General features: G+C 42.0%; 2 protein-coding genes and 2 long non-coding RNA genes across 6 annotated transcripts; 1 reads left to right on the top strand and 3 right to left on the bottom strand.

Annotated features, from left to right (window-relative positions):
- Nucleotides 1–31,973: 31,973 nt before the first annotated feature.
- Nucleotides 31,974–45,424, bottom strand: LOC138977909 (uncharacterized). The gene is made up of 7 exons (XM_070350516.1): nt 45,292–45,424; nt 42,954–42,985; nt 38,836–39,034; nt 36,897–37,438; nt 35,345–35,516; nt 34,563–34,731; nt 31,974–34,035 (listed from the first exon to the last, which is right to left on the bottom strand). The coding sequence occupies exons 3-7, from the start codon at nt 38,963–38,965 to the stop codon at nt 33,702–33,704; spliced, it is 1,347 nt and encodes a 448-aa protein (XP_070206617.1). The 5' UTR covers nt 38,966–39,034; nt 42,954–42,985; nt 45,292–45,424; the 3' UTR covers nt 31,974–33,701.
- Nucleotides 45,425–57,695: 12,271 nt separating this feature from the next.
- On the bottom strand, nt 57,696–91,155 carry LOC138977919 (uncharacterized). 3 transcript variants are annotated; one of them, XM_070350529.1, is made up of 6 exons: nt 90,803–91,155; nt 82,907–83,271; nt 81,633–82,384; nt 80,950–81,063; nt 61,112–61,197; nt 57,696–60,300 (listed from the first exon to the last, which is right to left on the bottom strand). In XM_070350529.1, exons 2-6 carry the CDS (start codon nt 83,135–83,137, stop codon nt 59,972–59,974), a joined length of 1,512 nt encoding a protein of 503 aa, XP_070206630.1. In that variant the 5' UTR covers nt 83,138–83,271; nt 90,803–91,155; the 3' UTR covers nt 57,696–59,971. The 3 variants fall into 3 exon arrangements, with proteins under 3 accessions (XP_070206630.1, XP_070206625.1, XP_070206639.1); XM_070350524.1 differs by lacking the exon at nt 90,803–91,155 and adding an exon at nt 83,586–83,811; XM_070350538.1 differs by lacking the exons at nt 80,950–81,063; nt 90,803–91,155 and adding an exon at nt 83,586–83,808.
- A 14,464-nt stretch (nt 91,156–105,619) lies between these two features.
- On the bottom strand, nt 105,620–110,872 carry LOC138977938 (uncharacterized). Its single transcript, XR_011459524.1, has 3 exons — nt 110,714–110,872; nt 107,896–108,064; nt 105,620–105,984 (listed from the first exon to the last, which is right to left on the bottom strand). It is a non-coding gene; the product is annotated as an uncharacterized lncRNA (long non-coding RNA).
- Nucleotides 110,873–118,562: 7,690 nt separating this feature from the next.
- Nucleotides 118,563–120,789, top strand: LOC138977943 (uncharacterized). Its single transcript, XR_011459529.1, has 2 exons — nt 118,563–119,448; nt 119,713–120,789. It is a non-coding gene; the product is annotated as an uncharacterized lncRNA (long non-coding RNA).
- The last annotated feature ends 10,959 nt before the right edge of the window (nt 120,790–131,748 follow it).

A 131,748-nucleotide genomic window follows, 5' to 3' on the forward strand; every position in this document is an offset into this window, starting at 1 on the left:
AACACCACACTGGAAAGGTTTGGTGCCTGCATGCTTGTTCATATGAGACTGGTAATCTACCTGTCGACCAAACCTCTTGTCACAAACTATGCATACAAAACAAGATTCGTTGCCATGTTTCTCACGTTTGTGATTGTCCAATGTTCGCTTGTGTTTGTATGCTGATCCGCATTCGTCACACAAATGGAGGAGACCAACCTTCTTCGGTGTAGAAGTCTGTAAAGGGACTGTCTCACCTATAGTCACCTCACTACTGATGTCTAGGTAGCTGTCGATTACTTCCCCAGACACCTCCCCGGCAGATAGCGTGTGGTCGCTGGTCTCCATCTGTCAAATAAAAACGCTTCAAACGGGTCAGTTTTGCTGTGCATGATGTGCTTTTTCAGCGCGCATGTGCGGGGGGGCGTAGTAGGCACTCCGGCAAAAATGCGGGGGACCTTATCTGGTGTCTGCGGGGGACCTTACCCACTGAGAATCGAGTACCACAAAATAACGCTAGATTAGAGCAGCTTATCCACGATGCTGGTGCCCAAAAACGCGCATACAAGGCTACAAGGTATCGAAGATTAAACTGTGAGTGTTAAAATAGTGCTTTAAATGGTAGTTCTAGGTTAATTTGTACGAAATTGAGACCTCTCTGTATAATTTTCACGGACTTCGGCAGAAAATCGAACGCCACTGTTCACGAGTACACAACAAGACATAAGTTACATATTATACATATAGCCTAGGCAATTCTGCTTCAGAATATCTATACTTGATAATGTGATTTGCCACAACGTACCTTCACAGGGCAATTCCTTTGCGAGATAACAATTTTGCTTCCGCGTGCGGGGGAACGAATTGGGTGTTGTTCCTGCGGTGGAAAAAACTAGGCGTGCCACCGTCTACGGCGTGAGATAAGGGCGTTGTGGAAGCTCCGAAATCAGATCTTTGACCACCGTTCCCCCGAGACCAAGACGACCGTATGGTTGACCACCGCCAGCCCTAGTGTACGGTTCGAATTGAACAACGTACCCAAGCGGGTCAGCGAGGGTCCACAGTTTGAAACCAAATCTAATTGGCTTCCCTCGGATGAATTGTTTTGTCGAGTGGTGTCCGAAATAGGGGACCATGCTCTCATCGATTGAGAGATGTTGCTGCTCAGGGAAATACAACAGACACCTCTCGTTGATCATCGAGAGGAATGCCCTGACTTTGCTGACCTTGTCGTTTGGGTCCAGTGTGTTGTTGTCTGCAAGGGGAGAGCAGAGACACGAACATAGCGTCAAAAGAACACAATACGAACATAGCATCAAAAGAACACAATATTATCATCAAAAGAACAAGAAATAGTGCCCCCTACGCCGCACCACTAGAGCCGCCACTGCATGTTTATTTGAAAGTCAAAAGCATTTTACTATGTGCATGTTTATAGAGTATGTAAGTACACAACATCCAGGGGTCTCTCGCTACCATGCACGCGTGAAGCGTACGTGGCCCAGCACTAAATATAGGGGCCTTTCACTACCATGCACGCTTGAAGCGTGCAGAGACGTTACCTTTTACTTCGATCAAAAGTTCCATGGAACTTTCATCCTACACACAAATCGAATCTAACATGTTTTTCCATAGATGTCCATGCAAATAAAAGTGCAAGCATTAGCAAAATAACTGCTTTTGTAAATAAATGGCACTTACTGAGATTGACGTGAAGATTTCGAAGTCATTTTTTCGAGTCTGCTGCAGAAAAGATGTTTCCACGTGTGAGTTTTGCAAGCAGGAAGCGGGAAGGGGTGTTGAAAAGGTAGACAACTCTATCAGCAATCGCGGCACATCAAAATCAAAAGTAATCTCGCTTTCATTGCCACTAAATTCTTCAACTTTTTTAATGCACGTGTGAAGCGTGCATGGTAGGATATGGGTTAAGCTAAAAATCAAATATTCAGAAAAAATCTCCTCGGAATATAATCGACATAAAACAAGCATTTGTGGAGGGGGGAAGTTAGAAATAAGATTAGACAAATGCAGAAGTTATGAGATTGCTTCTTATCTGGGTCACGCTTTGTTCAGAAAAACAACACTGACACAAACACAAACAGACAGACGCACGCACGCATACTCGCGCACACGCACATCGGTATGTACACTCACACGCACACCATATCACACGCATACCACCTCACCACACACACACACACATACACACACACACACACACACACACACACACACACATGAAAACAGCAGCAAGAACAAGAACAAGAACAACAAGAACAACAAGAACAACAAGAACAACAAGAACAACAACAACAACAACAACAACAACAACAACAACAACAACAGCGAGGAGACACCACATCGCACAATTTCAACAGTATCTCACTTTATGGGAAGTTTCATAGGTGGTCTGACCAGCGTACCTGGAATGGACACAGCCCAATTGTTAATTTGAAGTTTGAAAATCTCGTGTTTCATGTGTATGTTGCACACAAACGCTTGTGGCAAACATTATTCAACGCTTATTTTTTAATATTTCAGAACGAAAAACAACCAATACCCACTTCAACAAACAAACAAACAAACAAATGAAAAAAACACAGTGAAACAAAATAATATGAATAAAACAAAGAGCATTGTTAATTGCCAGGTGTAAGTCAAAGGATTATACCTGCTTTATGTGGCGTGTCAGCCTTCTCTAAAGTCTGATCATCAATTTCGTCATACGTGCAATCATCTTTAATTTCACCAGGAAAAGACAGGTTGTCAATCCCGTATGTGGCAACGTTTGGAAGTTTTGGACCTGTCAAGAGACAAAATGTTGTCTTCAGGTGGTTTTGATGAACAACAGGTAAGGCCAAAAAAAAATAGGTCTGTTTACGGTAACATAGGCCAAAAAAATAGGGTCGGTAGGTCGGGATTTATTTTTTTTTCTCCAAAAAAACATATTTTTACGTTATTTTGCCAAAAAAACAAGATTTTTTTTTTCTTTTTTTTTCCCCCAAATGCCAAAAAAAAGTCTAGGGTCGCGCGAAAAAAATAGGGTCGGTCGGGTTACCGTAAACAGACCTATTTTTTTTTTGGCCCAACACTTGTACAAAAGTGACACCACAGTTTTAAAAGGGAGACATTTTTGTTAAGTAGTTAAACGTATCAAAATCGAAAGTATAAAGTATTAAAAGGGATAGACCGGCAAAATGTATCAACGATACAAAGACTACAAGCGAAAAAGCAGACCACACCTGAGACCAAAGATGAGCGAGAGAAAAAAACATACAAGGGAAATAATAAATGGGTATGCGTGGTCGTAGTCAAATAGGAGTTGCTACCCTTCCTTCGGTAATTGCGGTTGAAGTAAAGTTTCATAATGAAAACAACAAAGAAAACGGTGATCCAGCGTAACGAAAAAGGTTGACGTGGTTGGAAAGTTTCTTTCTTTATAGCCCCCCCACCCCCCCTCAGCCATACAGAGACACCGACACCGGCACACAGACACAAGTACACACACACACACAAAAGCAAACACACAAGCACACCCATACTCAAGCACACACACACACACACACACACACACACCAGGCAAACGTACGTACACAGGCCGATAGACATAAGACCAATTATACACAAATTGGTAATGTTGAACTTTAGCGTTGTAAAATCTTAGCTCACAATCCAGTAGCATTATTAATCTATTTTGCATACAAATCCTTTTAATGAAACCAAAGATTGAACACGAATACGTAATACCAACAGTTGTTTCCCATCCTTGGAAAAATAATGCTGTGCCGATGTTTTCTTTTGATAGCAATGTAAATCAAGGCATCTGTACGGTTCAGTCCGTAACTTTAACGGTATCTAAAATACAAGAGCAGGTTCTGAAAAATCGGAGGCTTAAATTGCAGTGGATTGTAAGCTATGAAATTACAACGCTAAAGTTCAACATTACCCACAGTTGTACACACATACCAGAGTATTTGAGACACACCACACTCAAGTATAGTCTCAGCCTTCTCCACAGGTGGGTTCGTCTGAAGACAACGACGACGACAACAACGACGACGAACATCACAACTACCACTATGCAAGCAACGATGACTGCAACATTCTCATCAGAATCCGTAACAGACGAGTCGTCCGTGAACAAATCGTGTGTTGTTGATGTTGTTCCAAGCCCCTGTGTTATCATTTTTTGAATATAGCGGTGTACTTATTGTTTTGATTATGGGCGAGGCAGATGTTGATACCCAGTTGTACTTGGCAGTGTTGTCTGGGGGGTCTGATGAGTATTAGAGAGAAAAAAGCAACAATGGAAAAAAATATATGAAATAAAAATAACAAAATGTATCACACAAAAATATACTATGATAACAACCGACCAAAAAGCAAGCAACTGGGCAGCACCCTTCCAAAACTATAAGAGAGAGAGAGAGAGAGAGAGAGAGAGAGAGAGAGAGAGAGAGAGAGAGAGAGAGAGAGAGAGAGAGAGAGGGAGAGAGAGAGAGAGAGGGAGGGAGAGAGGGAGAGAGAGAGAGAGAGAGATAGAGAGAGAGAGAGAGAGAGACAGAGAGACAGAGAGAGAGAGAGAGAGAGAGAGAGACAGAGACAGACACACAGACAGACAGACAGACAGACAGACAGACAGACAGACGGACAGACAGACAGACAAAGATAAAAGAAGAGCTACAAAGTAACTTTTTACTTACGGGTATTGAACTAGGAAAAGTCTCAAGCCAAGTCCAATCGTCGAATGACAGCCGAGTGTTTCCTATCCGTTGAACTTCAACAATGTTTGAGCACAGCTCCAAATTTGCTGGTTTGTTTTCTGCACGGCCATGAATGTGAGAGACAAAGACCCTAATCTCAGGGAATATGCACGTGCTGCACGCACGTAAGCCAAACCGCAGGAGCGTGTCGGGAATAGTCAATGAAAGTATTGTGTACAATGTGTCGTCATTCGCAGACAGAAAGACGGACAGGACCAAAACAAACACAAAAAACAAACAAATATCAACAACAATCGAGGCTTGTGCGCTTTTAAAAAAAGCACGCCCTCAGACAGACAGGCAGGCAAACAGATACACACAAACACATACACACACACGCACACACACACACACACACATACACACACACACACACACACACACACACACACACACACACACACACACACACACACACACACACATATATATATATAGGAGACCGGGGCTAGTCCGCCTACTTTTATGCTTTTGGTAGCATAACTGGCGAGTTTGATGAACTAGAAGACTGATTTTTTTTTTATATTACATCAAGACAAATGTGTAGCTGATATCAATGTGCAGACAGTTGTTATGTGCGCATGAACATTTGTTGTACATACTGCTTTAAGTAGACCTACCCTAACGTAGGCGAACTTGCCCCAAGTCGGGGTAAGTCCACCTACAGGGTGGGGCAAGTCCGCCGCTCTCATCCCATAGTAGGTACAAGACTAGTAGTGGGCAAGCTTTAGTGGGAAAGCTTTTTTAATTCCCTTCAATATTTAGGTTCAAAAATGCCAATGACAAAATACGAAAGAATGTAACACAAAATTACGTTAGGGGAGACCGGGGCTAGTCCGCCTACTTTTATGCTACTTTTATGCTTTTGGTAGCATAACTGGCGAGTTTGATGAACTAGAAGACTGATTTTTTTTATTTTACATCAAGACAAATGTGTAGCTGATATCAATGTGCAGACAGTTTTTATGTGCGCATGAACATTTGTTGTACATACTGCTTACGGCGAACATGCCCCATGACAAATAGGCGGACTTGCCCCTGCACGGGCAGGCAACTCTAGTGCCAGATAACGAGCACAACATGGGAAGGAAGAAGCAAAACTTTCGTCAGAACTCGACCTTAATTAACGCACTTTCACTCGACACCAAGACTTAGTATTTGTTCTCAGAGGTAATGCATCAAAACCTAAGTCAAGTTCTATGCATTCATGTTACAAAAATGAAGAAAAACACTTTTTGTGATCTGTACTCACGATATATGGGCGCGCAACCTCTGAAATTCTGCAGGATATGGCGGGAAGAAGGGACACCACTCCCACATGGTGTGAATGACTAAAAGGTGGCAAACGTAAGAATAAACAGACAAAGACGGATGTGCCCCGGGGGCGGACTAGCCCCGGTCTCCCCTACACACCCACCCACACACAAACACACACACACACATACTCGCACGCACGCAAACAGACACGACTCAGTCAGTCACGCGCACCACACATCTACACAGACACAGACACAGACACAAAGACACACAGACACACAGACACAGACACAGACACAGACACAGACACACACACACACACACACACACACACACACACACACACACAAACACCAAACGCACAAGGAGTGTTCATTGAAAACCTCTAATCTGAAGAAGATAACAAGTTTAAAGCCCCAGTCTGCCTCAAATGTTAAATGCAAAACGATTTAAATCTTCTCGCGAAAAAAGCAGTTCTAACCTTATGGAACACACTTGCAATAGCATTTAATAGCATTACATTTGAATGGCTATTTAGCTTGCGTAAACCACACACCAGATTTCGTGGTTTATTTTACGCCTGAGCCATCGTGAACCCGTGTGATCCACTTTCCTTTTTTTTCTCACAATTTAGTCGTCAGTTTGTGATTTCAATGCGACTCGCTGTATCTGCAATAGCACGTTATTGAGTACCTCTGAAACTAAAATGCAACAAACGACTTCGAGTCACGCGAACTTATCGGCGGCGAAAGAAGCAAGCGCTATGCAGAAAATTCGTCTGCTTGAGAAACACGACCTTGCGTGACCTGCTTCCAGGCTCCCTTTTTTCAAACTTTCAAAACTTCGAGTTGTACTGATCTTGTCTTGATGAAAAAAGAATTCTTTTATGATTTAAGAATGTTTGTGTAACAAGCTGTCAATTTATTATTTAGATTTAAAAAAATTGTACTAGCGCCAAAACGAGGTGTCCGATTTGTCTCATTGTAAATCCGTTCTGACTGCATAAAATAAATTCTTTGAAAAATGCTCGCTCTTTACGGAGTGCACATAGCATGTTCTCAAGCGGTGAGTGTTTAAACAAAAGGGTGTTTGTACTGTTTGTAAAAGCCTGACAGTGTCTGTGACCAGAAACTGATGGTTTACGTGAAGCTGAGTGTGCCTTTAACAGCTATTGCGTTTTCAGCGCAGCAATAGGGTTTGATTTTTTTACGAGAAAAACGTATCTATTTACATATATAAAAATGAATAGGGTTTACATGTATACAAATGGATGTTAGTGTGTCTGTCTGTCTGTGGTCGCCATACCTCAGAGATGGCAAAAGGTAAGGACAAGATAGTGTGCATGCACACTGCCCAGAAGCCACAGATGTGCACCTGGGTTTTAGTTTCTTAACTCATTTTTTCCTTTCTCAGATTATGGACCTCCCCTTTATTTACCGTTCACCTGTAGCAAGCACAAAGTGCCAGTAAAGAAATGACGAAAGTAAAAATAATTGGACAGTTGCGGACATTTCTAGAAGCTAAGGGAGGTAAGTTTTACTTTTTTTATGCATTGAAAGGATGTAACTCTTATCATGCAGGCATGCCTGATCATTCTACTAAAATATATATAGAGTCGAAGTGTGTTAGGAAACGCTACCGTTGCTGAGCTTTGGTTCAGTTTTGTGTGTTGCATGTAGTTGACTTATTTGTACTTTGTGGGAAAGTACCGATATTATATTTTGTAAACACAATATTTATGCTTGGACGAGAATGCAGGTGAACTTTCTAGTCCTGTCAAAACAAGTTGTTTACCATGCTGTTTTAGTCGTGAGTTCGTGGCGTTCGTTCGGATTAAGTGTGTCGGCGCTTTTGATGTACGTCAGAGAGAATGTCGCTAGTTTAGTCCATGCACGGCTCGTATAATGTAGTTGTATCGTGTTCGGTCTGGAATATTCTCGAGATTGAGTATTTACTATATATGCCAGCGCGATTTGAATGTTAAAAAAGCTTCTATTTGAGTTCTGCTACGTTGTGCAGTTGTATGTATTGAATGCTGAATAAATCCTCGAACTCAATTTGACGAGTTGTTTTCTGTTGCTGCGAAGACGGGCGACGTAGAATAAAAGAACACAACTATACGACATTTGAGAACTTGTGGCAATCTCAAGTGTCGTGTAACAATTGGGGGCCAAGCCAAGGATCTACGTTTAACGCCAAGGGTTTTCCAGCAACAAGGACCAGTGTCAAGACAGTCACAGGAGGTAGCCATCAATCGGGTGTATCCTGAGGGATCAGTATTGAGACTACAGAACCGTGGATTCGGTGTGACTGGTGAAGAGTTTGGTAATCGCCGCAGCTCGGTACGGTGAGCGACGCCGGAGTGTATCGGGATTACAGAGGTTAGCTGCCGTTTGGACGAGACGGACTTCGTCGCGGAGCTAGTGCATTAATACTACGAAATACGACTGGGGTACGTCGTGTACGTATCGTGAGCAGAGTGCGCCGTCACGTTAGACGAGGAGGGTGGCAGCCTGCGTCTACGAAGGTGAACAGCGACGAAAGAAGCATCGGAGGTGCAGTAGAGACTGTGTTCTTTTAGAAGACTACATTCGTCTACGTTCGGGGCTGTGAAAGAATACAGACGAACGCACCGGAAAAGACCAGAATGGCTGAGTTCTGGGGAAAAGGAATTGAACTGGGACTAAAAGGCAAGCAGTTGACGGAGTTCGTCGAGTCCCAGACACGACTGCTGGCGCAGCGTGAAGAAAGACAAGCGCAGCGTGAGCGAGAAGAAAAAGAAAGACAAGCGCAGCGTGAGCGAGAAGAAAAAGAAAGACAAGCGCAGCGTGAAGAAAGACAAGCGCAGCGTGAAGATAAAGAAAGACAAGCGCAGCGTGAAGAAAAAGAAAGACAGGCGCAGCGTGAAGAAAGAGAAAGAGAAGCACAGCGTGAAGAAAGGCAAATTGAGCTGAAACGCTTGGAGCTCCAGATAGAAATTGAGACGAAGCGCTTAGAGCTTCAGACAGAAATGGTGCGTGTTCAAAATGAGCACGAGGCACCACGCCAAAGAGATAACCAGCAGCAAATGTTACACAGGGCACCGAAACTTCCAGCATTCGCTGACGGGAAGGACCAGATCGACTGCTACCTTGCAAGATTCGAGAGGTTCGCTGAGAGTGCTAGATGGCAGCGCGACGACTGGGCGATTCTACTCAGCGCACATTTGACTGGGGCAGCACTTGAGGTCTACACTAGACTCTCAAACGATGACGCCAGAGACTATGATGTACTGAAGGAAGCTCTGTTGCGTTGCTACAACTTCACTGAAAGGGGCTACCGTCAACGCTTCCGCGAATGCCAGCCATTGTCTGGAGAGACACCGAGCCAGTTTGTGGAGCGCCTGTCGTCATACCTGCAGAAGTGGGTGGAGTTATCAGGTGAAGAGCAGTCATACGAGAGTCTGCGGGACTTGATCGTGAAGGAGCAGTTCCTTAATGCCTGCCCGAAGGACCTGGCGACCCGCTTGGAAGAGCAAAAACTGCGGGGTTTGAAGGACATTACTGATGCTGCTGAGCGTTATCTCATTGCTCATGGAAGGACCCTGGGGACGTCAAAGTCATCAAAACCTTTCCAGAAGAGCGGGAACCAGGGAAACCAACCTGCCAAGGGACAAACTGAGTCCGCACCATCATCCAATGAAGGGCAGAACATAACGTGTTTCCATTGCAATGCCAAGGGCCACCGAGTCGCCAACTGTCCCCAAAAGAAAAATAACGGACATGTCAATGACAAAGCGCAAGAACATCGACGGAGATATTACGACAACAAGAGGCAAACGAGTGGCTCGAACCAACAAGTATGTGCGAGCAGCGTCATACTTCCAAGGGCTGCCGAGCAAGTGGCTACACCATCGGACGTGGAAGAATGTATTTCTGATGGCCAGCTTCTACTCGCCAATGGCAAGTCAATCTCTGTCGTCGCCAGCACAGCTGTGTCAGTGTCGAACATGCCCGTGTCGAAGGGATTTGTTGAGAAGCAGGAAGTGACTGTTCTCAGAGATTCGGGCTGCAATGGGGTCATCGTCAAAGAGGATCTGGTGCCAACAGAGAAGTTCACTGGTGACTTCAAGTGGACGCTCATGGCTGACAGCAAATGCGTGAAGGCACCAGTGGTAAAAATCCAGATCGATACTCCATACTTCACCGGAGAAGTTGAGGCCGTCTGCCTGAAGAAGCCCTTGTACGATCTATTAATTGGGAACATTGGGGGTGCGAGACGTCCTGATGACCCTGATTTCGAATGGAGAATGGGCTCAGCTCAGCCTGCTGTTGAGGAGGAAGACCCACTGCCATTCGCGAATGAAGATATCAGCGAACTGTTACGAGATGACAGAGCAACTGTGCATCGCCGCGATCAGCCGCAGGTTGTAAGCGCTGTGACGACCAGAGCCCGGGCGAAGAAGGACAAAACAACTACGCCACTCAGGGTCACCAACAGTTCTGCAACTGCTGTCGTGGACAGGGATCGGCTGATTCAGCTACAGGAAGCTGATTTGACCTTGACAAAGTACAGGAGTCGTCCTGTCAAGGAGATGACTAAGGGCGAAGGCACTGTGCAATTTGAAGTGAAGGCCAAGATTCTGTACAGAGTGTTCCAGCACGCGAGAGTCAACGGTGGGAAGCCATTACGTCAAGTTCTGGTGCCTCAACCACTTAGGCGCCAGGTGATGGAGGTGGCCCACGACTCTATTATGGGAGGTCACCTGGGTGTCAAGAAGACATCGGACAGAATCCAGGCTGCGTTTTACTGGCCAGGACTGCATGCAGATGTGACTCGATTCTGCCGATCGTGCGATATTTGCCAGAAAACCATACCTCGAGGAAGGGTCCCGAAAGTGCCGTTGCAGAAGATGCCTTTGATCGACCGACCTTTCAAGAGGGTGGCCATTGACCTCATCGGCGAGATCAAACCGCCAAGTGAAGCGGGTCATCGTTGGGTACTGACCCTGGTAGACTATGCAACCAGGTACCAAGAAGCCGTGCCTCTGAAGAAAATTGACACCGAGACTGTTGCCGAGGCACTTGTGGACATTTTCAGCAGAATTGGGGTTCCTGAAGAGATCCTCACAGACCTGGGGACACAGTTTGTCTCTGAATGCATGGAAGAGGTCAACAGGCTGCTGAGCATTCGTCACTTGACTACGACACCCTATCACCCGATGTGCAATGGGCTGGTCGAAAAATTCAATGCGACGCTGAAGTCCACGCTGAAGAAACTATGCAGTGAGCAGCCAAGGCAGTGGCATCGCTACATCAATGCCTTGCTGTTTGCATACAGGGAGGTGCCACAAGAGTCCACTGGATTCTCCCCGTTCGAGCTGATGTACGGGCGGACCGTGAGAGGCCCGATGCAGATACTAAAGGAATTGTGGACGAAAGATGTGGACACACCTGAAGTGAAGAACAGTTGCCAGTACGTGTTCGAGTTGCGAGAGAAACTGGAGGAGACTCTCGAGATTGCGAGAGAAAACTTGAGAAAGTCTCAGGATAGTGGAAAGCACTACTACGACCGCAAAGCCGTAAACAGGAAGTTTACACCAGGTAACAAAGTGCTGATACTGCTTCCCACTGATCACAACAAACTACTGATGCAGTGGAAAGGCCCATACGAGGTTGAGGCCGTGGTAGGGATCAACGACTACAAGGTGAATGTCGGCAAGAAGTCCAAGATCTACCACGCTAACCTCCTGAAACTGTATGTGGAGAGACCTCCGGAAGCAGTACAGGTCGCAGCAAGTGTGGAAGAACCAGCCGAACTAGACGAGTTCGACGGTGAGGAACTACTGGAGTTGGGAGACCTCCACAAGAAAGAGGGAGTGGATGACGTCAAGTTAGGACCTGACCTGACAGAAGACCAGCAGAAGGAGCTGCATGATTTTATGGGCGACTTCACCCATAGGTTCTCTGATGTTCCAGGCTCTACGTCCTTGGTCGAACATGAAGTCCACCTCACATCTGACGTTCCTGTTCGCTCAAAACCATACCCTATCCCGTTTCAGGCTCGGGAATCCTTGAAGAAGGACATCGACAGTATGTTGAAGATGGGGGTCATCCGTGAGTCATCATCCCCTTACTCATCTCCCGTTGTTGTGGTCAAGAAGAAAGACGGTACAAGCAGGGTATGCATTGACTTCAGGAAAGTGAATAAGATCACCGTGTTTGACCCTGAACCAATGCCGACGGCGGCTGATCTGTTCCGGCGACGGTTGACTGGCAGTAAGATCTTCTCAAAGATCGATCTCAGCAAGGGATATTGGCAGATTCCTGTGCGCGAAGAGGACATACCAAAGACCGCCTTTGCAACTCCAGACGGAACGTATGAGTGCCTGCGGATGCCTTTTGGCATGGTGAACAGTGGTGCTACCCTGAAGAGGGGAATGCGAAAAATGCTCAAAGGAATGAAGAATGTTGTGTACTACTGGGATGATCTGCTAGTCCACACGGAGACCTTTGCAGAGCATCTGGAGACTTTGAGGGAACTGTTTTCCCGCCTGACAAAAGCTAATCTGACTGTGAGACCCAGCAAGTGCATTTTGGGGACCGACAACGTTGACTTCATAGGTTGACTTCAACGATGCACTGAAGGAAGGTCAAAAGGGGCTTTTGTTGGAAAACGTCACCAAGATCCTCAATGCGCCACGTCCTGAAACCAAGAAGCAGGTGCGATCCTTCCTTGGATTGGCTGGGTACTACAGAGAGTTCATTCCAAACTTCGCCGCCATAACGGCGCCTTTGTCGGACATGACCCGAAAAGGATGCCCCAACCGAATACTCTGGGGACCAGCTCAGGAGAAGGCATACCAGACCGTGCGCGACCTGATGTCACGAGACCCGGTGCTACGCCTTCCTGATACTGCCAAAGAGTTCATCTTGCGTACAGACGCATCGGACGAAGGGATCGGCGCCATGCTGATGCAAGAGCATGGAGGTAAACCGTTTCCGGTCAGCTATGCCAGCAAGAAGCTGTCAGGAGCCGAGAAGAACTACTCGACCATGGAGAAAGAGTGTTTAGCCATCGTGTGGGGAATCAAGAAATTTGAACTCTACCTCCAAGGGGTGAAATTCGTGCTTCAGACTGATCACAAACCCCTCACCTACCTGAACTCTGCGAAGTTTGTGAATAATCGTATCATGAGGTGGGTGATGTACTTGCAGAACTTTGATATGCGAGTGGAATCGATTAAGGGTTCAGACAATGTTGGAGCAGATTTTCTCAGCCGAGTATGTGAGTAAAACTGTGTTCATTCTCCAACAGACTAATGTACATACCTGGATTTCAATCTGTTATGTATACATAGTATGTGTACAGGTAGCGTTTCAATGATTGAAAGAAATTAGGTAAATTTCTTCTTGTGTTGGGGGTAATGTTAGGAAACGCTACCGTTGCTGAGCTTTGGTTCAGTTTTGTGTGTTGCATGTAGTTGACTTATTTGTACTTTGTGGGAAAGTACCGATATTATATTTTGTAAACACAATATTTATGCTTGGACGAGAATGCAGGTGAACTTTCTAGTCCTGTCAAAACAAGTTGTTTACCATGCTGTTTTAGTCGTGAGTTCGTGGCGTTCGTTCGGATTAAGTGTGTCGGCGCTTTTGATGTACGTCAGAGAGAATGTCGCTAGTTTAGTCCATGCACGGCTCGTATAATGTAGTTGTATCGTGTTCGGTCTGGAATATTCTCGAGATTGAGTATTTACTATATATGCCAGCGCGATTTGAATGTTAAAAAAAGCTTCTATTTGAGTTCTGCTACGTTGTGCAGTTGTATGTATTGAATGCTGAATAAATCCTCGAACTCAATTTGACGAGTTGTTTTCTGTTGCTGCGAAGACGGGCGACGTAGAATAAAAGAACACAACTATACGACATTTGAGAACTTGTGGCAATCTCAAGTGTCGTGTAACAAAGTGAGAAAAACCAGGGCGAAACCGGGCCATAAATGCTAGTATGTATATATATATATGTATTCCGTTAATTTAAAGTATAGAAGAAATACTTGCCATAAGCAGATTAAGAAACACTAGCATGAAAGTGTCAATAGGCTCATTACTGTAGCTGTGTGTCGGAGTGTGTTATAGTCAAAATGTTAAAGGCCGCCAAAACGTGCACTCCCTCCGCGTCAGCTGACAAAACAAGAAATTCCTTCGAGGTAGGAAAAACACCCCCGTTGGTCAAAGGGAAATAACCATTCTCACTGCACCCATTCTCACTGCCACCAACTGAGAAGGTTATTTCCCTTTGACCATGAATATATTTCTCTATAAGTCCTTGTGGAATCTTTATCCACCAATAACTCCCTAACCGTGTGTTTGACTGGTCCCAATTTTTGTAAGGACCGTCTCAGGAATGTATAGAACCTGTTCACCAAGTTTGGTGACGATCGGTCCGTTCATTCTTGAGATCTATATGCGAACACAAACACACAAACACACAAACACACAAACAAACAAACAAACACATCGACCGAAACCTATACACACCCCTATACCGGGGGTGTAAAAAGCCACAGAAAACACGGAAGTGTGGCATACTCACCACTTTGTTACATCCAACAAGTCCACCTGGTTTTGCACGTTTACTTTAGGGTAAACTTATTGAAGTTTGTGTTTGTGTCCGAAACTTTGATATTCAGAAACGGGATGCAGAAGACGATTAAGACAGCTTGAAACGGAGCGACCTTCCACTGGTTAGAATTCTGCACTGCAACTACTGCTACGCACAGTAAGGCTAAAAGAGTAGAATACTGCGATCGACCGGCACTTTGGTATAGGCATATGAACGGGAATATTTAAATAAAAGAATCTGTGAACCGAAAGTGACCATTTGAAAAAGAGATCGCTTGAATGTATTTTGTTTGAATTTGTAGTTTTTAAAACTTTTACAATATAACATTGCAGGTACAATACAATATGATAACATTACAAACATAATAACATAACGACAAGGGAGAGAAAAAAAAGAGAGAGGAAGAGGGAATACATAACACAACACTATATCCCAATATATAGCTATTCTGATGAACACGTGGGGGAATTCGGGGGCTGTGATTGGATGGTCTCTTCCGATCATCAAAGCATAATGCTACGGAAGTCGGCCATTTTACTCAATATCCAAAAGCATATTGTCAATAACAAAGACGCATGGTTCCGGTTTACCCATCTGTACCACGCGGCGATGTTTCTATCGACAACAGCATACACTGACAACTTGAAATTCTTCTCGGGAATGTTTTTCAGCTTTACAAATGTCGATAGCATACCCTTTTCTGCTAACTTCCCGATGAAACAGGACTAAACCAATTATTTTCTGTCCCTGAAACCACAAAATGCTCGAAGTCGAAAGATGTAGTACAAACAGGGGAGTAAAACGGAACAGCCGTTTTTGTGTGCCTGTGTGAGCTCAGTTGCCGACTAACACAAACTCAGTTTCGCATTCGGCTTTTCTTATCTCGTAACTCCACACTAAATACCCCACTTCCCCCCTGAAGTATTGATGTACAACCCATGGCACTAACATTCATGTAGTCGTTTATAACTTAGGTTGAAAAGTTCGCTTCATGACGAGACAAGTATAAATGCCATTCACCCAAACTGAAAACTTCTTGCCGTCTGCTCGCGTTGTACGGATTAGCTGTTCTCTTCTCCTCCCCTTGTTGCATCCTAGTTCTTCAGTCAGTTGTTTCTAGTTTTCCGTTGATGTTGTGTTTTGGTCTTCTTCATAAGTAGTCTTGTTCAAAATGAAAAAAACCCTCAAACTTCTTTTTGTTGTATACGAATGAACTAATAAAAAGCTGTTTAACAGCTGTGTTGTCAAATCGAGTTTTTTTCCAAAGTCAGTGTGGCGCCTGCGCAAAACTAATGCGCATAAGAAACGGCGTCTGCTATCAAAACCTGAGATCAACGCATCGACTCAAAAACTGTCATTTTGTAAGTTTGGAACAACTATTCAAGGTCAGAACAGCTATATAATCGCTATTGTGTTTTCACCGTAGCAATAGGGTCCGATATTTAGACTCGAACAAGTATAATGCGACTCGTCTTCGACTCGTCGCATTATACTTGTCTCGTCTAAATATCGGACCCTATTAAAAAAATAAATAGCATCACTTCATGTACAGAGAGAGGGGGTGAGGCAATAGGAACAAATTGGGGGAGGGAGAGGTGGGAAACGGTGGTCATATAACTTTTCTATGCTTCAATACAATCTTACATGATCGCTTGAATGATTATTACAAGAAACTCTAATAGGTGTCAATTGATAGACTGACAGTAATGTACAAGTAGTCCTTGAACAAAGCAGCATGACGTTATTTGTGTCCTACAATGACGTTTTGGGTGCTCGTTTTAAATCCCACTTCCCCTTCGTCACAATCAACAAACGACTTCTCAAGCATGACGTCAGAAGCGGCCTTGTTGAACTCGTCATCCAGTCGACGAACGACGTCACAGAAGCAGTGGAGCTGGACTCGGAAGACTCCGTAAAACGGCGAGTCGAGGTCGGCCACGACGTAGCAGAGAAGCGAGATGGAGATGACGGTGATGAAGCACATGGCGAGGTCCGCACGGTAAGACGAACACTGCACCAGAAGCATACCAAGGAATGTCATGTAGCCAAGGGTCTCCAGGAAAGCCCATCTGAAATCAAATCAAACATGTTGTCTCCATCATATCTTCATGTTTAAATACGGTGGCTCTCTCTCTCTCTCTCTCTCTCTCTCTCTATTTCACACACTCTCTCTCTCTCGCTATTTCACACACTCTCTCTCTCTCTCTATTTCACACACTCTCTCTCTCTCTCTATTTTCACACACACACTCTCTCTCTCTCTCTCTTTCTCTCTCTTTCTCTCTCTCTTTCTCTTTCTCCCCTCTCTCTCTTTTTCACACACTCTCTTTCTCTCTCTATTTCACACACACTCTCTCTCTCTCTCTATTTCACACACACTCTCTCTCTCTCTATTTCACACACTCTCTCTCTCTCTCTCTCTCTCTCTCTCTTTCTCTCTCTCCTCTCTCTTTCTCTCTATTTCACACACAAGCTTTCTCTCTCTCTCTCTCTATTTCACACACACACTCTCTCTCTCTCTCTCTCTCTCTCTCTCTCTCTCTCTCTCTCTCTCTCTCTCTCCATTACTCCCCTTTGTCTCTTCCTAAAACCTTCATCCATAGAGATGTGCGTTGAATGTATGTACATTTGTATGGGTGTGTTCATGTATATCCATAAACATGTGTTTGTGAAAAGAATACGGTGGTTCCTTCGACAAGAAGCTTGCCTCGGTCTCGAATAGCAATATCAGCTGAAGAGACGATACACAATGATAACCAACCATCCTTCGACGAGAGGATACCTTTTGATAAACGACACTGTCTGTTGTCCCTTTCTTTATTGTCTAGACCAAGTCATCTGTCATGAAAGGTATACAAAGTGTGGAATGAGTTAAAGAATGTTAGAGTGAAAATTCAATCAATATGATTAAAACTACGGTCGCGACAATGCCGCCGCAATATTAAAGTTATTTTTTTTTGAGAAAAAAAGAGAGAAAAACGCATCTTGGGATACTATCTGGAAGTATTCACATACACACACACACACACACAAACCATCACCCTTGTCTCGATTCCCATGGCCCAGTCTACTTGAAACTATTCAGTCAAACATCGACTAAACTTAAAAATCAGTTTTGTTTATTAAGATGCGTTTAGTACGCTACTTAGACGCTGTTTAACGAACGAGGGTGCTCCGTTTACATACGCGAACAGAAACTGAAAATAATGTGCCAGTATGGTGAATGTATTCAAGCCTCAAATAATTCAAATGCTTGCGTGGTGTAAAGCTTAATGAAGGTACAGAATGGACTATTGCGAGTTTCGTTTATTTAGATACGTTGTTTGCCATCCAATACTTACTCCAGAGCATGGATGCTGGTCTTAAAGATGCTTGTGGTTAAAACCTCGTCCCTTGCGAGCAGCTTCTCGAGTCTGTCAAACAGAGACTTTTGCCAAAGGTCTGTGTCATTGACATTGTTGGCGTCCTTGACCTTACTGCTGTAAAGCAGGCGCAACAACTCTGCAAGGTCTGATAGGAAAATGACAAAAAATAATTCAACAGATGCTTTCCTTTTTCATTAAGATTAATATCCTGAAGAGGCATCGATCAAAACATTGTTATCATCTGTATGGTGTCTTGAGAAAAAGCTTGGACGTAAAAACAAATTGAGGTTACACTTAGAATACTGTAAACAATATTTGAATGTGGTCTGATGACAAAAAATGCCGTTACAAAATGTACTTTAACCTCCCTTGGTGGCACCAGACCAAAACTACATAAGCGTTCATTGTAATCATAACAATCTTCAGGGCTGCTGCCACAAAAGCATCGTTAGAACGAACACCATTATCTAGCAAAGCATTAATGTGTTCATAAAACGGATCTGACGTGTAAAGGAGGATCCTACCATTGCCGTTGTCCTTGTGCCTGTTGTTGAGGTCCTCCTGACCTAGCATCTTTGAGACAGAGGTCAAGGTCACGTCCTTAACAATCCTCAACATTGCAACGCGCGTCGTCGTAGTAATGCAGGTCAGCAGACCGATTAGTGTCAGTAGTTTGCTCAACTGCTCTGACTGTCTGTGGACACCGATCTGAAACATGAAGTAAATAAGTTCAAAAACACAAATTAGGCAGTGGATTGAAATTAAAGATTGTCTTGTAAATGCTAAGCTACCCCCTCCCCCTCTCCTTCGATCCCCCCTCCCCACCTCCGCTCTTATTATCATGAGGACGCGAACATTCGTTATAGCTTGTTAGGAAACTAGCCGAACGGGCAAAGCAGCGTTCAGAGTTTAAGTGGCACGTATATTTCTCACATACCTTGAGTACTAGTATCCAAATGAAACAGAAGAAAGACAGGGGCAGAGTAAGTACATGCGAGAAGAAACATGTATAAAACCCAATGAAACCCAGGCTCCTAATATGGACCAGGCTCCTAATATGGACCAGTTGTACATTTTTCTGTATTTATTGTTTTGCTGAACGCCTATCAAAGCTTATTTGCTTTAATTAGGCCTGACAATTTACTAAAGAGTCGAGCAACTACAGGGTCGTTAATGGATTCGACTTTCTTCTCGTGTGTAAAAGTTGCAAAGTTTTGCCTATTGTTTTGTATTTTTGATTTTGCATTGGTCCCTTCCGTTTTTTTGTCCGGTCGATTTTGAGGGTACCCATATTTGAGCGGAGGTCACCTGATCTCTGCAAAAAGAAATCTTGAATCCGAAAGCTGATCCAAAAAGTCAAGTGAACGGCCTTAACGGGCATATTAAGTGAATGAAATGACACGGAAATTAATGCTTTAATTTGGGTGCGAAATGTTTCGCAAGAAATTTATATTCAAGAGTAGTTATCAGCATGAAACAAAGAGTGGTCCATATTAGGCACCCTTTTTGTACTGGAACACCAAACGGCTTGTCAAACAATACAGTAATTAATCATACAGCCAAGGACACACAGAGGCAACCCGATCACCACCCACCACCACCACTACCACCAGCACCTACCACCCACACCCACTTCCTCCACCAGTTTACTGCAAGTCGTCACCTCTGTTACGTGAAATCCGCTGATGACTTGTTGGAAAGCAAACCCAAAGGAAATGGCGTACACCATTCCGGCAGGAACCAGGAAACAGGAAATCGCGTCATTGATGTTGGGAGGTGTGGGGTACAAAGACGGTGGCCACAGAAACTCAACCATTGATTCCCTCAAAAGAACAATCAGGGGACAAAACCCTAGAGATAAAGTCACTGGCATCAAGATGTTCATCAGTTCTTTCCCATTAATCGCACTTTGACCTTGAATGCGTTGGATGACCTCATGGTCGTTCTTTTGAAACAGATGAATCGGAGACGCGGTCACTTGTTGAACAGATGGGTCGTCGTTTTGCAGATTAACTTTGCCACAGTCGTTTGATCTTCGACAAACCGGAGAAACTTTGTTTTGTTTGTCATGGCAACCGTTGTCAAGGAGAGTCCAAGCTGGAGCGCGTTGGTCGATTGCGTAGGTTATGGGGAGACGGTTCTTCTTCGACTTGTAGCTGACAATTAGAACCCAGATTACAAGACCTGCAGAAAACGTATCAAAATGAGTAAGTCTAATTTCGAGCAAATAAACTATTCAGAAAAAAATATTATCGAGAGTTAGATTTGAGCTTACACAATTTACAGAACTTTTATTTTATTTTATTGAGATTTACCAAGAAATACAAAAGCTTGCTTCGGAGATTCCCTTGTGTGATTTTTATTTTGTTCTACAAAATTGCATCAAACAAAAATAATTATTAGGACTATGGTATGATTGGAAAAAAACCACCAAGAACAACAAACAAACATTCCAGCCAAACACTAAATTAGCCATCTAGACACAAGATCTTGTGACATGAACCCATTTCTCATATATTAATGTTACAGTTTTTGTGGTATCACTATTCAATCAATAATGTGTCGAGCGGTGTTTGCTTTCTATGCAGCTTTCTTTTCTTAGATTGAAAGAAAATCTATGAAACTCTCCTTGCGAAATGTATACTTGGTACGCACACATTGTTTGCTATGGGGTAACAGAAGGTCGAACGTGTCTGTTCTGAGCACCAGTCCTGGGCTGTTCCCACATACATCGTAATTGATGAAGTGAGTTATGCAAATCTTATGTGAACGTTTCAGGGTCGAGCAAGGTCTTGGGTTACGGAACCGGGACCGAAGAAGTAGAAGGAGAAGAAGAATCGCGCAGAAAACCCCGACCCATGTAAATTTGATTCCCAAACAGACAGACTGACAAAACTTCAGGCAGGCGACACAAACAGACAGTCAAGAAGACAAAAGCTGGGCAGACAGACAAAACCACATGCATATACCCACAGCCGAATTCTTTTTGACGAAAAATAAATAAATAAATATACAGAAGATTTATACACAAACAAAGGACTCTCGTGTCCGCAGAAGGGAATGATTAACCTCATGTTAATGATTTTATATTTTGAGGCCTCCTTGTAAATATAGACCTATCCTCTTGCCCAGAATACAATGATTAGTCTATCCGTTCGCACACCCGTTCATGCCTTCATACCAGTCCACTAAATAGAAAGAAAATGCTGATCGCAATTCTCCCATACTAACCCACACACACGCCGACAAGACAGATCAATGGTGGAAGAAGCATCTCGGATTTTGTTGGAGAAAATCCTTCCACTTCTGCGCTGGGCATGCTGGAACTTGTCTCCTCCGCCATTATTGACTCACGTGGCCAAAAGATGTACGATTCACTTTGTAAAGGGAGGTTTGGGTATACTTGATCAATGTCGATGACTAGTTATCTGCAATGAGAATGCAGACAGTGGCATATTAGTAGAATACTATCTAATTTGAGTTTTATATGCGCGCACAATTCAGGCTCGAAGTGCATGCATATAGGCTCGCGCACTATCGGCATGCCATGCATCTTATCTTTCCTTGTCATACACTGCCACGCATCTAGGTATAAACATAATTATGTGACTAAACTTGCTTTTCAATGCACAGATCACATACAACTCTAGCAAAGTACAAACAAACAAACAAACAAGCAAACAAACAAACAAACAAACAAACAAACAAACAAACAAACAAACAAACAAACAAACAAACAAACAACAAACGAACTAACACACAAACAAAAACCACACAAAAAACCCAAACAAACAAAACAACAAACAAACAAGTCGCGTAAGGCGAAATTACTACATTTACTCAAGCTGTCGAACTCACATAATGAATCTGAACGCACTGCATTCATTAAGGCAAAACAGCTTCGTCAATCCCCACGAGAAGGAAATCGCCCACTTTTCACGTGCAAAACGAACTGAAATTGACAAGCCAGAATGGCGCGGTAGCGTATTGCGCTTAGTAGGAAAGCGCTTTTTTTAATTCTTTAAACAAAAGTGTAGCTTGTTTTGAATACAACATATCATATCTATATGATTTGGAATCAGAAAATGATAAAGAATAACATGAAATCATTGTTGGATCGATGTCTTAAATTTTAATCATAGTACTAATTAACCTATTTTCGTTAATTGTGATCACATGTTAAGAGTAAACATGACATATGTATATATTTTCTGATTCAGAATTTGATGAAAAATACGATGAAAATAATTTTAACTCGGTTTTAATGACAACTTTAATGAGCAAACTCATTAATTAATTGTTAAGCTTCCGAGCTGCCTTGCAATCCCATAGTCCGGACTTTGTCAAAGATTGCTTGACCAAAATTCCAACCAAATCGGTTGAAAAATGAGAGCGTGACAGTGCGGCCTCAACAATCACAAAAAGCCGGATATGACGTCATCACAGACATTTATCTAAAATATCTGGGGATATTATACTTTTTAACTCTCATGTGAAGTTTCATGAGGATCGGTCTAGTAGTTTTCTCGGAATCACTTTATACACGTGTACACGCACACATACACACATACACCCCCTCATCTCGATTCCCAGTCAATGTTAAAACATTTAGTCACAACTTGACTAAATGTAAAAAGGAAAAATAGAAAGAAAGAAAACCCCCACCCCACCTCAAAAGACACGCAGAGAAATAACGACGGTCACGTATTTGCCAGTACAAAACTGATAGCAATGTTGGAATAGCAACACACAGACCTACGTTGCCACAGATAGACACATGCATACATACATACATACATACATACATACATACATACATACATACATACATACATACATACATACATACATACATACATACATACATACATACATACATCCATACATACATACATACATACATACATACATCCATACATCCATACATACATACAAACATACATACATGCATACATAGATAGCGACGGACAGACAGACAGACAGACAGACAAACAGACTGACAGACAGACAGACAGACAGACAGACAGACAGACAGACAGACAGACAGACAGACAGACAGACACCCATACGCATGAATGTACATAACATAACACACACACACACACACACACACACACACACACACACACACACACACACACACACACACACACACACACACACACAAAGACACATACACTGATTCCTCACCTTCAGAAGTTATTATCATCCTTCATCAGCCCACTCAGCCTCACAGTGGCTCTCCTCGGAACCCGTTCGATCTCTCCTGCCACTGAACTGACGTCGGTACTCAATTTATAATCATTCCCACAGAAGTGCATTAGTTAGAAGTAGCAATAACCACCATTACATGCAGTCAACGCACGGTGATACAATCGGCCATTTGACCTTTCCCAAAAGCCGATGTAACTTTAAAATGGCATGAGTTATTTTGGAATTATTTTCACTTTAAGTACTCAATAATTATGCAACCCTTTGATAAATTCAATCTTCAATACATCACTCAAAACCTTTGGAATGGTTTAAAATCAATAAAATACAAGAATTACGATTTGTAAAAATAAAGAAAAAGTTGAAACATAAAAAAAAGTGGCCATTGACTGATAAGAGAATAGAACCCGTGACCGCTCAATCGACTTCGCTTTCAGGCGTTCTAACGATTGAATTATCCGGGTACACTGTGCCCCAGGGTAAACAAATTAATTGTGACTTCGAACATATTACACATGCGTTCCGGCTCGAGCATTTGTCGTATCGATTCGTCGGTTTTCTTTTTTCTTCGTTCGTATTTGTGTACTGTACGTTCTGTTGATCTCACTGTTAGAGGTAAGTTAAGTGGATAACTGGCCCTATTCTCCCATTCACTTCGTATCAGCTTGGAAAGCAAACTCAAGTACAGTAGCTTTAATTTGAAGTGTGACCGACATTATGTTGGCAGTCCAGCTCCGAAATGCATTGATCAATCGCCGCAAGGCGTTGACGTCATTTCATCAAAAGATTTCCCTACCCAGAATTCCGAACGGTTTTGGAGATTTTGAAGATGTTGTTCGAGACGACGACGCCCTATGGTCGGGTTATATAAAGGGAAGCAAGCTGTTAAAAACGGGTGTCGAATGAGCCAGTGAAGGGGGATACGAACTTGTAGATGATCATAGACCTGTGATTGCGCCAATCATTTCTCTTATTGATTCACAGTTCCACGACAAACCACAGGCGACGGAATCACACATATACTCTTCAAGTGTAGGACCAGTATCAGTTTCAGTCTTGGAGACATGTTGAGCACTACAGCGCATTAACTCGTCAGCGTTTCAGTTTTAAAACACAAGTGGTTTGCACCGTTTATGACAAGGACCCTGTTGCAGCACATGCATCACAACTAAGATGCGTTAGAGGAATAAGCTTGTGCCTTTAGATGGACAAAGCGTAATCAAATCTCTGTCCGTTCATTCGCTCTCTCTCTATAAATCCCCCACAGTCGACCTCTTGAACCTCTTATTAGTCTCCCAAATCTTCCCCTTTTAGGATGGCTATTCAGATACTCCAGTGGTGAAATCATGAGCCCATCGGCATCTTGTCATTATTCACTCGGATAAAATGTCTGTACCGAGTGCAGAAGGTAGGATGTGGGCGTTTTCTGGGTATTGTTCTACCCTATGCTTCTTTTCATCTGTACAGGGGGTGTTTATTCGCGATATTCACCCAGCAAATTCAGGTTATTCACATAGCAACCAACCAGCATCCTCGATAGCTCATGGATTGATAAGCAATAGTTTCTGAGGACTACGTTTCAGCGACAGAGAAGTTCCGAACGCTAAAAATGTTCATAATATCTACTACTGGAGCATTTGAACAAACAACTTCACGTTACAACACTTGTAAATCGATATAAGTTCGGTCGTTTTCTGTATCAAAGTCTACCTTCTCAGGCTGAGGAACTACTGTCTTAAAAAAGCTCTGAAATAGGCCGTGGCCCTAATATGCTGCAGGGTCATCGCCCCGCTGGGGGCCCAGGGGGGTGAAGCACCCCGGATGAAAATGATATGTGGTATTTCTGGAGGCCTGTCTTGGCAGGACATTTCTTTATTTCTGGACAGAATACCATAGTAAATTGATGATGCTTTGTGTACTAAGTCTACACAATTTTCATCCTGGGCTTCATTTTTTTGTGTGGATACGATTCCCCCCCACCCCCCCCCCCCCCCCCCTCTGAGATTATTTTTCTTCGTCAGAAAACCACTCAGGTTTCCTCTGAAATTCGCGGATCCGAGGAGAATAGACGATGTTCGGAAATAACTCTGTCGTGTTTGTGTGGGTTGTGACAGAGTGAATACAGGCTTACCATTGCTTTTTCAAGAAAAAATAAATCCACACGTGCTTGTGTTCACGTGTTTCAGACAGACCCTTCGCTAGTGATTGGCCCCTTTATTGTTTGTCGAAGTTAAAGCAAGGGTATACACTCTTTCACAGTTATTTTCGGAATTCGTCCATTTCCCAGCCTGCTTCTACAAAACCACCGGTGTAACACGAGAAAATTACTCTCACGAGATTTTTACTCCGGAGTAAACATTTCGTACGAAAAACTTACTCCCTTTACGAAAAAAGCACTCCCCCATTGCACGAGAAAATTACTCCCCAAGACACAGGTGAGTTCCGAGTAAACATTTCGTACAAAAATGTTACTCCCCTGGCGAATAAATAACGAATAAATTACTTCACCCCAACACGAGCAATTTAACTTCCCATGCCAGGTGTGCGAAATTTTTACTCCCTTGTCCCCTGTTAGTCTTGGTGGTGGAAGGCATGGAAGGAGGGTAGCGAGATCACTTATTGGCATTATCCCTTCGCCCGCATCCCATTTTTGCGTACGAAATTTTTACTGGAAGTAAAAACAAATGGGGAGTAAAAATTTCGTGGAGGGAGTAATTTTTTCGTGCCTTGGGGAGTTCTTTTCTCGTACGAAAAGAGTACTCGGAGTAAGAATTTCGTACGAAATATTTACTCCGTTGTAAATTTTTCGTGGAGTAAAAATGTCGTGTTACACCGGCACGACTGACTGCGGAAACAGGGTTTCAAGACCAGTAACTATCATGCTTTGTTCACAGTTGTTCCTCTTTTGGATTTCTCACCTCAGCGGCGATTTCAACAAGAAGACCGCAATCCGTCGGTAAATTATTAAAAAACAAATCACCGCAAACTTCAACCAATATTTATATTACTCACTTTGACTCGCTGAGTAACCTTTACGTATAGCTTTTGCAGCGTGTATGGGGTGGTGTTAACCCGTGATTTGTAAAAATGTAAAAAGATTTTACAAATTACGTCGAAGCTAAAACCGCATTCTACAAAGTAATACTTGCCTTTTATTATTATTATTATTATTAATATTATTATTATTATTATTATTATTATTTAAGTTATTGAGACATCCCCGTGCACTAAGGGATTTATAGAGCAAATCGAGAAAATTCATTATTGAACGAAGCGCATAGCGCTGAGTTCAATAATTATTTTCGAGATTTGCTCTATAAATCCCTTAGTGCACTGGGATTGTTTCAATAACGATATTGTCAGTACCGCCATAGAAAAAAGAAGATTCCAAACGCACATTTTGCAATGCGCATTTGAATAGGCATAACTGTGTGGTCAGGTCGTGTACAGTAAAGATCTACTTTTGTGTGGGGTGTCTCAAGTGTGTCGTGCTTTCGTCACACGCATTTTAATTTCTGTTGGTAAATTCCAGTGTAGCGTTAATCTGAACAGTGATGATCTTTCAGAGAGACCTCATTTGAACTCAAAGAAAGGGCTGTGCTGTTCATTATTTGGGATTCGAAACCTCCAGTCGAGCTTCGACGGATTGACTGTGCGGAGTGACTCCCCTTGAACTGATTGACTCGAAGCCGCGGGACTCGACGGTTCGCACATTTTCAAAACAAATGTGGCATATTTCTCGTGTTCTATCGTCACTCATCGGGGAGTCTGATACTAAATATGAACGGTAAGAATGCTCTGAACCCTACACGTATTATATCCCCATCGTTTTTTCGTTCACATTTGCCCAACATGTTAATTTGCTGAGCGGGGTTTATGTCGTCTGCTAGGGCATCAAACCACTGCATGCAGTCTGCACTGACTGAGTCTGCACGCACGAGGCACGCTGGTAATAAGTCTTATAATGGTAAGAACGTTCTGAACCCTACACGTTTTCGATTACGATTGTTCTTGCCTTGAAATAATAATTCGGAAACCATTCATTTACTGAACTGATGCAGTCGTATTTCAGTGTAGTCAGTGCGGCTACGTATGACAGACTCACAGAGTCGATCGAGTCAGTCTTCCAAACTGGTCTAGCTGGTACGTTATCGGAATAACACTTGTGTTTTCTGCTAGCGGGTGGGAATTTTATATTAACTCATCATTTGGTAATGTGGATGATAAGCTACATGCCACTAACACGATGAGAAGAATCTATGCAAGTCGGCGAGAATTAGATTAAACACAGCGGCTTCTATTTTAGATCAGTGGCAGCCGCACTGTGGCACAGGCACATGCAATCTGTCAGAAAAAAACCCACTTCTGCTTTAATTGAGAAGCAGGGAATTTATGGTCATTTGGTATTGTGGAGAATATAAGCTACATGTCAGTAATTAATTCTGAGGATGAGAGCACAGTCTTGCTTAGGTAAAGCGGGGCGTAAGAATACGCTCTGTGGAAAAGTTAGCGCACTCCAAGAGTGCGCTAACAGTTTTAGCGCATCGCCATTAGCCAATCAACTGGTTCACATCAGTCATGTGACACCAGTACTTACTGACAATTATTATTATTATTAATATTTGTTGTTTAGAGCCTCTATGCCGCTAGGTGGTGGGGGGTGGTTTGGGCCGGATAGATAAACTATTACGATATTTAGCATAACAAAGAAAACAAATCCAGCCTTCCCTTTGGAGGGGGGGGGGGGGGGGGGGGGGGGGGGTGCGGTGCGGGGATCGAGCTTACGCCAAATGTATACCCGGGGGCCCGGTAGCTCAGTTGGTAGAGCACTGGACTTGTGATCGTAAGGTCGCTGGTTCGAATCCATGTTCCACCCCCGTGTTACCACCGTGGTACGTAAAAGACGTCGGTCATTCTACCATAAGTGCAGATGGCTGATTACACCTGACCAAGCATATACCTGGGAAGCGCGACTCTGTTGCTGCTAGCTTTCCACTTGGAGGAAGCGACCCGAATTTTCCAGCGATGGGACAATAAAGTAATAGAGAAAAAAAATTTCTAATTGATCCCTTGACTTTGGGGTAGTGCGACTCTGTTGCTGCTAGATTTCCACTTGGAGGAAGCGACCCGAATTTCCCAGCGATATCACGATTATACTTTTATTTTTATTTTTATAAAGTAATGAGAAAAAAAAGCGATATCACGATTAACAAGTCGCGTAAGGCGAAAATACAATATTTAGTCAAGTAGCTGTCGAACTCACAGAATGAAACTGAACGCAACGCAACGCAGCAAGCCCGTATACTCGTTGCATCGTCACTCCACCGCCCGTGGCAAAGGCAGTGCCCGTGGAATTGACAAGAAGAGCGGGGTATTCGTTGCGCTGAGAAGGACAGCACGCTTTTCTGTACCTCTCTTCGTTTTAACTTTTTGAGCGTGTTTTTAATCCAAACATATCATATCTATATATTTTTGGAATCAGGAACCGACAAGGAATAAGATGAAAGTGTTTTTAAATTGATTTCGAAAAAAAAATTTTGATAATAATTTGTATATATTTAATTTTCAGAGCTTGTTTTTAATCCGAATATAACATATTTATATGTTTTGGGAATCAGCAAATGATGGAGAATAAGATAAACGTAAATTTGGATCGTTTTATAAATTTTTATTTTTTTTTTACAATTTTCCGATTTTTAATGACCAAAGTCATTAATTAATTTTTAAGCCACCAAGCTGAAATGCAATACCGAACCCCGGGCTTCGTCGAAGATTACTTGACCAAAATTTGAACCAATTTGGTTGAAAAATGAGGGCGTGACAGTGCCGCCTCAACTTTCACGAAAAGCCGGATATGACGTCATCAAAGACATTTATCAAAAAAATGAAAAAAACGTTCGGGGATTTCATACCCAGGAACTCTCATGTCAAATTTCATAAAGATCGGTCCAGTAGTTTAGTCTGAATCGCTCTACACACACACACACACACACACACACACATGCACAGACAGACAGACAGACAGACACACATACACCACGACCCTCGTCTCGATTCCCCCTCGATGTTAAAATATTTAGTCAAAACTTGACTAAATATAAAAATGTTCATAAAGTAATGCAAAACAAGTCGCGTAAGGCGAAAATACAATATTTAGTCAAGTAGCTGTCGAACTCACAGAATGAAACTGAACGCAACGCAACGCAGCAAGACCGTATACTCGTAGCATCGTCACTCCACCGCCCGTGGCAAAGGCAGTGCACGTGGAATTGACAAGAAGAGCGGGGTATTCGTTGCGCTGAGAAGGATAGCACGCTTTTCTGTACCTCTCTTCGTTTTAACTTTCTGAGCGTGTTTTTAATCCAAACATATCATATCTATATATTTTTGGAAGCAGGAACCGACAAGGAATAAGATGAAAGTGTTTTTAAATTGATTTCGAAAAAAAAAATTTGATAATAATTTTTATATATTTAATTTTCAGAGCTTGTTTTTAATCCAAATATAACATATTTATATGTTTTTGGAATCAGCAAATGATGGAGAATAAGATAAACGTAAATTTGGATCGTTTTATAAATTTTTATTTTTTTTTTACAATTTTCAGATTTTTAATGACCAAAGTCATTAATTAATTTTTAAGCCACCAAGCTGAAATGCAATACCGAACCCCGGGCTTCGTCGAAGAGTACTTGACCAAAATTTCAACCAATTTGGTTGAAAAATGAGGGCGTGACAGTGCCGCCTCAACTTTCACGAAAAGCCGGATATGACGTCATCAAAGACATTTATCAGAAAAATGAAAAAAACGTTCGGGGATTTCATACCCAGGAACTCTCATGTCAAATTTCATAAAGATCGGTCCAGTAGTTTAGTCTGAATCGCTCTACACACACACACACACACACGCACGCACGCACACACACACGCACATACACCACGACCCTCGTTTCGATTCCCCCTCGATGTTAAAATATTTAGTCAAAACTTGACTAAATATAAAAAATAGAATAAAATATAATAGATCATTTGATTTTGGGGTAGCGCGACTCTGTTGCTGCTAGTTTTCCACTGGGAGGAAGCGACCCGAATTTCCCAGCGATGGGACAATAAAGAAATGACTCGAAAAAAGATTTTTTTTTTAATAGATCCCTTGACTTTGGGGAAGCGCGACTCTGTTGCTGCTAGTTTTCCACTGGGAGGAAGCGACCCGAATTTCCCAGCGATGGGACAATCTAGTAATGATTTGTGATTTGTAAACTTTTACATTTTTACAAATCACGGGTTAACAGGTGGGCGTTTGCTCGATACTTGGGCCTACCATGTACTTTATATTTTAAGGTAAAAACTTGGACAGATCTGTCATGGTGGACATATTTGTTGACGCGAGAAGTTGACTTTAAAAATGTATCCCTGGTAAAGAGAGAGAGAGAGATGTAATTATGGATTGGAACTAAAACTGACAAATACAATATAACAGAAGATACTTAAAAACAATAAGTAATAAAACTATCCCCCCGAAAAATGAAATAAAACAAAATACAATAACATTGAAAAACACATACAAAAAAACCAATCAATCATAACAAATCATTTCTCCCAAAAAGAACAAACCCAGAAAAAACTAAATGATACCCCCACAATCCTCAAAACATCAACAATAAACAAACACACACACACACACACACACACGCACCCACGTACGCACGCACGCACGCACGCACGCACGCACGCACGCACGCACGCACACACACACACACACACACACACACACACACACACACACACACACACACACACACACACACACACTCACACTCACACACACACACACGAAACAAAACATAATAACCGGATTAAACATGCTTCTCTTGCGAGCAATATATAAGCGCAAACTCAGGATTTTGATGTGTGTGGACTGTCGCCAGTCAATACAGCACGATTGTTGTGACGGCGTGTTCTCTGCTTCAGGGCGATGATCTATCAAAGATGACATAATTATTGCGATTGTTGCTGGTGTGTGTATGTGTGTGTGTGTGTGTGTGTGTGTGTGTGTGTGTGTGTGTGTGTGTGCTTGTGTGTGTTTGTTTTGCGTGCGTGCCTGCGTGCGTGCGTGTGTAAATACTTGCAGGTGTCTGTTGAGATGACGATGATGCGTGTGTGTGTGTGTGTGTGTGTGTGTGTGTGTGTGTGTGTGTGTGCGTGTGTGTGTGTGTGTGAATACGTGCGTGTGTGTGTGTCCGTACGTACGTGTGTGTGTGTGCATGAGTGCGAAAGCGAGTGAGAGAGAGAGAGAGAGAGAGAGAGAGAGAGAGAGAGAGAGAGAGAGATAGAGAGAGAGAGCGAGAGAGAGAGAGAGTGTGAGTGTGTGTGTGTGAGTGTGTGTGTGTGTGTGTGTGTGTGTGAGTGTGTGTGTGTGTGTGTGTGTGTCAGTGTGTATGTGTGTGTGTGTGTGTGTGTGTGTGTGTGTTGTGTGTGTGTGCACGTATGCGCATATGTGTGCGTGAGTTTTCATGGGAATGCGTGTTCTCTCTCTCTCTCTCCCTCTCTTTTTAACACACACACACACACACACACATACACACACACACACACACACACACACACACACACACTCACACACATACGCGCGCGCGCACGCACGCACGCATGCACGCACGCACGCACGCACGCACACACACACACACACACACACACACACACACACACACACACATTCACCGATCATACAATTGGTAGCACACACACACACGCGCACACAGATCCATCAAAAAGAGAGAAGAAAAATATGAATGAAGGTAAAAATCACGTCAAGCAGTGTTGATCTCTATTTCACAGGAAGTAAATAATCCTGAAAATAAAGCTTACATCTCAGGGGTAAAACCAGGTAACAGATGATTGACTCAGTTCAATCCAATTCAATTCAATTCGATTCGATTCAATTCGATTCGATTCGATTTGATTCGATTCGAATAAACTTAATTCTATCTAATTTAATTCAATCAAGTTTTAACTCAATTCAAATCAATTCAATTCAATTCAACTCTTTTCAATCCAATTCTATTCAATTCATTTCGATTCTGTTCAATTCAATCGAATTCAATTCAACACAATGTTACTGTCAGAATATGGTACATACACAAACATAGTCTTGTGTGATGTATAATCTCTATTTCTTATGGGTGAAAGACACTTCAAACAGATCCAAATTGTGGTTAAAGTTATAAATTGTTCCAGATCATGTGATACACTGTTAGTGTTATACGAATCCTGCTCGAAACTACTTTAAGTATTGGTTCTGTGTGTTCTAAAGCTATAACTCTGCTTGATGTAAGTTTTAAGTTTGATTACGTTCTCTTCTAAAGCTCTATTTTCTATAACTATAACTACAGTCTAACACTGTAAATGCAAAATCTACGAGAACAAATTCATCTTAGCAATTTGCTCTACTGGGAACTATATCTTCACAAAGAAAGAAAACAAGTCGCGAGATGCGATATTACTATATTTAGTCAATGTGTCGAACTCACAGAATGACACTAAACGCACTGCATATTTTCACCAAGACAAAATACAGCTTCGTCAATACCCCGAAGCAAGGAATCGCTGACATTTTTCACGTGATAACGTACTGACACTGACAAGCCAGTATAGCGCAGGAGCGCTTGCGCTTAACAGGAAAGCGCTATTTTGTGTATTCTCTTACACCTTCCTAGCTTGTTTTTTATGCAAACATAACACAATTTCAATTAATTCGATCGAAAAATGAGGGTGTAACAGTGCTGCCTCAACAATCACAAAAAGCCGGATATGACGTCATCAAAGACATGTATCGACAAAATGAGAATCAAAAACGTCTGGGGATACCATGCTCAGGAACTCTCATGTACAGTTTCATGAAGATTGGTCCAGTAGTTTTGTCGGAATCAATCTATACACACACATAAACACACACATACATACACCACACCCTCGTCTCGATTCCCAGTCTACGTCAAAACATCTGGTCAAAACTAAATCTAACAAGAAATATATGGGAATGATCATGCATGTTTTATCTTATACACATTTTATTTTTCATGATTGTTATGCATATGATGTTAACATATGGTATTGTGACTGGCATTATTAATGAAATACGACCAAGTGTAAACAAAGCAAGACTTCTGGACCCTCGTATTCCAACTGAAATAATTAACACCTGAAACGAAACAAAGTTTAACAAAATGTCATAGTTGTTGGCTTCACATGGCGTCACGTATAACCTTTTGTCCCTTCTTATCCGTGTTATCCGCAGAAAATTACACAGCATTTCTTGAATGAAGTTAGTCTCAGTGACTTGATAATATATAGCAATGGAACGTTTATTCGTTAGGGTCACAACAAAAGGATGCGTCTGTGTCAATATCGTAATACAATTAAAGTCACAACTGAGGTCTAACTATTTGAAAAGTTCCTCCAAGGATTTCAGAATGACTATGCAAAGGTTACTTGAACACAAAAGAACTCAACCCTCATTTATTAGATCTTCAGGAATCTTTTAGCACGTTCGTGTGTGTCCTTTTTGTGTGTCTCACGCCCTTCTTCGAAATCAGAAATAGACATCTCCAGCATTACCGCAGCCGCGGTCTCGTTGAACGCGTCATCCAGCCGCCGAATGACGTCACAGATGCAGTCGAGATGGACTCGGAAGACTCCGTAAAACGGCGAGTCGAGATCGGCCACGATGTAGCAGAGGAGAGAGATGGAAATGACGGTGACGAGACACACGGCTAGCTCAGCTCGGTAAGAAGAACACTGAACCAGTAGCATTCCCAGGAAGGTGAGATACCCCAGTGTTTCCAGGAAAGCCCATCTGTTGCGACAATCAAACCAGATCTAGTTTTATGCTATTTTTTTCTTTGCTATTTTACAAATAAAATGTAACGTGACCTGCTAAACTAATTTAAACAAAAAATATTGTTTGTCATGAGAATTGTGTTGTTTTTGTGTATGTATAGAAAGCTCGTATTCTTGGCGTGCTAAATGCTAAATATGTGTTCTTTTTCTATTTATTCTACCAAAAAAAAGTAACTTGACCTGCTAGACTAATCTAAACAAAAGATCTTGTTTGTCATCAGAATTGTGTTGTTTATGTGTGTGTAAGGAAAGCTCGTATTCTTTGCATGTTTAATGCTTAATGTTTGTAAGAAGTTCTTATTTCAAAGATATGTAAAGAGTCGAATTGGTGTCAAAACTCATTTAGGCCCTGCTAGTTTTAATTTTGTTCAGTGTCTATGATTTGGAATTGCACACTAGTCTAAAGAGAAAACGAGCATCAAATTGATTACTGACTTTTCTTAAAGGTCCTAATACAAAACCGTCAGGTTGTTGTGTACTTACTGGAGACCGTGAATACGTGTCGTAACAATTCGTGAGGACAGGAGGTCGTCTTCGAGGAGTACCTTCTCCAGTCTGTCAAACACTGACCTTTGCCAAAGGTCTCTGTCCTTGGCCTCTGGAGTGTCCTTGACCTTCGTGATGTAAAGCAGGCGTAGCAAATCTTCCAAGTCTGCAAGATAAACAGTTGGAATGAAAGCCCCTTGTCCTCTAGTTTTGTCGAAAGTTTTCGTTTCATTTAATCAGAGATTTACAACACTTTATTCTTAAATAATGATTTCAGTTGTTTGTGCAGGTTCTTGTCTCAAGCAATCCATAGATACTGGAACAATCATTGCTATTTTTTATATTTTTATTATTGATTTATTTATATCATCTATATCTTCATTATGAAAATTAAAGAGATAATTCAGCATCTGCTGACGACCTTCATATCAAACATGCCATTGCTACATCCATCATCTCCACTGTCACCATCGGCCTAATAATGTGTTCATCTTTATTCCCACTAATCTCCATTCTGAATGCAATCCATTCTTCTACAGAAACACCGTAAAATTTGGAAGCCCACAGACTGTCGAACAGATAGAAAGACAGGCAGATGGATTAAAGGCCTACAGACTGGCAGGCAGGTGAACAGACAATCACAGAGACAGTCATCTCCCTGCCCACCTGACCACTCCTCCCAACACCAACCTAGCCATTCAAACACAAAAAAGACTGACGAACACACACAGACACACACAGGTAACACCATCCCTCCTTTTGCAGCCACATCAAAATACCTTTTGAATTGCTTCTGTGATCCGTGCAACCGATCATTTTTGATGCCGAGGTCAAGGTCACGTCCTTGACAATCCTCAACATGGCAAGGCGCGACGCCATGGTAACGCTGGTCAGATGACTGATCAGTGTCAGCAACTTTTGTAACTGCTCTGCTCGTCTTTGAACGCCAATCTAAAACAAATACGTATGAGAATAATACAACTTAAATTATCACGGCAGGTCCATTTAAACTAACCATATTTGCAAAACAGACCTAACAATACGATGAGTAGAGGATACCCCCCCCCCTCACACAAACACACACACTGAGCTTCAGAATACTTAAATAGCTACAACTGTGGGAATTTCAATCTAAAAACACTGCATACTAACGAAACTAACGACATTTGTAACTGACTGCAAACATCAACAACAACAACAACAACAACAACAACAACAACAACAACAACAACAACAACAACAACATCAACAGCTACACCAACAGGATCACTACCAATACCAACAAGCAAAACAAACAACATCAGATTGGCCAGCGCTTAAAATGGACCTTATTCTGTTGGGACAACAAGTAGGTAAGGGTAAAAGTAATAACAACTACCACACCACCACTCTAACCAGTTTGCGAACAAATAAAAGAAGTAACTAACTAAATCATTTGACAGTGTAGGTCAAAACTCCATAGAACGCAATTAAAAGCATCAGCAGATAAAACTGTACTAATTCGTTTTGGACATTATGAGCAATTGTGACCCTCCACCACGAAATGAGTCGCATGTCACCTCGCGCGGTTCTGCGCTAGGCTTAATAAATTATAAGTCCGGGGGGACTGTGGTAAAAGTGTGAGGGTCACCTTAGTCACAGGCTTATAACTCGAACAGTTTTCGCTCTTTTCTAAAACGGTTTTTACCACTGGATAGAGCATAAAACACTCTTTAGGAAAATTTAAAAAAATATGAAAATCATGCAAAGATGACATGCGACTCATTCCGTGGTGGAGGGTCACAATTTGTCGTATATATATGTTTATTATTTTCATTACTTTATTATCCCATTGCTTGGAAATTCGGATCGCTTCCTCCCAGCGGAAAACTGGCAGCAACAAGAGTCGCGCTGCCCAGTTGTGTACGTGTTTAGGTCTAATCGGCCACCTCCACTTCTGGCAGATTAACCTGTGGCCTTGTACGTGTTTAGGTCTAATCGGCCACCTCCACTTCTGGCAGATTAACCTGTGGCCTTGTACGTGTGCCACAGTGGTGACACAGGAGTGGGTAAAAGGATACACAATCTACCCGTGTTCAACGCGGCCTGGATTCGAACCCCCGGATCACAAGTACAGTACAGTGCTCTACCAGCTAAGCTACCGGCTCCGCCCCCTCCACCCAACCCGCAATCAATCAATCAACATGAAGCTTATATAGCGCGTATACCGTGGGTGCAGTTCTAAGCGCTTGTCGAAGAGTTGTTAACACAGGACTAACAAAGAAACTAACATCGCAATACAACAGACAAGGTGAAGGAGGTACTTTCATAGGATTTCATAGGAGCACATACCTGAATTTCGCCAAACGCACCAATGACTTGCTGGAAAGCAAAACCAAAGGAAATGGCGTACACCATGCCTGCAGGGACCAGGAAACATGCAATGGCGTCATTGATGTTTGGAGCAATAGTGTACACAGAAGGCGGCCACAGACAATGAATGATTGGACGGTGCAGCAAGAGTGTCAAGGGACAGAACCCAAGCGAGAAGATCACTGGCATCAAAATGTTCAGCAGTTCTCGTCCGTTGATCGGACCTTGACCTTGAATGTGTTGGATGATCTCAAGATCGTTGCTTTCAAACAGAGGTTTGAGGTTGGTAGACTCAGTGGAGCTTTCTTCAGTCGAAAATGTATTGCTTTGGAGTTTGTTTGCTTTCAGTTCAAACAATCTGTTATCTGTTTTTTCGAAGGTGTGTGAGATTCTGATGTGATTATCACGGCAACCGTTGCCATGGAGACTTCCACACGAATCACGGTGGTTGACCTTAGAGTTGATGTGAATCGTCTTTTTTTTCGACTTGCAACGCACAACGAGAACCCAGATCAGCAGTCCTGGAAGATAAGAATCAAACGAATGAAACCGTATTATTTCGACATAATAGTACACAACTCAAAAATAGTTTCACAAATATCAACCAAACACAAACTGTTCCCTCTCTAACAGCCGCATGAGAAATATGCTCTGTCTGTCTGTCTGTTTGTCTGTTTGCCTGTCTCTGTTCGTATGCATTGTGTGTGTGTGTGTGTGTGTGTGTGTGTGTGTGTGTGTGTGTGTGTGTGTGTGTGTGCGCGCGCGTGCGTGCGTGCGTGTGCGTACATGCGTATGCGCGGGTTTGTGTGTGTGCGTATGTAGGTGAGCTCACACTTGCACTGTGATTTCTTTCTCTGTTTTTTCTTTCTTTCTTTCTTTCTTTCTTTCTTTCTTTCTTTCTTTCTTTCTTTCTTTCTTACTTTCTTTCTTTCTTTCTTTCTTTCTTTCTTTCTTTCTTTCTTTCTTTCTTTCTTTCTTTCTTTCTTTCTTACTTTCTTTTTTACTTTCTTTCCTTTTCTTTCTTTCTTACTTTCTTTCTTTCTTACTTTCTTTCTTTCTTACTTACTTTCTTTCTTTCTTTCTTTCTTTCTTTCTTTTTCTTACTTTCTTTCTTTCTGTCTTTCTTTCTGTCTTTCTTTTTATCTTTCGCTTATTGGACTGATTTCTCATCTTAGCTAATTTATTTATAACTTTTCTGGAAAAAACAAACCGAACACACACATGGTATTCATAGTCTATCACAAACTCATTAAGTTATTTTCCTTCTCTCGAAGTTCGACAGTCTTGACACTTTACAAATTAATGTTCCGCGACCAGTAAGGCTAACGGATCGACCGTTTAGCATGTTTGGCGATGCATTAGCAAATGAAACAAAGTCACCCGAGTGGAACGTGAGTGTCTGATGAATACTCCCTCTCTCTGTCTCTGTCTCTCTCCCTCTCTCTGTCTCTCTCTCTGTCTCCCTCTCTGTCTCTCTCTCTTTCTCTCTCTCTCTCTCTCTCTCTCTCTCTCTCTCTCTCTCTCTCTCTCTCTCTCAAAGGCCAAGTCGGTAATTGCAAAACTGTGTTTATTTTTTTATCTTTTATATTGATTATTGATTAAAAAAAGCTGCAGCCTGCAACGTACAGGTAGAGAGTGAAAAACAAACAACAGTAAATCAAGGTACAAGCTTTTTACTTACACAGATTAACGCTGCAGAAACATTTGCTAGTTGTTTTTGCGACTTGATTTGAATCTACTGTTACATGTAAAAGAAAAGATTACACCAGCCTCAACCTGCCAGACAACAAAGGGACAGATAGACAGACACAGGGACAGACAGAGAGATATACTGAGAGACAGGCAGAGAGACAGACTGAGAGACAGACACACAGACAGACAGATAGATAGACAGACACACACACATAAAACAGCGTACCAGCACAAACGCAGGCAAGACAGGACAATGGCGGAAAAAGCAACTCGGGAATTGAGGCAGACATCACTCCTTCCGCCTCCGCGCTTGGCACGCCGGTACTTGTCTCTGGCTCTGCCGTTGGTGACGCCATTTTGGAGTATATAGTGTTGGTTTTTGTTTAAAAAGACGTCGGATACTAAATTGACTTCCGATCAAATATCTGCAATATAAGGAGAAAAAAAAATAAAGTTAAACATTTACATCAAATCAGCTGTGAGCTGAGTTCACTGACGTATCTACAACTGACGCACGCCGTATATTCGGCTATACCGAGAGCGCGCTAACGCCAGGTGTAAACAAAGCGTTGTTGCCAAGTTCACGGCAAGTGTCCCCCATTCAAAACAAAATGTGTCTCTTTGAAATCACGTACAGCTTAAATCTATAGTTGTGGGAATGATTAAGGTTTGAATCTAGTACATATTTGGTTTTCAACAAAAAATATACACGTAAACAAACATGTTTGCTGTAGATCTGTCCTCACTCAAGAATATTCGCCCACTTTCATCCCATCCTACACGCCTCTGTGTCGATAAATGGACTGACAAGCCATTATGTTCCTTGATAAGTCCTGCGCTTATAATTATGTGAAATATCACCATTCAAAAGGTCTGTATTCTGCACAAATTCAAAAAGAAATGAAGCAGTCAAAACTCTGTGGTAGTGCACCGCCGCAACGTCTGGCTCGAAATGAGATTGCCTCCGCTCGTTTGAAACTATACAGCATCAACACACTCAAGCCAACAACGCTTGGCGGTAGCGGCGGCGTACACTCGATATAGCCTAAAATATACGGGGTGCAACGGGGAGAAAAATGTTGTTATTCATTGTTGCATTCCCTAGTGCTTTTCAACCCTGTGGCGGTTTGAACAATCACTTCTGATAGTGTGCGAATTGGGCATGATGTAGATTTGATATCTCCCCTCCCAAGCCACCCCCACCTCATTTTCAAAAAAGAAAAGGTTGCTTAAATGTCACAAATAAAGAAGAATAACGCTTGCGCGCGCGCGCGTGTTTGTTTGTGTGTGTGTGTGTATGTGTGTCTATGTGTGAGTGTGTGTGTGTGTGTGTGTGTGTGTGTGTGTGTGTGTGTGTGTGTGTCACGGTGTCACGGTGTCACGGTGTGTGTGTGTGAGTGTGCGCGTGTGTGTGTATGTATGTGTGTGTGTGTGTGTGTGTGTGTGTGTGTGTGTGTGTGTATGTGGGTATGTGTGTGTGTGTATATGTATGTGTATGTGTGTGTGTATGTTTGTGTGTGTGTGTGTGTGAGAGAGAGAGAGAGAGAGAGAGAGAGAGAGAGAGAGAGAGAGAGAGACAGACAGATAGACAGATAGACAGACAGACAGACAGACAGACAGCGATAGACAGAGAGAGAGAGAGAGAGACAGACAGACAGACAGACAGACAGACAGACAGACAGACAGACAGACAGACAGACAGAGACAGAGACAGAGACAGACACACAGAGAGACACACAGAGAGACAGAGAGAGGGGTATGGGAGAAAAAGTGAAGTGTTCCGCATCCCTGTGCATGGATCACCTCTTCTCAGGGGCATAAGGTGATTAGCTGTACAACTCATAAAAGTGTCAATCTCTCAGGCGTTTAAAAGTCTAATAATATCGATCTATCCACGTATATTTAAGTTTTTCATCGTCATTACCGTTAACTCATTAAAACTTCCTTCTGTGAGTAACGCTCACTGTCTGAACGTAAGTCTAAACAAGCCAACGTCGGGAATCATGTTGTGAACAACAACAACAAAAGAAAAGAAAACAAGTCGCGTAAGGCGAAAATACAATATTTAGTCAAGTAGCTGTCGAACTCACAGAATGAAACTGAACGCAATGCCATTTTACTCGTAGCATCGTCAGGCCACCGCTCATGGCAAAGGCAGTGAAATTGACAAGAAGAGCGGGGTAGTAGTTGCGCTAAGAAGGATAGCACGCTTTTCTGTACCTCTCTTTGTTTTAACTTTCTGAGCGTGTTTTTAATCCAAACATATCATATCTATATGTTTTTGGAATCAGGAACCGACAAGGAATAAGATGAAAGTGTTTTTAAATTGATTTGGACAATTTAATTTTGATAATAATTTTTATATATTTAATTTTTTCAGAGCTTGTTTTTAATCCGAATATAACATATTTATATGTTTTTGGAATCAGCAAATGATGGAGAATAAGATAAACGTAAATTTGGATCGTTTTATAAATTTTTATTTTTTTTTACAATTTTCCGATTTTTAATGACCAAAGTCATTAATTAATTTTTAAGCCACCAAGCTGAAATGCAATACCGAACCCCGGGCTTCGTCGAAGATTACTTGACCAAAATTTGAACCAATTTGGTTGAAAAATGAGGGCGTGACAGTGCCGCCTCAACTTTCACGAAAAGCCGGATATGACGTCATCAAAGACATTTATCAAAAAAATGAAAAAAACGTTCGGGGATTTCATACCCAGGAACTCTCATGTCAAATTTCATAAAGATCGGTCCAGTAGTTTAGTCTGAATCGCTCTACACACACACACACACGCACACACACACACACATACACCACGACCCTCGTTTCGATTCCCCCTCGATGTTAAAATATTTAGTCAAAACTTGACTAAATATAAAAAGAAATACATGTTTTTAAAACACTGACAATAATCTTGACGTTTTATGAATATTTATACTTTCATTCACGTCAAAACGATTATGCCAAGCGTCACATTTTAATCAAGTAATTTCTCGCACTCACATAGGTTTTACTAAAAAAAAAACCATTCAGCAGTAAATATCCACTTTGAACAAAAAGCGGGGCGGGGATGTAGCTCAGTCGGTAGCGCGCTGGATTTGTATCCAGTACAGTTGGCCGCTGTCAGCGTGAGTTCGTCCCCACGTTCGGCGAGAGATTTATTTCTCAGAGTCAACTTTGTGTGCAGACTCTCCTCGGTGTCCGAACCCCCCCCCCCCCCCCCCCCCCCCCCGTATGTACACGCAAGCACAAGACCAAGTGCGCACGAAAAAATCCTGTAATCCATGTCAGAGTTCGGTGGGTTATAGAAACACGAAAATACCCAGCATGCTTCCTCCAAAAACGGCGTATGGGTGCCTAAATGACGGGGTAAAAAAACGGTCTTACACGTAAAATTCCACTCGTGCAAAAAACACGAGTGCACGTGGGAGTTTCAGCCCACGAACGCAGAAGAAGAAGAAGAAGAAGAACAAAAAGCGATCAAGCTGAGTCCAAGCAGAAGGATGCAAGGATGTTCATTTTCCCCATTAATGCCTAGACAGATCTCGTGCTGAAAATGAAAGTGGCGTGTTCCATTAATTTGTGCCCGTTTGACCTAACTTGCTATTAGGTCGTGAGTTCGAATCCCGGTCGCTGCCGCCTGGTGGGTTAAGAGTGGAGATTTTTCCGATCTCCCAGGTCAACTTATGTGCAGACCTGCTAGTGACTTTACCCCCTTCGTGAGTACACGCAAGCACAAGACCAAGTGCGCACGGAAAAGATCCTGTAATCCATGTCGGAGTTCGGTGGGTTATGGAAACACGAAAATACCCAGCATGCCTACTCAACGAAAGCGGAGTAAGCTGACTATGCTCTCAGAGTATAGTGTGGGGAATCCAAATGGGGAAACGAGGTCACACGTAACCAGACAATTCTGGAACGCTGAAGAAGAAGAAGAAGCTTTAACCTGCTAATGCTTGTTCACTATTATCTTATCCACGTGAGCGCTTTCTTCTCTTTGTTTTACACATCTTAAAGACACACGTACTCCTTCTCATTAAAGCATGTTGGGCGTCAGCATTCCAGATCTAGTCAGTTTTTTTTCTCAGGATATGACTATCCCTCCACTTGGTCACATACCAAAAAATGAACATCATGTTTGCTCTGTTTGTGACATGTGAAAAAAGCAAACAACAGTATGCGCCTGCGGAGCGCTTTTATCTTGTTTACGAGTGTACATTGGGTTTCATTTCAGTGGGTTACAAACACATAGACAAACACATTTAGACAAGACAGATAGACACACATGCATAAATGCACCAGAAATGAAGAAACACGAAAAACTACAATAGGCTTACCTCTTATGACTTGACAGTTAGTGACAGCGATCCTGAAAATAAAGATGAACATTATTTACATACGAGCATGGTAAATAATATTATGAGTTGTTCGCTTTGAACAAGACACATGGGAGTGTAGATAACAGAAGAAGGCGACAAATACGCACTGCAGTATATTAAAAGTACAGTCCTGCTCGTGCAAGTGATAATTAATGTACACCATCACTCGACAGTTTTGTGTTCCCGGGCCCGAACGACTTCGGGAAACTCCGTGAGACCTTTCGGAACCGTTCGGAAACAAGCGAACGTTTTCAATATGGCAACTGTGAGAAAGAAGACTTGTCTGTCCAGTTGTTTTTTAATTTACATGTTACAAGAGCCACAGTCCACTTGGACACAAACACAAATCCTGCCTCCTGTACAGAGTAGAATTCTTTTGTAGAATTATTTTCTTAGATTGACGTTTGTTTGTTTGTGTGTTTGTTTGTTTGCTTAACGCCCAGTCCACCACGAAGGGCCATATCAGGGCGGTGCTGCTTTGACATTTAACGTGCGCCACACACAAGACAGAAGTCGCAGCACAGGCTTCATGTCTCACCCAGTCACATTATTCTGACACCGGACCAACCAGTCCTAGCACTAACCCCATAATGCCAGACGCCAGGCGGAGCAGCCACTAGATTGCCAATTTTAAAGTCTTAGGTATGACCCGGCCGGGGTTCGAACCCACGACCCCCCCGCTCACAGGGCGGACGCCTTACCACTAGGCCACCGTGTTGCGGTCAGATTGACGTTGACAAAACTGAAAACGTGTCATTTATAAAAGAAAGTCATGAACAAATTCTACTCTGCACAGATTATGGACTGGGTGGCCGAGTGGTAACGCACTTGCGCTCGGAAGCGAGAGGTTGCGTGTTCAGGCCTGGGTCAGGCCGCAATTTTCTCCCCCCTTTCCTAACATAGGTGGTGGGTTCAAGTGCTAGTCTTTCGGATGAGACGAAAAACCGAGGTCCCTTCGTGTACACTACATTGGGGTGTGCACGCTAAAGATCCCACGATTGACAAAAGGGTCTTTCCTGGCAAAATTGTATAGGCATAGATAAAAATGTCCACCAAATACCCGTGTGACTTGGAATAAAGTGTAAAAAAATTCCATCTCACACGGCATTAAGTCTCAGGGCTTGGAAACATGAATACACGCATGCAGGAAAAAATATAAAAAAAAATGGGTAGCGCCGTATACTGTATGGCAGCTCGCTTTCCCCAGGGAGAAAGCAGCCCGAATTTCTGTGAGGTTACCCTCATGGACTATATAAAATCTTATCCTTATCCTTACAGCCAGGCTGTGGATTTTTGGTATGTGTGTAAGTGGAAGGACGATGGACAGTGCTGTGGTAGTACACATGCACGCGTAAGACGGGAGGACTTTACTTTAAAAGCGATTACTGGTCGGATAGGCCAGGGACCTATATTTCATATAGGTCTATGAATAGGCGTACAGCAGCTTAAACCAGGAAGGTAGCCTAACTGCGTGACTCACAACCAGCTGCACGGATACGAAAGCGAGACAGATTTAAGAACAACGAGACTGTCTGTGTCTTTGTGAAATGAAGACACACAGTATCAACAGTTTATTGAGCCGAACCTTGAGAGGAAGAACAGTATGAAACAAATATTTTTTTAAGTGATAGTTTCAAGTGCACACACGGTGCAAGAGAGAGAGAGAGAGAGAGAAAGAGAGAGAGAGAGAGAGAGAGAGAGAGAGAGAGAGAGAGAGAGTGTGTGTGTGTGTGTGTGTGTGTGTGTGTGTGTGTGTGTGTGTGTGTGTGTGTTGGAAACAGACAAACAGGCCAATAACCAGTAGGACATAAGACATAAGACACTACATAAGATAATTTATTGTCCATACAATTAAACAAAGGATAGAAAAGTGTGGTTCATCTGCTCTTAAAACAACCAAACAACATATGACAACAACCCTAAACATAAAAAAACATAAAAACATGCGAAGTGAAAACACCTGAAGTACTTGAGACAGGCACGTATGCCCACACCCACACTACCTTCACACACACTACCTTCACACACACACACACACACACACACACACACACACACACACACACACACACACACACACACACACACACACACACACACACACAGTTAACCAAACAAAATTATTTCTTACACACATGAATAATATAGTACACAAATAGAGGATACCAATCACACAAACGTTGCATGTCACACTTGAACAACAATTCAACATAAACAGAAGACATTCAGGTATCGTCACTTTTAACAAAAACTGTAGCACTAGTAATTAACACGTAAAACGCTGTCAAAATCTCACCTGTATGAGATAAAGAACATTCCTCAGCAGTCCGTGACGCCAGTGTATGTATGGAGCATCCAATATCACATCGGCGACAAAAGCAACTGCTGCATAGCATTTGCTTTCCACTTCACACCACTCGTTGATTCAGCTTCCCGCGCGAGACGAGCCACAGGCAAGGAAATCACATGACGGATTTCTATAAGTAGATATAGAGCATCACAGATTTACGTCAGAGGATCACATGACACGTCGAGATGCTAAAAATAGCGGTAAACATCTACCGCAACCACTACACCAGCATTAGCGATGACGACAACAGTACCGACTGCAGAAACAGTTCAAACATTGTTTACGAAACCTTTGTTACATCAATAAGTGTAAATTCAACTTTCGCATGCAAAAACGAGCGCCGATGTTAAAGTTGAAATCGTTGCTTCACCGGTAGTCTTTGACCTTTAAGCCGAAAACTGTGTGAAATTTCAGTCATGCCAATTGCATAAATTTACGAGTAAAATCTGATTATTCACATTCATAATTACATAATTATTCAAAATGTCTCGACGAAGCAGAGCCTGGACAGTTGGGAGGGGGGAGAGAGAGAGAGAGAGAGAGAGAGAGAGAGAGAGAGAGAGAGAGAGAGAGAGAGAGAGAGAGAGTGAGAGAGAGAGAGAGACAGAGACAGAGAGAGTGTGAGAGAGAAAGAGAGAGAGAGAAAGAGAGAGAGAGAGAGAGAGATTGAGAGAGAGAGAGAGAGAGAGAGAGAGAGAGAGAGAGAGAGAGAGAGAGAGAGAGAGAGAGAGGGCGGGAGGGTATCAATGAGGTGGGACATGGATACGCTTTCTGAGTCATCCTCGTGTACGTCCTGGCCTGGATTCGAACCAGTAACTCGAGTATCTCACGTCCATGCAGTGCACTACCAACTGAGATACCAGACATCAAGGTATATGAAGCTTCATCACAACATAGGCAATTTGACCGTTTTGCCACAGAATAATCTTAGGCTGTTTTTACAATCAATGAGTCAGCCTCACTATTTCTCTCCATCTTGACCGGTAGGCGAGAATCCTTATGAGACACTTGACCGATTTTTGGTCAGATTGACCAGCCTTTTCCAATATGTTAGGTTTTGTAAAGATTGTGCATATCTTTATCTAGACCGTTTCCAAAGAGCGGTGTCCGTCGCAGACTTGAGTTCAGCAACTGTTGGCAGTGGCCTATTGCATCTGCATCCTAATCGGAAGTTCGTGAGTTCAAATCCCGGCCGCGGTCGCCTGTTGGGTTGAGGGTGGAGATTTTTCCGATCTCCCAGGTTAACTTATGTGCAGAACTGCTAGTGCCTTACTCCCCTTCATGTGTACACGCAAGCACAAAACCAAGTGCGCACGATAAAGATCATGTAATCCATGTCAGATTTCGGTGGGTTGTAGAAACACGAAAATACCCAGCATGCTTCCCCCGAAAGCGGCGTATGGCTGCCTGAATGGCGGGGTAAAAACGGTCATACATGTAAAAGAAAACACGAACAAAAAAGAAGAAGAAGAAGGATCGATGGATACAATTTGAATAATGGTCGATTGCTGAGTTTGGTGGGACGGCGGTGCCAGTGAACGGCGAGGTGTAGTGTAATGCTTTCTAGATCAATATTGGTGCACCAGTGTACCAGTGACCAATGACCAATGGTGACATGAACCAACACTGCGGAATAAACAAAAGAAACGAGCTTAACACTTTTATCATACAGCTATGTACGTGCGTTAATGAGAGTATTTTAGTGGCAAATCCTTTTCCGATATTTCGGGTCAATGCCCAACCAGAGTGTTAATTGTTTTGCTCGGTAGAAGGTCGCCTATTTCGGATTTTATTTCTACAGGGTTGAGGTGTTCATCAACGTGACGCCATCTTCTTCTTCTTCTTCTGCGTTCGTGGGCTGAAACTCCCACGTACACTCGTGTTTTTTGCACGAGTGGAATTTTACGTGTATGACCGTTTTTTACCCCGCCATAACGCCATCAGTAAACACCAGAGGCTTTCTCGTAATTGCTGTAAGTACTTTTGCTCAACGTTCCGAATTAACAACCAGCCGTCTCTCCATTATACCGCTGCTTCAGTAAATATCGGCGATGACCTGACATGTTTCAGCTTTTCTCTTTGCAAAACCACCGTTAAAGATGCTTTCCTTCCTATTGAATCGATCATGTTCATAGCTGAAGATCTGCCCAGGCTTGAAAAGGAGCATCTTTCTATCAATCAATGAGTCTTATATCGCGCATATTCCGTGGGTACAGTTCTAGGCGCTCTGCAATGATGCCGTGTGAGATGAAATTTTATACGGCCAGTAGATTGCAGCCATTTCGGCGCATATTTACCTTTCACGGCCTATTATTCCAAGTCACACGGGTATAGGTAGACAATTATTAACTGTGCCTAAGCAATTTTGCCAGGAAAGACCCTTTTGTCAATCGTGGGATCTTTAACGTGCACACCCAATGTAGTGTACACGGGGGGAGGTTCGGACAACGAAGAGAGTCTGCACACAAAGTTGACTCTGTGAAATAAATTTCCGCCGAACCTGGGATCGAACTCAGCGGCCAACTGAATACAAATCCAGCGCGCTACCAACTGAGCTATATCCCCACACATAAACCACACATCTAGAGCCTGTCTGCTGTCTACGCAGGAGGGAATATTTTGACAAATTCATTTAGAAAAACTGACCCACACCCATGTCAAACTCTGGAATTGATTGGGCAAAAACTGCCTTAGTACGCATAAAGCAGGCAGGCTGTTTACGTGAGTTGTGGGTTCGAGCGAGAAGATGCTCTTATCCCATGTAAAAGCCTTAATCGATTGTGTGGTTGTTTGCAGCATCGTTTACACAGGAACAGGTGTCTTTAACGTAACGTTCTCTGCTCTTCGCAACATGCGTCACATACACTTCGTGATCAACAAGAAAAACCTTTTCAGGTCACAGCATTCAAGTAATTGAAAGACGAGCGATGCGAATGTACTCTGAAATTGTGCAACCTGAACAGTTTGAAGCCAAGCAAACACTTTTTTCAGCGTTTGTTTACCTTTTTGAATGGGAAATCTGAAGTGATGTAGCCCACGTAACGTTTGCCGATTGTTTGTCAGCGCTTGCAAAATATGACATCCGGGACCTGTTTTGCGACTGGGAGTAACATCGTGGTATTTACTGTGATGGTTATTTTCATACTGAACACTTTCAATACTTGGATATTGCATTGTCATGTCCACTGTATACTTTTGATAATGTAACCTTATTGTCTAATTTCTACTGTTAAATTGTGTAATGTCTACTGTATATTTGAGTATATTTACGTCATTTCTGGAGTAAACTTGTTATGGTGTAATATTGTATGATTTTTTCAGTAAACGTCTGTAATATGAACTATATATCTTTGATAATTCAAACATTATTATCAAGTAGATTTTAGTGATAGCTTTTAATTATGCAATAAATTCTGTATGATTTCCGTACATTTTTGTAATATCAGCTGTAAACTTTTGATGATTTGATCGATATGTTGGTGATATTTTAACTGTGAACTTTTAAGGATGTAATATTGGATGATTTTTACAGTAAATGTTAAATCTTGTTTATTGTAAGTTTTTTTTTCTGGATATAGGTTTAATGATTTAATGTTGGTATGAAATTTGCCTGACTTGTCGTTGCTTTCTGGTGTGCACTGTGTTATTTAATTAGGACTCGCATGTAATGGAACGTTGCCCCCCGCGGGTTAGGGGGAAGAATTTACCCGATGCTCCCCAGCATGTCGTAAGAGGCGACTAACGGATTCTGTTTCTCCTTTTACCCTTGTTAAGTGTTTCTTGTATAGAATATAGTCAATGTTTGTAAAGATTTTAGTCAAGCAGTATGTAAGAAATGTTAAGTCCTTTGTACTGGAAACTTGCATTCTCCCAGAAAGGTAATATATTGTACTACGTTGCAAGGCCCTGAGCAATTTTTTGATTAGTGCTTTTGTGAACAAGAAACAATTGACAAGTGGCTCTATCCCATCTCCCCCCCCTCCCCCCCCCCCCCCCCCCCGTTCCCCGTCGCGATATAACCTTCGTGGTTGAAAACGACGTTAAACACCAAATAAAGAAAGAAGAATGGAACGTTGTTTGAACACGAGTCCAGTTCTCGACGTCTTCTTCCTTATCTGTTCTCGCTGCAGCTAATCAAATAAGCTTCAAACGTTTCTCATACGTACTCACCGCCTCGGGTGTAGTGTGTATTCGTCGCTCTGTACAAGGAAGTTTTGAATTTATAAGAAACCAAAAAGATATTGGTATATATCAGTGTAAGAGCATTTCATATTTAAAGTCCGGTAGGACATTTCTTAACCGTTATCTGTGCTTTTGCGCATTTATGACGTCATATGAAACCCTTCTTTGGGTTTGCATGAATACAATTACAATGGACGTGATTTAATTTCTGAAAGGGTGGGTAGGGTTGGGGGGGGGGGGGGGGAGAGGGGAGGGGGTAAGAAATGCATTTTTTTGGTCACAGAAAGTGAGGTTTACCGACTGTTCAGGCCAAACTACAACCATTTTTGAGAGAAAATTAGAACCACTCTTCCTAATTACTTTTCATGTCGCTTAGATAAGTCAAAAGTTTTGACGCAAATCCAGTAAGTGCATGACTTAATTCGAGATCGCTCGAAACACGCATACACTATACAGGTCCCAGCCTTTGACGTCATTGCCGTGACGAGCCTAACGGCGCGGGTTGTCTTGATTACATGCTATTTGTTACCTAAACACTGGCCAGAGCGGTCCTGGGGTTGTGGATCATTTGTTGCTCAAAACGGTGCGATAATCCCGCTGGCGTTGGTCAATACAGGCCCACCCGACCGATTATTGTGAGTGCATTAGTGAAAAACAATCGATACTTGTTAGCAAGTAGCTGCCGAGAATGCGCTAGAATACGCATGTAAATGTGACACGATGTTCGGTACGGTGAGGACGAGATAAAAATAAATAATAAAATAAAACTAGACAAGTATAAGTTAAATAAATATATGAATGAAGAATAGAAAGAAAGAAACAGACAAATAACCAACCAACCAACCAACCAACCAACCAACCAATCAACCAACCAACCAGCCAACCAACCAAACACATAATGAAGTTGATAAATGAAGCACAAAATTCACGAACCATGTACACTAATTTGCGAAAGTATTGGAAGGTCAACAACACCAACGCGAGTATTGCATCATCATGCTGTTGATTTAGCAAACACATATATCTCACCATGCCCTGGGCCAGATGGCATAGTGTAAGATTCCCGTGCTTCATCGAGATGGATCTGTTCATGGTATGCCCGACTGTTGGTAAGTATCCTTTACTGTTTACATGTACTAATTATACCTCCCTTCCCGTGTAAACGACCAGGTTCACCACCACAGAGTTGGTCAGGCTTTTACACAGGGTCAGAGCATTTTTCAACTCAAACACATCAACACTGCCTGGCTATGTTTTGCATGGAGCAGATTGTTGTGTTGAGTTGATTTCGCAGTTTGACAAAGGTGTCAGTTCCAAAATTAATTCCGCAACAAAATCCAACACTGCACATAATGCAGCCAGGTTTGTTTGTTTTTTAATTTTGTGTGTGTATGTGTTCAATCGTAAGGATGATCTTGTCCCACGTGAAGGCCTCGAAGGGCTATCGTGATTTACAATTTGATGTACACGTATGAAATAAAAGAAGGTACGTAGAACGCTGTGGAAAATTCAAAATTCAAATTCCTTGCTTAGCTCACTAGGCAAAATCCAATAAGCAACGTCTTTCGCCTCTGTTTCAGTGAAGTGAGCGGTGTTTAGACGACACTGAAAATAATGTCTTTGTAAACTTGTTGCACAGGAGCGGCTGCAGCAAGCATCTTGACATTGTGTATGTAGTTCAATGATGTTGTGTCTGAAATGTCCATGTAGCATGCGTGCTTGTTTGACTTATTGAACAATTTCTTCCAACAAAACTACGGGAAAGTGTGGAAATATATTGTAATGATATCCATGGTACCTGTGAAACACCAGGAACCCAGTACCTCTGAGCTATAGCGGATACTCAATCAATCAATCAATATGAGGCTTAAATCGCGCGTATTCCGTGGGTACAGTTCTAAGCGCAGGGATTTATTTTTAAATTTTTTTAAATTGTTATTTTATGCAATTTATATTGCGCACATATTCAAGGCGCAGGGATTTATTTATGCCGTGTGAGATGGATTTTTTTTTTTACACAATACATCACGCATTCACATCGGCCAGCAGATCGCAGCCATTTCGGCGCATCCTACTTTTCACGGCCTGTTATTCCAAGTCACACGGGTATTTTGGTTGACATTTTTATCTATGCCTATACAATTTTGCCAGGAAAGACCCTTTTGTCAATCGTGGGATATTTAACGTGCACACCCCAATGTAGTGTACACGAAGGGACCTCGGTTTTTCGTCTCATCCGAAAGACTAGCACTTGAACCCACCACCTAGGTTTGGAAAGGGGGGAGAAAATTGCTAACGCCCTGACCCAGGGTCGAACTCGCAACCTCTCGCTTCCGAGCGCAAGTGCGTTACCACTCGGCCACGGAAACTGTTATATTGTGCCTACTGAGAGTATCTTCCCTTTCCTTATGGCTGTACTTCCTGCAAGATGAAAACCTCAATACAATGTTGAAACTGAACTACTTCTCCTGAGTCTGCAGTGAGCGTGAGTGAAAGACACACATAAAACAACATGAACAGTAAACAATAACATCACATATATAGATGCTTTAATTGTTTGCCTGCAGGAGTGTTTACTTTTTATCAGAATACTGGTATTTTACGTACATTTATACGTCCATCCAAACGTTCATTCATCCTCGTGAAAGCAATCATGCTCACCCAAAAGATCTGTTCAGGCTTTTACTCAGAATAAGAGTATCCTCCATCTTAAAAACACGCACAGATCCAGAGCGGGGCTGTTTCCTGTGCAAAGTGTACTGAGATGCCAGTATAGCTCATTGGATTGTTTGGGGATGAAATAAACCAGATGATAAAAATATGTATTGGGCAATGCAACTTTAAAATTCATTAGGTTGTTTGAGATACTTATGAAGAAGGTGTGGACAAAATCAATCGGCCATTACAACCCCCCCCCCCCCCCAAAAAAAAAAAAAAAAAAAAAAAAAAAACCAAGTCGCGTAAGGCGAAATTACTACATTTAGTCAAGCTGTGGAACTCACAGAATGAAACTGAACGTAGTCCGCCGCTAGTGCAAAAGGCAGTGAAAGTGACGAGCCTGTTTGGCGCGGTAGCGGTTGCACTGTGCTTCATAGCACGCTTTACTGTACCTCTCTTCGTTTTAACTTTCTGAGCGTGTTTTTAATCCAAACATATCATATCTATATGTTTTTGAAATCAGGAACCGACAAGGAAATTCAATTTTAATCATAATTCTTATATTTGTTAATTTTCAGAGCTTGTTTTTAATCCGAATATAACATATTTATATGTTTTTGGAATCAGAACATGATAAAGAATAAAATAAAAGTAATTTTGGATCGTTTTATAAAAAAAAAATTTTAATTACAATTTTCAGATTTTTAATGACCAAAGTCATTAATTCATTTTTAAGCCTCCATGCTGAAATGCAATACCGAAGTCCGGCCTTCGCCGAAGATTGCTTGGCCAAAATTTCAATCAATTTGATTGAAAAATGAGGGTGTGACAGTGCCGCCTCAACCTTTACAAAAAGCCGGATATGACGTCATAAAAGACATTTATCGAAAAAATGAAAAATGTAACTGGGGATATCATACCCAGGAACTCTCATGTAAACATTCATAAAGATCGGTCCAGTAGTTTACTCTGAATCGCTCTACACACACACACGCACAGACAGACACACACACACACACACACACACATACACCACGACCCTCGTCTCGATTCCCCCTCTATGTTAAAACATTTAGTCAAAACTTGACTAAATGTAAAAAAGAGAAAAAAAGAAGAAAAAAGTTCCATGACAAAAGCGGGATTAAGTCTAAACACACACTGGAAACGCACTGGATCGTTGTGAGTAAACTCTACCGAGACGGTTTACGGAATCAGAGAGTTTCTTTTCCACCGCGACATATTGATCGAACAGGCAACATTTTTTTGTTTTGCCATGTGTTCCGATGACGAAACAACATAACGTGTATGCCCTGGTTAATTTGGTTGCTATTATGGATTACAAATGGCTTATGTCACAACAGTTTAAAGTAGTGAAAGATCAAGAGACGTATTTGAAAACGGGAAAACATTGCTGGCGAAATTGCACGTACCTTTCTAGGCAACCAACCATGTCAGTGACCACAGATCCTTTCTACTTGAACAAATACCCTAATTGATTGTCGTGGGTGCTTTTGCATGCAGAATGGGAATTGTTTGGTTGAATTAATGACGGTGACACCAGTGCCGACATGCGGAATGAAATTAGCAAACAAACAACAATAAATCACCCTCTGAGTTAAATCGTAAACAAAGAGAAACAAATATTGCATGCTCAACAAAATACGCTCTCTGCAAAAGACGCAAGTCATTATGTACACCATGTTTCCCTAGCTGGAATTAGTCGAACGAAACGGGAGATAATCAGGGTGACACGAGCTTTGTGGCTGTGTGCTCAAGGGCAGTAATCCATCACAGCAGTAAACCCATTGCACCTCAGTCAATAAGGTATTGTGATGACGTTAAGGACGTGAGGACGTAAAGAATCACAATTAGTTACAAGTCTTTTTGTTGTTGTTGTGAAAAACGATATGAAGCCCCCATTCCCCTCGCACACACTCAGAAAGGCAGAAAGGCAGGCAGGCAGGCAGCGGCAGGACGACACACACGCACGCACGCACGCACACATACACACAGACAGGCACAGACACACAGATTCACACACACAAACACATACACAAACCCCCCCACACACACACGCACATAACCGCGCACACACACAGAACAAACACACACACACACACACACACACACACACACACACACTCACACACACAGACACACGCACCACAACCGCGCACACACACAGAACACACACACACACACACACACACACACAAACACACACACAAACACACACACACACACACACGCACACAACCGCGCACACACACAGACCACACACACACACACACACACACACACACACACACACACACACACATTCTTCCGAACGACCGACCCTCTTTCTATATGAGGCAAACCAAAGTTAATCATCACATGTTGGTGGTGTAAGTCCTAAGGACGGGGTTAGGGGGTTGATTGACTCGGTCTGACGCGAAACATGTCATTTCTGTCACCGAATACTGGGGTGGTCCATCCGTCAGTTGGGCGGTTTTTTTTCATTCTTACAAATTACTCCTGCGATCGTGAGAAGCAATGACACACTGAGCAAGATCATCAATCTGTTAGTTCATTTCCAAATTGTATTGTGTCTGTGTGTGTGTGTGTGTGTCTGTTTGTCTGTCTGTCTGTGTGCGTGTATGTGTCAGTCCGTCTGTATGTCTGTCTGTTTGGCTCTCTGTCTGTCTGTATGTTTGTCTGTCTATCTGTCTGTCTATATGTCAGTCTGTCTGTCTGTCTGTCTGTCTGTCTGTCCATATCAACGAGCTTCAAGTCAAAGTTCTGTTTCTTTTCGTCAATTACCCATACTTGTTTGTTTGATTCTTAAAAGTTTAACAGATTTCGTCTGCTGGACGGAAGAGTTCCAGCCAGCAGTTGACATTTATCATCTGGAGGAATCCGCAATCTGACGCTTGAGAGTCAGACTGGTTACATTATTGACAATCATGTTCACTGTTTTTCTGTCCCGTTCGCTGGAAAGAAAGGGTCGCTTGCTCTCAATGGAAAGCTAGCATCGACAAAGTCGCGCTACCCAGGTGTGTGTTAGTTTATGTGTGATTAGCCGCCTGCCCTTTGGGCAGAATGACCCAGGTCTTTTACATGTCACAGTTGTGACACGGGGGATGGTCATGGATACTGTCTCTGAGTATGCACGTAAAGTTGACCAGTGTTCGCTCCAGCCCGGATTGGAACCCGCGACCCGAGATAAGTTAAGTGCCATTGCCCGCATAGCAACTCAGAAATGACTTGAAAACCGATCAAGCGACTAAAACAAAAACCTGTTTCCACTGAAAAGATAATGTCCCTTTTAAGTCAGACGATGATTTGTTGCCTGTTATTAACGCAGTGCTCAGCGACCTATACAATGGGAGGTACATGGATAAGCGATTAACAAGCTCTTTACGTAACACTGCACGATAACAGAAATCGTGCTCTCTGTGGGTAGACGTTAAGCCAGGAAAACAAAGTTCTTCTCGTCAAGTACTTCGTGCATATAAGGAAATTGCTGTCTCACTGTGTCTTAATACCTAGTGATTGCTATCATCGATTCTTTCCTCTCGGTATGTTATTTTTTTGTTTACCGCCAAAGAAGATGAAGTTTCCCCGAGGAGTTTGCAATGCGTCAAGCCGGTGAACGTTTACTGTAACACAAAGATGACAGACACCCCGAATACAGACACACGTCACCCCCCCAACCCCCCCCCCCCCCCGACCGCACACGCACACACAAGCACTAACATTAACACGCAGACGCAGTGTCATAGAAAAAACACACCAACCGATACGCTTTCTACAAATAGGAATAATAGTTTGATTGGTTTTTATAAATTTCATTTTGTTTATTTATTTTGATCAGTGCATCACAAAGCGGACCACTTATGACTCAGTGTGTGTGTGTGTGTGTGTGTGTGTGTGTGTGTGTGTGTGTGTGTGTGTGTGTGTGTGTGTGTGTGTGTGTGTCTGTCTGTCTGTGTTTACGTCTTTCCGTGTCTGTGTCTGTCTGTGTTTTTTAGGCTATCATGACATTATTTTGACTTGTACTCGTCTGTCCAAACAAGGGAGAGAAGTCGAGTCAGACAAATCAAAGAAACATGGTAGTGCGCGCAGTACCTTCCCTTGCACTTGGTCAGTTCTAAAATCTCTGCAATGCCACTTTATACTGGGCAACTAGCCTTTCAAATTATCCTGTATCACTGCCGATTTAGATGAATAATGATTAAATGTAACTTTGAAGTAATGGAGTCTTCATTGACCTATTTTGTCTAATAACCTGTGAATATACATATTAAAACTAAACTTTGTTGCGACAAATGTTGTAGCCTACCCAAATAAAGCATTCATTCCCGTGTCATTTTATTCAAAGTTTCTAAACCATTTAAGATACTCAACCTGGCTATCTCGCACACTTCTTATCAAAGATATCTTGTACAGTGGTCACGTGACCGCCGCTCAAAAAAGGGTACCCCAAAATCGACCTGACAAAAACAGTATACCAATTAAAACATCGACGAGAATTCGGAAAAAAGTACAACTTGACACTTTTGATGAGAAAATCAAGTCAAATATTAATCCACAATAAGTCCTTTTGCTTAGCTATCTTGCGTATTTCTTGTGTTATGCCGAACCCACTGATGCAGGTGTCGATCCCATGAGCGGTCAAAAACAGGAGGTTCTCGCGTCAATTTTGAGGTGTACCGTATAAAAATTAAAAAAAGCTCTGTATTCCAGCAATGACCCTTTCAGCAATGAAACTTTTAGGATCTTATGTCAGACGCATTTCGGGCCACATTTCGGATAGTTACAGGTATTTTTTCAGATGTTGTGCAAAGTTCGTCATGGGTCTGTTGACTTACTTTTAAAACGTTCATGACTTTGCATGCATACCAACAAAATTAATGATTGATGCAAGTGAGTTTTACGTGAGAATGGCCACGTGTGTAAATTGACCGCATTGCCAATAACAGCTGGGACATACATTTTGGATAATTATTTTAATTAGAACATGTTCTAAATAAATAGAAAAAGGCGTGACTCTCTGCAGACATGATTGAAAAATAATGATGGATAAAATATCAAAAGATCGGGCTCGCAACGCACATATCGCAATCTCTCAACCAAATATGTAAATCTTGAGCAATAAACGCAGGTTCAAAAGATTGTCAGATTGTATTTACTGCAAGGGGTTTATCCTCCCGATTAACATAATACAAGTTTTTTTAAATTGTTTTATTATATCATAAGTATTCTCTGTGCAAGCTACGTGTTCATGTGGACTAAGTTAATTTCTAAAAGGCATGATAGCCTAAAAAAACACAGACAGACACAAACACAGACACGGAAAGACATAAACACACAGACAGACAGACAGACAGACAGACAGACAGACACACACACACACACACACACACACACAGACACACACACACACACACACACACACACACACACACACAGACACACACACACACACACACACACACACACACACACACGCGCGCGTGTGTATTAAATTATTTTAAGCATTTTTTTAATCACATAATACTTACATAATACTGACTTGTGTATTGCAAGATAATGTCTGGTGAAGGATTTAGACTGTTATACTCACAAAGGGGCACTACATACATTACACATCGGATATTTTCCAAATGTGAAAAAAAATTCCAAAATCATCAACTCCATAGATACTTTCTTCGCACAGTATCACATTCTTTTTGCAACAGTATTAGTTAGAATGATTCCTTGTTACATTACTAAGAATGTCTTTATCTGAGAATGTTTGTATCCATTACCATTGCGTGTAACACGAAACAGTACGAAGAGGAATGGTTGAGAGATAATTTTCATCAAGCGTTTTCCGTCTGGTTAATGATGCAATCAAATTCCTTTTAGCCATTTACGCCCAGTGCGGTTCTCGTATTTCAGCAAGTATAAAACATTATGGATCAAAAGTCAGAATGTGAAGAAATAATACATCAATATGATGAAAAAATCGGCTACTCAAGTTGTCTCATGCACGTACGCTCTGGACACACACACACACACACACACACACACACACACACTCATGCGCGCGCGCATTCGCTGGCACACAGGCAAGCAAACACACAGACACACACAGACACACACACACACACATACACACAGACACACACAGACACACACACACAGACACATACACACAGACACACACACACAGACACACACACACACACACACACAAACACATACACAGACACACACACACACACACACACACACAAAAACACACACACACACACACAGACACACACACACACACACACACACACACGGCATATAATTATTCACACTTGCAAAACATGTAGTTCCTGGTCGTCTTATATTGACCTTATGTTCAGTGATCCATTGGTGCTATCGGTATAGTTAAGCCTGTCCTTAACGGGGCGAAGACGACTACGCGAAGTAAACTTCGCGACGCTGGCCGCACGGAGCTTTAGCACTGAGTTTTCGGTAAAAAAGACTTCGCGAAGTCTTCTTCGGGCTGAATTGAGGGCCGCCCTGAACGAAGCCTTCGACTTCATGTGTTCTCGATATAGTCTTCACCGCCTTTGTATTCCTTTAACACAGCATACTTTCTTTCTCTCTTTCTTTATTTGGTGTTTAACGTCGTTTTCAACCACGAAGGGTTATATCGCGACGGGGAAAGGGGGGAGATGGGATAGAGCCACTTGTCAATTGTTTCTTGTTCACAAAAGCACTAATCCAAAATTTGCTCCAGGGGCTTGCAACGTAGTACAATATATGACCTTACTGGGAGAATGCAAGTTTCCAGTACAAAGGACTTAACATTTCTTACATACTGCTTGACTAAAATCTTTACAAACATGGACTATATTCTATACAAGAAACACTTAACAAGGGTAAAAGGAGAAACAGAATCCGTTAGTCGCCTCTTACGACATGCTGGGGAGCATCGGGTAAATTCTTCCCCCTAACCCGCGGGGGGTAACACAGCATACAAACATCGAGACAAATTGCAGAGTCTTTCTCACTTTGAATTATCCTTCGATCAAACTTGTATTGAGAATGCTTTCGATCATCTGAGACGGATCACTTCGTCTGTTCTTGTCACAGTCAGGGCTAACGTAGGTGTGATTAACTATCTCCATAGTTTTCAAGATGTTAAAATGTTCAGTACACACTGAATTCCATTGCTTCCGCATGTTCAGAAGAACCGCTGTAACCACATGGTACTGGACACATCATTTCACCATTAAAAGGCACACTCCTTCTTGTGTAAGCGATCACGTTCATCCTTACAGGTTTGAACATGAGACAGAAGCATGTACCCCTTAACACAACACTCAGCATTCCAAAATCCACAGCCCAGGCTCCTAATATGGACCATTTGTGATTTTTTTCTGTATTTAATTTTTGCTGAATGTCTATCAAAGCTATTTCACTCTAATTGGGCCTAACGGTTAACCTAAGAGAGAAGGACTACCAAACACAAAACGAAACTTCTTCGCAAGAAAACAAGCTAGTTATCAGCATGAAACAAAAAGTGGTCCATATTAGGAGCCCTTCCCCTACATCAATCTGCAAAAATAATCTAACAAAGCAAGCCATCTCTGGACAGGAAGCAGCCAGGCTGTTGGTTTTGGATCTTGTTTTAAGTTAAAGAGCGCTTTTTTCGCATGAACAAACTTGTACAAATATGTGCATGGTGATCAACATGATTATTTTCACGAGAAGGAAACTACCTTTTATACACCCCCTGGACTACCTTTATACACTCCCTGGATCAAACTAAGGTAGACAACTCATTCTTCTGAGACGGAGTCAGCTCCCCTTGCGTTGTTGCAGCAGGCCCCGGATTAGACGCTGCGTGGTGGCTGTGTTCAGTGGGCGGGTGCACGCGACAGGGCGAGGGCGGTAAGTGAGGGCGTGGATGCAATAACATATGGCCGCCGAACGCGGACCGGCCTTCATCTGCACGTGTCTTCTCCACTCGCCAGTGGTACAGGTTCTGCATGACGCTGAGAATGCAGAACAGGCCTCCCACTCCTATAACCACTGATGACGTCAGGGCGGGACCCGGATGTAGCTTGACGACCACCACCAGCACCAGAGCTGGAAAACCCCAAATGATTTCATGACATGATGATGGGAATTCAGGGATGGCCAAATCTCAAAATGTTAACTCGGCAGCCCCAGCGAGTAACGTCAAGGAAGTCACTAGCCCACCTCAAATTTTGCTGGTACATATCACAGTTGATGCATCTGCATCGTTTATGGCTTTGAAACTGGATGTCACAATCACAAGTGTTGCATTTGATCAGAATTTGTACTGGCCAACCGGGCGAGTTGCCAGACGGTTTCTACTAGCCCGGCGGCTTCTTTACTCGCCCCTGGCGATTGGGCGAACAATTTGGCCATCCCTGGCAATTGTTTCTGTCAATGTAAGACACCCGGCATCATAGCAATCCAATCACTCAACGTTTTGAACATCAACAGAGAAGGAACGTTTCAAGCAAGGATTCTTGGTAGTGCTTGTAATTTGGAATCAAGAGTTATATCCTTTCTGAAACAACAAAATTCAGTGGCTGTTTTTTGCCACTTAGAGTAAACTTCGATACATTATTTGATGTTAATACATTGATTGATGTACTGGTCAACGTAAGAGAAACATCTCTCGACTCTGTCATAACATAAGACGCCCACGCTTTGCTCAGATGCCCATCAGCAAACGTAAATGGGCGTTATGCAAGAGCGATTTCGTACATGAGGATTTGTGATAATAATTATACTTTAACTCATATTTCGGGATGAGGAAAACGGACTTTTCTTGAGAGGAGGATATCTAGCCTTCGTACAATTATGTGCCTAAGGGAAATTTCAGTCGAAATAAAGTTCCACATTCGCTCTATTGACAGCAACTCACCGACCAGGAACGCTGGAATGGATAAAAAGAACCCCGTGACGGCGATGAAGCGACTGCTCGAACACTCCCTCAGGTATTTGGAAGACCTGCACGGACAACAAACACTAACCATTAAAATGGTGGGAATCTTCACTCCTTCTCGTGTAAGCAATCATGTTCACCCCAACAGATCTGGTCATGCTTTTACTTCAATTTGATTGAAAAATGTAGGCGTGACAGTGCCGCCTCAACTTCCCCTAAATGCCGGATATGACATCATCAAGGATAAAAAAAAATTAAAGGAAAAAAACTTGTCCGTGGATACTATCTTGAAGAATTTGTATGTCAAGTTTCACGCAGATCTTTCGAGTAGTTTTCTGGGAATCGCTCTACACAATGTACACACACGTACACACACTCGTCTTGATTACCAGGCTATGTTAAAACATTCAGTCAAGCTTTAATACATGTAAAAAGATAGACGTCTCATCAAAAGAAAGATAGTGTTAAAAAGATTGTACCAGACTTTATTTTATTTGTCCTTGCTGCAGAAACCATTCGATTGTTTTAAGGAGCCCTTAATCCATTGGCATAACAAATACAATCGGTAGTATTTTAGAAAACAACAACAACATGCTTCTGGCTTTCGAACATACAATTACAGCGCTAGATGATGACAATGTAAATTCAATTTTGAACCGTATCCAGCTGTTATTATCTGAAATACTTGTTTGGTTTGTTGAGGGGAACAGACATAAGTGTGTGACATTTTCTGCGTGATTGGAAAAAAAATGCGGGGACACTGCGAGCCTTCGCACATTCTTCTCCCTTAACCATCCATAAGCCCACAGCTTCCGCAGGGGATTTAAGAGAAAAGGACAAGAGAAAAGCCGGAGGGCAATCAACCATTTTCTCTTTCTTTTCCACAAGCAAGGGAGATAACGTTTCTGCCAGGGCGACCCAGACTCTGTTCAATCATGCTTCGAAAAGAGATATAATACTTTCTTGGCGACCAGTTCAAACTCTGCAGACGCCCGCACGACCGTGTTGCTACAAGAACGTCAAGAATAAATGTCAACCCGCAGCAATGTGCAGCATAGTTTCTGAACGCACCCTCCCCTCTGTTCGATAAGCGACCCAGCCCGGTGATAAATCAGATCAGGTAGTGACGTCATGTCTTTAGGGTCCCTTGCAGCGCTGAAAAGTGGCAAGAGTTCATTCAGAGTTTGTGTGCAACGACTGCTACGTCTGCTGCGACTGCCAGAACTTTTCACTGAGCACTCCATAGTCTGCCCACAAGCTGGTAAATGGGCGGGTAATTGGCTCGGAGTTTGTGAGCAACTTTCCATTAGCGGTGTGTACTTGGAGGGATTCCGTGGAATGGCGTCTTGAAGGATTTCAGCAAGAAAATGTCTTCACCAATTTCTGTTTGTTGGAAATCACTGGCCACAAAACAGCCTAGGCTCACGTGTAGTGACACGTTCAGTAAGAAGACTCAGTGTGTGATCTGGTTTGTTTTCATCTGTGTGATTTTTCAATTCGGTATAGAACAGGGCAGTGCAAACAAGCGCAAAGGGATTAGAAAGTCAACATGGCACAGACAGTCCCCTCTCTTACAGGCGTTCCCGTCGTTCTGCCTTTCCCTCAGAACAGATATGAATACATTGCCATTGCAAGTGATTTTGTTACTCTCTCTCTCTCTCTCTCTCTCTCTCTCTCTCTCTCTCTCTCTCTCTCTCTCTCTCTCTCTCTCTCTCTCTCTCTCTCTCTCTCTCTCTTGTAAGAAAAGGCGTAGCCTTAAATCTTAATCCTTGTTAAATAAAGTTCAACCATTGTACAAAAACCGGTGACAACGTGCGCAGTCCCACGGTTAAGATTAGCTTAATTTGCTTTTAAAACACTTTCTTTTGCAAAGTGAAGGCAGTCCTCCTGCGCGGTAACATTGTTTCTAATCTTAAAGTTTAGCTTTGGAAGCGACGTGAGAGCCTTTTGTTTTTGATATTACCCCATCAAGTAGGCTACTCCGACTTTGATCCGAGGGAAAGGCTTTACGGTACTGCGAATATTACGTCGGAGTGGAAAAGTGAACAAAAACCCGACACCACGCTAACTGTGTCCGAGCAGGTCAATTAGCGAAGTGACATTTTTAGCGTAGGGGTGGTCAGAAGAAAGTAAGCAGTGGTCAGGGGCGGATCACATCATTTTTAAGGGGGGGTTTCCAAATTTCTTTTAGGGATAATTCGACGACGCGAAGCGTTCAGTTGAGGGCGCGAAGCGTTCGAAACCTCCTATGGGGGTACGGAACGTTTTGATAAAAATCAAGGAAAATGGAGCAATCTGGTGCAATCTGAGCATCAGTTTTTCTTTATTTTCAAATTAAATTATTATATTTTTTTCTCTCTTTTTAATTTGTTTTAGGCCCTGGATCCGCCCCTGGTAGTGCTAACTTATTAAAACCGCCCTGTAATCGTACAAAGCAATGGCTATTACGCTAGGTGTGTCGTATCACTGACTTTCACATGGTGGTTAACATTCTCGGGTCAAAATGCGAAGACCTGTTTCATTTGGCAGCTCGACGGGCGAAGTGGCGCAGTGGTAAGACGTCGGCCTCCTAATCGGAAGGTCGCGAGTTCGAGCCGCGGCCGCCCGGTGGGTTAAGGGTGGAGATTTTTCCGATCTCCCATGTCAACTTATGTGCAGACCCGCTAGTGCCTTACCCCCCTTCATGTGTACACGCAAGCACAAGACCAAGTGCGCACGCAAAAGATCCTGTAATCCATGTCAGAGTTCGGTGGGTTATAGAAACACGAACATACCCAGCATGCTTCCCCCGAAATCGACGTATGCTGCCTGAACGGCGGGGTAAAAATGGTCATACACGTAAAAACCCACTCATGCAAAAACATGAGTGAACGTGGGAGTTTCAGCCCATGAACAAAGAAGAAGAAGAAGATTTGGCAGCTCTCTCTCTCTCTCTCTCTCTCTCTCTCTCTCTCTCTCTCTCTCTCTCATGCGATGAGAGGGCGTTCCTAACTAACAGCATTTAAAGAAACACTTATTTCATCTGTAACCGAGTGCCGAAACACTACGATCACCTCGGGAAGCGAAGTGCAATCAAACAGGATTGATAATGTTAGGGCTAATTTCTTAGCCCTATAAAAACTGTTATGCAAACCCGAAGGTTTCCATGAACATACAGACAATCGGAAACCACCAGACCCCATCACAAACAGAATTCTACAATCCACTAGTGTTGACTTTTAAAGGCCAACAACTCGGGTGCAAAGTCTGCCGTGAAAAGAGCGGTAGCCTCCCCTGTCACAATCGCCCCCGTTTGAAATGAACTTCGTCCCGAAGTTCCGAACCGGGGGACCACTGTCCATCCCAAGTTCGCAGAATGGGAACAGCACGAAAATGTTCAGTGGTCATATTATGCCATTACCTGAACATATCATGCCGAGTCCCATCCCTGCTCGCAAGCGCCAGATGTAACCGAGTGCCGAAACACTACGATCACCTCGGGAAGCGAAGTGCAATCAAACAGGATTGAAAATGTTAGGGCTAATTTCTTAGCCCTATAAAAACTGTTATGCAAACCCGAAGGTTTCCATGAACATACAGACAATCGGAAACCACCAGACCCCATCACAAACAGAATTCTACAATCCACTGGTGTTGACTTTTAAAGGCCAACAACTCGGGTGCAGAGTCTGCCGTGAAAGGAGCGGTAACCTCCCCTGTCACACATCCTATAAGCAAACCTGGCTGGAAAATGTACAAGGAAGTGAACGTTTCTCTCTGTACAGAACCTTCAAATCAACCCTAACATTATCCATCTATTTAAGTGATTTGAAACATATTAAAGCTAGAAATCTTCTGATTAGACTTAGATTGGGAGTATCTCCTCTGAGAGTGCATCGATTTCGCTTTAATTTAAATGCAACCTCCGCTGATTTATCTTTTCCATTTTGTTGTGGCAGTGTTGAAGATGAAGTCCACTTAGTTTTAGTATGCCCTAAATATGCTGAGTTAAGAGAATATTATATTCCACGAAAATACACTAGAATCCCATCATTGTTTAAATTAACCATGCTGTTTTCAAACACTAGTATTGCTACGTTTTTCTAAATTTGTCATGAAGGCGCTTTCCATTCGTAATCCGTAATCCGTAAACAAAACAGGGCGATACTCCCTTACAAAGCATACACGCGCTCGTAAACATACACTCACAGACACACACCATTCATATGACCACACGCAAACACAAACAGCCATGTCCGCGCAAGTGTGTGAAAAGCACACCGGAATTATTGGAATAGGATTATATATAATGAGTAGGATGTTCTTGTTTTTGTTTACTATGTGCATTTGTATGCTGGTGCTTGAGATGTGCTCATCTCCATGAAAAAGGCACAAGGCCTACTCATTAAAACATTCAGACTTCAGACTTCAGACTTCTCTCTCTCTCTCTCTCTCTCTCTCTCTCGCTCCTCTCTCTGCTCCTCTCTCTCTCTGCCTCTCTCTCTGCCTCTCTCTCGCTCCTCTCTCTCTCTCTCTCTCTCTCTCTCTCTCTCTGTCTCTCTGCCTCTCTCTCTCTCTTTCTCACTCTCTCTCTCTCTCTCTCTCGTCCCTCTCTCTAGTCTCTCTCTAGATTAGGCCCTCTTTAGGGCGAGGGCCAGATGTAAAATAAAAAAACACTGCTTATTCGATTACCATCGTTAAATAAAGAATTGTCATTGTCCCTCTCTCTGTTTCTCTGTCTCTTTAGTCCGACTCGAGGGCGAGAGCCAGATGCAACAAAATATAGCTATGTTTAATCTGTTACTCTTGTAAAATAAGGAATTGTCATTGTCATTATCTCTCTCTCTCTCTCTCTCTCTCTCTCTCTCTCTCTCTCTCTCTCTCTCTCGTTTGCTTTTGTTTACTCGTTGCCATGAGATGGGCGGGTGACGGTAGTTATGACGTGTGGGTTTGCTTAATTGTTGTGTTTGTGCGCGCGCGAGAGAGAGATAGAGAGAGAGAGAGAGAGAGAGAGAGAGAGAGAGAGAGAGAGAGAGAGAGAGAGAGAGACTTAGACTTAGACTTAGAACATTTTATTCACATAAAGGGTAGACATTTTAGGCCATAGGCTTAATCTTACAATGTGCCCTTTACATTCACACAAACACATATTCACGCGTGCGCCCGACTAGAATCATAGAAACATCAAGCATACAGTAATAATAAATGAGAAAAGTAGTAGAAAATACATGAATGAAACATCAATAAATCAATTACAGAATGGAACATTAATTACGCAATCACATTTGCGCACTCACACGCAGACGCACAAGGAGGAACACATATAATACTAATAATAATATACACACAACTAAGTGCCATTCAACAAGCACACAGTGAGCCCACCAAGACAGGTAGATTTAGCATTATGTAGGCATGCAGCAGTCAATATTTCAGAGTAATAAAATAATTATAATTAACAAAGCTAGCTACAATACCGGCAGCGTAACTTATGAAGACCTCAGTATGTGTTTCCTGAGGGAGGTTTTGAATGCGTTCAATGAACGGCACGTTTGTACATTCGAAGGAAGAGAGTTCCACAGTGAAGGTCCCACAAAAGCAAAGCTAGTTTTGTATAGATCTATGCGAGTCCTTGGTAATATATATATAGATTTGTTTGACACATAGCGCTCGGAAGCTTTAGTCAAGAATGCATTTAGGTATGGTGGGGCCAGCTCATTGAGCGCCTTGTACATTAGAATTAAGATGTTGTAATCAAACTGCTGTTGAAGTGGAAGAATATTGGCTACCTTCAACTTTTCTGACGTGGACAGATAAGGATTGGTTACAATAAGCTTAGCACCTCTTCTGTGCAAGGAGTTTAGTTTTTTCATTATATTTTCACTGGCACCGCACCATACAGTGGAGGCATAATTAATATATGATAGACAGTGTGCCACGTAAAACATTTTCAGTCCCTCCTTGTCTACAAAGGGTTTTAGTTTAGATAGGAGATGGAGATTGCTTGACAGCTTTTTACAGAGAGAGAGAGAGAGAGAGAGAGAGAGAGGGAGAGAGAGAGAGAGAGAAAGAGAGAGAAAGAGAGAGAGAGAGAGAGAGAGAGAGAGAGAGAGAGAGAGAGAGAGAGAGAGAGAGAGAGAGAGAGAGAGAGAGAGAGAGAGAGAGAGAGAGAGAGAGAACGAACGAACGAACGAACGAACTTTATTACTCAAGGATGTAGATTTTAGGCTCACGCCTAGTCTTACAATCTGTCCCTGCTAAACTAAGACATAAAAATAAAGACAATAAAAGGACAATTGTCAATCGCAATCATACAGTATTACTAATTACAACATTACTTATCCGAGTATATAATGCATGATAGAACATTGAAATGTACATGTATGTCAATATAATACAAAGAAAAAGAAAAGTCGACTCACACACACGCGCGCCGCATCCCTGCAATCACGTTCGCACTCAATACAACACACACACACACACACACACACACACACACACACACACACACACACACACACACACATATGCGCACACACACAGACATATACGCACGCACACACACATACACACGCACACACACACACACACACACACACACACACACACACACACACACACACACACACACACACAACAACAACCTTAGAGAGAGAGAGAGAGAGAGAGAGAGAGAGAGAGAGAGAGAGAGAGAGAGAGAGAGAGAGAGAGAGAGAGAGAGAGAGAGAGAGAGAGAGAGAGAGAGAGAGAGAGAGAAAGAGAGGAGTTCAGCGTGTACATGTGTATATGCAAGTAAAAGGTGATCTGTGTTATTGTATCAAGTCATCTATACCCAATATTCTCCCAATCAGAAGTACCATGCGGTAATTTGGAATCGAAGTAATTTCCCATCGACATTCAATCAATTTCAAGCGCTTGGCGGCAGTAGCGCCATCTCTAGCCGTCAATGCGGCGGCAAGTCAAGGGAGGTAATGAAGGCCATGAAGCGTCTACAGCCCCAGGGGAAGTAACTAACAGCCTGACCTTTCTATCAATCATTCTGAGGCCACCAGTGTCCGTACGCGTGAAAGAGAAAATGTTAATACCTTGCTTTGAAAACACCGAAAGGAAAGGTTTCATCAACCCGCCCACCTCACCTCCTACCAAAAAGGAAATGAAAGGATCGAAAAAGCGGCGAAACTAGACTAGAAACATACATATCTAACGAACAAACAAACAAGTGAAACAAAACAAAACAAACAAAAAACAAGTCGCGTAAGGCGAAATTAAGGGAAAGTCGCCAATCCCGGAACAGTCGGCCAACTTGGAACACCTCAATATGCGATCAACGGGGAACAATTCATGAACAATTGTTTTGCAGAAATGTCTAGTGACATTCCTTGATATTATTCCAGCAAAAAAAAAAATGACTACCGCGGCAAAACCAAAAAATAAAAAAATGGTACGTTTTTTTTAAAACTTTTCTTCCTTCTTCTTCTTCTTATTTCTACCGTCTACAATTCGTATTATTACTCTTTATCAATATACGTTCACGTAAAACGTTGATTGCTGTGATAAACCTTCATAGATTTGCAATAACTTGAACGGAAAAAAATATTTGAAACGTCACGTGTATCCAACAGAAAAACGCGAAATCCATGCAGGTGCCATGCGGCAATGATGGAACACATAAGAGAGGCAAACATGGAACAGTGTTCCCGCTTTGCCGCATTCTGTTCCATCTTACCCTCATCAAACAATAAACAGAACACTGCTGCTTTATTTACGTATTCAATTCTCTTTTCGGTTTTGTTGTGTTTGTTCTTCCTATAAGTTTTATTGAATGATTGATTGATTTGTTTGACAGTATTATGAGACCCGAACGGCGGTGGTTACCAGAAGAAATGGGCTGCGCTTTGTCGGCAGTGAAAAACGGAGATATGGGTTTGCTTTGCGCATCAAGAGCATATGGTGTTACTGTCACAACTCTTAAAAGTCATTTAGAAGGAAACAAACAAATTTGCAAAAGAAGAAGTAAAGTTCACAGGAAGACCTTCTACATTAACACCAGAGATAGAACAAGAACTAATCAATAGCATTCTTGAAGCTGAAATAAATTTGCCAACGTCACCCCCATCGTTGTTTTGTACACTGGACATGGAGATTCTGGTCATTATGATTGCTTGGTGTCAGCAGCAAATGTAAGCTTACCTGCTGCTGATGTCCTGCAACGCACAACCACAAGCTCGTCGAAGAGATCATCACGAAAAAAATAATCTTCTCTTTACAAGCAAAAGCTGGAGATTTCACTTGCAAAAAGGCGTGCAGGTCAACAGAAAAGAGGAAAGAATGAAGCTACAAAATCTTCTGCTCAGAGAAACAAGAGGGGAATATCTTCTGATCAGAGGGAAAAAAAGGAGAACATTCTCGACGATGCGTTCTATCCCGGGGGAAAGCACTTGGTACTGCTTCATGTGTGGCACCAACTCCCCTGAGAACATGATACAGTGCCAGAGGTGCACACAGTGGGCACACGAGGACTGCGCTGACAGCAGCGGACAAAAGGACTTCGAAATCTGTACTTAGCCATTTTTTTGTGTCTGCAAAATCAGTTCTTAAATCTGTTCTTAGTTATTTGCTTTGAGACTTTATGCGTAATGATTTTTACGTTTAGTCAATTGGGCAGGTAGCCCTTTTATATCTATTTGTCAACAGAAGAGGGGTACAAATGAAACTGCGAAATTTCGTGGTACTGCTTAATGTGTGGCACCAACTCCCCTAAGGATATGTTATAGTGCCAGAAGTGCACACAGTAATCACACGATGACTGCGCTGACAGTAGAAGACAAAGGACATTGTCTGCGAAATCGGTTCTTTGCCTATTTTTTAAATTTTTTTTAAGGTTTTGTTTTTCAGTCCTTTTTAGACCTAGCCCTTATTTATCTTTTTGGTTTACATTTAAGGCTTATATTGTTATCCGATTTGTTATTTCCTTGGTAAAAATCAAAATATGATGTTGAAAAAAAGACATTTACATAAAAGGGCTTAATCAAAATGTTATGACGTATTTATTTATCTTGTGTGTGTGGCAATGTGTGCTTGTTTGTGTGAGAATGAGAGTGTGTGGGTGTATATGTGTGTGTGTGTGAGACACAGACAGAGCTAGAAAGAGAGTCAGGGTGTGTTTGTATGTGTTCCGAGTTTGACAACAGTGTTCCACTTTACACACCCATGCGTCCAACCTGGAACAAATGCAGACATTTTTATTATGATCAGTCTGATGAGTTGCGTGACTTTTATTTTATTTTATGTGGTTCGTTTATTTACTGATAGAGTCTAGTAAGTGACAATATAAAGAACGCTTTGCAATATCCATTTGTTTGTCTGGTACGGCTGTTTCTCCTTAACTGTTCCAGGTTTAGCGACTTTCCCCTACTACATTTAGTCAAGCTGTGGAACTCACAGAATGAAACTGAACGCACTGCATTTTTTCACAATGATCGTAATCCGCCGCTCGTGCAAAAGGCAGTGAAATTAACGAGCCTGTTTAGCGCGGGGGTGGTTGCGCTGTGCTGCATAGCACGCTTTTCTGTACCTCTTTTTGTTTTAACTTTCTGAGCGTGTTTGTAATCCAAACATATCATATCTATATGTTTTTGGAATCAGGAACCGACAGGGAATACGATAAAATTGTTTTTTAATCGATTTCGGAAATTTAATTTTAATCATAATTGTTATATTTTTAATTTTCAGAGCTTGTTTTTAATCCGAATATAACATATGTATATGTTTTTGAAATCATAAAATAATAAAGAATAAGATGAACGTAATTTTGGATCGTTTAATAAATAACATATTTTAATTACAATTTTCAGATTGGTAATGACCAAAGTCATTAATTAATTTGTAAGCCTCCAAGCTGAAATGCAATACCAAAGTCCGGCCTTCGTCGAAGATTGCTTGGCCAAAATTTCAATCAATTTTATTGAAAAATGAGGGTGTGACAGTGCCGCCTCAACTTTTACAAAAAAGCCGGATATGACGTCATCAAAGAGATTTATTCATAAAATGAAAAAACATCTGGGGATATCAAACCCAGGAACTCTCATGTCAAATTTCATAAAGATCGGTCCAGCAGTTTGGTCTGAATCGCTCTACACACAGACAGACAGACAGACAGACAGACAGACAGACAGACACACAGACACACATACACACACACACACAAACACACACACACACACACACACACACACACACACACACACACACACACACACACACACACACACACACATCACGACCCTCGTCTCGATTCCCCCTCTATGTTAAAACATTCAGTCAAAACTTGACTAAAATGTAAAAAGAGACAAGTCGCGTAAGGCGAAATTACTACATTTAGTCAAGCTGTGGAACTCACAGAATCAAACTGAACGTAGTCCGCCGCTAGTGCAAAAGGCAGTGAAAGTGACGAGCCTGTTTGGCGCGGCAGCGGTTGCGCTGTGCTTCATAGCACGCTTTACTGTACCTCTCTTCGTTTTAACTTTCTGAGCGTGTTTTTAAACGAAACATATCATATCTATATGTTTTTGGAATCAGGAACCAACAAGGAATACGATAAAATTGTTTTTTTAATCGATTTCGGAAATTTTATTTTAATCATAATTTTTATATTTTTAATTTTCAAAGCTTGTCTTTAATCCGAATATAACATATTTATATGTTTTTGGAATCAGAAAATGATGAAGAATAAGATAAACGTACATTTGGATCGTTTTAAACATTTTTTTTTTTTTTTTACAATTTTCAGATTATTAATGACCAAAGTCATTAATTAATTTTTAAGCCACCAAGCTGAAATGCAATACCGAAGTTCGGCCTTCGTCGAAGATTGCTGGGCCAACATTTCAATCAATTTGATTGAAAAATGAGGGTGTGACAGTGCCGCCTCAACTTTTACAAAAAGCCGGATATGACGTCATCAAAGGTATTTATCGAAAAAAACGAAAAAAACATCCGGGGATATCATTCCCAGGAACTCTCATGTCAAATTTCATAAAGATCGGTCTAGTAGTTTGGTCTGAATCGCTCTACACACACACACAGACAGACAAACAGACAGACACACACACACATACACCACAACCCTCGTCTCGATTCCCCCCTCTACGTTAAAACATTTAGTCAAAACTTGACTAAATGTAAACAAGTCGCGTAAGGCGAAATTACTACATTTAATCAAGCTGTGGAACTCACAGAATGAAACTGAACGTAGTCCGCCGCTAGTGCAAAAGGCAGTGAAAGTGACGAGCCTGTTTGGCGCGGTAGCGATTGCGCTGTGCTTCATAGCACGCTTTACTGTACCTGTACAGAGTCTTTAATCCAAATATAACATATTTATATGTTTTTGGAATCAGCAAATGACGAAGAATAAGATGAAGTTGTTTTTGGATCGTTTGATAAAAAAAATAATTTTAATTACAAGTTTCCGATTTTTAATGACCAAACTCACTCATTAGTTTTTTAGCCACCAAGCTGAAATGCAATACCAAACCCCGGCCTTTGTCGAAGATTGCTTTGCCAAAATGTCAATCAATTTAATGGAAAAATGAGGGTGTGACAGTGCCGCCTCAACTTTTACAAAAATCCGGATATGACGTCATCAAAGGTATTTATCGAAAAAAAGAAAAAAAACGTCCGGGGATATTATACCCAGGAACTCTCATGTCAAATTTCATAAAGATCGGCCCAGTAGTTTAGTCTGAATCGCTCTACACACACACACAGACAGACAGACAGACACACACACACACACACACACACACACACACACACACACACACACATACATCTCATCTCATTACTTTATTGTCCCATCGCTGGGAAATTCGGGTCGCTTCCTCCCAGTGGAAAGCTAGCAGCAACGGAGTCGCGCTACCCAGGTGTCTGCGTGTTTAGGTGTATTCAGCCACCTGCACTTATGGCAGAAGGACCAAGGTCTTTTACGTGCCATTGTGATGACACGGGGGTGGGACACGGCTTCCGTCTCTGGGTCTGCACATAAAGTTGACCCGTGTCCGTCCCGGCCCGAATTCGAACCTGCGACCTTTCGATCACAAGTCCAGTGCTCTACCAACTGAGCTACCGGGCCCTCGTCTCGATTCCCCCCTCTATGTTAAAACATTTAGTCAAAACTTGACTAAATGTAACAAGTCGCGTAAGGCGAAAATACAACATTTAGTCAAGCTGTCGAACTCACAGAATGAAACTGAACGCAATGCAATTTTTCAGCAAGACCGTATACTCGTAGCATCGTCAGTCCACCGCTCGTGGCAAAGGCAGTGAAATTGACAAGAAGAGCGGGGTAGTAGTTGCGCTGAGAAGGATAGCACGCTTTTCTGTACCTCTCTTCGTTTTAACTTTCTGAGCGAGTTTTTAATCCAAACATATCATATCTATATGTTTTTGGAATCAGGAACCGACAAGGAATAAGATGAAGGTGTTTTTAAATTGATTTCGGAAATTTAATTTTGATCATAATTTTTATATTTTTAATTTTCAGAGCTTGTTTTTAATCCAAATATAACATATTTATATGTTTTTGGAATCAGAAAATGATGAAGAATAAGATGAACGTAAATTTGGATCGTTTTAGATTTTTTTGTTTTAACAATTTTCAGATTTTTAATGACCAAAGTCATTGATTAATTTTTAAGCCACCAAGCTGAAATGCAATACCGAAGTCTGGCCTTCGTCGAAGATTGCTTGGCCAAAATGCCAATCAATTTGATTGAAAAATGAGGGTGTGACAGTGCCGCCTCAACTTTTACAAAAAGCCGGATATGACGTCATCAAAGGTATTTATCGAAAAAAATAAAAAAATATCCGGGGATATCATTCCCAGGAACTTTCATGTAAAATTTCATAAAGATCGGTCCAGTAGTTTGGTCTGAATCGCTCTACACACACGCACAGACAGACAGACAGACAGACACACACACACATACACCCCGACCCTCGTCTCGATTCCCCCTCTATGTTAAAACATTTAGTCAAAACTTGACTAAATGTAAAAACATATTGCGCTCAGATCGATCTGCGGATCCACGGATTACTGAAACTTGGAGCGCTTTTGCGTAAAGATCCTGTACATCATGTTATTGAACGCTGACATAACGTATTTGCTCTTGTCTGTGAGGGAGGAGCCTTCGACGTTTTCTTTTGAAGATTTCTCTCTGGTACAACCAGAAACAAATTGATCAGAACACGAATCCGCCACGGCGGTCAAATCCTTAGGATGACGGAAGTATGTATACATCCCGCCGAAGATATAAGGCTATAAAAACACCTTACGTCACAGCAGTGTCAGCCAATCACAATAATGGACAGCTTTATTCTCTCTACTGGGCATGCGCGGGTAAATGCATTTTGGGAACCCTTCACAGGCCGATCGATCATTTCAATACCCCCACTTACCTAATCCTCAATTCCTCAAGTTTGCGTGTGTGTGTGTGTGTGTGTGTGCGTGTGTGTGTGTGTGTGTGTGTGACTGACTGTGTGTGTGTGTGTGTGTGTGTGTGTGCGCGCGGGTGCGTGTGTGGGTGTATGTCCATGGAGGTTGGGGGGGGGGGGGCAGGGGGGAGGGGGGGGGGGGGGGGGGGGGGGGGTAAGAAGGTTTGATGAGCAGAACGCGGTAGAGGGAGTTATGTTAGGAAAGAGGCACGTCTTACGTGGTTCTTGACATTGATCACATGGATCAGCTGTCTTCTAATCAAACCGAGTGCCATAGATGCGGGTCTACATCCTCGAAATGTGATTGGAGGAGTTTGGTGGATAGGGGTCGTGTGTGTGTAGAGGGAGGGGGGGGGGGGAGGGGAGGGTGAGAGGTGGAGTGGGGATGGATAGGAAAAGGGTCTGGATTTTTGTCGATGATTTCCTATTTACGGAAATGGGTCGGAATGACATTTGCGACATGAGGTTTTGTCCCTTGAAATAAAAGGAAAATCCAGAAAGCTGCCTGTTGCACGTTCTCTCTCTCTCTCTCTCTCTCTCTCTCTCTCTCTCTCTCTCTCTCTCTCTTTCTTTTTCTCTTTCTCTCTCTCTCTCTCTCCCCCTTCTCTCTCTATCTCTCTCGCTTTCTCTGTCTCTCTTTCTCTCCCCCCTCTCTCTCTCTCTAGCTCTGTCTCTTTGTCTCTCCCCCTCTCTCTATATCTCTCTCGCTCTCTCTCTGTCTCTTTCTCTCTCTCTCTCTTTCTCTCTCTCTCTCTCTCTCTCTTTCTCTCTTTCTCTCCCAGCTCTCTAGATCTCTGTGTCTCTCTGTCTCTGTGTCTCTGCCTCTCTCTCTCTCTCTCTCTCTCTCTCTCTCTCTCTCTCTCTCTCTCTCTCTCTCTCTCTCTCTCTCTCTCTCTCTCTCTCTCGTCTTTATGTCTCTTTCTCTTCATATCCATTGCATGCATAGGAAGGGGTTAGACGCCTGAATGTTTGAATATGGAGGGATCCGAGCATAATTATAGAAATGGGTCCGGGTGACATGTGTGACATATGGTTGTGTCCGCAGAGCATTATATTATTTCCTGAAATGGCCTTGGAAAGATACAACTATCTCTCTCTCTCTCTCTCTCTCTCTCTCTCTCTCTCTCTTTCTCCCTCTCTCTCTTTTTGTTTGTGACCTAATGAAATAACTGCATAATGCATGATTCACTCTAAGCCAGCCTTCATCTTCAAATATCCGTACTTTTTCCAACTTGCCATTATGCGGCTCTGCCAATCAAGAAGTTCGCGATGGTCTGAGCAAATTTACACAATTTGGAAGCCAGTTTGAGACATTTGCAAATCCAGAAACTCATACCTCAGTTGTGCACGCATTATCAACATTTTGCTCGTATACGTGAAGTTCGTCAACTTATAACCGAGTGTTCGTGTGTCGCCTAGCATTCGTCATTCACCCCTAATCTCTCTTTGAACGGTCTGTCAGAGGTTTCCTTTAAACTAACAAAAATGGGCAGTAACTAAGAAAACAAATAAGTGGATGCAAACTATATAGTCGCAAAAGACGGTGAAAAAACTAAACAAAAACAAGAAAAACATTTTATTTTTTTATTTTTATTAAAAAAATGTAAAGTGCCTTTAAACTATTTGGAATCTAACTGACCCAGCCTGATCTTAATCAAGCGTAGAGATATAGTAAGTATCTATATCTATATATATACATTTTTTTTTACGAACTTGACGGCACGCCAAGTCTATTCTGGACGTTCAGATCAGTTGGACGGTGTGGTGTTCGAGATTGCTATTTTTGATCCGCCAATATATCAGCAATTTCAGATGTTAGCCTTCTGCCGTGATAAAAAAAAGCTAACCAGATGCACATCCGTCAGCAACAAGAGATGCTCAACACACGCACTTCCATCGGCGAGAAAAGATGCTCGACAAAATGCGCTGAAATCAGCAACAGAAGCAGAACGAGCTCTGCACTCTGCTTCCAACTTATATTTGTTGAGCAAACGTCAGAGAGTTTCTATACAGATTTGACGGCGCGCCAACGACTTAAATATGCACACAGGGCATTTGGTTCAGCAGGAAAGTGTCGTTTTGTTGATGGTTATGTTCATTCCGACAGTGACCATGCATTGACATCACCAGAAAAAGCAGAAAGAACAATGCACACTTTACCTACACTTTGCAACGCATATGAATCTTTACTTCGAGTCGGACCGCGCGAACTTCCGATAGCCTTTACGGCGCACAAACGGTCAAGTCTGCTACTCACGGGGCGTTTGGTTCAACAGGACAGTTACTGTACGTTTGGCATCCCTGATGGCTATTTTCGATCCATCATTGATCAGTGCATGATGTCCAGCGAACTGCCCACTAAGTGCGTTGTGGTAACGACTAGCGCAAACTTCACGAGTGTTGTATATATTTGCCAGAGAACAACTACTTTACAAGTGCCTGCATCTACTCAGGGTAATGCTGTATAATGCTCCCAGGAACTTGAAGCGTTTTGCTCGGTTTTGTTTTGTAGCTGCCTCTCAATTTGTTGTCTCTTTTTGTCCATGCTTTTGATTTTTGTAGTTTTTCTGTGAAGGTTATTTTAAAGAAAAAACAAGTCGCGTAAGGCGAAAATACAATATTTAGTCAAGTAGCTGTCGAACTCACAGAATGAAACTGAACGCAATGCCATTTTTCAGCAAGACCGTATACTCGTAGCATCGTCAGTCCACCGCTCATGGCAAAGGCAGTGAAATTGACAAGAAGAGCGGGGTAGTAGTTGCGCTAAGAAGGATAGCACGCTTTTCTGTACCTCTCTTTGTTTTAACTTTCTGAGCGTGTTTTTAATCCAAACATATCATATCTATATGTTTTTGGAATCAGGAACCGACAAGGAATAAGATGAAAGTGTTTTTAAAACGATTTGGACAATTTAATTTTGATAATAATATTTATATATTTAATTTTCAGAGCTTGTTTTTAATCCGAATATATGATATTTATATGTTTTTGGAATCAGAAAATGATGGAGAATAAGATAAACGTAAATTTGGATCGTTTTATAAATTTTTATTTTTTTTTTACAATTTTCAGATTTTTAATGACCAAAGTCATTAATTAATTTTTAAGCCACCAAGCTGAAATGCAATACCGAAGTCCGGGCTTCGTCGAAGATTACTTGACCAAAATTTGAACCAATTTGGTTGAAAAATGAGGGCGTGACAGTGCCGCCTCAACTTTCACGAAAAGCCGGATATGACGTCATCAGAGACATTTATCAAAAAAATGAAAAAAAAACGTTCGGGGATTTCATACCCAGGAACTCTCATGTCAAATTTGATAAAGATCGGTCCAGTAGTTTAGTCTGAATCGCTCTACACACACACACACACACACAGACACACAGACACACACACACACACACACACACACGCACATACACCACGACCCTCGTTTCGATTCCCCCTCGATGTTAAAATATTTAGTCAAAACTTGACTAAATATAAAAAGAGAAAAGCAGAAGCAGAAAAGGATCTGTCTGTTGAATTGCGGGGGTAATTCTAGAATATTCGCTCCGATGTTTTGTGTGTGTTATAGATTGGTTTGCGAAAGAGAGAGAGAGAGAGAGAGAGAGAGAGAGAGAGAGAGAGAGAGAGAGAGAGAGAGAGAGAGAGAGAGAGAGAGAGAGAGAGAGAGAGAGAGAGAGAGAGATAGAGAGAGAGAGAGAGAGAGAGAGAGAGAGAGAGAGGGAGAGAGAGGGAGAAAGAGAGAGAGAGAGAGAAAGAGAGAGAGAGAGAGAGAGAGAGAGAGAGAGAGAGAGAGAGAGAGAGAGAGAGAGAGTAAGCCTAAAACAACCTCTCGACCAGATGTGAATATTTGCCTTAAGTTGGCAGCTTTTATGGAGCCCCGCTGCCTTGCTGTCCTCATTTGCATACACGTGATTGTCTCCTGATTGCGCATGACCTGATCTCATCTGTCGGCCATTGCACTCCTTTTCTTCCCGTGCAAAAAATGTGTTGTTTCAAATGATACCTATAGATCCACTACACTATCGTAAAACCAGAGTATGATCGAACCTTTGGTTTGGCTTAAACTTGGCCATGACAGCTTATTATACAGACAACTCCCTTTACCTGGCCGTTTGATTTAAAAGTGTTATGATCCTAATGTTTATCTTAGTAATCTTTTTTTTCTGTTTCTAACATTTTGCTGCGTAACACATCCACGTTAAAAAGTTTAAAAGCACGGTGAACGGTTCCAAAGCGAAAGATTATCGCTTACTATTATAAGATCTAGCTGAAAAACAAAACAAAAAAACTCCCGTTCTTCTCCAAAGGTTTAGGACCGACATTGTTTGACAACTCATTGGCATTTGTCTTCATGCTGACGAAAACCTTTGTGTTTACCAAGAAAGTATTCTTGTGGATACCATGGCAATGGTTGGCTTTGTTGTCGCTTGCATAGAAACATAGCGACACAGATCAACGCTGAGTTTGCGTCAGGCAAAAGGGACCATGTGAAACAACTTAATATGGAGAGGAGAACCTCCGCCTGAGCGACGAAATGTATACATTTACCAGAGAATGGAAGTGACGGGGAGGTTAAGTCCATGAATACCATTGCGGCGCAAGAGGGTTAACCCCCCCCCCTCCGGCTCCATGTATTTCTTTTATGTACTGGTAAAGGACAACCTTGTAAAAGTAAACGATGACAACATGAACGTCGGATACACAAAGTGCTGTCAGAGTTTGTAAGCATCCACAGTTTTATGGAGTAAAATGATATTTCGCTGTGCATTTCTTTGACTGAGTAGGTGATTTAAATGCATTAGACTTGGTGGTGTTCCCTATTTGATGTACACTGCAGCGATGCAGGTTGCTTACTAGCGACGGAAAGACATAAGCAAAGCTAACACGGGACAAACACAATAACAAATATTAAAAACAGAATAACGTGGATGTTTTAGACTTCAAAACTGGCAACATTACAAACACTGACATAGAAAACAGGAGCATAGGTTTCCGCGTTGGTACTGCATCACTACCTTTTCACACCTAATAACAAGATTTTTGGGGACATTTTGTTTGCGTGTAGGTACAACATGTAGACTTTTAGAGGCTATAGCGCACGTACTCAACAGTTTACAAAACACAGAGTGAGAAAGGGCTTAACTACCATATAAATCTTAACTTCCAGAAAAAGGTTTAACTATTATAAAAACACACACGTTAAAATACCATAAAAGGGCTTGGAATATCATAAAAGGGCTCAACTGCAATAACAGGGCTTGATTGCCATAACAGGGCTTAGATATCATGAAATGACTCAAGTACTTTCTTTCTTTCTTTATTTGGTGTTTAACGTCGTTTTCAACCGTTCTCGGTTATATCGCGACGGGGAAGGGGCTTGCAACGTAGTACAATATATGACCTTACTGGGAGAATGCAAGTTTGCAGTACAAAGGACTTAACATTTCTTACATACTGCTTGACTAAAATCTTTACAAACATTGACTAAATACCATGACAAACTTAACTGAACTATCATAAAATGGCACAACTACAATCAACTATCATAAAAGCATAAATTCAACAAACAAACAAACAAAAGAAAAGAAAAAAAAACCGCGAACAATCATGCACAATCCTTCATTCTATCATCAAACTATGCCTCTAAAAATAGTGCTTCCCGCGTTCATCTAGGTTGTTTTTTGGATAAACAAAATGTATGGGGGCATAGTCCCGCTTGTTTATCTTGTCGGCCCCTAATTCGATTCGTTACGGCAAAGATTCTATGACGTGTTTTGCTTCATTCATCATCACGGACTCAGCAGACAGCGATATCGATTACGTAAGTAGTACTTTGGGGGGGCTTTACACCCACACAAATATACGTAACGCATCGATTGCTGTGTGCATACATGTGCGCTAGAATAATAATATACGGTCTATTGAAAATGTCTTGATGTTCGTGAAACGAGAAGTGAGTACGTGTTAAGACACATTATATGCAATATTGTTGAATCCCTGGGGAAAGTAACCAAGGGGCGTCATATGAAAGTTTGTTACGGGAAATCAATAAACCTTTCAGGATCCTTTCTTACATACGCGTAAGCTTAAACATGAGTTAAAACATTGAACATAGTTAAAAACAAAAATACATAAATGACTATTGCACCTACACTTTCACATCACATTTACAAGTATGAGATCCAATGACTTTCACTTACATTTAAGTACTAACTCTGGGAACAGCATCCTTATTCTGTGACTAGCTAATTCACCTCTTTGGTATATATGTACAAGGCAGGTAGCATCCTATCTGATCCTCATAATACATTTGCAATATCTTTTCCGCCGTAAGCTTACTCATGAGCATAAATCGTACTGTTCTTGTACCGGCACGGTTGACCTAGTGGTAAGGCGTCCGCCCCGTGATCGGGAGGTCGTGGGTTCGAACCTGATATGGCCCTTCGTGGTCGGCTGGGCGTTAAGCAAACAAACAAACAAACAAACTGTTCTTGTAAGCATGGTTGATAAAACTCATCTCTTAAACACTAACTCACTATATACCATAGCATACCGCAATATATCCTCTCCATCTGCTTCTCACTGAACGTAATTTCATCATTCCCAAAGCATTAGCCTAACTGAAAAGGTCATTGTTCACTAAACATCCAGCTATGCTGTCAATTAGAAATAAGCTTTCCGTGTTTGGTATTCCTCTCTTTACGTATCACTTGAACATGGCATGTCCAATATAGTCACTAGAACTGGAGACAAAAATATTAAATTAATCAGTCAATATCTGACTAATTTAATATTTTTGTCTCCAGTTCTAGTGACTATATTGGACATGCCATGTTCAAGTGATACGTCAGTCAGTCAGGCAGTCAGGCAGGCAGCCAGTCAGTCAGTCAGTCAGTCAGTCAGGCAGTCAGTCAGTCAGTCAGTCAGGCAGGCAGTCAGTCAGGCAGTCAGGCAGGCAGTCAGGCAGTCAGTCAGTCAGTCAGTCAGGCAGTCAGTCAGTCAGTTTTCCTCACTGAACTCACCTTTCTTCTCCCTCACGCAAGGTTAGCAGTTTGGAGCCGAAGAAACACTGCATGCAGCACACCATCAAACAGCACAGGTCCGCCACAAGAACAAGCGTTGCCATGGCCACCGCCCCTTCTAGAAGACTCGGCAGCGTCTCCAATGACTTTGACTCCTCAGCTGAGTCGTCGTTTTGGGTCAAGGGCTCAGCACTTTGACCTTGGGCGCTTGATTCCGCCGGCTTGCCATCCGACTGCAAAGATCTAAATAGAATGTCTGTCTGGAAGTTTGCTATTTTGTCGTGTGCTATACTCCTCTTACTCTTGGAAAAAGAAGAGTCTTGTGTCGTTTCGCTGAGACTGTACGACTTTTCATATTCAACGCCGGTACTTTTCCGTACATCACTCAGTACACTCGCACCTTTGTCCGGTACACTAGCACCATTCTCTTGTACACTCGCACCGTTACTGTTTCCACGGAGACCGCTTGCAGTGCGGATGTCCGCATGTTCCTGAGCCAGAGAAGCGAGCAGCAACAAAGACATGGCGCCTAGGATCAAGGAAGCCCCTGCCAAGAGTCCAAGACTGTTCAGGAACGCCCCCACCCCTCCCCCACATATACAGGTCGTCGTATAATTGTGGTGGTCAGTGGGGTGGCAAGGTTCACTGGGGGAGGTGCTGTCCAGTGACTGTCTGGACAATGACTTGCGGGAGAAGCTTGAGGGACCACGGCTCAGCTCGCCCAGGTGGTTGTGCAGGTGAGTGGTTCGCACCTGTACATTGCAAGGTTGACACGTTGGCAGAACTTTTTTTTATCAGCCTACATCGTTCTATTTAGTTTCTATATGAAGTTGTGAGTATCGTGATCATACATAATTATTTGTGTCCCCCCCCCTTTTTATCTTGTAATTTATTTACTTTTTTGTGTACCCCTTGGAGTTTCTGAAAAAAAATAAGTTGCCCTCCTTTGTCCCGCCTTGCCATGGAAAAAAGACAAACCAGTTCAGCTGCACTGACCGATTACGCACATGTCACGAGCAAAATCATAACTGTTCGTCAGTGCTTCAAAAGGTAGCCTACCCGTACCCCCCACCCCACCCCTTTAATCATCTATGAGCACCTTTAACTCACACACACACACACACATACACACAATCACAAGATACACACACACACACACAACACACACACACACACACACACACACACACACACACACACACACACACTCACTCACCCGCGCGCACGCACAAACACACACACACGCTCTTTTACTCATCACAAAATCAACTCACCAACATGGCTGACAGACGACTGGAACTGTCAGCACTGCGGTGTTGGTGAAGCTGTTGTAGTGGGTGCTGGTGATGAAGCAGTGATTGTTGGTGCTGTGGTTGGTGGTGGTGGTTGTGGTGGTGTTGGTGGCGGTCGTCCTCCTCCCCCTTCTTGTGCATCACCACTTCCAGAATTTCGCGACTGTTGGTGCGGCTACTGTCTGAGGAACGACTCAATTCTCGCGTTATCATTATGACGTCAGGAAGGGTGTCTCTGAATGACGGCGTACTGTGGGCGGCCAGTTGCAGCGTGTTGAATGGGGTTATGGTCAGTAACAGTCAGGTTGTTTGCTTCCGTTGTACATGTTGTAAGTGTCAGTTTTCATCTGAAAAAGAACAGCGCATGTAAATTACAGTAAACTGTGTGTTAATTTCTTTCAGGCTTACATTTTACCACCACCACCACCACCACCACCACCACCAACAACAACAAAACAGCAACAACAACAACAACAACAACAACAACAACAACAACAACGACAAAACAACGACAAAACAACAACAACAACAACAACAACAACAACAACAACAACAACAACAACAACAACCTGCTCAATGAAACATGTATTTAGTTTTCAAATACATTACTCTCATTCCTTTTGAAGGCTTAGAAGGTGTCCTATAACTAGTCTTCACGTACAGTAATCTCACGTAGTCGCTTCGAAAAAGCCGCCAGTGTCCCTGAGATCAATATTTGGTGTCGGTCAAGTTCAACACATCTGATGAGCTGCACCTATCTTGCTGTGTTTGCACTGTTCTTATCTCCCCTGATCTTCGTCTGAAAATGGCTTCACGGTGGCTACATGGCTGCACGAAATATAGCTTCACTCTGGCGGAGAACTGGCTTATTGCCTTTTGACACCTCTCCTGGGTGAATTCAACGGGCGTTTTTGTTTGAGAGGGGGAGGGAGGTAGGTGAGGTGGTTTCGAGGAGGTTGGGGGTTGGGTGAAGAGGGGTTATGGGGAAATGCGTGTGATGTGTGTGTGTGTGTGTGTGTGTGTGTGTGTGTGTGTATGAATGTATGTATGTGTATGTATGTATGTATGTATGTACATGTATGTATGTATGTATGTATGTATGTATGTATGTATGTATGTATGTATGTATGTATGTATGTATGTATGTATGTAAGTATGTATGAATGTATGTATGTATGTCTGTATGTATGTATGTATGTATTTATATATATGACTAGATGAATACCCGCTTCGCCGGGTACGGCTTCGCCGGGAAGAAGTCGAGTCGAATACCCGGCTGCGCCGGAGACCCGGCTTTGCCGGGTGTACGCCGGCTTTGCTGGCGCACCTCACGAAGGAAGGGAGACAAACGCGCAAAACACTGGTAAAGAGTAAAAATAGTATAACGGGAATATGGATTGAGCGTTGTGGACAGTGACCTTCTAAAAATAGAAACGGGAATATGGATTGACGCCACACGAAGGAAGGGAGATAAACGCTGAAAACACTGGAGAAGATAAGGAAGAGTTACTGGGAATGGATCCAGAGAAAAGCCAAAATCGGTTCAGAGCTGCGCGCTGAGAGCACGTGTTGAAATATCTCATCGAGCAGGTTGTGTCCGGGGTGCACCTGAATAAGGGCATCAAATTTGAAACAGATCCATCGAGAACCTTGGGCGTGCATCGCGGACACACACACACACACACACACACACACACACACACACACACACACAGACACAAGTCGTATATATATGTGCGTGTATTGTATGTTTGGTCGTTTTCTTTGCCTGTGCATGTATAGTTTGTTGGTTATGTTTGGTCGGTTTCTTTGCCTGTGCGTGTATAGTATGCTTGGTCGATGTATGTATTGTAAAGCGCTAAGAGTAGACATTTTCTAGAATAGCGCTATAAAAGTTTGCATTATTATTATTATATGTATGTAGGCCTATGTATGTATGTATGTATGCATGTATGTATGTATGTATGTATGTATGTATGTATGTATGTATGTATGCATGCATGTATGTATGTATGTATGTATGTATGTATGTATGTATGTATGTATGTATGTATGTATGTATGTATGTATGTATGTATGTATGTATGTATGTATGTATGTATGTATGTATGTATGTATGTGTGTGAGCACACACATGAACTAACCGAGGGAGTAAGTGAAGAGTGTAGCCATAGCTCTTGTGTCCTGGATACAATACTTTGTACCAGTGCACGAGGAGCCTCAGCCACCATAATCAAATATCGCGTACCTCCGAGAATTGAGGACGAGAACTGCATGATTACTGCATTAGCTATGCTGGGCTTACCAAGACCTTAGCTGATGAGGAAATGGAGGCAATGAGGAGGAGAGAGGAGGAAGATTGAAAAGGAGGAGGAGGAGGAGGAGCAAGAAGGTCAAGTAGAATTTAATCCTCTCCTAGAATGTCCGTGGTTTGTATTCTTATAATCATGATGGGATCGCACTGACGTTTTCTATTACATGGTGAAGATATTGCGGTCATAGGGCAGCATTAAATCCAATCTTTATGGAATCAGGAAAAATCCACACAAAAAGACATACACAAAAAACTGGAGATACCGAAGAAACATCCCGCATGCTTTGTAGAACCAATTTAACATCCAACACTACGGTTCCATTATTGATTCATATTCCATTTACTTTAGTTTTCTTTCTCTCGTTAAAACACGATAAGTCAGTTACATTTTACGAGGCCTTTTTTGTAATTGTAAATTGTTTGGTAAAGTGCATTTCTACGCTGACTGAGGACTCAAAATAAAACAGTGGTTTCAGAATGAATAAAATCCAAGCCTCGAGACCGAAAATAATAACCAAAGTAGTAAGGAAGGCAATTTTAGACGGGCTAGAGTTGCAATACTGTTGCCAAAGCCTTGACACGAAAGTAAATCTTTTCAGACATATATTATGGTACATTTTGTCAAACAAGACTGGAGAGAGAGAAAGAGAGAGAGAGAGAGAGAGAGAGAGAGAGAGAGAGAGAGAGAGAGAGAGAGAGAGAGAGAGAGAGAGAGAGAGAGAGAGAGAGAGAGAGAGAGAGAGAAAGAGGAAAAAAGAGAGAGAGAGAGAGAGAGAGAGAGGGGGGGAGAGGGAGAGAGAGGGAAAAAAGAGAGAGAGAGGGAAAAGAGAGAGAGAAAGAGAGAGGGGGAGAGGGAAAAGAGAGAGAGAGGGAAAAAAAGAGCGAGATAGAGAGAGAGAGAGAGAGAGAGAGAGAGAGAGAGAGAGAGAGAGAGAGAGAGAGAGAGAGAGAGAGAGAGGTGTCTAATCAGGACAAACACGAGCGTTCTGTCTCTTGGGGAAGTGTCCAATTCTCGTGATGATGAAAAGAACCGTCTCCCCCGATAATGCAGTGAGGGGAGCGATCTATCCCCAAACCACGCGGGACAATTTGTCTGATGAAATCTGGGGTGAGTAGTCTACTATGTAGCCAGGAGACTGGTTCACTCAGAAATCAAACTGCCACAGACAAGCTTTCCGATGAAACTGTCCTTAGCATTGCCTTCAATCAACTGTATATACAGCCGGTCACGGTATTTGCTTTTTGTTGACTGTCAAACTATTGTCCGCCAATTATTGTTTGTTTTGTAATCAAAGCAATGTCGTTGGTCGTAAGTGTAATTACTTTTCTTTTCACAATCTACAGCCTCATGTAGTCTAACGACTGATTCAATTACTTTACAAACGTAATCAGTGAATATAAGTGAAGATTAAGACTTCAAACTAGGTATTAGAGACAAGCAAAGAAACGAGAGCTGTTTGGCTACTTGTACAAATATTCACACTTTCTTTTCAATTTCGGACTCATAACAAAATAAACAAGTCGCGTAAGGCGAAAATACAATATTTAGTCAAGTAGCTGCCCTTTTTCAGCAAGACCGTATACTCGTAGCATCGTCAGTCCACCGCTCATGGCAAAGGCAGTGAAATTGACAAGAAGAGCGGGGTAGTAGTTGCGCTAAGAAGGATAGCACGCTTTTCTGTACCTCTCTTTGTTTTAACTTTCTGAGCGTGTTTTTAATCCAAACATATCATATCTATATGTTTTTGGAATCAGGAACCGACAAGGAATAAGATGAAAGTGTTTTTAAATTGATTTCGAAAAAAAAATTTTGATAATAATTTTTATATATTTAATTTTCAGAGCTTGTTTTTAATCCGAATATAACATATTTATATGTTTTTGGAATCAGCAAATGATGGAGAATAAGATAAACGTAAATTTGGATCGTTTTATAAATTTTTATTTTTTTTTACAATTTTCCGATTTTTAATGACCAAACTCATAAATTAATTTTTAAGCCACCAAGCTGAAATGCAATACCGAACCCCGGGCTTCGTCGAAGATTACTTGACCAAAATTTCAACTAATTTGGTTGAAAAATGAGGGCGTGACAGTGCCGCCTCAACTTTCACGAAAAGCCGGATATGACGTCATCAAAGACATTTATCAAAAAAATGAAAAAAACGTTCGGGGATTTCATACCCAGGAACTCTCATGTCAAATTTCATAAAGATCGGTCCAGTAGTTTAGTCTGAATCGCTCTACACACACACACAGACACACACACAGACACACACACAGACACACGCACATACACCATACCCTCGTTTCGATTCCCCCTCGATGTTAAAATATTTAGTCAAAACTTGACTAAATATAAAAAAGAAAGAAAGAGAGAAAGAATAAAGGAAAAGAAAGAAAGAAAAAAAAATGTTAAGAAAGAAAGACGCACACAATAAAATAAAAAGTTGATACCTTTTCTTATATCATACAGATCGATATCGCGAAAAACGAGAACTGAAACGAGAAGAGCCTAAGTGACAAGACCACGTGATATGACGAGAAGGCCAACCACATGCTGAGGGCGAGTTGACACGTTTGAATTCAGAACGAAATGGCAGGAAAATCAAATTATTTCTCCATCAGGTTTGAGGGGAAGTCGTGGTGACAGTCTGATCACCTTGGCGATTCGGGACTGGAAAATAACTGTCAGGCCTTATTCGTTTTTCTGACAACGACAGCAGTTCCTATTTTTGTATGAAAGAACACTTTATTTCTCAAAACTATGCGGTTGTGCATAAGCTTAAAAATAACAGTTTCTTTTTTCTTTCGTTCATTTTGCTTTGACTTGTTGTTGTTGTTGTTGTTGTTGTTGTTGTTGTTGTTGTTGTTGTTGTTGTTATTTTGTTCTCAGTTTTGACTTTGTTTAGGTCAAACGAAACAACAATAACAACCAATCGAGAGAAAAAAATGACAGCAGAACATTCATTGATCACTAACTCACCGATTCACTCTTTCACCCACTCAATGAGTACAACAACTTTGGCAAGACATTTACCGACGTATGAATGGTTGTTGAATTTGCAAAACAGGACACTGGGAATCACTGTATGAAATGTACACACTTAAAACGTCGGAAGCACCAGACTTATTGCTGTGTAAAAAAGGCATTTCCAGAGAATGTAGACAGTCATTGAACGTCTCCGCACTAATTGAACGTTTCTGAAACTGATTACAATCTTTGCAGTCATCCCTGAACAATCTTTGCAGCCACTATAGCTACTCGTATCTCCACAATCACAGGGGATCCATGAAAACAATGGATATTTCTGAAGTCACTGAGCGACTCCAGAACCATTGCATACCTCATCTATGTCACCAACTGCATTTGCTGAAAGTCTCGGTAATCACTGAACATCTCCGAAACTCCGCACTCGCTGGTAGGTATCTCTGAAACCATTGGACATAATTATGTGCATTAACTGCAGTATGTTAGTCAAATATTTACGGAATCATGGTACAACTCAACAGTCACTCAAACCTCCGATGTGACAGGACACGATTAACAATCACTGGGATTTTCTCCCGTCACTGGACATATCTGGCGTCAATAGAGATTCCACAACCACTGTCCATACTAACAAGTAACAAATATCATAACGATTTTGTTGTTGCGTTTGAATGTATTGTATCTCAAACCAGGACATGAGTTCTAAGTGTATTGCACATGGCTGTAATACATTCTTATTGTAAATGTCTCTTACAATCGCCCTAGGTCTCCGTAGCTACTGAACATTTTCACAATAGTTTGAAACATCTGAATCTGTGCACAACTACTTCACAAGAGTGGACGCTTTTGCAAACAACCGTACATTTGCACACAATGGACGTTTCGTTGGGGAACGTCCTAGCACTCAAGTCTCCACAAACATGTACAAATCCACAGACCCACAGGTCCATTCCTTACCAAAGCTTTGCCTCTCACTTATCCGTCATTGATCGTGGCATGCGTTCAAGCTCTGGTCAGCTGGAACTAAACGCACACCGACATAATATGCGGCAAACTCGGCAACGAAGGAGCACTCGGGGAAGAATATTCTCAATAAATCATTCACAGACAATACAAACACTCAAACAGCAACTGAACTCAACAACTCCTGCGAAACTCAGTCGGGGGCCATTGCCACTGAGTGACACATTTCAATCAATCAATCAATCAATCAATGAGTCTTATATCGCGCATATTCCGTGGGTACAGTTCTAGGCGCTCTGCAGTGATGCCGTGTGAGATGAAATTTTATACGGCCAGTAGATTGCAGCCATTTCGGCGCATATTTACCTTTCGCGGCCTATTATTCCAAGTCACACGGGTATAGGTAGACAATTATTAACTGTGCCTAAGCAATTTTGCCAGGAAAGACCCTTTTGTCAATCGTGGGATCTTTAACGTGCACACCCAATGTAGTGTACACGGGGGGAGGTTCGGACACCGAAGAGAGTCTGCACACAAAGTTGACTCTGTGAAATAAATTTCCGCCGAACCTGGGATCGAACTCACGCTGACAGCGGCCAACTGAATACAAATCCAGCGCGCTACCAACTGAGCTATATCCCCGAATTTGTGAAGTAAGTATAGCAGTATATGCACTACTGTAGATGTTTCAACCAACTGCAGAAGGGAAAACAAAGCGAAAGAAACATATATAAAATTATATACAACATGCGCGAAACATATTTTCCGCTCATTTAATTGAATTTAACTTTGAAAAAGACCAATTACTACCCAGGCACACTCATGGCAACTAAAGCCTGAAATCTTAACAAAGCAAGCAGAGGCATTTGATGACTGTCTCCATATCAACTGAACAACAAAAACCATGCGACAAAATAGTCCTCAGCTACATCTAAGGCAAATGGATTGCTATTCCGCACACTCAGGGCCGTACAGTTTCTCCGAGTTAACTTTTCCCCCTTGAAATAGCACAGCAACTGAGCTCACAAACTCCTGCAGAATTCCCCCCTCATGCTGACAATCTCATGAAGCGAGCAGAGGTGTCTCTGTGTCTCGATCAACTGTAGAGTCGAAGACCAGGCGACAGAAAGGTTGCTGCAACATGCACTGCAAACAGATTCCGCACACTTGTTGCAGACAGTTAATTCCAGACAGGCTGTGGCCATGGGCCGTTGAATCAGGGAGCATCTTCTGCCTTCGATTTTATGGGGTAAGGATAAGGAGGGGGGGGGGGGGTGGCGGGGGTGGCGGGGAGAGGGGTGGCGAGGAAGGGGTGGGTGAGTTATGGTTAGTGTGTGTGTGTGTGTGTGTGTGTGTGTGTGTGTGAGAGAGAGAGAGAGACAGAGACAGAGACAGAGACAGAGACACACGCACACACTCACACACACACACACACACACACACACACACACACACACACAAAGAAATAGAAGCAGACAGAGACAGAGTCGGAGGGACGGAGAATGAGCCAGACCAAAAGGACCGACAAACAGACAGACTGATACAAAGAGAGATACGTGTCCGCATCGCACAGTACTGCGGCCCACACATCCCAATGAACTAGACCTACCATCAACAATGATCAGGTCCACTACATCCCATGTCATAGCACGAGCCAGCGACAACTCACTCACTCCCTCAATGCCTGTGTCAGTCCATCCGTCTAGTGTTCCTCTCACTGAAAACAGTACACAAACCAATACCACCGGGAATCACGTGCAACCAGTTCATCCGTGATCGAAACTGTGTCACTATGCGCACCTCACTGTACCCTTGATGCACAGTGCGTTTAATTCACACATTGGTCAGACGTAACAGACACTGGAATCCCCCCTTGGGAGAGCTGCGGTGAAATCCACATTTTAGGAGCAGAAGCAGAGGGGAACAGCAGTGTTTTGGGAGGCGCGTGCAAAGGCACATAGACGAGCAAGTTAGCCCGCCTGCTTTATTGGTCTGTTTAAAATCACACCCACAACGCGCGCAAACGCCAGGGCGATGCGCCGTTTTTGATGAGGATCTGTAAACAGATTTTGAATACAAAACATGTTTTTGATATAACTGTATTGTTTGTTTGACCAACGTTCAGAATGATGGTGAGTGGGTAATTTACTCCAGTTTTTGATGACTAATATAGTCTGAAGGCTGTCGAAATATACCGAAAGCTTGAAATTTATAGGCTAATTCATTGCAGAATGCATTTCTATGTTTGACCAGTGGTATAGACAACGCTCGTGTGTCATTATTGCATTGATACATGCTCTCTCAAGACCGAATCGTATGACAATTTAAAGAAATAGCAACAGTTTCTGGTACATCCGTTATTCGAACGACTAGGTATTACCATTGCAGTCTGAAAATTGTTTGCACTATCTAATGTCCTTGTTTTATGCACACAAACAAAGAAAAACAGAAAGAAAAAACACACCATCTGTAAGTACGAAGCTTTAGAAAAATTCACAGTGTAAGTGTCCTTTTTCCTGTGCCGCTCACGTGCAAGATGTCCGTGTAAGTATGAAGGTGTTGTATGTGTCAAAGACTTCAACTCAGATAATTTGTGTGTTGTAATTTGAAGTTCATTTCTATGCCTTGGTAAATGAACAGAGCACATTGAGACTACAGCCACAGTGAAGCATACTGTCGAGTCGAAGAGACGTCATGATTTATAACTCCTTGTTTCCAATCTCACGTCGCACGTGCAGAACAGTTAGCGGATCGATAGCGGCGTCTTGTGACGTAGTACAGGCCATCTTCACCACAGACTGGGCACTTTCAAATCATAACTTGCAGAGTCTATACCTCGATTCGGTCGTCAACAACATTCCCGTACAAATTGGCCCAAACGACCACGTGTTCAATAGCACGTAAAGTACGTGCCGTCTTAATAAGGATTTTCATCATAAATTAAAACGATTGATTTAATTCTACTTCATTTTAAAAGTAAAAATAGGAGCTTCAAATTGTCAATCTTTCTTTATTTGGTGCTTAACGGCGTTTTCAACCACGAAGGTTATATCGCGACGGAAATTGTCAATGTAGCTAAAACAATAAACATAAACAAGTTACTGAAAACAATATCAAAACATGTAGTCAATCTGTCGCCAGAAACTAAAAGATCGCTCCTAAAAAAAAACCCGGTTGAGTCATCACAGAGACTAGTAAGCCCTGACTTACCGAACCAGGTCAATCGAGACCGGTCGACCCGGTCGACCCGGTCTCCGCGAAGCAAGCGACCCATGAACCTAATCCGCATAAAACCGGTTTTCTGTAATTTTGAGCGAATGTTCAAACGTTGTCTTTGTTGTCGTCTTGTGAATTTGAAGAGAGCATTCCGTTTAGATGTGGATTTATTGCATATTAAATGCAGCTACCTAGCAAAAACGTCGTTAAAATCCGTGGTTTCTTAATTGCTGCCTTGTGGTCATTTTCTTGCAGACGCTGGGTCAGCCTGACTGGGTGGCCGAATGAGACCAAATGAGGAATCCCCGCTGTAAGGTAAGACTCCCAAAACCCACCAACCCCCCAAAACACACACACAAACACACACACAAACACCCGCACGCAAGCACGCACGCACGCACGCACACACGCACGCATGCACGCACGCACACACGCACGCACGCACGCACACACACACACACACACACGCACGCACACACACACACACACACACACACACACACACACACACACAAACACACACACACACACACACACACACACACACCCAAAGCAGCAGTAGCACCGAACTTGAAAGAGCAGAAACGCAGCTTCGCTCAGATTGCGTGTTGTTAATGTATCACACTGCAGGGTATCGTGTAAAACAGAAATTAAACTTTTGAAAGTGTAGGTGTGCCGTTTCTCACACAAATGCTTGTATATTATCATGTCTTTAATCAGCCATGTACACCGTCCCGTCAACTCGAGGTCACAGCGACAATTTCAATGCAGGGATACGCCTTGCAGCGATTGAAGTAAGTTGTGCTTATAAGCCACGGCAATGTTCATATCATTTTTTAGTTAAAAGTGCTGTTCTCGTAGCAGATTTCCAACCAGTGCATTCCTTTCAGTTCCTTTCTTTGTAAACCATGTTGTCAAATATCAGAGACATATCCAGGCCTTCACACGAAATGATAGCATCTTTCTACTTGAACAGTTGAAAAATGAAGGCGAGACAGTGCCGCCTCAACTTTTACGCAAATCCGGATATGACGTCATCAAAAACATAATAAACACGTCTGGGAATATCATGCCCAGGAACTTTAATAGAGACATCCAGATTTGCCTTCGTCAAAAGTTCGTGAGTTCCGATGTTCGCGAGTTTGTTGAAGTGGTGACGTCATATCCCGTCACGGTCACCACCTTCTAATTTCGGTCCAGATCTACGCGAAGTTCTTCGTACATTCGTCTGTTTTTCGAAACAGTGATGACGAGTTGTGTTATATATGACGAGTCTTTTTTATCGGAATATTCCAGACATCTAAATATGCTGGGTACACAAGCAACACTGAATTTTTTTTCGATTTTTAGATTCATTCCTGTAAAATCTCCCAACTCTAAAACAAATAGGTCTAGTGGAAACAAGTGTCTTGTGCAAGAGAGATCAAGGGAGATAATTGGTAGGATATGTCGCCCGTCGACTCAAGTTCTGAGTTTTGTGTGGGTATCCGTGTTCATGCACTACGCCTCCAAAATGAACAGTTTACAGATGCACAGTCCACAGAAGCGTCGTAAAGATATTAAACTTTAACACTGCGCACATAAAACATATTTTTAACATTATGAAAAGGACTAAAAGTACTCACGAAGATTGCTGATTGAGGTTCGTCAAACATGCCTTTTTCACCACGCAGATCCCGATCTTCCGCAAGCAGTGGTGAGCGCCAAAAACCAAGCGCATGCGCATTGAGGCACAACGTTAAAAATAGAGAGGAAATCCCCACCACCGACGAATGTTCGTCTGACGAAGGTTGAATCTGGATGTCCCTAATGTGAAGTTTCATGAAGATCGGTCTAATAATAGTTTTCTCTGAATCGCTCTACACACACACACACACACACACACACACACACACACACACACACACACACACACACACACACACACACACACACACCCGTCTCAATTCTCCGTCTTTGTTAAAACATTTAGTCAAAACTTGACTAAATGTAAAAAGATGAGGATCAGGAACAACTCTCTTGAAAGTTTCTTTTCAAAATACTCACAAAAACACTTGTTTCAACTTTTTTCTTCGAAGTAATTGAAATCATTTCAAAGGGAAAATGGTAAATAGGATCACGTCTTTTCCACAAACCATGCTTTGAAAGAGCAGAAAAGCGGCCTTGTTAATGTATCACACAGCAGGGTATTGTGTGAAACAGAAATTAACATTTTCAAAGTGGAGGTGTACCCTTTCTCACACAAATGTTTGTATAATTATCATGTCTTTAATCAGCAATGTACACCGTCCTGCCGACTTGAGGTCACAGCGACAATGTCAATGCAGGCATACTCCCTACAGCGATTGAAGTAAGTGCGTGTAAGCCACGGCAATCATTTTCATAATTATTTATTTATTATAAAGTGCTGTTCTCATAGACGATTCCCAACCAATGCATTCCTTTCTGTACCAATCTGTGCAAACGATGTGTATCAGACATATCCAGGCCTTCACACGAAATGAGAGCATCTTTCCACTTGAACACTTAAAAAATGAAGGCGTGACAGTGCCGCCTCAACTTTTTCAAAATATAAATATGACGTCATCAAAGACATAATATTGAGAAAAAAAAGTCTGAGAATATCATGCCCAGGAACTTTAATGTGAAGTTTCATGAAGATCGGTCCAATAGTTTTCTCTGAATCGCTCTACACACACACACACATACACACACACACACACACACACACACACACACACACACACACACACACACACACACACTCACACACACACACACTCACACACATACACCACACACCCGTCTCGATTCCCCGTCTTTGTTAAAACATTTAGTCAAAACTTGACTAAATGTTGAAAGATGAGGAATAGAAACAACTCTCCTGAAAGTTTCTTTTCAAAATACACATGAAACACTTGTTTCAATTTTTTCTTTAAAGTAATTCAAATCATTTCAAAGGTAGATGATATATACCATCGCGTCTTTTCTACAAACCAGATTTGAAAGAGCAGAAAAGCGGTCTCGCTCAGTTTGCGTGTTGGTAATGTATATCACAGCAAGGTGTCGTGTGAAACAGAAATTAAACTTTTCAAAGATTAGGTGTGTCGTTTCTTACATAAATGCTTGTATTGTTATCATGTCCTTAATCAGCCGTGTAAAACCGTCCTGTCGACTCGAGGTCACAGCGACAATTTCAAAACAGGCATACACCCTGCGGCGATTAAAATAAGTTGTGCTTATAATTCCCACGGCAATGTTCATATTATATTCTAGTTAAAGTGCTGTTCTCATAGTCGATTTCCAACCCGTGCATTCCTTTCTGTTCCTTTCTGTGTAAACGATGTGTCAAATATCAGAGACACATCCAGGCCTTCACACGAAATGAGAGTATCTTTCTACTTGACCGCATCCAAAAAATCAAGCCTTGCCGCATATTGTGCAAATTTGAATTTTTAAAAAAAATTAAAACACGCTAATGAAAACAAGAAGTGCGAGTTACGAAAATAAAGCGTGCAAAACACACATCACACAACGACAACAACAACAATAACACCACCACCACCACCAACAGCAACAACAACAACAACAACAACAACAACAACAACAACAACAACAACAACAACAACAACAACGACGACAACGACAACGACAACGACAATAATATCACCACCAACACAAACACCAACACCAACACCAACACCAACACCAACACCAACAACAACAACAACCATCTGCACAGAAAGCAGCTCGGCTGTTGATTTTGCTTGCAATTGGGTATGAGTCCAAGTGGAAAGATGATCTTACTCCATTCAAAAACATGGACAGATCTCAGACGGTGCGAATCGTTTACACGGGAAGGACTGTGCATTTAAGAACTCCTCCCATCGGAGTATTTCAACCGACCTTTCTCAGCTTAATGTCGCTCAGAAAGTGGCGAGGAAAAATCGGTGAGAATGCGGCCATAATTATAATAAAAAGTCCCGGTTGAGATTGCCACTAATGGTTTAACAGTGAGGGCGTTAAACAACAGTTATCTTCAGCCATGTTCAACTTTTTCGCCTGATTCGAGAGTTGTTAACCCCGACACGCTCTCTCGTTGGAGGCATTATTTAGCTGAATGTTCGTGCTCATAGCACTGCAATTATCAGCCTCATTTAACGGTCTACCCCGACAAAAATATGCACAGAATATATAAGATGTGTCAAATTATTGAGAACAATCATTTTAAAAGTAGAAAATGTCAAAATAAACTCGATTCTAACGTGGCGATTTTTCAAATTTCAGTTTTACTGATACAACACCCAGGTTGAAATTCGGTTTCTGCCTACTTGTATTATTTCATCCCCGAGTACGCTAGTACTTGGGCTCAGCAGACTTTAATTGTGTGTCTGTGTGTCTTTCTCCACTTAACAGCTTATTGCTGGGAAACTACTGGGCGCAGTTCCTGAGTTCGTTCAAAAGTTGATACACTAACTTGATAATAGGTCCGATTGATCGTATTAAAACTTCATAATGTTACCTGGGACCTAAATGCGAAATAAACCACAAAAACGACTTGGCCGTAGGAGGAGTTCACACCGGCGGGGCAACACGCAGCCATTGAGCTGATAGAACAGCCGAACGCGTCACACAAAAATACGTCATGACAAAGTTACACGCAAAGCGAAAGAGACTTTTGACGTCATTTACTTTTGTTCGGAATTTTCCGTCTGTTCCTAGCTTGTCAGTGAAGACCTGACGTGAGTAAGCATACCCAAAACGTCTTTGTTCTCTATTCACATTGCAGCTGTGAAATAATCAGTCTTGTGTCTCGGTCGTGTAGGTACAGAGTTTGCTTCTGCAATCATTGTGTTCGTGTTGATGACGGCTTCATAAGACAAAATAATAAGCGAATCTATCGCGAGGAAGACGTTTATGTACAAATCACCGAACCCAACCCATTTTGTGTGTGAATTTTTCTGAAGAATAAACTGCATGTGGTTAATTTCATCCGTTTAATGCTTGTCGAAACGAGCCATAAGGCTTTAGAATAAAAGATTTCACGCATTGCTTGGCCATCTGATCACAGATGAGGTCGCAGTTTGTAGGTTGAATCTATGAATCGGCCAGAGGTAGATCTGCATTTCTGGTCAGAAACCAACATTCACACCACAGACATTCCAAACATTTATATTTATTGAGCGAGCCAGTCTGAAGAGTACTCGGGTCCAGCGCGAGCGTTTTTTTTTTATTAATAAAACAAAAAATCCGAGTGCATGCTGGCAACAAGAGAGCCAGAATTGAAGCTAACATAATTACCTTAGGTTTTAACAAGTAATTTGTTATAATGATAGTGTTCTTTCTGAAATTGGATTACATTTTTCCTAGTTTACGTCTAATTTTCTTCCATTACTTTTAGCGTCGACTTGTCTGAGGCCGAAATTAACCGTTAAAAGTGCCCAAAAACTGTATTCACATTTGGAGAAATAACCTGGCTTTTACTGACATGTCTTGGTTTGTACACTGAAGGCGTGTTTTTTTGACGTTACCTTTATACGTCACCCTACCCCCCTAAAACACGTGACGTGTAAAACACAAGTTCCCTCAAAATGCCTTGGGATTGAGCCTTTTGTAAGCTTTAACTGATGACAACAGATATTATGTTTAATTGGTCAGACTTTCAACAGCCATAAAACCTCTTTTTACATTTAGTCAAGTTTTGACTAAATGTTTTAACGTAGGGGGGGAATCGAGACGAGGGTGTGGTGTGTGTGTGTGTGTGTGTGTCTGTGTGTCTGTCTGTCTGTCTGTGTGTGTGTGTGTGTGTGTGTGTGTGTGTGTGTGTGTCTGTCTGTCTGTCTGTGCGTGTGTGTGTGTGTAGAGCGATTCAGACTAAACTACTGGACCAATCTTTATGAAATTTGACATTAGAGTTCCTGGGAATGATATCCCCGGATGTTTTTTTCATTTTTTCGATGAATGTCTTTGATGACGCAATATCCGGCTTTTTGTAAAAGTTGAGGCGGCACTGTCACACCCTCATTTTTCAATCAAATTGATTGAAATTTTGGCCAAGCAATCTTCGACGAAGGCCGGACTTCGGTATTGCATTTCAGCTTGGTGGCTTAAAAATTAATTAATGACTTTGGTCATTAAAAATCTGAAAACTGTAAAAAAAAACATTTTTCTATAAAACGATCCAAATTTACGTTCATCTTATTTTTTTTATCATGTTCTGATTCCAAAAACATATAAATATGTTATATTTGGATTAAAAACAAGCTCTGAAAATGAAAAATATAAAAATTATGATCAAAATTAACTTTCCGAAATCGATTTAAAAACATTTAAAATTTTAGCTTATTCCTTGTCGGTTCCTGATTCTAAAAACATATAGATATGATATGTTTGGATTAAAAACACGCTCAGAAAGTTAAAACGAAGAGAGGTACAGTAAAGCGTGCTATGAAGCACAGCGCAACCGCTACCGCGCCAAACAGGCTCGTAACTTTCACTGCCTTTTGCACTAGCGGCGGACTACGTTCAGTTTCATTCTGTGAGTTCCACAGCTTGACTAAATGTAGTAATTTCGCCTTACGCGACTTGTTTTTTAACATTTAGTCAAGTTATGATAAATTACCATTGACATTGGTTCACCTCGTCATAACGAGTCCTTTTCTCAAACACAAATGCAAAATAGCACTGCTTAGTAATGTTTACGTACCATCCACTGTCACGTACAATCAAAAGTTTAAAAAAATAAGCTTAATGCCAAATAAAAAACACTCTTTGTGGATAAATATGGACTCCAAGATATGTTTTTCAAATTTGATATGTTTTCCTAAAATAGTTTTCTCTGGAGCACTACTAATACAACTCTGGCATGCGCGTACAGATTCTTACAAAATGGGGGTAAAGTTACAATATACAGGTTATCTCGACTGTTGCAGAGTAAAAACATACCAAATTCTTATCGTAATATTCACGGTACATCACACTATGCTCACGTGCTTTATTTGTGAAGCTTGATAGTCTGTGCTCGTGGAAAACACTAAAGTTATACGCGCTATGACCGGAAAACGCAACATTCTGACGCCATCATGGATGACGTAATGCCCCATAAAACGCAAACAAAGTTGAGCTCTACGACTCTTATTACTTTATCGTTATCTTCAAGGTGTGTACTTTCGAAAAATAAATAGTTTTTGTTATTTAATCGAATATAAAACGGTGAAAACTACTTAGATGAACGGCAACCAGGCGGAAAAAAGACCGCCTGGAGATACCCAGTTACCCCACATTCCTTCAATTTTCCACAATCGCCACGTTAGAATCATATCTTAAATGTCAAATTCTGATGCAGCAAAGAAAGGGCTAACTTTGTATCATAAAGCCAAACTGTGCATATTCTGTCGGGGTAACTCTTTAACGGAGCGTCTTTTTGGGGTATAATTGCAGTGCTATCAATATTATAGGCTATCTCGCTTTGGTATGCTTGTCGGACCTGGACGGGAAAGGTATCTCTGCTGGAGTAAAAGTTGGCTGAGCGATTGTGCTGTCCAATATAGCAGCAGTTTTCAATAGATTTTGTTCTGGCATAAATTACTCAACTATGGAATGGAGATCGTTGGCAAAAATCGGCCATGCGGACACTACTTTAGTGTATAACATCACCAGAGCGTGTCTAACGTTTGGAGCAGGCGCCACTAACTGTCGGCAATTGTCCCGTACAAAATAATCTCATGCATGCTAATGTTTGAAGGTTGAGTTCCTTCACTTTGCATCACATTGGACTCCTCCAACTGGTGTTTTTGTTGGCGTACGTATATCTTTGTCAGAAGCCCCTCATGCACCAACTTTATGTATTCTACCTGCACACCCCCCCCCCTGTGTGTATCCGTGTGTGTGTGTGTGTGTGTGTGTGTGTGTGTTCATGTGTGTGTTGTGTGTTGTGTGTGTATGTGTGTGTGTATGTGTGTGTGTGTGTTGTGTGTGTGTGTGTGTGTGTGTGTGTGTGTGTGTGTGGGGGTGTGTGTCTGTTTGTCTGTCTGTCTGTCTGTCTGCCTGTGTCCGTGTGTGTTTGTGCCTGTATCTGTGTGCGTGTGTTTCTTGGTCTTTCGGTACATAAAATGATACGCGTGCGCAGACCTTCTTGGACCGCGAAATGTGAACAAACAAACAAACAAACACACAAAACAAACAAAAGAACAAACAAACAAACACTAAACCCAAACAATCACACCAATTATCGAAACCAATGAACCATACGATTTTGCAGCGATTACTTCGATATTCTAACAATGAAGGTTTTATCATAACACTATTCTGCAAGTCAAACACAAACATGGTGCAAGCTCGCGTCGTGATTTGAAACCCCCTCACCCAACTGTTGCTCATCTGCACGGAATTGCGCGCACCCTCGGTCGAATTTCTCGCTTCTGCGAAAAGTTGAAATGGGATTGGTGAACGCTGACATCCGCATACGCTCATTTTTATTGAATGGAAAAGATGCATACGACAAGAGAACAAAGGACGCTTGCAGAGCGCTTATAATTTTCAGTCATCGCCATTTGATATCTGTCCGGGTCTTGGTTACATGAGAAACCAAGGCAAGATAGGCTTAGCTAGGCAAAGCTAGGCGATGAGAGGCGTCGAGGCTATAGCATTTTTTTTAAACCGCTGACGATGCAGGAAAAATTAAAACCGTAACAACAACGACCACAATGACAACAACACCAACACCAACAACAATACATTTAAAAAAACGCAAAACACAACAACAACAATAAACAAATAGATGTCTATTCACGATAGTGAGGCGAATCACTTCACTTATACACAAAGTTATCAGGGTTGGTGAAACACCTGTCTCAAATGTACAATTTAGTGGATCAAATTACAAATGGGCTAGGTACATAAGCGCTCGGATTACTAACAGCAATTGTCTTTTCGGCGTAGCATCAGGGTCCGATATTTTGACTAGACAAGTATAATTTTGGAACGTTGGCAGTCTCTTTGTTTTTGGATTTTTTTCAATCGTAAGTCCGAGTTAGCGTCCTTTTTTCTCTAAATATTGTATCACATTGGACTTCTCTCACTGTAGAGTACGGCAGCCTATGTGTGTATGTCGAGGTGATTGAACACGGTCGTACACGTAAAGGTTTCTCATCTGCCGGACGACTGAATCACCTAAGCTTCGTCGTAGCAAGTGGCTCTGCGAGTGTTTAAGCACACACACATACACACACACACACACATACACACACATCTTTTTAGCTACTTGGTAGCCTACTTGGGTTTTCGTATTTTTTTCCGACACTTTTATTCAGAGGGATGAGTGTTTTTGATAAATCGCTTTTTTTGGTTAGCGGACCATTACCTTTTTTCAAATGAAGTTATTTTTCGTTAAGGCATATTAAAGGCACAGTAAGCCTCCCGTAAACCATCACAGATACTGTCAGGCTTTTACACACAGTACAAACACCCTTCCATTTGAACGCTCATCAAACGGGAACATCCTAGGTGCCCTACGTAAAGAGCGAGCAATTTTCAAAGAATTAATTTTGCAGATTGTCTGTCAGACAATCGGACCGTGGTGCGTTTTGGCGCTAGGCCTAACATTTAAAATCTAAATGATAAATTGACAGCTTGTTGCAGAAACATTCTTAAATCATAAAATAATAATTTTTTCATCAAGACAAGATCAGTACAATTCGAAGTTTTGAAAATTTGAAAAAAGAAAAGCCCGGAAGCAGGGTCACGCAAGGTCGTGGTTCTCGTAGCAGACGACGGTTTATGACGTTGCCAGTTCCTCTGAACAGTCAAAAGCCATCGCTAGAGTTCTTGTGAACCACAGCCGTTTGTTTCGTGCATAGTCAGAGGTACATAATAACGTGTTGTTGCAGATAAGCTCACAGCGAGCCGCATTCAAATTACAAACTGACGACTGCATTGTGAAAAAGGGAAACTGGATCACACGCGTTCACCACGGCTCAGGGGTAAGATAAACCACGCACATTTTTTTTTGAAAATTGCTCGCTCTTTACGGAGGGCACCTTTCTTGGAAAAGCCTTCTCTCTATCAGGCTTCATGCACGACCAAGTAACCAGCGGACGCCCGTCGTTTTTGCACGTACAAAATATGTGACCCTCCACCACGGAATGAGTCGCATGTCACCTTTGCATGATGTTCATATTTTTACATTTTCCTAAAGAGTTGTTTATGCTCTATCCAGTGGTGAAAACCGTTTTAGAAAAGAGCAATATTTGTTTGAGTTATAAGCGTGTAACTAAGGTGACCCTCACACTGTTACCAGACACTCCCCGGACTTATATTAAGCCTAGCGCAGAACCGCGCGAGGTGACATGCGACTCATTTCGTGGTGGAGGGTCACATATACGCTGGAAAGGAGTTTGCTGTTGACAAAAAGGAATATAGTTTGCTGTGAGGCCTTGCCGAGGAGTGTAACTCTGCTGTTAGTTAGTAGTCATTATGAAGAAGTCACTAGCACCCAAGCCGCAAACAACATTTCACCCGTAAAGTCATGGCTGTCTGATTGTCTTGAATCGATTTTGAGAGAAACACATAGCAAAAAAAGTTGCAAATCTTGAAATAAAGGGAAACATGCAAGTACGTACCAGAGGGTCTCAAATAAGCTTCTTTTGTGTACGCTCGTCAAGATCGACAACACAGCTTCACAAGGTGCAAGCACACGTCGTGGTTTCTATTTCTCATTCCAGTCCTGGGTCAGGGCCTAGCATTGGAAAAAGTGAGTTCAGCTTACAAAGGCGGGGGTCTGGGGGCCGCAGGGGGTCCCCAGTGGGGTCCAGGGGCAAAGCCCCTGGTGGGGGTTCGGGGGGCAAAGTCCCCCAAATTTGAAGATTTTTTGGATATTTATTTACCTAAAATGACCCCCCCCCCCCTCCCCAAAGAAGATTGAGCAACTAAATTATGCCTTCCCCAACAAGCAAAACACAGACAGAAAACAAGAAAACTGACAATCTTGTGTTATTTGGCCTAAAAGTGCCATTCCCACTTCCAGGATTACCTGGATTCTTTGTCATTGAATGGCTGACCACGTTCAACAATGTCGCTTCGAGACATTATTTCAAGTCTAGAGCCACAAAACACCGGCACAAAGCATGCTCGCGCGATGCCAGAGGAAGTGCGTGCTCAAGCAAACTGTCAAACCGATTGAGAATTGAACCGAACGGCGCACAAAACGAAAGCTGGGACTGTTTGGGTTTACCGTTTGGGAATAACAGGTTTTTGCATTTCGGCGTACACCAAATCGAGTTCCGCGTACTGGAGATGTTATTTCGGCGTAAAGTACGCCGAACGGCTTACAATGCTAGGCCCTGCTGGGTGTACACAAACCTAACATCTAGTGACACTCCCCCCTGCAGTCTCTCGAAACGTTTCTGAGAACTGACAAGGCCGATACGTTCTATTTTGGGCACATAGTAATTACATCTGATTCAATCAAATAGGATTAAGGTGAAGCAATGGAAGGTGCACGCAGACGAGTCGTACAACCACACCCCAACATTCTTGTCGAGACACTCAAAGATATTTTCACGATTGCATTGCGTCGCTTGGAGGGACAGGCATCAGTGCGTCTCTTGTAGGTAATCATGGTTTACTGGGGCACGCAGTATGAGCTATACAAATAAAAAAAAAACTTAATAAACACTCGCTCAGTGTTAGGTTGAAGTGACATGAAACGTTAGTTGACATTGCAGTGCTTTCTTTGGAGGATTAGCACGTATATCTTGTTTAATTCGAGAAATCACACACATAGACACAGAGAGACAGACAGACAAACACACTGACACACACACACACGCTTGCTTATACGACAGTCAAACACACTGACAGACAGACAAACACACTGACACGCACACACACACACACCACACACATCACACACACTTACACACACACTTACACACACACATCACACAAACACATCATATACACACACACACAAACACATCACACACACACAAACACAAATACACACACACACAAACTCACACTGACACTCACATACACGCTTGCTCATACACATCAGTGTGCAATGCAGTGATCTTCGTATTCGTTTGTACTTTCAAGGTCTTTCACTTTCATCCTGACCGCGACATACCCCTTTCTTTGAATTCATCTTTTAATTGCTAGGTTGTTTTTTTATACCAAGCAAATAGTTCTTTTGTCAATCTTCTTTGTGTGTGCGTTTTCTGTTTTAAAATCATGTTCCTTTTTTGAATGATGATGTGTATCAGTATGTGTATTACATGATCAACAACAATGTTTACATTCGTTGTTAAGGGCATACTCCTTCCCCTGAAAACAGTTCGGGTCAACGTCCCAGATCCAACCAGGCTTTTAAACGGAATAAAACATTTCATTCACTTCGAAGTTGGACACATACCAACAAGTCGCGTAAGGCGAAATTACTACATTTAGTCAAGCTGTGGAACTCACAGAATGACACTGAACGCACTGCATTTTTTCACAATGACCGTAGTCCGCCGCTTGTGCAAAACGGAGTGAAACTGACGAGCCTGTTCAGCGCGGTAGTGGTTTCGCTGTGCTGCATAGCACGCTTATCTGTACCTCTCTTCGTTTTAACTTTCTGAGCGTGTTTTTAATCCAAACATATCATATCTATATGTTTTTGGAATCAGAAACCGACAAGGAATAAGATGAAATTGTTTTTAAATCGATTTCGGAAATTTAATTTTGATCATAATTTTTATATTTTTAATTTTCAGAGCTTGTTTTCAATCCAAATATTACATATTTATATGTTTTTAAAATCAGGAAATGATGTAAAATAAGATGAACGTAAATTTGGATCGTTTTACATAAAACAAATTATTACAATTTTCAGATGTTTAATGACCAAAGTCATAAATTAATTTTTAAGCCACCAAGCTCAAATGCATTACCGAAGTCCGGCCTTCGTCGAAGATTGCTTGGCCAAAATTTCAATCAATTTGATTGAAAAATGAAGGTATGACAGTGCCGCCTCAACTTTTACAAAAAGCCGGATATGACGTCATTAAAAGTATTTATCGAAAAAAAGAAAAAAATGTCCGGGGATATCATTCCCAGGAACTCTCATGTCAAATTCCATAAAGATCGGTCCAGTAGTTTGGTCTGAATCGCTCTACACACACACGCACAGACAGACAGACACACACACACACATACACCACGACCCTCGTCTCAAGATACCGACCCAACTGGCTTTCCATAAAATTAGTGTTCTGGCAGTGCAAGCATGGTTTATTCTCTCTCAAGTCATTCATTGAAATGTAAGTATCAAGACATTTTTTTCTGGAAATAACTCGACATTTTTCTCAAGATAGCGACCCGACTGGCTATCCATAAAAATCCTTGTTGCTTATTCTCTCTCGTGTGTTTTGCACATTTACGACTGACAGTACAATCCGTTCCAGAACTGGTAGAAATCACGCTGGCCGGTCGTTTTGGACGCTTGCCTGTTGGCCTGCAGCTCCGGACATAGGCTGGACAGCAGGTAACTTCTGTGTTTCCGCCCATCCGTCTCTCTGTGTATCAAGTTAATCCCTGAAACAGCAAATATAACTCATGAGTTTGTTATATATAACAAACACACGTGTGACTTGGAATCATAGGCCGTGAAAGGTGAATGCTCGCCCTAATAGGCTTGAGGTTTGCTGGACGATGTGAATGCGTGATATATTGTGTAAAAAATTCCATCTCACACGGCACAAATAAATCCCTGCGCCTTGAATCCGTGGTTGAGATATGTGCGCGATATAAATTGCATAAAATAAATAAATAAATAAATAAATATGGAAGAGGAAGCCTCGAGGAAGAGAGAGAGAGAGAGAGAGAGAGAGAGAGAGAGAGAGAGAGAGAGAGAGAGAGAGAGAGAAAGAGAGAGAGAGAGAGAGAGACACACACACACAGACAGAGAGACGCAGACAGAGAGACAGATAGAGAAAGAGTGTGAGAGACAGAGAAGGGGGAGAGAGAACGAGAGCGAAAAACAGAGACAAAGAAAGGAAGAGAGAAAGTGTATGAGAGAGAGAAGGGGGAGAAAGAGAGAGAGAGAGAGTGAGAGAGGGAGATAGACAGACAGACAGACAGACAGACAGACAGCGTCAATTCACTTTTCTGACCGCGTGATTGTTCACTTATAAACATAAGCTCATAGTCAAAGCTAACAATTTCGCATGTCTTGAACTGTTTTTCGGGGGTTATACCAGTCATTTATTACAAAAGTACGATAGCCATTCTTTAAAAATGAAAAACTGCAAAAAAACACCAAGCTCAGATATGGACCGTATTGAAAGGGAATCAGCCGAAGCAACTATGCCAACAAACCAAAGCGCGAATAGAAGGAAGGACGAACGAATCAGCGAGCATCTGATAGATTATACTGCCAACAATAGATGAAAAACAATGAACAGAAAGAAAATGAGCGGAAGAACGAATAAATTAGGAAACTAACGAAGGAACAGAAAGTAGAAGGAAGCAAAAATGTGTTAGAAGCACACACTAATGGAGTAGCATGAGTATTGAGAAAGAGGTTCATGTTGAGGTGGCAAAAAGTATTCCGTATGAATTACATCGCGATTTAAGTGATCTCCATTTCAAGTCATTTTGAGGGTATCTCCGAAAAAGGTCCATAACTCCGTAAAAAAATAAATGTCAAGGTCTGAAATTCTCACATCACGTTCTAAATATATAACAGTCTGTTAAATAAAATCAAAAACTCAAATTCGATAAATTTGTCAAAAATGTCCCTTTTCGCAGAAATGGCCACAGATGGACATACAAGATCTGCAACGAAAAGCTGTGGCAAAGGGCGGGCCAAGAGCCCGTTGACAGCCAGAAAGTGCGGCTGTATTGGACCACAGAGATATCTATATCTCTGTGGATTGGACACACCATCAGGAAACCAACATTCAAAATCATCCGCCAGGCTCTCACTTGGAACCCGCAGGGGAAAAGAAAGAGAGGGAGGCCGAGAAACAGCTGGAGACGTGACACAGAGGCAGAACTTAATAGGCAAGGCAACAGCTGGACAAGCGGAAAGAACAGCCCAGAGCAGAGTGCGATGGAGAAACGTCGTCAATGGCCTATGCTCCGCTGGGGGCAAAGGGCCTAAGTAGGTAAGTGAGTATTTAAAAAGAGGTTCATGTTGAGGAAGCAAAACGTATTCCGTATGAATTACATCGCGATTTAAGTGATACAAGGCGACAGCTGGGATTTTTTTCTTCTCCACAAGCCGGTATTTAACAAGACCATGCATCCAAAGTTAAAATGCCAGATCACTCCAGTATTTACTCCAAGCACTACATGTGTTCCCGAAAATACCTGCCACCCCCCCCCCCCTCCCTTCACCCCATCCAACCCCCAACCCCTCTGCCTATTCAATCTCTCGGTTGATTTTTACTCACTCGTCACGGCAACAACAACATTAACAACACTTTTGAAAAGAGAACTCACTTTTTACTCCAACAGCCGCCATGGAGAAATGTTGCACTGACGTCATCACGATCAACAACGTCACCAATATCGTCATTGTCGAAGTCATCTTGAAGAAAGATCTTTGCCACTTCGTTTTATATGCAGTCGCCACGGAATGTGGAACTATAGGGTCCCAGCTTCGATCTGTCTGAAAAAAAGACTGTCTTGTTCAAAACAAATGCTTCTGATTCTGAGAGGAAAATCTAAAATATTTGACATTAAAAGTCAATGTTTTGAACCTGTGACAAAACGTAGGAGAAGAACAGACAAGTCAGGATCTGTAAGCTTTTATTGTTTATATAATATGCAGTTTATCTCCCCTTCAGTGTTCCATAACCAACAAGTCTAATATGACTCGTTAACCTGGGTGTACTTCTAGTACTAGTTATGGCGTTTGGTGTCAGAAGTCGACTCAACGCGAAATAAATGCCAAAATGGCCGAAAAGATTGCCCTTATTAGGCAGAACTTCTGTTGTTGTTTTTTTGGTTCGGGGGGAAAGGGACTGATTCTAGTGTCAAATTTAACAGAATGATACAAAATAAAAAATGCTGATTTTTTTTTTTTATAACACGACTGGAGCCTTGTCTCAGCACTTACTGGTTTTGTTAAAGTTATGCCAAATTCTCCCAACGAAACTGAATTAAGATGCTGCTGGTCCACGATATGTTTTCATTCTGTGCCCACAAAGCTTACCAAAACGTTTGATATTTTTTTTTTCTCTTTCAGAACTATTGTCAGTAGTTTCTCTGTACTGTTTGCTGTCAACTCATTATACACTATCCAGCAAAAGAAAGTACACACGTACCTTATTTAAGCAATGCTTTTGAGGCAAAGCAAAACAACTCCCATTGTCTCAAATAATAAAAATAACGAGAAAAACACACAAAACTAGAACTACAATACAGAAAAACAAAAAGATACATGCACATCGTGACGCTGTCCATATATACGCAGTTTAATTTTTTTTTTTTTACATTTTACATGCACCATGCAGTAAAATAGCCCTCGTGAACTATATTGAAGCTACAAACTCGTCACGTGGACTTTGCGTCTGTAATAGACAATTGACAAAAAACGTATAGGGTTAGGGTTATACTTTCTTGGGTTTTGGGGCATGTTTTGAGTGACTCATACTAATGTCATCCTCTACTTTCAACAACACCTGTCAAATGTCGTGATGTTGTGGTGTAGTTGTGACTGGCAGAGCAAAACAACTGACAGCTCTGCACTGTCTCACACCAACTATTCTTCACCAAGTCACTCGTATCGAATTCGTTTTAGTGTTCGCACTCATTTGCACTATCTATATTTCCTGAATATGTCACTTCACTCGGCAGGCATAGGCTAAACACAACCTTTGATTTGAGTTCCACACCCCAACACAAGCAGACCAAAACAATTGTATCGTAAAATTGTCAGAAATCATTTCATAGATATACGATCGAACACATACGTGACCGTGAATCGCTTTTGTGTTGAATGAGCGGAGCAGGACATATTAAAGTGTTTTAATGGTTTAGCACTGTTGCCTACAGAACGCACTCAGGCATGGCTAAACTGATGTGTGAGACTGAACTGCATACAAGCGAATCTTGTCACACTCACAAGTCAGTAAATTCAGTTCAGGTAAGTTATGTGTAGGGCCTACAGCGAAAACGAGCATTGAGACATTTCTAATGACTTAATGATGAGCAAATTGATGAAGTTTAACAAGGCCTAAAAAAAAAAATAGGTGTGGTTACGGTAACCCGACCTACCCTATTTTTAGGGGCCGATCCTATAACTTTTTATTACATTTGTAAACAAAATTAAAAAAAACGAGTGCAAAAAACGCAATGAAAGCGAAAGCGCCCGAGTCGCACACTTATTTCCCTGTCAAGTAGGTTTAATTTGTACACATTAGAAAAAAAAGTAAAAAAAAAAAAAAAGTGGTTGCCTACCTACCTACCCTATTTTTTTTTTGGCTATGTTACCGTAACCACACCTATTTTTTTTTTTTGCCCAACCAAACAAAAAGCAAACAAACAAACGATCAAACAAACAAGCAAACAAACGAACAAAACAAACGAACAAGCAAACCAACCAACCATCCAACCAACCCATCAAGCAACCTACCCACCAACGAACCAACCCACCAGCCAACCAAACAACAAAGAAAGAAAGAAAGAAAGAAAGAAAAAAAACTGATTTCCTCATTGATTAAAAAATATGCAAAAAATGTGCAATTTTTTTTCTTAATATGTAAACAAATAAAATACCTTTTGCTAAACAAATTCAATAGGTTACATAAACAAAAAATATATAAATTGATAAATGAATTAGACAATAATGAATAAACAAAATCAAACAAACAAACGAACAGACAAACGAACAAACAAACAAACAAACGAACAAGCTAACCAACCAACCAACCCACCAGCCAACCAAACAACAAAGAAACAAAGAAACAAACACCAACTGATTTCCTCATTGATTAAAAAATATGCAAAGAATGTGCAAACAATTTTTTTTCTCAATATGTACACAAATCAAATACCTTTTGCTTAACTAATTCAATAGGCTACATAAAGAAAAACATAAATAAATTGATAACTGAATAAGATCAATAGACAATACTAAATAAACAAATGGAAAAAAGTTTAATTATAAGTAAACAAAGAACAGTAACAAAATCCCCCCCCCCCCACACACACACACACAACAGACATTAGACAGACAGGCAGACATACATATAGACCGACATATAGACAGACAGATAGACACAGAATGAGAATACCGATGCAGCCAAAAACTTACCTCAATCAGATCGACTGTACGCCGATTGTCACAAATTTATCTGAGGAGATCTACTGTCCAGTCTTGAAAAATCCGTCCACCAGATTACATCGCTCGCTTGTGCAGTGATTAGCTTTGAGCTGGGCGCCCGGATATTGAAGTCTGTAGTTGGAACACCGTGTGTGTTTGAATCAGAGAGCGTTATTCTTGGCACAAAGGGTCACAAATCCAAAAAATAAGCCCTTATTTTTGAAAATATGCCCGTATTTTTCAAAATATGCCCATATTTTTGAAAATAAGCCCTTATTTCTAAAATAAGGCCTTATTTTCCATGATTAAGGCCTTAAAACTTTAAGCCCTTAACAAAATATGGGCATAAAAAAAGGGCTTATTTTTTGGATTTTTGACCCTTTGTGCCAAGGATACGTGTATGCGAAGGGTGTGTCCACAAACTTTACTGCCTGAGATACACCCCGCAGCTTTCCGCGAAACCACTGTGAATGCTTGTGAATGACAGTGTTGTATAATTATAGCGTCACATAGCCATAGTGAAAGGTCACATTTGGGGGGGGGGGGGGGGGGGGGGGATTTCTCACTTGGATTTCCTGGAAGTCAAAGTCCACTTGTTTGCCATTTGAGCTCCTGTATTTTTTTCAGATATATCACACTTTATAGGCGGATTTTCCTTCTTTGCACCCTATATTTAACTTTTGGGGGGTAGGGTTAGTAAGAAGCTCACAACAGCCACACAAATGATTTAATTTATAATGTTTTTATATTGTCAGTAAGGCAGTATATCAGTGTTGTCATAATAGTGAGTTTTTTTGTTTCATTATGCTTTTTACTGTGTTTTCCACATACGCTTCCGGTAAGCAAATGTTCCCTCTTTGGGCCCTATGTTTGACCTCTCGGTGCAGGGCTAGAATTAGCATCACATAATCCATAATAATATCAATAATCATTTGGTTTTGTTTCAATGTGGAAGCTGTAAGTTATTCTTATTATGATAAACAAATATTTTCAGCATATGGCATTTTATTGTGATGTGATTTGCATAGCCGCAGATACATCTTTATCGAGTCGGCTCTGCACTTTGATTTCTAAGGATGGGGATGTTTTTTTGGTTTTTTTGATAGAAAATCTAAACTCATCATCAGACTTGTATTACGTTTTGGTAATATATTTTGTCCCCTAATGAGCAGTAGGAACTTCCCCCTCAACACAGCACCTCTCTTCAACTCGCAGGAGATTTTTTGTTGCAGATCATACTTCTTTCGTCTGATGCACTGAAGATATAATACATCAGAATGAGTGACGAACGACCAGTATCTTTCAAGCGCAATAAAAAGCCAAGACGGACAGAAACTGCACAAAAGGTGTGTATCATCCACTGCCCTGAGGTCAGGCAATAAAACGATCGGTCAGTGTCCGTCTCTGACATAAACTTATCGGACATTTGTCCGCCAGAGACACCAAGGTACCGGTCATTAGACCAAGGTATCCGGCCCAGGGCCGACCCCTGGGAACACCCCTGAAAAAAGGAAGAATGAGCTGGAGAGAGAGAGAGTAGATGTAGTGACTTACCAATGCACGTCAAGCTTTCTTCTACAGTATTTCATACTTCTTGACACTCACATCTTCCAATTGTGTGGGGGAAGATATCTTTTGCTATCACAGTTCACGACAGCACCAAAATCATAGTTCATGTTAGTTACTTTCTTGAGTTTATTTCACAATCCGAAAGTCACAACACACTACTCCTTCCAGGGGTATGAAGGAGATTGCTGTTGCCATCACAGTTCACAACAGCATAACTGGCACGGATCAGCGTTCATAGTTCGAACATCGACGTCTGAAGCAAACAGTTGGGTAATCTTTCTCGTCTTCTTGACGGCTGTCCCCAGGTTCCGTTCATGTTTTGCTGTTCTTGAATGAGCTTCAATATCCCTCCGGCCTCCATGTCCGATGGTGATATCTTCGCGGCACTTGGTGCAAAACGCGCAATGTATGCCGCGTCTTGTCGATTCGGAGATGAAGTCATACTCTTGTTTGTAACTCTTTTGAAATTTTACAAGAACTTTCGGGCTGACTTTCGGCCGCTGGACCGTTGTTTTCTACATTTTGTGGTCGTCTGCTGCTGCTTCTTCTTCTGCTTCTCATCCACATTCGACTGAAGCGCATGCGCTAGCCACAACTGAATCTCGCCTATTCTCGTTTAGTTTCGATTTTGATCACAGCGTTTGTGTGACGAAGCCTCGCGCTGAACGAGAGTTCAGAAGTAAAACTACGCCGAGTACAGGCGCTTGAACATGGAGTTCAATTTTACTTCATGGGCAAACAATCTGCCCCAACCTGTGGTTGAGGTTCTGGAAAAAGAGGAGTTCACAACCCTCAGTGCTTTAAAATATGCAGGAGAAAAGGACCTGGAAAGCCTCAAGTTAAAAAGAGGCCACATAGTGGAATTAAAAGCGGCAGTGGCAGACCTGCAAAAGAAGTACGGGGGTCTTGAAAACCTTTTCCGAAAACCGTGCTGTATACCGTCTAACAAAAATTCTCTGTCACAATCGCCCTCTAGCACTGAGTGCCACATTTGAGATTTTGCACTGATAGATGAATGATTTCCTAAAAACGCACAGTCATGAGGATCTAATTGAGGTAACGGGCTGGAATAGGTGGGGCCTACCGTTGTGTTGTCAGTTCGCTGCGCTGTATCCTAGGCACTGGTGTTTGCTGTCGCCTGGTGGTCTTTGCCGGGGTGCTCCTTTCCACACGTGTCACACACGCGTTCGAACCTGCAGCGGGACCCGTAGAGGCATGTGCCTTTGTTTGTGTACTGCAGACACACCTCCTTCCCACTGGGTCCCACAGGTCGTCGAATACCGCCGCTTCCCGTCGTGGCCTTGCCGCTTTTGTTGCCAGGAACTTGTTGGGCATGCTCACAGAGAATCACTGTGGACAGGTGGGGGTTGGGGGTTCCCCAAGCAAACCCGCTGGTAGACTGGCGCTTCCTGTACTCGTCATCGTAAAGGAGCACCGACTGCCAGGAGAATCTTGCGCCGAGCTCGCCCACCATCTCTGTATAACAGAGGTAAGCTTCGTGGTCGAAGTCCACGGTGTTCATGAGTTTTGCCATTATTTTGGCATTTGCCACGATCCAGTGGCAGGGTGATACTTTCTCCAACTTTGGTTTGTTGGCCAGCTTGAGCGTGACACCTCCCCCGAGTGTCACCTCTTCCTCCACCGCCATAGAAGCCGGTACGAAGTCAACAATTCGTAAATAAGTCTCACCTGGTGAAGCAGACTGTATGGCCATGTTGCCAAGACGACCCTGGAGCGGTGCCACTTGGTCGGCAGCACGCAACGGCCCTCCCCCGTACTTCTGTTGCAGGTCTGCCACTGCCGCTTTTAATTCCACTATGTGGCCTCGTTTTAACTTAAAGGCACAGTAAGCCTCCCGTAAACCATCACATAGCTCCCCGAGCGTCTAAATACAGTACAAGCATACTTCCATTTGAACGCTCACCGAACGGGAACATCCTGGCTGCTTTCTGTCGAGCGTGAGACATTTTCCAAGAATTTATGTTCGTAGACTTGTTCCGTTAACAACAACGGCGCCTCGTTTTTGCGCTAGACCTAACTTTTAAAATCTAAATAATAAATTGACAGCTTGTTACACAAACATTCTTTAATCATAAAAGAATTCGTTTTTCATCAAGACAAGATCAGAACAATTCGAAGTTGTGAAAGTTTAAAAAAAGAAAAGCCCGGAAGCAGGGTCACGCAAGGGTCGTAGCAGACGACGGCCGGTTTATCAGTGCAAATCGCCGTTCCTCTCAACAGTCAAAAGCTATCGCTAGAGTTCTTGTGAACCACAGCCGTTGTTTCGTGCATAAAAAAAACGTGCTATTGTAGATAAGCTCACGTCGAGTCGCATTCAAATGACTAACTATGACGACTGCATTGTGAAAAGGGAAAACTGGATCACACGGGTTCACGATGGCTCAGGGGTAAGATACACCACGCAAAAATAAATTCTTTGAAAATTGTTCGCTCTTTACGGAGGGCACCTAGGATGTTCTCAATTGGTGAGTGTTTAAATGAAAGGGTGTTTGTACTGTGTGTAAAAGCCTGACCGTATCTGTGATGGTTTACGGGAGGCTTACTCTGCCTTTAAGGCTTTCCAGGTCCTTTTCTCCTGCATATTTCAAGGCACTGAGGCTTGTGAACTCCTCTTTTTCCAGAACCTCAATTACAGGTTGGGGCAGATTTTTTGCCCAAGAAGTAAAATTGAACTCCATAGTTTTGCAGAACTGAAAATCGCTGAACTTGCTTGCTGGCCGCTGCGCTGCTACTAATGACTTCGGTCCTCGCTCTCTCTCGGACTCCCTTATCTGTTACCATTGTTTCATTCCAGATGGTCTCCTTCACTCATCACCTCCCCCCTGCCCTCCAACCCTCTTCCATTCCCCGCATTCGTTCCGGCCACGGGACTCTGCTATCACTTCCTCCTGCATTACCTCTACACCTCCTCCCCCCCCCCTCCATTTTGCTGCATATCTGTCTCGTTTAAATAGAGTTTATGGTCGCTGACCGCTCCCTCTAAACTCACACGTAAATCTACGCCGAGTACAGGCGCTTGAAAATACACTCCAGTCATTATATAACTATACTCGAACATTTTGTAATCGGGAAACTTTTGCACTACTCGGGAAAATCCGGGACTGGACATAAAATCGGGAATTTCCCGGTTTTCTAGGGAGGGCAGCTATGCATCATGTGACGTCAGAGGCCTACAAAACTTCATATTAATTTTTGGGCGTTTCAGGTTAACCAAAACTTCAAAGGAACTACTTACTTCATAATATTATTTGGGACACGGGGATAAACCCACAGATCAAAACACACGTCTGCCAAACTGTACAAATGAGGCGATTTTCAGATCTATCTCGGGAAGAAATTGAAAACAAAAGACAACTTTTGACTCCGATCGAATACCAACACACTTCAGCTGAACAAAAGATGAACATGGGAGACACCCTCCATCAGCATATTCACGCCGTAGACGGTCGGCTGCATTAGGAAAAGCCTACGCACTAACTTTCTGTATCTGTATCTGTCTGTTACGCTGCACTTGTAGAACAAGTCATCCAGATGTCTGGCATTGTTGCAGCGGAGTGGGGGGTGCGCAGCTAGTTCTTTATCGTCGTCTGGCTACTGCCAGCGCCGACTTGAAGCTCTCGGTCGATGCCGAGGTTACAGTTTCTTCATCTAATTGGTTCCAGGCCACTACTGTCTTTGGAAAAAAACGAATGTCTGTATTGCTCAGTGTTACAGCGTGGCACAGTGAAGCATCTGCTATTGTTCCTGATGTAGTTGTCTACTGGATTCGAGGTGCTAAAGTCTCTGGAAGATTGACGTGGACGAATGAGGCGTCCTGGTTTTTGAGGGGTCAGGAACTTGTCAGGCGGGATTGCCGGCACCAGCCCCTCAGCCACTTTGTAGAAGGAGGTTAGACGCAGGTGTTCGCGACGTTCCTGGAGGGTTGGTAGTTGGAGCTTGTGTAGGAGCCCAGTGACGAAGCCAGGAGTCGTGGTTCTGTAGTCACCAGAGATGAAGCGGGATGCGTTCCGCTGTATGCGCTCCAATCTCTCGACGTCCTGCTTAAGGTATGGGTCCCAGATGGTGGCACCATACTCAAGAAGAGGGCGGATGAGGGCAAGGTAGGCGTTGTGCCTGCAGTTTGATGGGCAGTGGCGCAGGTTGCGGCGGAGGAATCCGAGGGTGCTGTTAGCTTTCTTAGTGATGTAGTTGATGTGGGTGGACCACTTCAGGTCGTTCGAGAACTGAATGCCAAGGTAGGGGTTCGTGGGTACACTCTTGAGGATGGTGCTGTCTAGGGAATAGAGGTAGGAGGAAGGGGTTTTCCGTGCTAGAGTCATGACGTAGCATTTTGTAGCGTTGAAGCGCATGCCCCATCTCTCTGCCCAGGATTCAAGGCTCTTCAGATCTTCCTGGAGGGCGATGTGGTCGCTGAAGTCAACGATCTCCCTGTAGAGGAGGCAGTCATCTGTGAAGAGGCGCACTTGGGACTTGACTGCATCCGGGAGGTCGTTGATGTGGCAAAGGAAGAGAAGAGGCCCTAACACGGTGCCTTGCGGGACTCCAGAGTCGACAGTGGTTGGGGCGGAGGTCGTGCCTTCCACAACTACCTGCATGGTACGTTGGGTGAGGAAGGTCTGGAGCCAGGCGAGTATGGAGCCGGAGATTCCGTAGCTCTTGAGTTTGTGGAGGAGACGATCATGGGGTACCGTATCGAAGGCTTTGGAAAAATCCAAGATGGCCATGTCGACTTGGCGCCCCCGGTCGTATGAGGATAGCAGGTCTTCTGTTGTTGTCAGGAGCTGGGTCTCTGTGGAATAGCCGGATCGGAAGCCATGATTTAGATTTGTCAGAATGTTGTTGGTTTCAAGGTGGGATAGGATGTGGCGGCTAATGATGTGCTCCAGCATCTTACAGGGGACAGACGTGAGTGAAATGGGGCGGTAGTTGGCTGGGCAGTGACGGTCGCCTTTCTTAAACGCGCACGCGACGTTGGCACTGAGCCAATCTTGTGGGAGACGCCCAGAATCTAATGAGAGCTGGTAGATGACGGACAGGGATGGTGCTATGTGGTGGGCTAGGGTCTTAAGGACGATGTTGGGGATGTTGTCGGGACCAGAGGCTTTGTTGGGTTTGATGTTTTGAAGGAGTTTGGCGACACCGGCTGTGGTGATACTGATGGGCTGTATGGTGGCAGTTGGTGGTAGAAGATTTGGCAGCGTGCTGCTGGTACTCTTGGTGAAGACAGACTTGAACTGTTTTAAAAGAAGGTCAGCTTTGGTCTGGCTATCACTGTGGAGTCTACCGTCTTCTTTTAGCGGGGCCACACCTGTCGAGTCTTGCTTTTTCGCCTTGATGAAGCGCCAGAAGGGTTTGGAGTTGTTCTGGTCTAGTCCCTCTTGGATGGTGCCATTGATGTACTGCCACTCGGCACGCCGGAGCTCTCGTCTGCAGTATTTCTGGTAGTTCCTGAAGGGGGACCAGCTCTTCGTAGCCCTTGCACGCTTTAGCAGTTTCTTCTTGCGCTTGAGCATCCTCCTGATGGAAGCGTTGAGCCAAGGCAAGTTCTGGGGTCGCCGCAGTGTGAAGGACGGGATGTTTTTCTCCATGGAGCTAACGAGGAGGCTCTTGAACGTTTCCCAGAGGGTGTTGACGTCCTTGCCTGCCTTGTATTCCTCTTCGACTGTGCTGGCTGCATCGTCCATGTCCTTCTTCATGTTGTCCCAGTTGGCCTTCTTGAACTTGTAGCTCTTGCGCGCTTTCTGCGGGGTAACCTGGGGCCTGGTGTTGAAGTCTGACACTACCATGTCATGGTCTGAGATGCCAGGGGCGCTTACAGAGGACTTTACAAGGGAGGGGTTGGAGGTGAAGACCAAGTCTAGGATGTTGGGGCCACGGGTGGGGGTGTGTTGGATTTGGGTGAGGAGGGAGGAGGAGGTGATGTCGATCAACGACTGCTGTATGGCGTTATCTCTGCCGGATGAGGAAGCGGTGTGGGTGGACCAGTCGATGTTCACCGATGAAGAGCAACACGCCGGGTGAGTTTCTGCACAAAATCGTCTCTGTTTTCTCCAAAATGACATATCATCACAATACTGGCGTTTGTACTTCGACCTAAGGTGTTATAGCATCCCATCATCGATTTCATTCTTTTCTTCGATGCATTTGTTAACGTTGAGCTTCGATTATTTATGCTTTTCTTGCAAAGTTTGCGTAATGTCTGACTTCCCACAGTTATTACGGAAAATCAAGGTTATCAATCAAACTCCAGTCTATTGGAATATCATTATTGTTTATTAGTTGACATGTGGTCCAAGTTGTGTCATCCAAAGTCACGCGGTTGGAGCGTAATTCTTGAATCTGTACCACGACTGATCGATTTTGCGGCTGCCCACCTACGCAATGTATCTTTGCTTGCGGCTGCATGCCTACGCACTTTCTGGCTGCCCACCTATGCAAGTGTCACGTAAAATTACGTGAATCCATGTCCAGCGACTCTATGTTTATTGTTTTGTTAGGGTGGATATTATTTTGTTGTGAAATAAAATGAATAAATGAATGTAGTGGGTTTTTTTTGTCTATGTTTTATCAAATGTAATATAGCAAGTGCCTGTGCATTGTAAGGATAACCAAGACCGGAACGGAAATACGTCAGTTCATTAATGACGTCATATCATTTGTTGGGAACTTGGAAACAGACTAGACAGGTCAGTTCAAAAGCAGCAGGTAGCGACAACATATTATGATTGGTCAGCGATTCTGATAAAGCCACGTAAGTGTGAAGCTAGTCGGTTGGTCGTCAAGTGAACGGCACATCCAACTCGAGGCAAGGTTATCAGTTGGCGAACGCACGGCAAGCGAGAAGTTCTGTTCTGTGAACGTTAGAGTCAAGTTCAGAAGCTATACAAGCCGGAGGAGATGAGAATTAGCGGCGAAGGCCTCACGAAGATATCGAAGTCATCGGGCGCGAGGCTAGGGGCTGTATGAGATGCAGACCAAGCGGGTCCAGAGAGAGAAGAGGAGTCGGCGGTCGGGCGACGAGCGTGAGAGCGGCGGCGGCCTGGGAGAAAAGAATGGCGACGCTCCAGTTGCCAAGCCGGACACCCTCAAGTTTTGGGTCCCTATAGTTGTGTTCATCATGTTCTTACACCGTTAGGGTACGTATATTTGTGATGGGTTATTCATTTCCGAACTGGTGACCATTTCATTGTTTTGCTAATGCATAGCCCTGATGTTTGAATAGAAGTTACTAGGAAATTATTGTTGTTGGATTGATTGTTGATGTTGAGTCTATGAATCGTAGAGAGAATGGATCGTATGAGGGTGTCATAACCCTGCAAGTCAGTTTGTGATGTCACGGATGAGAGAAACTGTTGAAAAAGCCGTGAGTGCAAAAAATTAGACAAAATCTTACTTTCCAGGTGTGTTACCTGTGGGTTATTTCCTATTCCTACTCCGTCTCCGGTTTCCAGTTCGGAGACCAGTTACATTTTGTATTCGAGAGATACCAGTGATCCTGATCGTCGATTTCTTCTATCAGCACCGACGGGGAAACCAGTGATCCTGATCGTCGATTTCTTCTATCAGCACCGACGGGGAAACCAGCGGCATTCAGCTAAGTTTGACTTTCAAGTGTATACAAAAAGGAACTCAAACCATTTCGGAACTCTAACAGCACGTCCACAAATAAAAATCCGATCGCGATCGTAAAAAAACAAAAGGAAAGATAAATAAAAAAACTTACGATGCATTCTATCTAAGATTCGTTTGTTTTCTTTGTGGAAGAAAAAAATATCGTGTCAGTGCGTGTCCTTTGTGTCTAAGTTTGATAGAAAAAGAATCTTGCACTAGCGAGACCTCACTCAAACATTACATGCGCGACAGCAAGTACTACAAATAATAAAATGGTATATATTATAGTTAGGGATCTGTTCGTGACTGTTGCCTGCCTGTGTAAACATAAGACAAGAAGTCAGAATTTACGCAAACTTTGCAAGAAAAGCATAAATAATCGAAGCTCAACGTTAACAAATGCATCGAAGAAAAGAATAAAATCGATGATGGGATGCTATAACACCTTAGGTCGAAGTACAAACGCCAGTATTGTGATGATATGTCATTTTGGAGAAAACAGAGACGATTTTGTGCAGAAACTCACCCTGCGTGTGGCTCTTCAGCAGTGTAAGTTAGTAGTGCATTGGCATGCAGCCACCCTTTGCGTAGGTGGGCAGCCGCAAAATCGATCAGTCGTGGTACAGATTCAAGAATTACGCTCCAACCGCGTGACTTAGGATGACACAACTTGGACCACATGTCAACTAATAAACAATAATGATATTCCAATAGACTGGAGGCAGGTTTCACGGTAATCAGACTCTTTGATGTGTGTAAACTTTGCCTTCAAATTACTTGCTTACTGTGTTGATTTTCATCATTTTTTCTGCTTGGCATGAGTAAGTATGGTATTTGCAATACAAAAAAATAAATAAAAGCTAAAATGTTTGTGTTTGAGCAATTATTTGAGCGCGTTTTTCGAAGCGAACGTGTGAATCCTGACAGACACCATTTCCTTCTGTCACATGACCCCATCTCAAAGTGTGATTCAACAGACACAAAAATAACACACAAAACTTATGATAATGGGGTTATTAATTCAATTAATACACAAGGTTAGTCTCTGACTAGAGAAAATAGGGAAAAAATATCAAATGGGAGCATAAAACCGTTTCTGGAAAAATTTTCAATCACCACCGAAAGTGTCTGTCAGTAAAAAAAACACGTGCTTTGTTTGCAAAGCAAAGCCTAATTTTACACATCGCGTGCTTTTGTCTGTTATTCTTGCTTGTGAACATCATTTTATTGATGTTCTTCACTGGAAAGCAGGTGTATCATCAACAGTATCACAAAATCGCAAAGAATGAACATTTTTGTTGTGATCCGACCGGTGTCTGTAGACTGAATCACACGTTCGGCAAACTTCGTTTTTAACGGAAATAACCGAGCCTTTAATCGGAAACGACGTTTCAACCGCTTCATATCGTCTGCAGGAAGAAAAAGAGGAATGCGATACCCAGTGAGTAAAACATTTAATCGTTTTTAGTGCCTTTTGATCAAGTTTTGTTGCGTCTGTCAGCAACGTTCGTCAACCCAACGTTCGGCACAGCGACGCACGCATACGGATTTGCAGCGTTTGCATTCGGAAAGTGAGGGATTTGTGAGTTCGTTTGCATAATTTCAATCGCTAGTAGGTTTTCCCTTCGTCTCCCATTCTTGTGTGTACATGTTATTGGCATTTCATTGTGTAAATTGAAAGTTTGTGAGTAACAGTAGTAAAATCTTACGAACGTTGGCAACGCTGACAGACGGAAATATCGAACGTTGCCTTCAATGACAGACTGGCTTGGCGATCGTACTTTCGATTCGTAGGAACACAATATATAGAGACAACAATGTGCGCTCGTTACCACAACGGTCATGAACCGGTGTAACACAAAATTTTTACTCCACGAAAAATTGACTCGGACGGAGTAAACTTCCAGTAAAAATCTTGTACGAAAAAAGAACTCACAAGGAACTAAATTTTTACTCCCCAAATATTTACTCCCAGTAAACATCTTGTACGAGAAACTTAGGGCCTACTCCTTCGTTTATAATTCGCGCAATATCCCATTTACGTGCAATCCCGTTTTGCCGCCGTCCCATTTTGGCGACATTTAACAAGCCAAGCGTCATTTTACTCCCGCATCCCATTTTGGCGCAATCCCGTTTCGCCGCTATCCCATTTTTTTGAATTTTTTTTTTCTTTTTACATTTAGTCAAGTTTTGACTAAATGTTTAACATAGAGGGGGAATCGAGACGAGGGTCGTGGTGTATGTGTGTCTGTGTGTGTGTGTGTGAGTGTGTGTGTGTGTGTGTGCGTGTGTGTGTGTAGAGCGATTGAGAGTAAACTACTGGACCGATCTTTATGAAATTTGACATGAGAGTTACTGGGTATGATATCCCCGGACGTTTTTTTCAGTTTTTCGATAAATGTCTTTCATGACGTCATATCCGGCTTTTCTTTTAAAGTTGAGGCGGCACTGTCACACCCTCATTTTTCAATCAAATTGATTGAAATTTTGGCCAAGCAATCTTCGACAAAGGCCGGACTTCGGTATTGCATTTCAGCTTGGTGGCGTAAATATTAGTTTATGACTTTGGTCATTAAAAATCTGAAAATTGTAATTAAAATTATTTTTTTATAAAACGATCTAAATGTACGTTCATCTTATTCTTCATCATTTTCTGATTCCAAAAACATATAAATATGTTATATTCGGATTAAAAACAAGGTCTGAAAATTAAAAATATAAAAATTATTATCAAAATCAATGGACGTCTACCCACAACACGCCACTGGATGTCGCGTGGTGCCAGTCGTGAAAACCAGGTTCTTTGTCCTACAGTGAGACATTCAAGTTGGGGACTTTGTGACCGCTGACTTTGTCAGCATGGATGGAAAGGTGGAGAGATACAGGGCGGTGATCATCCCCAAGTCAACCCATTTCCCCGATGGGCCAGATCGAGAGGAGATCTGTGTGAAGTGTTTGCGCGCAAAAGACAATGGGAGATACTATGTCTTTCCTAATGTTGATGACATTTCATGCTTGCCAATGGCTCAGATAAAAAAAAATCCCACCAACGAACCATGAACAACAGGGGGGATTACTATTTTGACATGTGACCAAGTCTCATTTGAGCGTTCACAGTGTTACCTGAGAATAGCACACCCCCTTGAATTGGGACCAAAGAAAAAGCGTTGTATATATGCATTTTTGAATGCTTTTCTAAAGTCATAAGTTCATTTGTGAAAAAAATAAATTTTTAGGGATTGTTTTGCTGAATGCATGCAGTTAAGAAATTGACCCCGTTTTCAAATTTAGGGGGTAGGGTTGCCCCATAGCCCACGTATGTCTGTGTGACTGTGTCAAATATCAATCTACTTTGCGTACAAACTGTATAGATGTTTGTTTTTCGATTTTAGAATGATTTCTTAAGCTGGTTAGAACTTCTGAGGTCTACAGGAAACGATAAAGATAAAAAATGTACAAAATATAAGTAGCGTCCTTCATCTTACCATTGTTCTGATCAATACTGTCCCTTTATTTGCAAGTTAACCGTTTTTATTAATGTGTTCAAGGAGTATGTTAAAAATTATTATCAATGGTTGCTTTAAACAGCACCTTTGGGCAGTTATTATGCACTGAAGTTGTAAAAGCATGTTTTGGGGGTTTTAGGATATAGCGTCTTGGAACGCCAATCATCTTGGAAATACGAATGTTCATATAATTTTTTTTACTGTTTTGGATAGATAAAAAGTTGAACTCTTGGTGCAAACTGTTTTTTGGCCCCTGTTTGACTATTTATTATTTTGGAATATTGTGTGTGAGAGGGAAACTGCAATCCTCAATATCATGAAACGTGCCTGGAGTTTGATTGATAACCTTGATTTCCCGTAATAACTGTGGGAAGTCAGATTTTACGCAAACTTTGCAAGAAAAGCATAAATAATCGAAGCTCAACGTTAACAAATGCATCGAAGAAAAGAATAACATCGATGATGGGATGCTTTAACACCTTAGGTCGAAGTACAAACGCCAGTATTGTGATGATTTGTCATTTTAGAGAAAACAGAGACGATTTTGTGCAGAAACTCACCCTGCGTGTTGCTCTTCAGCAGTGTAAGTTAGTGCGTAGGCTTTTCCTAATGCAGCCGACAGTCTACGGCGTGATATTGCAGGCAACACACAACTCCAAGTTTTGCCGCGGCCAAATTCAAACCCCTCGCGAAGTTCACTCAGCTCTGTCGCACACACAGCCACCGGCCGAGTCGATATGCGCGGGGCAAGTAGTTTCCACATGACCTTTGAAGATATGAATTTCTTCCTCAGTGCAGAAAATAAACCTGACATGCCACCATCCACAACAATGCAAGTTCTGCCTACTTTCCACAACTGTACCGTAAACAACTTGAACATCACAACAACAAAATAAGACCAAACGTGTTGATTGTCTCTGCTGTTAACCCCACAAGCTTACTCAATGAACTCGTCCAGTCTTGATCGCGAGACAGGGTGACGACAAGTGTGTACAACAGTTACTGACACTGACGGTGCAAAGAGATGTAGCAATGTAATTGATGTTTTATTTGATGTTCATGAATTAAAAGTTCCTTTGATTATGGTCTGAACAAAATGTGGCGACAATCAAATATTCTAATGTTAATTGAAGGAGTTAAATCAACTTTTGAAGTTGCACTTTTTTTGTGGCGCATTGACTCGAGTGTATGTGTTTTGTGTAAACAGGTGTTCTTGGTGTGTGTGTTTGATTGCATGTGTGTGTGCTCGCTCAATCGTCAAAACAACAAAAAAGTCAGTACCTGAAAGGAATTCGATCGATACATAAATGTTATTTGCGTTTTTGACAAAAATATGACATTTTACACAGATATCCCTGTGTGTATCCGTGTGTGTGTGTGTGTATGTGTGTGTGTGTGTGTGTGTGTGTGTGTGTGCGTGTATATGTGTGTAGGCTATATGTGTGTGTTGTGTGTGTGTGTGTGTGTGTGTGTGTGTATGTGTGTGTGTGTCTGTTTGTCTGTCTGTCTGTCTGTCTGCCTGTGTCCGTGTGTGTTTGTGCCTGTATCTGTGTGCGTGTGTTTCTTGGTCTTTCGGTACATAAAATGATACGCGTGCGCAGACCTTGGACCGCGAAATGTGAACAAGCAAACAAACACTTTCACCCGTAAAATCATGGCTGTCTGATTGTCTTGAATCGATTTTGAGAGAAACACATAGCAAAAAAAGTTGCAAATCTTGAAATAAAGGGAAACATTCTAATGTTAATTGAAGGAGTTAAATCAACTTTTGAAGTTGCACTATTTTTGTGGCGTACCAGAGGGTCTCAAAAAAGCTTCTTTACATTTAGTCAAGTTTAGACTAAATGTTTTAACGTAGAGGGGGGAATCGAGACGAGGGTCGTGGTGTATGTGCGTGCGTGTGTGTGTGTGTGTGTGTGTGTGTGTGTGTAGAGCGATTCAGACTAAACTACTGGACCGATCTTTATGAAATTTAACATGAGCGTTCCTGGGTATGAAATCCCCGAACGTTTTTTTCATTTTTTTGATAAATGTCTTTGATGACGTCATATCCGGTTTTTCGTGAAAGTTGAGGCGGCACTGTCACGCTCTCATTTTTCAACCAAATTGGTTGAAATTTTGGTCAATTAATCTTCGACGAAGCCCGGACTTCGGTATTGCATTTCAGCTTGGTGGCTTAAAAATTAATTAATGACTTTGGTCATTAAAAATCTGAAAATTGTAAAAAAATATTTTATATAAAACGATCCAAATTTACGTTCATCTTATTCTCCATCATTTTCTGATTCCAAAAACATATACATATGTTATATTTGGATTAAAAACAAGCTCTGAAAATTAAAAATATAAAAATTATTATCAAAATTAAATTTTCGAAATCAATTTAAAAACACTTTCATCTTATTCCTTGTCGGTTCCTGATTCCAAAAACATATAGATATGATATGTTTGGATTAAAAACACGCTCAGAAAGTTAAAACGAAGAGAGGTACAGAAAAGCGTGCTATCCTTCTCAGCGCAAGTACTACCCCGCTCTTGTCAATTTCACTGCCTTTGCCGTGAGCGGTGGACTGACGATGCTACGAGTATACGGTCTTGCTGAAAAATGGCATTGCGTTCAGTTTCATTCTGTGAGTTCGACAGCTACTTGACTAAATGTATTTTCGCCTTACGCGACTTGTTATATTTAGTCAAGTTTTGACTAAATATTTTAACATCGAGGGGGAATCGAAACGAGTGTCGTGGTGTATGTGCGTGTGTGCGTGTGTGCGTGTGTGTGTGTGTGTAGAGCGATTCAGACTAAACTACTGGACCGATCTTTATGAAATTTGACATGAGAGTTCCTGGGTATGAAATCCCCGAACGTTTTTTTCATTTTTTTGATAAATGTCTTTGATGACGTCATATCCGGCTTTTTGTGAAAGTTGAGGCGGCACTGTCACGCCCTCATTTTTCAACCAAATTGGTTGAAATTTTGGTCAAGTAATCTTCGACGAAGCCCGGACTTCGGTATTGCATTTCAGCTTGGTGGCTTAAAAATTAATTAATGACTTTGGTCATTAAAAATCTGAAAATTGTAAAAAAAAATAAAAATTTATAAAACGATCCAAATTTACGTTTATCTTATTCTCCATCATTTGCTGATTCCAAAAACATATAAATATGTTATATTCGGATTAAAAACAAGCTCTGAAAATTAAATATATGAAAATTATTATCAAAATTAAATTGTCCAAATCAATTTAAAAACACTTTCATCTTATTCCTTGTCGGTTCCTGATTCCAAAAACATATAGATATGATATGTTTGGATTAAAAACACGCTCAGAAAGTTAAAACAAAGAGAGGTACAGAAAAGCGTGCTATCCTTCTTAGCGCAACTACTACCCCGCTCTTCTTGTCAATTTCACTGCCTATGCCGTGAGCGGTGGACTACGAGTATACGGTCTTGCTGCGTTGCATTGCGTTCAGTTTCATTCTGTGAGTTCGACAGCTACTTGACTAAATATTGTATTTTCGCCTTACGCGACTTGTTATATTTAGTCAAGTTTTGACTAAATATTTTAACATCGAGGGGGAATCGAAACGAGGGTCGTGGTGTATGTGCGTGTGTGTGTCTGTCTGTCTGTGTGTGTGTGTAGAGCGATTCAGACTAAACTACTGGACCGATCTTTATGAAATTTGGCATGAGAGTTCCTGGGTATGAAATCCCCGAATGTTTTTTTCATTTTTTCGATAAATGTCTTTGATGACGTCATATCCGGCTTTTCGTGAAAGTTGAGGCGGCACTGTCACGCCCTCATGTTTCAACCAAATTGGTTGAAATTTTGGTCAATTAATCTTCGACGAAGCCCGGGGTTCGGTATTGCATTTCAGCTTGGTGGCTTAAAAATTAATTAATGACTTTGGTCATTAAAAATCGGAAAATTGTAAAAAAAAAATAAAAAGTTATAAAACGATCCAAATTTACGTTTATCTTATTCTCGATCATTTGCTGATTCCAAAAACATATAAATATGTTATATTCGGATTAAAAACAAGCTCTGAAAATTAATTATATAAAAATTATTATCAAATTTTTTTTTCGAAATCAATTTAAAAACACTTTCATCTTATTCCTTGTCGGTTCCTGATTCCAAAAATATATAGATATGATATGTTTGGATTAAAAACACGCTCAGAAAGTTAAAACGAAGAGAGGTACAGAAAAGCGTGCTATCCTTCTCAGCGCAACGAATATCCCGCTCTTCTTGTCAATTCCACGGGCACTGCCTTTGCCACGGGCGGTGGAGTGACGATGCTACGAGTATACGGTCTTGCTGCGTTGCGTTGCGTTCAGTTTCATTCTGTGAGTTCGACAGCTACTTGACTAAATATTGTATTTTCGCCTTACGCGACTTGTTATATTTAGTCAAGTTTTGACTAAATATTTTAACATCGAGGGGGAATCGAAACGAGGGTCGTGGTGTATGTGCGTGCGTGTGTGTGTGTGTGTGTGTGTGTGTGTGTGTGTGTGTGTGTAGAGCGATTCAGACTAAACTACTGGACCGATCTTTATGAAATTTGACATGAGAGTTCCTGGGTATGAAATCCCCGAACGTTTTTTTCATTTTTTTGATAAATGTCTTTGATGACGTCATATCCGGCTTTTCGTGAAAGTTGAGGCGGCACTGTCACGCCCTCATTTTTCAACCAAGTTGGTTGAAATTTTGGTCAAGTAATCTTCGACGAAGCCCGGGGTTCGGTATTGCATTTCAGCTTGGTGGCTTAAAAATTAATTAATGACTTTGGTCATTAAAAATCGGAAAATTGTAAAAAAAAATAAAAATTTATAAAACGATCCAAATTTACGTTTATCTTATTCTCCATCATTTGCTGATTCCAAAAACATATAAATATGTTATATTCGGATTAAAAACAAGCTCTGAAAATTAAATATATAAAAATTATTATCAAAATTAAATTGTCCAAATCAATTTAAAAGCACTTTCATCTTATTCCTTGTCGGTTCCTGATTCCAAAAACATATAGATATGATATGTTTGGATTAAAAACACGCTCAGAAAGTTAAAACAAAGAGAGGTACAGAAAAGCGTGCTATCCTTCTTAGCGCAACTACTACCCCGCTCTTCTTGTCAATTTCACTGCCTTTGCCATGAGCGGTGGACTGACGATGCTACGAGTATACGGTCTTGCTGAAAAATGGCAGCTACTTGACTAAATATTGTATTTTCGCCTTACGCGACTTGTTATATTTAGTCAAGTTTTGACTAAATATTTTAACATCGAGGGGGAATCGAAACGAGGGTCGTGGTGTATGTGCGTGCGTGCGTGCGTGTGTGTGTGTGTGTGTGTGTGTGTGTGTGTGTGTGTGTAGAGCGATTCAGACTAAACTACTGGACCGATCTTTATGAAATTTGACATGAGAGTTCCTGGGTATGAAATCCCCGAACGTTTTTTTCATTTTTTTGATAAATGTCTTTGATGACGTCATATCCGGCTTTTCGTGAAAGTTGAGGCGGCACTGTCACGCCCTCATTTTTCAACCAAATTGGTTGAAATTTTGGTCAAGTAATCTTCGACGAAGCCCGGGGTTCGGTATTGCATTTCAGCTTGGTGGCTTAAAAATTAATTAATGACTTTGGTCATTAAAAATCTGAAAATTGTAAAAAAAAATAAAAATTTATAAAACGATCCAAATTTACGTTTATCTTATTCTCCATCAATTGCTGATTCCAAAAACATATAAATATGTTATATTCGGATTAAAAACAAGCTCTGAAAATTAAATATATAAAAATTATTATCAAAATTAAATTGTCCAAATCAATTTAAAAACACTTTCATCTTATTCCTTGTCGGTTCCTGATTCCAAAAACATATAGATATGATATGTTTGGATTAAAAACACGCTCAGAAAGTTAAAACAAAGAGAGGTACAGAAAAGCGTGCTATCCTTCTTAGCGCAACTACTACCCCGCTCTTCTTGTCAATTTCACTGCCTTTGCCATGAGCGGTGGCCTGACGATGCTACGAGTAAAATGGCATTGCGTTTCATTCTGTGAGTTCGACAGCTACTTGACTAAATGTTGTATTTTCGCCTTACGCGACTTGTTTTTTGTACGCTCGTCAACATCGACAACACAGCTTCACAAGGTGCAAGCACACGTCGTGGTTTCTATTTCTCATTCCAGTCCTGGGTGTACACAAACCTAACATCTAGTGACACTCCCCCCTGCAGTCTCTCTAAACTGTTCTGAAAACTGACAAGGCCGATACGTTCTATTTTGGGCACATACTAATTACATCTGATTCAACAGTCCCGTACAACCACACCCCAACATTCTTGTCGAGACACTCAAAGATATTTTCACGATTGCATTGCGTCGCCTGGATGGACAGGCATCAGTGCGTCTCTTGTAGGTAATGGTTTATTGGGGCGCGCAGTGTGAGCTATACAAATAAAAAACTTAATAAACACTCGCTCACTGTCAGGTTGAAGTTACATGAAACGTTAGTTGAAATTGCAGTGCTTTTTTGAAGGATTGGCACGTATATCTTGTTTAATTCGAGAAATCACACACATAGACACAGAGAGACAGACAGACAAACACACTGACGCACACACACGCTTGCTTATACGACAGTCAAACACACTGACAGACAAACACACTGACACGCACACACACACACACATCACACACACACACACATCACACACACACACTCACACTCACACTCACACACACACATCACACACACATCACACACACACAAACACATCACACACACACACACACACAAACACACACAAAAACACATCACACACACACACACACACACACACACACACACGCACACACACACACACACACACACACACACACACACTCACACTCACACTCACACTTGCTCATACACATCAGTGTGCAATGCAGTGATCTTCGTATTCGTTTGTACTTTCAAGGTCATCCTGACCGCGACATACCCCTTTCTTTGAATTCATCTTTTAATTGCTAGGTTGTTTTTTTATGCCAAGCAAATATTTCTTTTGTCAATCTTCTTGGTGTGTGCGTTTTCTGTTTTAAAATCATGTTCCTTTTTTGAATGATGATGTGTATCAGTATGTGTATTACATGATCAACAACAATGTTTACATTCGTTGTTAAGGGCATACTCCTTCCCCTGAAAACTGTTCGGGTCAACGTCCCAGATCCAACCAGGCTTTTAAACGGAATATCATTCAATCAATCAATATGAGGCTTATATCGCGCATATTCCGTGGGTAGGCTACAGTTCTAGGCGCTCTGCAATGATGCCGTGTGAGATGGAATTTTATATAAGGCCAGTAGATTGCAGCCATCTCGGCGCATATTTACCTTTCACGGCCTATTATTCCAAGCCACACGGGTATAGGTAGACACTTATTAACTTTGCCTAAGCAATTTTGCCAGGAAAGACCCTTTTGTCAATCGTGGGATCTTTAACGTGCACACCCAATGTACTGTACACGGGGGGGGGGGGGGGGGGGGGGGGTTCGGACACCGAAGAGAGTCTGCACACAAAGTTGACTCTGTGAAATAAATTTCCGCCGAACCTGGGATCGAACTCACGCTGACAGCGGCCAACTGAATACAAATCCAGCGCACTACCAACTGAGCTATATCCCCACCCCGGGAATAAAACATTTCATTCACTTCGACCAGTGATGGCGCTAGTATTTGTTCCAACCGGTACACAAACTTTTATGATGCAAACTGTCCAGAAAAAAACACGGTAGGCTGGTCATTGGAACCAGTAAGAGTCCAACTCAGAGTACTGGTTTTGTTGTTTTACCAGCGAAAAAAAATATCCGGTAGTTCTAAAAATCAACCTGTAGGTCATACCGGCAGCCAATTTTTTCCCGGTATTTCAACCGGTAAAATACTGGTAATTACTGGTTAACGCCAATCCTGCTTGGACACATAACAACAAGTCGCGTAAGGCGAAATTACTACATTTAGTCAAGCTGTGGAACTCACAGAATGAAACTGAACGCACTGCATTTTTTCACAATGACCGTAGTCCGCCGCTTGTGCAAAACGGAGTAAAACTGACGAGCCTGTTCAGCGCGGTAGTGGTTTCGCTGTGCATGCTGCATAGCACGCTTTTCTGTACCTCTCTTCGTTTTAACTTTCTGAGCGTGTTTTTAATCCAAACATATCATATCTATATGTTTTTGGAATCAGGAATCAGGAACCGACAAGGGATAAGATGAAATTGTTTTTAAATCGATTTCGGAAATTTAATTTTGATCATAATTTTTATATTTTAAATTTT

Source organism: Littorina saxatilis, linkage group LG1 (genome assembly GCF_037325665.1).
Source record: "Littorina saxatilis isolate snail1 linkage group LG1, US_GU_Lsax_2.0, whole genome shotgun sequence".
NCBI classification, from domain to species: Eukaryota; Metazoa; Mollusca; class Gastropoda; order Littorinimorpha; family Littorinidae; genus Littorina; species Littorina saxatilis.

What these genes read in the sequence shown, in the direction of transcription:
- LOC138977909 (XM_070350516.1), bottom strand. Translation starts at nt 38,965, where the DNA reads ATGGCGTCACCAACGGCAGAGCCAGAGACAAGTACCGGCGTGCCAAGC. An exon ending in GTGCGTTTGGCGAAATTCAG is followed by an intron (nt 35,517 to 36,896) that starts GTATGTGCTCCT and finishes TATTTGTTTTAG; the next exon opens with ATTGGCGTTCAAAGACGAGC. An exon ending in TCACAGAAGCAATTCAAAAG is followed by an intron (nt 34,732 to 35,344) that starts GTATTTTGATGT and finishes TTTATCTTGCAG; the next exon opens with ACTTGGAAGATTTGCTACGC.
- LOC138977919 (XM_070350529.1), bottom strand. Translation starts at nt 83,137, where the DNA reads ATGATAACGCGAGAATTGAGTCGTTCCTCAGACAGTAGCCGCACCAAC. An exon ending in GTCGTCTGTCAGCCATGTTG is followed by an intron (nt 82,385 to 82,906) that starts GTGAGTTGATTT and finishes TGCAATGTACAG; the next exon opens with GTGCGAACCACTCACCTGCA. An exon ending in AGTACGATTTATGCTCATGA is followed by an intron (nt 61,198 to 80,949) that starts GTAAGCTTACGG and finishes TTGTCCGTGCAG; the next exon opens with GTCTTCCAAATACCTGAGGG.